The sequence below is a fragment of the Amblyomma mixtum genome, chromosome 2 (genome assembly GCF_055824585.1).
Source record: "Amblyomma mixtum isolate Tamu chromosome 2, ASM5582458v1, whole genome shotgun sequence".
In the NCBI taxonomy this organism is placed as follows: domain Eukaryota; kingdom Metazoa; phylum Arthropoda; class Arachnida; order Ixodida; family Ixodidae; genus Amblyomma; species Amblyomma mixtum.
Window position 1 is genome coordinate 13,157,435 of NC_143013.1, and position 130,693 is coordinate 13,288,127.

At 47.6% G+C, this 130,693-nt stretch overlaps 5 protein-coding genes across 9 annotated transcripts in view; 3 read left to right on the forward strand and 2 right to left on the reverse strand.

The window, feature by feature from the left end:
- Nucleotides 1-53,429: 53,429 nt before the first annotated feature.
- Nucleotides 53,430-54,849, reverse strand: LOC149358462 (uncharacterized). Its single transcript, XM_089570530.1, has one exon. It carries the CDS (start codon nt 54,683-54,685, stop codon nt 53,738-53,740), a length of 948 nt encoding a protein of 315 aa, XP_089426656.1. The 5' UTR covers nt 54,686-54,849; the 3' UTR covers nt 53,430-53,737.
- Nucleotides 54,850-56,216: 1,367 nt separating this feature from the next.
- Nucleotides 56,217-72,374, forward strand: Ifrd1 (Interferon-related developmental regulator 1). Of its 3 annotated transcripts, none has more exons than XM_089570528.1 (12): nt 56,217-56,422; nt 60,350-60,481; nt 61,312-61,399; nt 61,496-61,576; nt 62,682-62,883; nt 64,303-64,356; nt 66,472-66,632; nt 67,706-67,811; nt 68,381-68,512; nt 69,318-69,446; nt 70,809-70,898; nt 71,764-72,374. In XM_089570528.1, exons 1-12 carry the CDS (start codon nt 56,392-56,394, stop codon nt 71,845-71,847), a joined length of 1,290 nt encoding a protein of 429 aa, XP_089426654.1. In that variant the 5' UTR covers nt 56,217-56,391; the 3' UTR covers nt 71,848-72,374. The 3 variants fall into 3 exon arrangements, with proteins under 3 accessions (XP_089426654.1, XP_089426655.1, XP_089426653.1); XM_089570527.1 differs by having other exon boundaries at nt 56,218-56,422; nt 67,703-67,811; nt 71,764-72,373; XM_089570529.1 differs by lacking the exon at nt 60,350-60,481 and having other exon boundaries at nt 67,703-67,811.
- A 6,131-nt stretch (nt 72,375-78,505) lies between these two features.
- On the reverse strand, nt 78,506-94,071 carry LOC149358464 (B-cell receptor-associated protein 31). 2 transcript variants are annotated; one of them, XM_089570531.1, is made up of 9 exons: nt 93,935-94,071; nt 93,215-93,320; nt 92,938-93,038; nt 88,535-88,694; nt 87,631-87,745; nt 85,796-85,816; nt 83,134-83,233; nt 81,495-81,598; nt 78,506-79,226 (listed from the first exon to the last, which is right to left on the reverse strand). In XM_089570531.1, exons 2-9 carry the CDS (start codon nt 93,304-93,306, stop codon nt 79,182-79,184), a joined length of 738 nt encoding a protein of 245 aa, XP_089426657.1. In that variant the 5' UTR covers nt 93,307-93,320; nt 93,935-94,071; the 3' UTR covers nt 78,506-79,181. The 2 variants fall into 2 exon arrangements, with proteins under 2 accessions (XP_089426657.1, XP_089426658.1); XM_089570532.1 differs by lacking the exon at nt 85,796-85,816.
- Nucleotides 94,072-94,280: 209 nt separating this feature from the next.
- LOC149358465 (SRSF protein kinase 3-like) lies at nt 94,281-117,940 on the forward strand. Its single transcript, XM_089570534.1, has 14 exons — nt 94,281-94,339; nt 94,445-94,529; nt 96,980-97,083; nt 99,131-99,239; nt 102,181-102,268; nt 102,368-102,455; nt 103,109-103,215; nt 105,127-105,289; nt 105,836-106,144; nt 111,595-111,798; nt 112,317-112,411; nt 114,167-114,274; nt 114,667-114,829; nt 115,978-117,940. The coding sequence occupies exons 1-14, from the start codon at nt 94,315-94,317 to the stop codon at nt 116,307-116,309; spliced, it is 1,980 nt and encodes a 659-aa protein (XP_089426660.1). The 5' UTR covers nt 94,281-94,314; the 3' UTR covers nt 116,310-117,940.
- A 9,479-nt stretch (nt 117,941-127,419) lies between these two features.
- LOC149358466 (uncharacterized) overlaps nt 127,420-130,693 on the forward strand; it is a 15,689-nt gene continuing 12,415 nt past the window's right edge. Inside the window, exon 1 of one of the 2 annotated variants that reach the window (XM_089570541.1) lies at nt 127,420-127,669. The gene's annotated coding sequence lies outside the window, so the exon portion shown is untranslated. The remainder of the gene's footprint in view (nt 127,670-130,693) is intronic. The other variant, XM_089570542.1, reaches the window with a different exon arrangement.

A 130,693-nucleotide genomic window follows, 5' to 3' on the forward strand; every position in this document is an offset into this window, starting at 1 on the left:
TAGAGTAACAGTCCTCGAAACGAAGACTTAGAAATTAGCCTTTCTATAAACAAAGCCCAATTTCTGTATTTGAGTCTCTACATACCACCCTCTAGTTGCAAAGACTCCCACGAATGTTCTGTTTGATATATGACTTTTCGTTATTTTTTCCTATTTTCTTTGCGATGTTTTCTGCTCTGCCGCTCTTCAATGCAGCTTTTTTATTACGTTTTCATTTCTTCCATTCGCTTCCTTTACCTCCACCCCCCTCATAACAGCCCCTACACGTCTTTTTATTTCTGTAGACAACTGGCGCGAGAGACGAAGGCTAAGAGAATAAACAGTGCGTAGTACCACCAACTCGACCCTCTCGCCACTAATCCTTCTTCCGTCTCGGCGGTTTTTCCCCTTACCCTCCTCCCCGCAGTACATAACCAAGCTTAGCCACTTCCCAAGCGTCTTTCACGTTTATCAGCAGGTTGCGTCCAACTCGCAACGATTGCTTGCACATGCCTGCACATGTGCAACGAGTCTTCACATTCCCAAAGCACTTAGCAAGCTTCTTGCGGGCTGGCAGCATTACTTCTGTGAGACTGACCAGGAAAGCCCTATATGACTAGATATGAAAAAGAAGCCTTGCTTTCTCTCTTCCGTTATGTCGCCAGGCTATAGGAATAAACCTCTCTTGGTAACCAGCGTTCATGTTGTCTCACTATCTATCTCTCTCTACATTCCTCTCCGTGGTGTTTTCTCAACGTTGTGCAATGTGTCAACACGGCGACTCTTCGGGTACGCTGAACTATACTTAGCTAAAGCTGTGCAACGAACTTCCTTACGTCTACGATACCAGCTTCAAGTGTGCCGCTAATAATACAAAATGCGTTTAGCATCCTTTCAGAGATATACAACAAATTGAAGTAACGGCAGCTTATAAGAAGACCTTCGTGCTGACTGCGAGACGACACCAGTTCTAGACGCGTCGAAGTACATGCGACAGTCTGTTGTGAAGAAATAGCCATGACTCACGCGCCTAAAGTTGTGCAATCCGGCACCTGCTACAAAACTTCTTAACGATATAAGGAAGCTGAAAGTTGCTTCGTTAAACTCTATGGTCCGTTGACTTTATCTTTTCCTGCGAATAAACTCCTCACAAAATGTCCACTAGGTCTCTTTCCCACAGCTGCAAGTGAAAACGTTAGAAAGGCGTAACTGTCGCGTCCACATCGTAGCAGCAACGACAACGACGCAAGCACGTTATGCGTCCAACCACAGCTGGCCTAAACTGCGCTGCAGAGGTATCGTTTTCAGAGCCGTATTCTCAGCCTCCCTCCTCCCCAGCCCCTACACACCATTCGCTGTAAACAGACAGCAATAACCGGCGCTCTTGCAACAACTAAAGTTGCGCAGTCCCCATGTAAGAAGAGAAAACGGCCCTTGCGCCTCGGTCCTGTGCTCTTGCGTAGGAAACTGGCTACGTCGCGGTCGTCGCGTGTGCTTTACGCGCTAGGGGTGGGTCGAGTCTCGCGGAACCGGTCGATAGCGGAAGGACGAAGGGGAGGACGCCCGGCGGGGAGGAATGGAAGCGCGCGCTCGGCGTGGGTGGCAAGCGAAGGGAAATGACGCGATGCCTGGGAAGACGGAGAGGAGGGGATAGTGTTGAATTGTCCACGCGTTCGCGCCGCATCCGTCAGAAAGCCTGCCAGCTGCAGGCGTGCAGCGGAGGAGGACCTGCGAGCGCCGGGAGGGAGCGGTTTCTGTTGCTGCGCCGTACGCCACAGGCTCCGAGTCTGCGGGAAACTAATGAAAACCGTATACAGTGACCGCATGCGAGCGTAATAGGTATGCGAACTTGCGCGAACGCAGTCTCACAATTCGTTCGCGCTAAAGAGGAAGCTGCTCGCGCCGGCAAAGCAAAAGCCGCCAGCTGCAGACATGCCAGCTCGGAACTGCGAAAGCCGAACGCAAGGCGGGTGCAAACACGATAACGAAAACAGAGACCGTCTTTATTGAAATGATAGTCCGTTGTTGTGACGCATGTAACCTGAGCTCTTTGTTATCGTGCTACGATAACAGAGTGGACACACGTACACGAGTGCTGTATTTCCCTCTGGACCTTATTTTTTCATGGCCAGCCTTGCGTGCGTATTGCACGCGTTTCTAAGCGAAAATCGATCAAGGAGCGCTCTCAGCGCGCAGCCGTACATTGCTCGCTGAACTGTTGTGTGCACCAGACTGCATGGAGGGCGCAGGTGATCAAGACAGCGATAGCGCGAGCGTTCTGAAAGTGTTTGCCTCGTTTGAAGCGTTTTGACAATTTAGAAGAACTTCAATTTGGGCTAGATGGTACATAGTACTTGAGAAAGAAACTCAAGCTATGAGAGAGGCTGTAGTAGAGAACTGCGGGTAATTTCGACTGTCTGGGGTTCTTTAACGTGCACTGACATCGCACAGCACACGGGCCGCTAGCATTTCGCCTCCATCGAAATGCGACCGCCGCGACCAGGATCGAACCCGCTTCTTTTGGGTCAGCAGCCGAGCACTCACTGAGTCATCGCGGCGGCTGTGCTTGAGAAAGACAACAATAGCGTCTACGAAGACAAACACAGCGGAAGAACGACGCAGCGCGTCTCCTGCATCGTTCTTCCGCTGTGTTTGTCTTCGTAGACGCTATTGTTGCCTTTCTCAAGCGCTTTGATACTTTTATGCGAACTATTAGAAGGTCTATCAAAGCTTCCCTGGTTGCGAGAGTGGTTCATGACCGGCTAGCGTCCGTCGCAGCACCAATCCTGATAACCCTGCACATGAGGATCCGCCCGCCGATTGGCTGACGTCAGGCGCAGATTCCACTTCGTTGTCAAACGAATTGGGAGTCAGAGTACAGGAGGTATGCTCACGTGAAATCACGGGTGCCATTTTGTGGCTAAGCGCGCAGCTTCATCAGTGCAAGCCGGAGAAGGTGGTGATAAGGCGATTAGATATGCCTGCACCCTTTCGCCATGCTGCATGCCCCGCAACATGGCGGCCATTGTGATGTCGGTGTTCCTGTAGGGTCGGGAGAAGAATATCGGCGCCTTTTTTTTGTTTATTTTGTTCAGCGTGCTAGCGCTTATAGTGGCCATTCCCCGCATTTGGGCGTTGTGCATTTGTGTGTCTGTCTGTTCCTCTGAAGCCGGTTTTGTGGCAGGTTGCTCGCCTACGCCAATCATCATCATCATCATCAGCCTGACTACACCCACTGCCGGGCAAAAGGCCTCTCCCATGCCTCTCCAATTAACCCTATCCTTTGCCAATTAAACCTGCCCACCGTGTCAGGCGGCAGCCCATTTATTCGTGAGATGCTGCTCTCAAAGAGCAACCTGGGTCGCAACCCATCCCGAGCAACCAAAGTCCCACCGATGACAACACCTGCCATAGCACCTGCCTTGCTCCACTGTACCCCCTGGCCACCGGGTGGCTTACTTCCCAAGGTGCAGACGGCGGTAGCCAGGCGAGAACCTGCGGCGCTAATTAGGCGGCACTGCCCCTAAGCGCAACGAGTTAAGCGGAATGAGCAGCAGCGGTTAGGAGGAGAAGGTCACTCGAATGGCGCTTGCGCAGTAGCTAAACGGAAGAATTCGGGGTGGTGATTGGGTGATAGCCTGGTACCACCTAGTGGGTCGCAGCTCCAACCGACAGTTGACGTCGTGCTAGCACACGTATCCGCATTTGGCCCAATCACCTAAATTGGCTGACATTTTTTTTATTCAATAAATATAGAGAGCATTTCATTGCCGAGGTAGAGAAACAGCGCGCGAGGCCGGAAGTGATCAGCGAATGAACACGGGCAGAAATAGAGAAATCCTCAAGTGGACATCTACATGATATAAAAGTAAGCCTTCATATAGTGCCGCAGAGTGTTGGCACAGTACACGGTGCGTCTAGCAAAACTGAGCAGTGCTTGCCGATCTGGGAATCGTCGACCTATCAGTTTGAAGACCGCAACGCTGTGTACTTTCTGAATCAAGGGCCTTTTTCTCTGTTCTTTTGCGCAAGCCCCTATTTGCCTGGTCTGTAAATAACCCTGTATATGTAGGCGCGCTTAGTTTTGTGACTATACAATGCAGTCAGCTACTAACTGGCGTCCATGCCCTTCTAACTATTTCATTATCGCTTCTCGCTCCAAAGCGGAATAGAACCTATGGCATCTTTTCATGCGATAGCAGCCTCATCTGGGAAAAACAAAACAAAAAACAAAATGTGCCTTCGGTCATGTATTCGTCCATCAGCTGAAGGGAAGTGACGTAACCAGACCGGAAGTGAGGTAATGCATCAGCGGGTTATAATGCTACCGCATTACCAACGCAAATGTAATTGGGTATCCCTGTGAATCTGTTCATTTATTTCTCGTCGGATAGGGAAAAGGGGCCATTTATAACCACGTTGCGGTGGTCCCTTTTTCTAGGAGGCAGTTATAGGGTTGTGCAGCTCCCACGACTACTTCATTCCCTCTCCCAGTGTCCTCCTCCATTCAAGTATCTCATGGTTCTTTGATTCCCCTTCAGCGCTGTATAAAGCAGGAGTCACGCTGCTCATAGTTGATCGTTTCCGCAGTACCGAGCCCTTGTTAATAGCTCCTTGATTATGTCATTTGTATTATACCTCTATTCTGACGGTGGACGTTGAAACAGCGCTCGTGTATAACGAAGACCAATCTTGGCAATGGCACTGACCTTCGAAAATAAACAAGCTTTCCGCCTCCTCCTCCTCCAGCTGCTCCTTTCTGGCGTTCGCGAAAGAAGGGAACTTTGCTAGAAATAATCGACGACATTGTGCGAGCACCTGCCTCCAGCGTCTTCATTCTTTATTTCTTACGCCCGGTGTATAGTAGTGAACGCTTGCTTTATATTGTTACGTTCGGTTGAATCGAGCGCCTCTCATTTTATTCTCGCAACAATATGTTTGACTGGTTTTGCTCCTGAGCTCTCGATAGAGATGGCAGATGGAGATTTGCTGTCGCTGATTTTGCCAAGTAAACTTGTTTCGATTCTGAGCAGTCGTAGAGAATATATGAGGAGCACGGTAGCTCAGTGCAATAATTTACGTCTTTGAAGTCGGCCCTGCAGGGAACCATATACGTACAGTCAAAAATAGACAAAAATTTGCGGGACGCAAATTCGCAAAAAAATTTATTGCTGCGAGTTCACGAGCAGTACATCACTGAAATGCATAGGAACATAAAGAGACATATGTGCTCCATCTGCTGCAAAAATACAATCTGCCTGTCTAGTGAGGCAATGCAGAAATAATTTTTTTTTCGCAAATCCGCATCCCGTAAACTTTTGTCCATGACTGTACATTGTGTGGTGTCTGAAAGGTGCGCTTGTTGGAGTACAGTGATCCTTATTTCCTTGTGAGTAATTTGTGTGGGAGTACAAATGTGCAGTCAGAATGTGCGAAAAATATGAAACGCGCCTCAACTTAATCTTCACAGTATGCTCGTCGCAGGCACGCTCGACTGACGGCGCGTCGTCCTGTAGCGCGGCTCCCGCTCCAGCAAATCGGAGGAATCCACCCGGGCATGCATGCCGCTGCAGTCGGCCGCTTACGTCCGCTCTCCGCCGAGGCCAAGGCAGCGCTCGGCGTCCGCCGGTTAGCGCGCGAACACACATCCTTGGACTCGGCCTTCGCGCTGGCCCTCCGCCGACGGCTTGATCGCTGGGCCTTGCACGAGGTCGCGCTCGCAACGCGTATTTCTGCTCTATCCCCGGCGCTGTTGTGCACAGGCGCTTGTTATGAACCAGGATAAGAACTTTCCCGAGTTCGCGTAACGTCACACGAAATCGGCGTTGCTGTTGCCCGTGTGTGTGTGTGTGTGTGTGTGTGTGTGTGTGTGTGTGTGTGTGTGTGTGTGTGTGTGTGTGTGTGTGTGTGTGTGTGTGTGTGTGTGTGTGTGTGTGTGTGTGTGTGTGTGTGTGTGTGTGTGTGTGTGTGTGTGTGTGTGTGTGCGTGTGTGTGTGCGCGCGCGTGCGACGATGCGTAACACAGTGCAGTGTGGACAGCGCACACTCTTAAAAACTAAGTGCAACATGAAAGCGAAACAAAATATATTGCATTTACTAAGGCCAATAACAAAAAAAGAAAGGGCAATAAACAAGAAAACGAAAGTAATGGGACAGTCGGTCAAGCCCAAATAATGGCGAAATTTTAGACGTCCGTGTACTTTGCGATGTCAGTGCACGTTAAAGAACCCCACGTGGTCGAAATTTCTGGAGCCCTTCACTACGGCGTCTCACACAGCCTGAGTTGCTTTGGGACGTTAAACCCCCATAAACCAAAAATAATTCCTTGGTCGGCAGCTCGACGCCGGAAACGTAGGGATGAAGAGGTGAAAGCAGGCACGATGGAAAGAAATGAACTTATAGTTGTTGTATTGTGGACACCCTTAACAGAGCACTCTGGGTACTGTTGGGACTGGGTGTCCGAGCCAGGAAACGGTCGAGGCGACGCTGAGTCAAATAACTTTTATGTACAGTATGTACAAGGGCTTTTACATGATGCAAGGGACAAGAGCACCACGGGCGAGCACAAAGAAGAAGGGCGGCCCCGGCGGCGAGCGTAGCTCCGGCGTGATGGCTCTCCTGCTGCCCGTCTGCTGCTCGGGTTCAGCGCGGCTCCGTTTTTATAGCCGCTGGTAACGGTTACGGCAGCCAGCCGTTCAAATCCTCCAATCACTGGCCACCGTTCAAATTAGACCAATGGTCGAGAGCCGGCGAGCGTCGGAGGAGTTCGCACCGACGGAGAGGAGGAAGGGTCCGTGTCGGCGGGATGAGTCACGCTGCATGTCGCGACTTGTCCGAGAAAGTCTGGGCCTGCTTTGAGCGCCGACGGGCGCGCAGCGCTTGTTTTCAGAGAAGCTAGGCAGCGAAATGGGAGCTCCGACACTACAGTACTCATAGATCGGCCTAGACTGAAACGGAGAAACCGCATAGTTAGTATCTTGCTTAAATGGGTGTTCTGTCGAGACTGTCATTCCTATTCATCTATACACTCCTAACCTCTGCCATATTCCGTCTGTGCGGAAAACACTTTAATGTGCTCTTATACTGCCTCCCGTACACGTCATGCATGCTCTCGTGTGCGTGACAGTATTTCTATGTCTAAAGACACCTCGAAGCGGAATAAACACGAGAACTCTAAAGGGAAAAATAAATTTTAAACAAAGAACAAGATAGCGAAAGAAAAAGGCTGTGGGAGAAATGAAGGGAGAAGCGGTTCCCTGAACCAAGTCCTCAACTATACGGATCAACTCCATTCTATATACCCCTCCCCCCCTCTTTTTTTTTTCAGCTATTACTCATGTTAGTGAGCACACATGTATCCCCGGAAAGAAAAGAAGTTAGAAAGGCGCTCTTATTACGTATTCCATATCGCTGAACTTCGTGGCTAACAAATTACTCTGAGAATTTCGGAGGAAGCACCATCCAGATAAGCGAACATGTATCCTCCGCCTCCATCATGCACGCCGCGTACACACATACATACAAAGACCATCCGCGGTTTCTGAATAAAGCGTTCTCCCTCAATCATAATAATAATACTAAAAAAGCCGGTATCAAAATTCAAAGACCCCGCGTGCGGTACACGTAGTTAGGGCGCATATATAAGCTCGTTCTCAGAAGCCGAGCGACCGCGCGCGCTCCATCTGCATAATATTACCTCAACCGATCTCGGCTAGCCGGAATAAGAAGAGCTGGGCCTTGCTTTGATGTCGGATGCCCGCGGAGCTGCGGGTTATGCATGGACAGCGGCGCGCTCTGGTGGCGACGGTTTCGCAATGCCGCTTTCGAGTACATTAGCGATGCGAAACTTCGATCAAGGTACGCGTGTCTGTGTGTGCGTGTGTATCTGTGCGTGCGTGCAGTGTGTTTGTGTCTGAGTGCGTGGCTGTATGTGTGTTTGTATATACGTGTTTCTCTGCTTGCGCGTGCTGTACACACATACGTACGCGTACACGTGGCATATGTCGTATCAGCTACCGCGCTCTGCCCGAGCAAAGGGGAGTCTTGTTTGCCACAAGCGGTCGACGGTGCTGCTTTGAGTGACTGTATGCTGCGGGATAATGCGAAAGCAGAGGGCGGTAATGGCCTGTATTTTTTTGCTTTATTTTTCATTCGGCAGGCGTATTATTGATCCAGTAAGTACCATATAATAAAGAACACGTCACCTGTGCCCCCATGCCACGAGATAAGAACAATGAAGCCTTGAGCTGTTCTGCCTTTTAGTATAATACGCAAATTTATTTTATTTCAAACATAACTAGTTAAGTGTATGAGAGAAGCTGACCCTTATAAAAATGGTCTATCGACATTCTATAGACTTCTTATAGACTCTATTGCCTTCCTATAGATATTTCTTTTTGTGTATCCATAGTCTATAGACATTCTGAGACAAAAGTCTACTAAAAGTGTATAGCCATAAATCTATACACTGTCTAAAGGATTTGTATTGCCTGTTGACTATTCTCTAGGATTTTCTATAGAGAGTCTATAGACTTTACAGACACAAAAATATGGACTACTGCCTAAAGAAATTTTTGTAAGGGAAGCGCCTGCCGTGCTTTCCTTGTTGCTGGATTGAACAAGAAACCGAAGCAGCTAGGGAACATTCATACCATAGTCCAAAACGTCGTGAATGACATGATCTCAACACCAACCCGACATAGCGTCAAGAGTATTTCAATAAAGGGCTGGCAAGCTCAGTGCAATATAAGTGCTTGCGCAAAAATATGTCAACGCAACAGCGCTCAACGAAATCGCAAACTTCAGCAGTTCAATGTCCTCAATGATATCTCAGCGAAAGCGCAGCACAATTTTGTCAGCATTGTCAAATGATATTGCAGTGATCTTTCAATGAAATGTTCTGTAGGGATGGAGTAGGGGAGTTCAATAAGTACACTACTGAAATCCTTGGACAGTGACAAGTCTTTTTAAATTTGTTCCGATAGACATCAGGAAGGCCTTTGGCTCAGCTGAGCTAGTGTAGCGGACGACGCGTGCTTCAGCTTAAGTATACTTCCCGTTACACCGCCATGGCGTATCTCTAGAGGTAGCCTATATACTATAAAACCGAACGACCTCTAAAGTTGAGTTTTGAGCCGTAATCTTCGATAGATTATCCGGGGACGTAGAAAGCATGCTTCAGAAGGCCATCACCACACTACTTGTTTTCATTTCTTTGACTAAGTACTCAACTTCGATGGATATTAAGAATTTCGTTTAGCGGATAAGCTCTTAACGTTAAGTCGCCGCAATAGATCGGCGTATTTTTTGCTACCGTTTCACCTTTCGTTGTTCACATTTTCCAAAGCGTCTTTAGAGAAAGAACAAGTAAGCTTTTAAAAAGCGCAAATGACGTCCGTAATCCGCTACAGCTTTCCAGCTTTAGGCTGACATTTATACGGAGCCCGGCATGTGAGGTTAAGTGTATGGTATTACACGGGGAAACCGGTCTCCCTGCGGCGACTCTTTCCTCCCCGTCGTTGTAAGCTGCTCGGCTCTTCAAGTTGCGAGAACACGTGCTCGTATCAGAACAGTCTACAGATATGTTAATGAGCACACGCTGGACGGATATACGAGAGCTTCAGATCCAAATGCGAATGTATGTGTGTCGGCTCGCTCCTGAAGTCGGTGCAGAGCGACTCGCTAGTGAAACTTGGTTATGTTTAGTTTATGGGGTTTAATGTCCCAAACTGACTAAGGCTATGAGGGACGCAGTTAAAATGTCCCCTCTACGGCTGCGCCAGTTGAAATCCTCTCTTAAGATCTCGTAGAGGGAAATTGGGTTGAAGACGATAATTGTAGGATTCTTGACGTCTTGCAGATTCGAATTGCTCAATCACATTGCAAGAGAACACTTCTGGAGAGGTTAACCTTTTATAACAATAAACAATTAAAAGCACAAAGGAAGATACAAGCAAGGAGAAAACATATTTACACTTGACTGGTTCGTACTTCTACGTGACGAAACCAGCCCTCGGTCCTGCCTGCCGAAGCAGCGGGTTTTAAATCCTATGTCCCCGCCCTCGGTGGGAGGAATAACCAATCAGGTACTTTGCAAACATCCACCCAATAGCCTATTGGGGAAAGGAAAACACAACCAGTCAATGATTGGGGAAAGAAGGCAGCTCATCGCGACACCGTACACATATCGTATGTATAATTTCCACCATCACGATTTTGCTTTCCTGCTGCGAGCTTTGCGAACACTCTCACTTTCCCATGATGCAGAAAGCACGCCGCTGCAGACATGCCACAAAAGCCCACGCACTGTGATGCGGCCTAACGACTCCGTCCATGAGGGGAGTTTGACGTCTCCCGTAATCCCCCGCCATTCGGCGCCCCCCCATCTCCCGCTGGGTTGACTGACCCCTTTCTGTGCGGTTGTGCGGAGGGCCCAAGAAAAAGAAAGTAATGGGCATTCCACTATCGCGAACCGGATGCGGCAAAACAAAATACAGCACCGCGAACTTCACTGACGCCGTAGTGGTGGACTCCGGAAATTTTGACCCCCTGGGGTTCTTAAACGTGCACTGACATCGCACAGTATACGGGTCTCTAGAATTTCGCCTCCATCGAAATGCGACCGCCGCGAAACTTGGCCGGAGCTCGAAACACCATTTGAAGGCACACGAGTATTTCGCTACGTAGATGATTTTCAGATTTTCTGTACAACTCCAACGGTGACGCCCAAGCACAAGTACAATCGATTTTCGGAACGTTTACTTTTGTCCACCGTTCTTTCGTGTTGACGAAATAACGTTTACTTTTGTCCACCGTTCTTTCGTGTTGACGAAAGAATCGGTTGAAGACCATAACGTGCACTTCCTGGATCCCAGCCTGGTTACACATCCAGACCACGCCTCCTGGAGCTAAGGCCTATGAGCGGAAAAAGCTTTCTTACCTTGAGTCACCCACTTAACTTGAATTACTCGACTGAAGCTTAATGAAGCTTATTAGGATAGGCGAAAGCATCCAAGCTGAGCAAAAAATAAAGCTGCTCATGTCTAGCTTTCTTGAAGTCTACACTGGAAAAGCTGCTCGCAGAAAATCTGCTTTGGTGATAACAGCGAGTTGGTATAGCGGATTCAATGAAAAATTAGCGTGATTCAGTGCATTCATTAAGTGTCACATAAGGTGTTCAAAAGATTCGCCAGAGTCGATCTCTGGGTCGTTTTCTGCCAGGAACCGTTGCGACTCAACGGTAGTCGCAAGAAGGGAGATTTTCTAAGAGCGAGCGAGAAACGGGAAAAGCCCCGCTTGCGTCAGCACAGAGTTAGTGACGAAATCAGAAAATGGACTTCTCTCGTACGCAGCGACACGGCAGGAGTGCACTAACCAAAGTGTTGGTAGACGTTTTACATTTTAGACTCAACGGGAACCTATGATTTACTGTCATTGCCTACTATGACGCTGTTTCCTGTTACTCTGCAGCGCAGTCTACAAAGCAGCGCATTCGACAGTCATCGTTCGAGCGTACGTTCAGTAAGCTTTCGTGTTCTTCACGCTGCTACTTCACCAGCATTCATCATGAACTCACCCAGCGCAACACCTTTCGGTAATCGTTTTCCGCTTTTCTTTTACTCCAATTTTTATATATTATTATTCTATTCCCTCTTTTTTCTTCCACGTTTGCCGTCTTCTTTTCTCCGTCTCTCCATTCCTGCCCCAACCGCTGCCCAATGTCTTATTTCCTTGCTTTCACCGCATGGATCTATAACTAGCCTTTGGATCAGCATCCAGACATTGATGCCTATCTTTTGCTGTAAAAAAAATGGACATAATAAAGAAAATTGAACTGAATTGAACCCAGCCCTTACAGCTTGCTCTCCTTTGCGGCAGTGCCGCCGGCTCTCGCTTTTCCTACAACCATTTTTGACTGCCATGAGATCTGTCTATCGTTTGCCCTCCATCCTATACTGTATACATCTCTTCCCACGTGCCGCCTCTCCTGCATACGTTCTCGACCGTTCTACCGGCGCCGCCGCACCTGCACCGTCAATGCCTATCGTTCAAGGGTGTAATCTCTATTTAAAGGGACAACGAGGGCAGATCTAAGCTGGCCTGTATCGCAGATTACCGAATCATAACGACAAAGACCTTACTTCGACTGAAAACCTAGGTTTCACAAACTACAAAAGGCAAAAAAAAAAGCGTCGCATCACTGGCCTATTTCTCAGGTTAACTGCGTACGTCGACACATCTTTTCTTTTGATCGCGGATCCCAGTAAACCGCCATTCACTTCAAAATGGTGATCACGGAGTCATTTCCATACTACGGAACATGCACCCGGAACACCAAGCAGGAAGAAGACAGGCGAGAGCTCAAGCTCAAAAACTAGACATAGCACAGCACGCGGGAGCCTTTGCGTTTCGCTTCCATCGAAACGTGGCCGCCGCGGCCGGGGGTTGGAACCCAGGAACTCCGGCTCAGTAGCCGAGCGCCGTAACCGCTGAGCCACCACGGTGAGTAAACACCTCTTTCTTCCTTTTTTCTTTCAATCCCTCCTTTATCCCTTCACTTATGGCGAGGGTCGGGCGTCCACCGAGATCTAGCAGTCCACCGGTTTCTAGCAGTCCAGAGAGGAGGCGTTTCGCCGCTTCCACCGTGCTAGCGCGAGGTGCCCACTGCAGTTCAGGGAACAATATGGCAGCGCCCAGGGAGCCCTTCTTGGAAAGGTATAAGACCTTTCCAAAAAGGGCTCCCTGGGCGCCTTTCCAAAAAGGGCTCCCTGGGCGCTTCCATATTGTTCCCTGAACTGCAGTCTCAATGTCCACGATTCTCCAAACACTAACGGAGAAAATAGAAACTATTCACCATACACTCGCGCAACACGAGGCTATTCTAAATCAGCATACAACTATAATTCATGCACTTCAAACTCAATACCGTAAACGAGCCTCGTCGGACGAACACAGCCAGGGCCCCTCGCAATTACGCAGTCGCACCAGCTCAGTTAGCAGCGATGCGGGTCGCACCTCATTCCAAAACGCCAAAGATGGCTATGCAGCCTAAAAACAGCCAAAATGCAGAACACATAGAAATCTGGCAGTGGAACTGTAGAGGTTACAAGCGCAAAGCGGGTCTCCTGAAACAGTTCATTGCCACCACTCCAATCCGTCCAGATCTTATCTGCCTGCAGGAAGTGGGAGCCGATAAGGCCCCGACGCTGGCGGGATACTACACGATTAGTCAGCCCCTGATGCCATCGGTTGCGATCTTAGTGGCAAAAGAGATAACTGTCGTGGAACACGCCCTACCGGTACCGGACGCTGAACACTTGACGGTCGAGGTTGTGCCCAACAAGCGTGGCCGAGCAAGTACCTTTGTCATAAACATCTACAAGCCCCCCAAGCCTAGGAGAGGGGACTTCACAGATCTACTATTGGCTGTCTCTCACAAAGCGCAGCGTAATCAGCTCGTGATCGTGGGAGATTTCAACGCGCCCCACAGAGAGTGGGGGTATCGCGATAACACTGCAAGAGGTCAGTCTATAGTGAAAGCGATACACACGATAGGACTGGAACTCCTAACTAATCCTGCCTTTCCGACACGAGAGGGAAACAGTGTGTCTAGAGACTCCTGTCCTGACCTAACCCTGGTCAAGAACGTAAGCCATTCGAAGTGGACCAACCTAACGGAAACATTGGGAAGCGACCACTGTATCCTAAGCACCTCCATCACTTCGTCCAAAATCCGGAGGAGCATTGGACCAGCCAGAATAACGGACTGGCCAAAATTTCGCAACTCGGAATTCCCCACGGGACATATCGAGTCTATTCAGGATTGGAGCACGGCGCTCCGCCAGGCTCACAACACCGCCACCGAAGTCGTACAGCGCACAAACGAGACACCTGAGATAGACAGGCATCTACTCAAGTTATGGGATCAGCGCGCGAAACTCGTTCGCCGTTGGAAGACCCAAAAGTTGAACCGACAACTTCGAACCCGTATAGTCGAGCTCACGGAAGAGGCACAAACGTATGCCACGCAACTCTCGCATCAGAACTGGCAACATTTCTGCGAGTCACTGCGAGGCTCTTTGGGCTCGTCTCGGACATGGGCAATTCTCAGAAACTTGATGGACCCAAGCAAGTCTAAGTGCGAGGCGACCCGTACACTCAAGCGGATTTCCCACCTGTTCCTGGGCGACGACGCAGCTCTTCTCGCAGCGCTACGCGACAGATACATAGGCACTGGGACTACAACACCTAACACGACTAGCTACCAGGGCACCCAAAATCGAGCTTTGGACGCCCCCATAACTACGGCAGAAGTATACGCTGCGGCGCGATCCTGCGTTCGTAATACGGCGGCAGGTGCGGACAAAATCACCAACGCCATAATACGCAACCTCAGCAAGGACCAAATTCAGGACCTAACTCAATACATTAACGAAGAGCTCTGGGAAAAGAATTTCATCCCTCAAGAGTGGAAACACTCCGAAATCATCGTCATTCCAAAGCCGGGAAAACTGCCCACACTTGAGGCGCTCCGCCCCATCTCGCTCACGTCGTGTCTGGGCAAGCTATACGAGAGGGTGATCCAAACTCGTCTGCAGAACTATATCGAAGACAGCAACCTCTTCCCTCCTTCCATGATAGGCTTCCGATCCGGGCTATCTACTCAAGACGCTTTCCTTCTAATCAAGGAGGAGGTACTGGCGCACGTTCCCAGCGGAGGGGAGCACCTTGTGATGGCCCTTGATCTCAAAGGTGCCTTCGACAACGTGTCTCACGATGCCATCCTCACAGAACTGAACAACCTAAATTGTGGGGAACGTGTCTTTCACTACGTCCAAAATTTCCTATCCAACAGAACAGCTACGATCGGCATAGGAGGCACACGCTCGGAACCCCAGGACATGCCGCACAAAGGCACGCCTCAGGGTTCGATCATCTCCCCTCTCCTTTTCAATATCGCCATGGTTGGAGTGGCTCGCAGCCTTCAAACCGTATCGAACATCGGATTCACACTGTACGCCGACGACATAACAATCTGGACTACCAAAGGCTCTCTGGCGGCCAAAGAAGAAACTCTGCAGAAAGCTGCCACCTGTGTCGAGAACGCAGCCGCCCAGTGCGGACTATGCTGTGCGCCGGAAAAGTCAGAGATCATCCGCATAGAAGGACGTAACTACAAGTATCCAGGAGACATTCAGGTCCTCCTACACGGCGTCCCCGTCCGGGAGACCCGTCAGATCCGCATCCTCGGCTTATGGCTCCAGAGTAATAGGAAATCCACCCACGCTATCAAGCTGTTATCCACCACAACACAGCAAGTCGCCAAAATGATCAGGAGGGTGGCACGCAACCGGACAGGCATGCGGGAGGAGGACACGCTGCGCCTCGTCCAGGCACTTGTGGTGAGCCGCATTTCCTACGGCCTACCGTACCTGCTATTAACTCGACAAGAACTCACCAAAAGTCAATTCCATGTTGCGTACTGCATACAAACATGCGCTGGGCCTTCCTATCTACACTTCAAACGCCAAGCTAGAGGCCCTCGGCCTATGCAACTCGTTCGAGGAGATCCAGGAGGCTGTTCTCCTCTCGCAACGTGCACGCCTCCTTCGCACGGACACCGGTAGGCAGACTCTGGAGCGGGTGGGCTACCCGGCAGACGTCCAGATAATACAGAGCACGACCAACCTCCCAACAACATATCGCTCGCGGGTGCACGTCGCCCCGATTCCCAAAAACATGTCGAGCGAAGCCGGCTCGGGCAGACGCTCAGCCAGAATCGACTACGTGAAGCGGACGGCGGCACGCAGCCCCCACACGGTGTACGTCGACGCAGCAACACACAGCGAGGCCATGCGGGCGACGGCAGTTGCTGTGAACTCCTCCCACAACGAGGTTGTCAGCGCCTCTTTGAAACACACGACGATCATGGAAGCAGAAGTGGCAGCAATCCTACTGGCGATCCAGTACGGCGACGCCCGTGACCAGGGTGTGCACGTCATGACAGACTCCCAAGCAGCCTGTCGGCTCCTACTTGCAGGCAGAATACCTAAAAGGCTGTTGGGCATAGTAACCAACTCTATGAGCGCTAATTCCTCCCTCAAGCATCAGATAACGTGGGTGCCTGGTCACGCGGGATTAGAGGGCAACGAGGTCGCGGACGCACTAGCTCGAGGGCATACCAACCGAGCGGGCTCCAACCCCGACCCAAGCTCTCTTACCGAAGTTCCCGTCACCTACAACACGCGACTCCACTTTCTAAGATCACAACGACAGCACTTTCCCCCTCCGCATAAAAAGCTTAACGCTCAAGAATCTCGGGACTGGAGGCAACTCCAGACCGATACATTCCCCAATCTTCACAAATACAACATCATTTTCCCCGAGCGCTATGAAGGAGAATGCCCGTGGTGCGAAGACCGGCCCGATGCATACCACATTACATGGGGATGTAAGGGCCCGAAACCCCCGGACATCACAACACATAGAACGAAGGAGCAATGGGAGACCTCTCTGCTCAGCTCAGAGCTTGATCAGCAGCGCTCACTCGTTGCGCAGGCTAGAGCGGCAGCCAAGGCCAGTGGAGTCTTGAAATGAAGATACCACCCATTGTACATTTCTCCTCGAGCATTTTGTTTTGCTTGTCAATAAAGTTTTCTACTACTACTACTGCAGTGGGCACCTCGCGCTAGCACGGTGGAAGCGGCGAAACGCCTCCTCTCTGTAGAAACCGGTTCCGCCGCTGCTTCCACTGTGCTAGCGCAGTGCCCACTGCAGTCCAGGGGACGATATGGCAGCGCTCAGGTTGGAAAGGTTCAAATAGATGGAGCCACCTGTCAAATCCACGGGGGTGAAAGAGTCGTACAGGAGGAACAGGACGCCCCTACCTTTCACAGTGCTGCAAAGATGTTCTTCACCCTCACCCGCCGTGCTTGTGAGAGGGTTCGACGGTCTGTTGGGCCGTGCCTGTAGGCACTTTGGAGAAAAGCTGGGACTTCGGGACTAGAAGATGTGACTTCATTTATTGCATGAATAACTCCCGGCACTCCCCAAAACACACGATGAAATAATCATCCGAAACAAAGCACACAAATCCCCAACATGTCCACGCCATAGGGCAGAGTGCAACGTCCCCCTCCAGCGTTTCCCCCTCGCCCACACCTCGCCCCTTGAGTGGGCCACTTAATCTCTGTCGCACATACTCTCTCCATGCTCGACACAATGCCGCAAAGTTAGTCACGTGGCGAGCTGCGCGTGACTTAGGATTCCTGGGATCCAGGGTCGTCGCCACACAGCACCTATCACCCTCGCCGTCCGGCGCGGGGCAATGGCGCCCGTTGCTGTCAAGTTGAAGGCTGGTCCAGCAGCAAGAAACCGGCGTGGAATGTCTCCCCTGACTAAACACATAATAGACAAGGGGAGGCCCACAGGGTGAGTCAGGCTTCGGGTTCCGACGGGGTTGTTCAAGGCTGAGTTCACGGGAGACACTGCGTTGATGAACGCGACACACATACTCAAGCCTAAAAATATTCCACGCATAACATGCACTGTTTATTTTATGTACCTTAACACTCATTTCTGTAATGCCTTCAGGCCTGGAAAGTTCAGAAATAAATAAATAAATACATAAATTCCCACAAGACTGTGAGCCTCAATACGCACACTGCGGACCTACACCACATGGTATGGGCCTGCCAAAACAACTCAGTAATCGAAAGGCTAAAAGTACCGACAATTGAGCGGTGGTATCGAATGCTGTCCAAGTGGCCCAAAACCCACCTTTGTTGAATCTCAGACCCGAAGTTCGGCAGAAGTTGACCGAAAGGGCAAGAAAGACTGTAAGGTCCAATGGGTTCCCGGAACACGGAGACCGACCACCAATATTAGTTCCAATTAAAATGTTTTTATCATCATCATCATACCCATCATCATACTCATCATCACCTCCCCAATCTTCTCTTATTTTTCTGCTTCTTCCCTCTCATGGCTTCTGTCTTCATCGCTTTCCTTCTACTTTCTCTTCTCTCTCTTGGCTTGGTTCGCCTATAGGCTTGCGGATTTCTACGGCAACAACTACTACAGGCTTCAGTTACACAACCACTCGGGGTGGGGTTCCGTAGCAGCTTTCGCTGTAAAAAACCACCCTTGATGTCACCGTAATGTATGTGCATGTGGAAGCGGTCGTTGGCGGCGGCACCAGTGTTTCATCATGTTTCAATGCTATAAGCTGGTTTGGTTTATGGGGGTTTAGCATCTCAAAGGGACACAGGCTATGAGGGATGCTGTAGTGAAGGGCTCGGCTATGAGGGACGCCGTAGAGAAGGGCTCCGGAAATTTCGACCACTAGGGGTTCTTTAACGTGCACTGGAATCGCACAGCATACGGGTCTCTATAATTTCGCCTCCATCGAAATTGGACGGCAGAAAAGGCAAGGCAGTGAGGTTAACCAGAAATAACGTCCGTTTGGCTGCCTTACAGACGGAGAAGGGTTTGAAGAGTCGGTGGAGCCGTTGTCTTACAGCAAAGACGTGACAGCGATGGGAAAGAGGGGAAGAAATGCGCGGTCTCGGCAACAAGACGGCCGTAGCCTTGGCCCGAGCGCCGGGATGTCCAGGGGGAGGGTGAACGCGCGAGTGGGAGAGAGGCAGGCTCGAACCCCCGCAGCGAAGAGAGGTGGAGGCGAATATAAGAGGAAAAGGGGGGAAAGGAGGACGGGCGCCACGCGGCGATTGGAATCGATTGAATTTCTCTTCGCGCAGCTCGGCTCTCTGTGTGAGGGATCATCGCCCAAGCCGCCGGTGGGAGCAAACACGCCCGAAGGAGGACGGCGGATAAGTGACCGACGAGACGAGGTTTATACTCGTACATACTTTCTGAGCCCAGTCGGCGATGGGAACACACCGAGCAATCTTGGGCGACCGCCCACCACCGAAAGAAGGTCGAACTGTGCAAAAACAGCCGCTGGAAAAAACAAGAGGTACATTCGACGCCAGCGTGTCCTCCGCGTCGAACTGCGTATTTTCCTTCGTCCGCGCGGCAGTTCTTGCGCAGTCTGGACGCGCCGCAGCTAGGAACCAACTAGCCAGAGAAGTCTTAACGATGCGCTCTGCTGTCATCTGGGGAAATCCGTTAACGGTTTCCTACGCATCTCGATAGGACTGTCGTCTCTGATAAGTTTTGCATGCACTAAAACCGCGCGAGAATTAAAGACTGAGTACTGGTTAGAGGACGCCAGAATATGAGATCAAGAAGTTTGCAGGGAAAAGGTAGCCGCAGCTGGCACAGTTTATCCTTCAGCGGGGTTAGTTAAACTGGTTATTAATATTATTATTATTATTATTATTATTATTATTAATTAGCAATTTCAGCTTCATCTAGATGCCCTAAGCTTGCACTGTGAGACTCGAAAGCGTTCATTGGTCCCGGCCGGTGCCAAAAAAGTTGGCAGTGGCATAAGCAGCGACGTCACGTGGCTCTGTGCCGGCGGCAGCAGCGGCAGCGGCGAGCGCATGCGGCGAGGCGCGCCAGCTGTGCGCAGTGACGTCACTCGCGCATGCGCAGTATGGTCGACGGAGGGAGCACGCAAAACGCCGAGACTGTGGCCAATGTAGCTCACGCTACAAAAGCTTTTCGACAACTGCATCACAGTGAAGCGCGTTTCGCTTGTCGTCCTGTTTCGCTGTCTGCATGTGTAGCTACCGTACGGTTCGCTTTGTGTGAAGGGAGAATTTCTTTCTCGGCCGGGCGTTCTACGAGAAATTTTCGCCCTTATTTGCAGCGCCTGCTGAGGGAAGCGTAAACATAACAGCTATTCCGCAGTAGCTCTGCTCATTAATACCAAATGGCGCCGAAGAGTTGAAAGTCGCGCACCGGTAACGTGGCATGGTATGGAGAGAGAGAGGAATTCCCGACCAGAGGGTGCCTGTCACGTGAGCCATTCTCCGCGTGGCAGGGTATGGCGACAGCGAGGAATGCTCAACAGATGTGTGGCTGCCACGGGAATTATACTATATTACATTATATTAGAATTTGCAATTCAGATTCCTGTTCACCAGTAATGCGCGGATTATTTCACTACCTGTGCCTAATCAATACTAGACAGTTCGTCTCACACTCAGGATATAAACAGGTGTTTCGTAAGCCTGCAATGAATGTCACCAATGTCGTCTTATGCTTCGAAGAGCCTCCGATGTATGTTCATTGTCGTTATGTTATGGTAAGGCAGCGTGGTATGCTTGCCCATGGGTCTTCTTGTTTTCCTAACTGCGCTTTTACGTATGTTAGAACCGAATATTATTCACTGCTTTTGTGACTCTACCCCCCCCCCCCCCCCCCCCCCTTGAGTGTTCCTGCCACAGTCGTCTTCACTTAATCCATTCCCAGAGGCAGTGCGGGGTTGTGCTACAGCAGTGCGTTCTCCGAGTACGCGCTCCCATGCGGCATCTGCAAAGCACAGTGGCGCCCGACACGACGGACGGAGCCTGAGTCTAGACGACTCCTTTCTTCCACTGCGGCGTCACTGCCGCCCCACCTCGATGGACACTTCCGAGGCGTACGGGCGGAGCGCCTACGCGCACGGGCGTATGCTGGAGCCTGTCTGCGCATGCGCGAGGCGCTGCGCGCCAGCAGGCGCGAGCGGGGCGCAGATATCTGTACATGTCAGATATCGGCGCCTGCGCACGGGCGCTAGCGCGCGCGTCGGAAGCGGGGTCCGGTTGACAACAATGGGAGGACCGCGGGGCTCTCGAGGACTCTTTTCTTCATAGCTTCGTGTTCCCCGAACTTTTCTTCGCGGTTTAATTCGTCCTTTCAGCGCCCCCCAACCATGTTTTGTTCACGGCTTGACATTCTTTCAGTCGGCTCGGGAGGGGGAGTGAGCCAGCACCAGGAGCATGGAGGTGAATGCCACTTTTCGACGCCCGTCGCGGCGCGTGCTGGGCGCGCAGGCGCTTCGCGTGTACGCCTGGGAAGTGTCCATCGTGGTGGGGCTTTACAGTACCATAGCCTTTAAATGCTTTTTTTTTTTTTTACAGTACCCAACACAGCGGCAATGACCCTGCGACCATGTGCGTACCACCGCCAGGGAGACAACACGACGCCTGCCGCCACGCACCGAGACGAGCGGCAGTCAATCATCCGTGCTTCGATGTTTTGTCGACGGCCCGGGTGGCGCCCCAGTGTTCGCCTTCGGGCGTCTCCTCGAACAGAGGCATAGCACCCTGGCCGGCTTCCTGAAGGGCCGACGGCTGCGTTGGTTACCTTCGGGAATGACTCAGCCGAGGAAGACGCTGGAGAGGGGAGAATGTTAGTTTTCCCTTGTTTCGTCTACTCCTCGTCTCCGGCCCACGTTCCTTCCTCCACGGGCACAGCGGCGGTGTTCCTGGACCCGATGCCTGGTGAAACACGCTACTAGCACGGCAAAAACAGGCATGTGAGAGAGAGAGAGAGAAAGGAATTTTAATGAGGGAAAGGTGGAGAGGTCGGCCGGTGAACAGGCATGTGAACCGTTGTGTGTGTGTATGTGCGTGTGTGTGCGTGCGCGCGCGCGCGCGCGCGTGTGTGTGTGTGTGTGTGCGCGTGCGTGCGTGCGCGTGTGCGTGCGCGCGTTTCTCCTAGTGGTTGCAGTATCAAACTGTGCATATGGGCCTCGTTAAGCTGTTTATATCGGCGCTTAGCACCTGTGTACATACGTAATATTTCAGAAAAATAAAAAAGTTCAAACAAGTACCGCCAACTGCACCTGGCAGCTCATGTAGTAAGGTCATCGGGATGTGCCTTGCGCGCTTTGGGCGAGTATTGAGAAACATGGTAATGACGCAGCAGCTTTTGGAATTCAGATGAATTACAAAAAAAAAATTTGAGAGGTCGCAAAAACCTAGCGACGCACCGTGGCAGTGACGCTCATACCCCGCCTTGCACGGGCTTTTCGGGAAGCGTGTTTACTTAGCCGTCAATTTAAAGCTGTCCGGTTGCACAAAATTTCTGCGTATCAGTCGTTTCCAGCCTCGGTTGCCGCCAGTGGTTTCTTAGCACCTCACCCCTGTCACAGGGGTGAATTTATGGGTCACTCCTGGAGGGGGCGGTCTCATCTGAACTACGTACTTCATGGATATACTTTACGGTGAAAAAAAAATGGGTTCAGCATGCTTTTCCTCTGTAACGTTTCTTGCTCGGAGAGGAAACACCCCCCACCCCCATAAAAGAGCCCCTCAGTCTTTCTTTTTTACTTTCTTTTGTCTTACCTTTAGCCGTTGCCTTATTCATGAGAATATGAGATTTCGCTTTTCAAACAAGTCCATTTTTATCGCATTTCCCTATCTCACGCTCCTTTTAAAGACGCACGCGGATAATTTTGAACTATGCCTCTTATACGCTCCGTTTTTCACGAGGTGTGTTGAAGAGCAAGACAAGAAATATCTAAGTGGGTGGCACGTCGTGCAGTATTTTTCTTCGTTATTTCCAAAACGATATATCTCCTTCGTTGACACGACGCTTTGTGTATAGTTTCGATAACGACATGATGCGACCATGACGAGGCGAGGTCTCACAAGCAGGCGGTTTGAAACAAGAATACGGTTAACTTGGGGCGGGGGGGGGGGGGGGGGGGGGTAGACTAGTATGTCATGGTCTGTGCTGTTTTCGCATACAAAACTTCTCTCTATAAAAAGGAGCGAGGGAAAAGAGAGGGCGACCACTCTTGGGATATAGGGATAGAACGTAATACTTCTGTATTAACCAAGCAGAAAGTCACGGCACCAAACAGGTCATGAAGGGAAGGAGGTTAAAAGTGAAACCTAACTTATTCTCTCTCTCTCTGTCCTTCGGTGGTGCGAAAAAAACAACCGATAGCGACAGCTATGACATCTCCTCAGTTTCGCTCACTTCAAAGCGTCACCCCTCACCCTCAGCACACAAAGGAGCCAACGCGCGCCGTGCGACGACGTGCCCCCATAATCACGTCCCATTGTCGAGAAAGGCTGCGGCAAGGCGCGCAAGGCAACGACACCAGATCGCGCCGCAGTTGCAGCGCTCACGGTAACGTTGTCGGCAAGTAAACAGGCGAGGCCGCGCCGCTCTCGCCTTCTCCGCCGGACAATGAGCATCGCTGCGAAATCGATGGAGCAGCGAGCGAGCGTTGCGGATGAGGAAGAGGATGGTGAGGGAGAAAGGGGAAGGGAGAAGGCCGGTGATTTCCGCCTCTTAAATATTGAAACCGACGAGAAGTAATGACTCCTTTAAGGCTCTGCCTGGCGGCGTAAAGCAAGATAAACGCGCGCCGGGGACAGTGAATAGCGAAGCGAGGGAAACTTTCTTCCTCCGCGAAGCTTGCTGTCTCGCAACGCAAGCATAACCGCAGCGAAAAACCTGGTTAAATTTGCCATCGATTGCCCCTTGCTGCTAATTCGACCCAACAGCGCTTATTTCATAAGGTATATGCAGATGAACCCTGTTATAACGAAGTTTAAGGGGCCCGGCGATTACTCTGTTATAGCCCTAACCTCGCTATTGGCCATGTTGATCGAGTTTCCAAGGAGGATCGTCATTTTTTCGTTATATCCATTATTTCGTCATAAATAATTTCGTTATAACGAAGTTCGACTATATCACCATGTACCCCCTACCTTTGCGGCAGGTTCATCCTACCAGCTTCGTACGTCTCGGCAATATAAAATTCAATGAACGAATCAATCAATCAAGCAATCAATCAATAAATATTTCCGAAGCAGAAGAGACGGAAGAAGAGAGCGTGGCCAATCTCGTGAAGAACGAATTAGCTTAAACATGCTACGAACCTTTTGTCTCTTTTTTCAAGAACCTTGCTTGAATGGAACATTTCTCGTACGACAGCAGCAATTTTCATCCACCTGTGGTCTTGAACGGCATTAGCCGCCATTTCATGGTGAGCAACCGTTTGCCTGTGAAACTGTATGGTTACATCAGTGTCGTTGTGTGGTTTTATTAATAATCGCATTAGTTCTCAATAACCTCCTACCACTCTCCTTCACAACGCGTCCGACAAGATACCGGAACAATTTCATGCCCGCCGGCGCTCAATACCGCGTGAACGGTCGATCTAGAGAGCGCTTGGCTCAGCAAGAAGTAAAAGGGCACGCCTTTGCCATTTAGCGCACTCATCGAGCGACATGCTGCGTATAGAAGCTGCGTTGCATACTGCAGGGCAATAATCCGATTCCCCAGCTGTCGGAAGCTCACGCACGTCGGAGTCCGTCCTTCCATAAGCAGTGCGCTAAAGGCGGGCAAACACGGCACTCATAACGCGCAAACTTTTCTCTCGCTTAAGTATATGTACAGCCTTTGTCAAAAGTATAGAGTCCAAGGGGTTTACTTCTGGGTCTTGCTAGATGGCTTGCTAGATGACATGAACCCTCGTCCTCATCGCTCCGATAGTTAGGAAGTCCACGGGTCCTACAAGAATCCTATTACGCGGTTTAGAAGAGAACCTCTTTGGACTCTGTACCTTTGACAAAGGCCTTACATTACGGCGTGCTGCGACCTTTCCATTTGTCCAAGGCTTCATGGTGATTTGGCGGTTGATATGGAGGCGGAACATACCGGCGAAGTAGTAGGCGAAGAAAGAGAGAAAGAAGAGAAAAAGAAAGAGAGAAGAGCGTACTTCGCACAAGAAATGCGTCGCGTATAGTAATGCCGGAAACGGGCGTCCTGTTTGAAACCTGGGCACGTCGGACAGGGAAGGGCACCCCTTCGCAATGCGGTATACGTTGTGTACGTGCAAAGACGGTACTGGCGCCACTTCAGTCTTCCCTGTCACGTACTACCGACACTAACCCGTATATTATAACTTTTGTCTCTTTTTTTGTCACAGTCAGCCGCGAAAGGAAACAAGTCGACACAGTAACCATGTAATGGCGCCTTCATATGCATGGAACGAAAAACGGTGTGCGTGCGATGACTATCCAGACATTCCGCTCTTCTGGATGTTCCATCTTCAACAAGCACCTGCAGTGCTGTCTCGTTGCCCATAGTATACAGTTCAGCTGCTAAGCAGAAAGGAGTTCGCGCTTTCGAGTAATGGAGGAAAAACTCGAGAGCTCCCGCACTATAAACATAAAGGAGTAAAAATTGAGTAAACCGTCCTCTGTCGAACTGTCCTTTGTCTGCGCTAGAGGATACTCCCTTTCTACTCCCACATAGGTGTATTCGTGTTTAGAGTGCGTGTGTTCAGATCTTAGCTCACGTTAAAGATTCTCAGGGGAAAGAATCAATCGGGAAACCTCCACTTCGGTGTCCCTTAATCACAGCTTTGCTTTAGCACGAGATAACCTAATTAATCGGCCTTGAGCACCTAGTCTCAGATAACGCCTAGCTATCTAGCTGACACAGCACTCACGACACGCCACTGATTACCCGATTCTATTGCTCTCCTGTTTTACATGTTCAAGAAAAAAAAAAAATGGTATTTGAGGAAAGGAAATGACGCAGTAGCTGTGGTGGTGGTGAAAAACATTCCTGTGGACATCTCAGTCATGTCGAGAAGGAAGGGAGGAAGGTGGGAATGAAAGGAGAGAAAAAAAGTACCGTAGTGGAAGGCTCCGGAATAATTTCGACCACATGGGAATCTTTAACGTACATTGACATCGCACAGCACACAGGCGAATTTTGCGTTTCGCCTCCATCGAAACGTGGCCGCCGCGGTCGGGTTGGAACCCGGGTACTACGGCTCAGTAGCCTAATGCCCTCACCACTGAGCCGCAGCGGCGGGTATCGCGAACTGTGCAAGGATGTGAAGTGACCGTTATTTCAGCATCCACGTTAGTGCCCATCGCTCTCGGAAAGCTGCCATGGTGATGTATTTTCCAAAAACGAAAAAAAAAAAACTGAATTTGCTCAAAAGCCCGAAGCGACCTAGATTGCTGCTTACGCATCAATGCTTGTCGTTCTAGTACAGTTTTTTTTTTTTTCCGCTGCCTAGGCGTCGTAGTGTTTCGTCCTCTGTGCTATCTATCCGATTCGCACTGCCACATTTGAAATCTTGCAGAAACGTGGTAAATGGAATAGTGCCTCCTACCATGCATGCTGTTACTCCTTGCATGACGTCATTACATCCACTGCCGAATGCTACAGCCTGCAGTTCAGAGTGAATCTGTGAGCGCCATTAATCAAAAATTCGCTGCACAGCGCTCGAACACCACCTTTAACTGACTTATGGTTTCACTGACTTGGCGTGGTTTCGGTTTCTTAACTAATCGTGAGGCGCATGCAGTTTTAAGGCTCGATTTTTACAAAGAAAGCAACGGTGCACATTACAATCGCGTAAATACGGCGCTCGGCCTCCTTCAAGCGAGCGCGGGCATTAGTTTCGCTTCTGCGACGATAGATGGCGCGACATGCCATGCGGACTGGCGTATAGCAAGCATGTGTAGTACTTCGTCTCGTTAAAAACAGTGCAGTTCAGTGGAAGCTACAGACGCCAGCTGGCTATGTATCGGATTCACGAAGCTGCACACATATCAGGACAGTTTGTGAATGACCAGCGCATCATGACAGGTAGTGTTAGAAGATAGTACAGGTCAATTCGTAGTCGTATTTGCTCGAGGAGGCCATCTTGGTGAATCCTGCTCCTGCTCAGCTTACGCCGCCTAAATCTATACCTGGCAGAGTGACGAATATATTTTAGTGTGGCAAGTGTACAGTTGTATGCAGTCTTCCAACGATGTTCACTGGTGCCATACTGGTGCTAACAAAAGGCAATGCCGCTCCACGGGAGTTCTGTACAACACAAGGCGTCACCTGTTCGAAGCCATAGCCATCGCTCCCACGCGGGTAGCACAAGACGTCATAATAACGTTGTTTGTTCGCTTCGGATGTTGAAATAACGTTACTTATTTGCTTTGGATGTTGAAACAACCTTATTTTCGCCGGGACAACGTTAACCTAACGATAAAATCTAGCTTTAACACATAACGTATTTGTTATAGACGAAACGTTTACATAACGTTTCAGATAAAATAAATGCTAACGCTAGTAGTAGAACATTAGTATAACGTATTGTAACTTGTCATAGAATGTACTTTTTATGCGCGAATCAATAATGTAATGTTTCATACAAAAGTGCGAAATGACGTTAGAGACAAGCACAGCTGTACCGTGCAAATTCTTAAGATATGAGGTTTATTGTACCATTAAGAATTCATGCTTAACAGTAAAACTGATAAGCTACAGTCGAAATCGGGATAGAACTCTTTATTAGCATTGCAAACATGTTTCACCAATGTTTGTGGAACAAAAATTATAACTTTAGGAAACGTTACTACAGCGTTATAAAAACGTTCTAGCACAAGCACCCATTTTAAGCAATGCTCCAGGGGCTTTCCTAGCATTACGGGCAGTAGTGATAAACTACAACTAACAGAACTTTGCCACTAAGCCTCGTGGTAAGTGCCAGCCATACATTAGATACATACTACCAAAATTATTTGAGAGAACTTTACTTGTTAAGAATTCATCGCCAACACTTTTGGAGGCACTGCTCATGGGTAGTATTTACAAGCGTGAGCCCAGGAAACCAGCACAAGTTAGGTGAATGCATGAGTGTGGCATTCCTCACACTTGCGCTGTGTTGTACTGTGACTCTCACCAGTGTAGCGTTCTTCACTCCGAGTTAATTGAAGTTGCTAGTATGCACATGCGTAATACCGCAACTGCCGTTCAGGTGCACGGTGTAAGAATATACTCCTACACCGAGGTCTGGTCCTTCAAAAAGAGCTGTTTTAACGATAGAGTTAAGGATTCCTGTAAGCGGAAAACCGCGCGTCGTCGAATAGGCGGTGTGAGCGAAAAATCACCAGAGAAACAACCTAGGTGGACCACTTAGGTCACGTGACTTCGTGACGTCATCACCGCCTGCCTACCGGATCGTGAGCAAACTGCCCACCGTGGCAGGTGGCAGTTAAAATTATTCATTAGTCTCGAGAGGATGCAGCCTGTGTCTCACAAGCCCCGCCGTGCTGTGTTTCAAAAAGCCACCTGCCTGAGGAGTGGCGCATCGCCTAACCGCTGCACCACTGCTCCAGAAGTGGTATGAGGACTCCCAAGGATCTATGAATGTAAAGTAGAGGATGACCAATTCCGCGTATATGAGCGTGTAGGCAGAACCTAGGCGACAGAGAAGGAATACTTGTGCGGGACGGATCCATCTGTAACGTTACAAAAAATTACATCAAGAACATTGTCTTAAAGTATGACTCAAAGATATATCGTTATTTATAACGTTTACGTTTTACCTGAGCAGCTGCCGTTACTTGTGTACCGACCTGCATGGCATGTTTGTATCATGTGCACATAGAAAAGCAGTCACCGAAAAGTGGTCCTTTTTCTTCCCAAATTTGAATACTGAGAACGACATAACTCAGGCAAGGGCTCACACATTGGCAGAGTTGAGCTGGAGGGTTGGACGTTCTTCCCAACTGACTGTGGGAGATGTAATGCAATTTGTCAAAATCAGTTGTAATGATCGGGGCGATTGAAAAGATGCTTACACATGTGTTACTGAAACTCTTCTAGGCGCCAGGGCGAACCGTTCTGATTCGTGGTGTGTGACAATGGCCGCGCTCATGTTTTTGTGTGAAACAGGCCTGGATACCCGTCTGTGACCGCCTGTGCACTATCTTCGTTTACACAGTTTACATGGTTTAAATTTGTCTTCATGGAGCCCCTACTCCAGTATGTGTTGACATGCGTCGGTGTGTGTGCTCAACACATGAATTTCACGTGCGTCTACGCACCGCGATGCGAGTGCCAGCCAGTGTGTGTGTGTGTGTGTGTGCACATCACCCATGAAACTCATTGTATTATGCCACCATCGACATTCATTCGCGCTTTCCCTTTCCTACCCTTTCCTTTCCCCTGTGTGGAGTAGCAGGCCAGGGCCATGTTACACCGGCCGACCTCTCCTCCTTTTCCTCTCATCAAAATTCCTTTCTCTCTCTCTCATGTGTTACTACACCGGCGAATATACTTAGCCTCCCATCTCTCTCTTGCTCTTCTGCGTGTATTCATTGTAGAGTAGCATGGATGTCCCGGGGCTATATGGTTGCTGCGATTCCATTTGGGTAGGCCGTGTACCATTGTTCAAGCTGAACTACCCATATGTATTCCTGCAGCATTGTAACAATGAACGGCTACACAGCCGCTGAATCCATTTAACTCACGCCTCTTGCTTTTGCTGCTAGCTCGCCAACCAACCGGATTCAACACGAAAAGAGCTATCAGATGCAGCACACACGCATCCCTTTGAGCTACGTGTAGAGATTTTTCTAGGTGCGAATTTTTAAAACTTCTTTAAACGCAATTTGCAGCGCAGCGGCATTGCTGGCCCAATTGTCAAACTCCAACACTGGCTCTATCCGGATGCACCGGAGCGGAAAAAAAAAAAAAAAACTAGGACAGAGTAGCCAACAAACAATTGGGAGCGATACTGCAGAAAACGCACAATGCTATCGGAAATACACGAAGCTCACGAGTTGCATAAGTATGACAAATGAAAAAGTGCGTCCATAAATGAAATCCCGAGAACAATATCTTCCTCGATTCTGTGTTGTGCAGGGAAGAACGACCGACTGGAACTCGATCCGGTTTTTTGGCTAATGCAAGGGCCTTCTGCAAGCGCTTTGCTCGAGGTCGATAGCTCGATATCGGACCGCAAAGTTAGCTCGCATGTCGATCGAGCTGTAAATCTAAAAGGCTTACGTATTTGGATTCGCCGTGCGTTACGACGAAGCTCAGCTGGGTGAAGTTAATTCATCGCCGTCTGCTCTTTTAGAGCCTGCAGTGCAACTTTTCGGACGTGAAAATGTATGTGTAGTATAGACTTTGACAAAGAAACAGCTGAAAAAACGAAAACTGCGCTGCCGCACAAAAAAAAAAAAGAACAAAAATGGCACGGAATAATTTTTGAGAAGGGTATGTTGCTAGCTGGTTTTTCAGACATCTTGGGATAAGCAGAGCTTGCAGAGGAGGACAGCAAAGGAAAAACGACGCACATAACTGCGCTGAACTTCCAGCTTTATTTCTGAAGAATTCGATCAGCGCCTTTTATGCGCCGGAGAAAGGTGCGTGTGCTCCAAGTACAGCGTAGTTGTGTGTTTCGTTTTTACTTCCTTGCCTTCATCTGCAAGCGTTGCTTATCCCATGAAGTAATCTTTGCTCTTCAAATCAGAGTTCTGAAGTAAAAGCCTTTGAATTCCGCGAGCTACAACTTCGTCCCCCCAAAACTGCGCACTAATGTCGTGCAGATATGACAGTCGTTATAGCCAATCAGGCAGCCGGATTCGCAGTGTCGTCTGCACGTATAAGAACGGTTCGTCATTGGCTAGCGCCTGAGCGGCGACCAATCAGAACAGCTTAAGCACTCATACACGCCAACCGCTTTACGAATACAGCCCTCCGATTGGCTGGCTAATGGCAGCCGCAGTGTCGTCCAGTGCACACTTTTGGAGAGAGAGAGAGAGAGAGAAAACTTTTATTGCTCTTTCAAGAGATTCGCGGAGATGAAGACTTCTTGGTCGTCCTGCTTGGGCGCTGGCGACTTGAGTCTTCGAGCAAGGGTGGGCCCTCAGTCCAGGGCTCCACTGAGTCGTGCCGCTTCAACAGCGTGCTGTACCAAGGCCCTCTGGACCTCGAGCTCGCTGCTGGAGAGACAGCTCTCCCATTGCTCCTCACTCGGTGTTTGATAATTGTGGAATGCTATGTTTCTTTCGCACTCCCAGGTAATGTGATAGAGTGTAGGTGTACCGCCGCACCAGGGACAGTCTGATCTGAATTGCGTTGGTGACATTTTGCTGTATATGTACAGGTTAGGAAAAGTGTTCGTCTGTAGCCTACGCCATCCTACAGCCTCTTCCCTAGTCAGTGCTCTGTGTGGTGGTGGATACCTCAATCTAGTTCCCCTATAAAGTTGTAGGGTCTCTGCGTAGCCTCCCTCGCACGCGAGTAGCCGTAACTCCGGGGCGTCCGATAAGCCTGCTCGGTAAGTGAGCCCTCGAGCCAGGCTGTCCGCCCTTTCGTTTCCTGCTACGCCTGCGTGAGCTGGCACCCAGATGATATGCTGTATAGGCGTTTTTCCAGCGGAAGCTGCAGCCTCGCCGATGATCCTAAGGGCGATGCCGCTAATGTTGCCCTTCGTATAACTCTTGCATGTTTCTTTCGAGTCCGTTAGAATGTTCAGGGAGCGGCCTCTTCTATAGCCTTCGGCTACCGCCAGCGCGACGGCAATCTCTTCGGCCTCCGCTATCCCCGACACTCCCACTGAAGCGCAGGAGGTCATTTCCCCTGTACCATTGACTACCACTACAGCGGCTGTGCGCTTCTCTACGCTTGCGTACATAGAAGCGTCCGTATATAGTGTGTTTTCGGATCGGCCTAGCCTTTTGTCCATCTGCTCGGCCCTAGCCCTCCGCCTCTCCTCGTGTAAGTTGGGATCCATGTTTTTAGGCAATGGCCCTACATTGAAAGTCCTTCTGAGGTCGTCTGGTACTTCTGTGTATCTGTCAGCCAGACCACCGGTGTTCCGACCCAACCTCTTCAGGAGCGCCCTTCCTGTGGGGGAGCCTCTGAGTCTAACCAGTTGTGCACCCGTTTGAGCCTCTGCGAGCTCGTCGAAGGTGTTGCTGACTCCGAGCTGGAGCAGTTTTTCGTTTGATGCGTTCCTGGGTAGGTGCAAAGCGATCTTGTAGGCCTTCCTGAGGACACAGTCGGCCTGCTCCCTCTCCGCTTTCGTTGTAGCGTGGTAAGGCAGCGAGTACATGACCCTGCTGACGATCAAGCTGTTTACGAGTTTTAGAGTGTCTTCTTCCTTCATTCCGTATCTTCTCTGAGATACTCGGCTGATCATTCTTCCCACTTGTTCCGCGGCCCTCTTGAGCAGGGTGATGGTGTGCCTGCATTTGCGGCTACTTTGCAGCCACATACCCAGGATGCGGACCAGGTTCTTTTCCTGGATCAGCTGTCCTTCGAGGACGACATCCAGTGAAGCTTGGGTGGGGTGTCTCCCTATTCTGATGATCTCCGACTTTTCGGTCGAGCACCTCAGGCCTCTCCCTTACGTAGTCTTCTATGCAGGTGGCAGCTTCTTGTAACCGATCTTGTTTCTCTCCTAGCGACCCTTGGGTGGTCCATACGGTAATGTCGTCGGCGTACATCGCGTGTTGAATACCCGGGATCTCTTGAGCCTTCTCGCTAGTCCTAGCATCGCCATGTTGAAGAGTACAGGCGATATGACAGAGCCTTGGGGTGTTCCCTTGCAGGGCGTGGCGAAGACGTCGCTTCGTAACTCGCCTAGCCCTACGGTTGCTGTCCGGTCACTTAGGAAGGCCCTGATGTAGTCGTGGACCCTCTTCCCGCAATTCGTGTCGTTTATGCCTTCCATGATGGCGGCGTGGCTCACGTTGTCAAAGGCCCCTTTGATGTCGAGGGCCATGACAACGTTCTCCCCGCTTCTTGGCATCTTCTCCAGTACTTCCTCCTTTAGCTGGAGGAGTACGTCTTGCGTGGACAGGTGAGCTCGAAACCCGTACATGCTATCGGGGTAGAGTTGGTTCCTCTCCAGGTGCGACTGGATTCTCTTCGTTATTACTTTTTCGTACATCTTGCCTAGACAAGACGTAAGGGAGATCGGTCTGAGGTTTTCCACTTGTAGTTTCTTGCCAGGCTTCGGGATCATAACCACGACCGCATGTTTCCACTCGGCGGGCACCGTTCCTTCCTGCCAGAGTTTGTTGAAGTAGGCAGTAAGCTGATCAATGGCTCCATCTCCTAGGTTTCTGATCAGCGAGTTACGGATTTTGTCTGCTCCTGCTGCCGTATTTTTCGTAGCAGACCTGATCACTTCGACCACCTCTTCTCTGGTTATGGGTCTGTCCATATTAGGGTTCGCTTCGCCCCGGTATTCTTCTTTATAGCTCTGGGCCTGATCGTTGCCATAGCATTTGATCCGGACTTCCTCCATTAGCTGTTCGTCTGTACCGGTGTATTGGTGCACCAGCCTTCGGATTGCCTTGCCGCTCTCTGACTTGTTTTTGCTTGGGTCCATGAGGGACTTGAGGATCTGCCACGTCCTGGCCGTGCTCAGGGTGCCGTTCAGCGCACTGCTAAATTGCTGCCAACCTTGCCTGGCCAGCTGTGTTGCATACTCCTCCGCCTGCTTGGTGATTTCGGCTATCTTGATCTTGAGCTTCCTGTTCAGTTTTTGTCTTTTCCACCGCGCAGTGAGTCCGCGCCTCGCCTCCCATAGCTTGAGGAGCCGCTTGTCCACCTCCGGGGCTTGTTCGGTTCGATCCACCTCCTTGGTGTAGAGTTCCTGGATCTCCTTGAGCTGTTGACTCCACTCCCCCACAGATTCAATGTTGCCTCCTTGCATCTGCCTACAGTGGGCCCTGAAGGCGTCCCAGTCGACGAGCCGAGTCTTGCCTATTTTCCGCTTGGTATTCTCAGCGGTGATACTGATTCTCAGTATGTAGTGGTCGCTCCCTAGGTTTTCGAGTAGGTTTTCCCACTCCACCTGCCTAGCGCCCCTTACAAAGGTTAGGTCAGGACACGTGTCTGGGCTGACGCTATTGCCCTGTCTTGTTGGCTGGTCTTCGTCAGTCAAGAGTTCGCAGTCCGTTTGCTCTGCTGCGATGCAGACTACCCTGCCTTTCCTATCGTCTTTGCTGTATCCCCATCTTGGGTGTTTGGCGTTAAAGTCCCCTGCTATAACCAGGGTGTTACAGCCCGCTAGTTTTCTGGCTTCTGTGAAGAGCCTAATGAAGTCCCCGTCCTTCTGCTTAGGCGGGCTATAGAGGTTGATAATGAAGGTGCTCTTGGATTGCGCTTTCTTTTTGGGTATGATCTCTGTAATCGCGTGCTCGATCCGGGTATCCGTTATTTCGTCATGAGCTATGGCTACCAGTTTTTTACTGACAAGGGTCGCGGTGCGGCCAGCCTCCTGGCACGTGTAGCCCCTCAGCGAAGGTGTGCAATTAGTTTCCTGTATCATGATTATATCTGGTGGAGTTCTCCTGGCGTAAATGTACTGCTGCAGGAGGCCGTGCTTTTGCCTGTACCCCCTGCAGTTCCACTGCCACATCTCTAGTTGTTGGAGGCGCTCTGCCATGTTGGTGTACTGTTATTTGTATTTAGGGTTTCTGTGCTGAACCTGCGTTCGTTAAACAGGCGGTCTCTAGCGTCGTTAGTCATTCTCTGCGTGTTCTGGTTCTTAATGTGTGTTCTAACATTTTGCTCCAGAAGTGCGAATTTTTGTTGCATAAATTGCATCTGTTCTTGTGTCTGTTTCTGCATGTTCATTATGAGGGCCTTAAGCTCACCATCCTGTTGCTGTTGTGTTTCCACCGTTGGGGGCGGTGGGACCTGAGTTCTGGGCTGCGTCTGCCCCGTCCTGATTTCGCGTAGTTCTTTAAGGACCTCGCTCAGCTGCTTCCTGAGCTGGCCGAGTTCCTGCCTGAGGGCCTTATTCTCTTCCGCTAACTGCTTCTCGCGAGCGGTTTGTGTGTTTGTGTTTGAGTGCGGAGCAAAGAGCGATTTGGGAGGGCCGTCTCCCCAGCTCACCTTGACACCGCCGGTTTTCTGTTTCTTCTGTTCCTGTCCTTGCTTCTGCTTCTGTTGCTGCTGCCTGCCTCCCAGGGGCGGGAAGGACTCGTCCCGTTCGGATCCCCGGCTCTGGCTCCGGTTGCGGCTGCCTCCGCGGCTGCCGCCACGCCCGGACTCCTGGCTCTCGTCCCGGAACCACCGCGGCTTTCCCTTGCGGCTGCGGTCCCGGCTCTTGCGTTGCTGCTGCAGGGGTCCCCACCGCAGTTCGCTTGCCGACTTGAGTCGTTGTTTGCACTCTCTAACCCTATGTAGAGACATGAACAGCACATGCAAGGCCAGCAGAAGACTGTGTGTGCGTGTGCGTGCGTGCGTGCGTGCGGCGTGTGTGTGTGAAGGTGCGCGCCGCTATCTTATTTTTCACACTGAGCGCATGCAGGCTATAAATATAATTCGCGTGGCACGAGACGGCACAAATTTATGCAGCAGCAGCGACGCGTCCATCATTTATACACGCGCTGTGGAGAAAAAAGGCCGAAGGATTATAACTCACGCTTTGGGCAAGCACGCACGCACGTATAATGCCCACGTATCACTCACTCTTTTATTTCACGGAAAACTCAGGAGGCTTGAATATTCGGCGTTGAAAAAAAATTGGTCTACACGCACGAAAAGACAACACGCTCTTTCAGGAGCCAACAGGGTGAAACGGGAGGAAGTACCGGCGGCGGTGAAAAAAAGAAAAAGCTGGCCTACATACGCGCGAAATGACAACATATACGCGCTCTGCGCGTCGCTTGGCAGAAAGATGCGCGGAGTGTATACGAGCGGAGGCATGCATCGCCCAGTTCGTTGTTCTTGAAAGAGGCCTTTGCATATACAGTCAATTAACCTCGTTATAACGAAACTGTTTATGACGAAATGCTGAGCCTTTGCATATATACAGTCGAACCTCGTTATAACGAGATTGTTTATAACGAAGGAATGGATATAACGCATAAATTACGATTATTCTTCAAAGCCCCGTCCGGTCAGTATGGGCTGTGATGAAGCTACGGTTATAACGAAGTAATCTTCGGGCCACTTCGTTATAACGAGATTCAACTGTAACTACAAAACACACTGCAGGCTGCAGGTGGCATCATAATAACAACTACTCAGCCCGCCTTACAGCTTCAACTATCCCAATTTTCACGGTCGCTAACAACACATAGAATCATGAGTCCCCTGGGACGCTCTAAAAACTGGACGTGAAGTTCTCTGTCAAAGAAAAGGTTTGGTTTGGTTTTGTTTATGGGGTTTAATGTCCCAAAGCGACTCAGGCTATGAGAGACGCCGCAGTGAAGGGCTCCGGGAATTTCGACCACCTGGGGTTCTTTAACGTGCACTGACATCGCACAGTACACGGGCCTCTAGAATTTCGCCTCCATCGGAACTCGGCTGCCGCGTCCTTCGGGTCAGCAGCCGAGCACCATAACCACTGAGCCACCGCGGCGACTCAAAGAAAATGAGTGAGTTCCCCATTTGCAGTACACCCATTGAGGAAAGCTTGTTAGCGAAGAAGACACGCGATCTATCTCGCAGGGAGTGTGTATGTCTGTAATGCCCCAGCGCTTCCGAGCACGTCACTACACGCGTCACGCAACCACGCTTCGTTTACACACGTTCTGGCTGCGCGCCATGTTGCGGCGTCCCAACACCGAGCCTGAAACACAAGCAGTCAGCCATGCGGACAACAATGTTTCCCCGTGCCGAGCTCCGCATCGACCGTTCGCCGCGGCGTATGGCAGCGTATAGGTAGGTATATGTGCACAGCTGATAAATGGAAGCGACTGACGTGCGCGGGCGGGTCGCTGTTGTGTCGCATCGCTGTTATATATTCATTTTAACGCATTGCGGCTTATGATTTTTAACTCGAACCGGAAAAATCAATCATCTCCGCGAAAGTGGAAGCCAGCTGTATACAAGAGTATTGAAAATGTTATTTCGAAGTATCGAGACTGGGTAAAATGCCCTATCCGGCGGCAGACCGCGGTACTTCACGCATATCCACCCCAGCTAGGAGAACAGCAGCGGCCATGCCGTTCGGGCCGCGGCGTATTGGGTCGCGGGTTCGAGTCCCAGCCACATATCGACGGCGGCGCAGCGCAGAAACGCCCCGTATACCGAGATTTTGGTGCAGGTTGAAGATCACCATGTATGTGGTCGAAACTGATCTGGAGCACTGCACTAAATGGGGATATTCGCAGCGTTCATAATAATAATAATAATAATAATAATAATAATAATAATAATAATAATAATAATAATAATAATAATAATAATAATAATAACCACAATAATGATGCTAAAAACTCTCTGTGCAATGATCGGCAGGATTTAAGAGTAAAAAGAACAAAAAAACTACTTGCATTGTACTGCCCTTCACACCATCTTGGAAAGACGTGGTTAGCGACGGTAGCAGTTTTACCGGACGTTTTTAGATGTATCCGGGGTCAAGCGGTATACACGCCTATCGGTTATAGAGCGACTACGCTATATATGCTAAAACTGTCTAACCGAGCTCTTGAAATAACGCCCCCGCCTAATTCCCATCGTACGCGTCTTCCCGTGGAATAGATCACACGTGAAGCCACCTTGAAAGAACCCCAACGACCGAGACAAAACACGGGTTTTCTGCGTCGTCCGTAGGAAACCTTTGCGACGAGTTTCTCAATGCGTCATAACATAGGGGCTCTCAAGCACAAACTCCGCTATAAGATCATGCTCCTCGCGAGCGACCAAACAGCTGTTACAATCGATGATCGAGGCGCTCGGCTGTCAAGGCTCCGACTGAGCTATATATACCGGGCGGGCTCTGCATTCATCAAGGCCCGTGCATGCACATCGCATTAGTTGCGCTCGCACGATTGCGTATTACTAACCGTGTATAAAACGAGCGAAAGTAAGCCCGGGCGACGAATATTTATTCAAACTTAAGCATCAGGACCCAGACAGAAAGGCGTTGCGCAGGGGACCGAGAAACCATTTGCTCAACGTTAATATACATATATCGCCAATCGCGGCATCGTATATAACGATTGTATCACAAAGTAGGCTCCAGCAGATGACGTTTGTCTGCCGAATGAATGCGGCAAAATTGGGAAACCAAAGAACACACAAAAACACACAGACGTGGTGCAGACTGAGTTTTATTGAACTGACGTTACACTGCGACAACTGATGTTATCGAAAGCACGAAAAAAAAAAAAAACTGCGCGAAAGACACTGAATAAAATACTCACGTTGCACAGAAACAGCGGAACCTAAAATACTGCCGTTGTCTCCGTCTATCCGCCGCAAGATAAACCATTCGTTTGATAAAAGCAACGCGATACCCACGCTTATCGTCGTAGCGCTCGACTTTTTGCCTTATAGGCTTATCTGTCCTGTGAGCTGGCTACCGGTTTTGTAGAGCGCCTGGCAGCCTTTGCATACAGGCTCGTCCAAAAAAAGAAAAGAGCGCGGTCCCATCGTCTCATCTTGTGCCGTTCACAGCGTAAGTCAGTGTCTCGCTCTTTCGTAAATGCTGCCAAGGTAAATGTAGAATGTGCCCCAGTTTCCATCGAGCAACAACGCTTCCATCGTATCTCGTATAGCTCGTGACAGTACAGTGGGCGACGTACTAGTTTTCGCATACAGTTCTGCCAACAACGCTAGCTTAAACACACGGCTAGAAATCTTTCGGCGTACAATTTTTAAGAACCTAAGATTAGAAATAGGGTAACGGCTGGCGTTTTTTATTGCCCGTCATGCCAGGTTATGTCTTCATCCACTGTTTAGTGCCATTAGGTCCTGCGTTTCGATTGTGTCCTCTGCAGCTATCACGTACACAGATGCAGATAACAGGTGACATCAGAGTTTTAGCGCCGCCGTACGGTAAATACGGTAACTGCGACCGTACGGCAAATGAGGCTAAGGCCAAGCCTCGCAACAGCGACGTGTTGCCGTATTTGCCGTACGGCCGTGCTGAAACCCCGTAAACGACAGACGCAAGTGAGTTGACGGCGCTATACTATACACTCTAGGATAACTAACGTGCACAGTATACGTACCCAAAGTAAACGGAAAACTGTACTTACCAGATTCGTCGTAACGGCGCCAAGTTTATCCAGCGCAAACCGCCCCCGGATAAACAAGGACCTTGCCCGACCTTGTTCTATCGCAAAGCGACGGAAACACACGGCGTATAACAAACACAGCAAGAGAGGTATCGCACCCAACAACGCAAAACAAAGATATATTGACACCACAACACAAACACCCCGGCCAAATGAACGTACAGCACTTTATTGCACCCCCTCCCCCCCCTCCCCCCACCTCTCTAGCCCACGCAAGCAAACACAACACCCCGGATTAGAACCTCAAAGGAAGCGTCATTAGTGACTACATGAACAGCAGAAGCCTGGACAGGAACACCCCACGGACGCAATCAGATTGTCCGACGAAAGCAACAGTGCCGTTAACGACCCAATCGCAGTCGTAAATATAACGCCGACGTCAGCTTCTAAACAGCGCGCCTGCAGCATAGCTGCAGATTAGTTCCAGCTTCACGGAAACTGCCCCTCTCAACCTCCCTCAATGCGAAGCCTGCGTCCGCTACATAATTGAAATCCTTAATTACCAAACCTGCTTTCGGCGTCGCCAAGCAGAGATCTATTAGGCGAGCACCGAAGGGACACTTACCTTTGCGCGGTGCCCTCGATCGAGAGCCACCCATCTCGCCGAATCGTGTTTCATCACAGCTCGCTCACGATGAGCGGCTAGGATTAAAAACGCTCGCACGCACACTCCGCAGTCAGTGGCCCCGACAAAGGTTGTGCAAGCATCGGACACCCAGGCAGTGCGACGCAAATGGAATGCCAGTGCCCAGGACCCGCGGGCCAAGCAAGCCACCGAGGCGAAAATCGATGCGCGCCGCCCCGGTATAGTCTAGCTCTCGCCTTTGAGAGCGATGCAACCTACCGCCGCAGCGCGCCTAGCTGTTGTTGTTGTTGTTGTGACTGAGAGAAGGATGAAGAGGAAATTGCACGGGCCTGCTACTGGCTCGAACCAAGCCACCACCGCTGCCACGTGCAGATAGAGGAGAGTTAAAAGATGAGAGGAAACAGAAAAAGGAAAGAAAAGACGCGCGTCGCAGCAACAACCGCGTCCGCCGAAGCGGACGCTGCTCAAAAAGAAGCGGCCGAAGCCGCGCTCGCCGAAGCGAGAACAGATACTCCTCGTGGCCGAAGCCGCGAAGCTGCCAATCGTCGAATATATATATACAGCGAGGCCAGCTCGACGTGCGAGCAACGCGTGACTCCGGCGACAGCGTGAGTCGAGCAAGAAAGAAAAAAAAAAAAACGAATAAACCATCTCTGCAGTATGCACGGTAGCGGACTCGTTCCATCTAGAAGCCGCTGCATAGCGCTGAAAAGAAAGGCGAATGAGGTTCCATCGCAGGATAGTAGGACGTGATTACGGCTGCGGTGAAAAGGAACGAAATTAATGAGCAGAAAAAGACTCTCCATAGAGGGAGGAGAATGCTCAGAGACACAACAGCGGAAAGAATAACAAAACAGGGACCATCTGTCGTCTACGCTTGCTGCGTTTCCGTCTCGCCCCCTCCTTGTATCCTATCTCATCGCACGCACCGACAGCTGTGCCAAGACACACACACACATACATAGACGCACATGCTGTACAGCGAGAGCGACAGATTCGCGTCGCGACAACGTTTCAAGAGCTCAGACCTGAGGTTCACGCCTACGCCGTCCCAATGCTCACCAAATGTCGCGAGAGGAAGGCAGGTCACCGTATTCGCGCGTCATACGTAATATCGACCGCATGTCGCCGCAGAGCGTTAAGCTTCTTCAAAAGTGGAACTACGCGTCGCCTTAAAAAGTTGAGCTCCTCCAAAAGGGGGACCTTCCGTCGCCGTAACAACAACAACAACAAAAAAAGCGAGCTCCTCTAATTAACCCGGATTGTTGACCGTAGTATTGGATAAAGCGACCTACCAGGGCTTCCGTGCAAACCCTCCGGTCTCTAATTTATGCCCGCTTCTTTTTTCTTTACAGCTCGCTCCTCCGCCCTAGCTTTTGCAACCTAGTTGATTACCGCATCCGTCCCTCCCTCGCCAACTTTCGTTTGTCGTCAACTCGTCGGTGCATCAGCACGGAGGCGGGACACAAGAGTTTGAACCCCGTTCGAAGTTGCACGCTACCAGGGGGGTCCCCGTCGTCGTTTCGCGCAAAAAGCAACAAACAGGCGACACAAAAATAAACGCAAACGAAGCAATCCACTCGCGCGTCGCCGGTCAGCTGGTCCCGCCGAGCGAAGCGAGCTCCCTCCGCATGGCAACGGGGCTTGAGCAGCAGCGGAGGAGGGGGAGGAGGTGTGGGGAAGAGCAGAGCCCCAGCAAACACACGCAGAAACACAGAGGGAGAGGGAGAGCCGATACGCCGAGGTCGGCAGCGCCCCTCCGAGAAAGACAAGAGATGGAGAGAGGGAAAGAGAGCGACAGAAAGAGGAGCGGCGCAGCAGAAAAAAAGAAAGAAAAAATCCGGCGAGGCACAACGCTCTACCGCCACGCCAGGGACGAACCGACCCGACGGGCAACTTGCAACTTCTCCGAGCTCAGTCCAGCCGCCACAACGTGCGCGTTGAAGAGCCTGCCACGGCCGCCTTTGCGAGGTAGAGGTGAGAGAGAGAAAGAAAGAAAAAAGGGCGAGAGAGAGAGGGGAACGGAGAACACGAACGCACACGCAGACACACGCAAGCGCGAGCGAGCCTAAAAGAAAAAACGAAAGAAAATAAAACTGCCAACAAGAGCATGAAAGGGGAAGGAAGGTCGGGCCGCGGATGAGGAGGGCGAAACGGGCCAAACAAGGAGGGAGTTCGCTTTCTGAAAAGACGCATCCACAGCCGCGGTGACTGCAGCAGCAGTAAAAGCGGCTTTGACAAACCTTGGGGGCACCTCTCCTCTACCTTCCAACCCGCCAAAGCAGCATCCCCCCATACCTTCTTCCTCCCTCTCCTGTTCTCGAGGCGTAGCAGAATCGCGCTGAATCATATGGGTGGGATAAACGCGGCATTTTGACCACGAATACCCACGAGCAGAGTTGAGAACGGAGGACACTAGAAAGACCACGACTGTGCGCTGCCTCGCGGCGTTTAGAAGTACGGAGAGTTGAGCTAGTTGGTGCATGGCAGGACTGAACAGCGCACAAAGGACGAGGACACAGAGGAGAAGCGACAAGACACGAGCGCTGACTATCAACTGAATGGTTTATTGGAGTAACATGTATATAAACCATTCAGTTGATAGTCAGTGCTCGTGTCTTGTCGCTTCTTCTCTGTGTCCTCGTCCTTTGTGCGCTGTTCAGTCCTCGCGGCGTTTTATACGAGCCTCCGACGGTCCGACCGCGACTCCCGTCGTCGAACGCGCGACCTGGGAGCACGATTCGCAGTCAGCGCGCGGCGCGCGTCAGCGACAAAAGGCGCGAGAATCCAGCTGCTGCTGAGATCGCGAGAATGAAGGGCAGTGGACTTCGATCCCGGCGTTCCCTGTAATGCAAGCACTAGGCGTAGCGCGGTTCGCCTGAGCATGAATTATCACTCGGAGCGGCAAACGCGAGACGGAAGGGCTAACTTAGTGTAGGCAAGTAGGCGAGCAGTCAAGCACCAAGGTCGACCACATCAACGTCGAAAAATCTCGAGCGAAGAACTAAAAACAAACAAAAAAGCAATGCGTTACGTGTTAGGGAAAAATGTGCGCTCCGTTACCGGGCGACTGCATGATGCGGTGCCGCACCAATACGGTTTGTTGTTCCAATGCCGCAAGCGTATTTTGAATCTCGTGTGAAGTCGCTCGCAGCGGGCGCTATCAAAGACGCGTTGAATATGCTCCCCACGTTTGCTGCTGTATGCCATTTTGCTCTACACCGCCAGCCGTTGCAGGTGGCGAGGCATTTGCGAATGCAGAGTGCCGACTTACACAGCGGTGTCTTTTCCTCGGCTGCCGGACGCGCTTTTTGAGGATTGCAACAGACCCCGAATTCGTTACGAAGCGCCAAGTTAATCCACGTGAATTAGGCGCGACCTCTTACGTCTAAAACATAATTAGGACCGCTTGCTCACACGAATAAAGATAGAAAGTGTAGGGCTGTACATTTTAGTTCACATATTTACAATTCCAGCCACATAGTACGCCCGCAAGTAGCGGGGTGCCTTGCCGTTATGAATGCACTGGTGAATGACTGGTGAATGAAAACGATTAAAACACTGCTGATATTTGGTTTTTGTGTATGGTACATATTTGGCTCCTACACTACCGCGGCATCGTGTCAGTACTCACCTATGGGCCAAAACTTGAGAGGAAAACGAAAAGCTTGAAATGATACTGCGAACGATCTAAAAGATAATGATAGAGTGACGCGAAGTGACACAGAAAGGGGGCAACGCAGATTGGAAGGCAATCAGGAGTTCACGATATCCTAGGAGAAATCGAGACAATGAAATTGACTTGGTCTCGAGCATGCAATATGCTGATGAACAGATAACCAGCAGTCAGGTTCACAGCCTAAAAGGTGAAGGCAAACGCAGCCACGCTGCCGGCAGAGAGTCAGGCAGGGGGATATGAGATTAGGGAGCCTGCCAGGATGTATACCGTAGCGTGCGATACGGGGGGTTGATAGCAGATCACTGAGAGTGGTCTTTGTTCCTGCAGTGCAGTTAGTACGGTTGACAACAAGATAGTGACAAGGTAGAAAGATAAAAAACAAAAAATAAGGTACATCAAAGTGATAGAAAAACGGGAAAGGGTTGCTGCCATGGTACGTGACAGCGACGATTAAGAGATTCCGGGGAAATACTCGGATGACTATAGTACGAAGTTGAGGTGCCATGATCTCACGCCGTCTGCCGCGAACCACCACTGCCAGAAAGTGCTGCCCCCTGGGTCGAAAGTGACCTGCAACATTCTAAAACTATGACCTGCGTACTACGCCCGTGACGTGTACGCTTGCGTGTCCAGCGACCGAACGCAGTTCATTTCTTCATTGGACACCACCGCAGTCGCCGCCAGCCTGCATCGAGCCGCCAAAGGAGCCGAGAGGAAAGAAGGGGAGGAAGCCTCGCGACGAGAGCGGCACGAGAGAGAGGAGGTCAATGCGAGAGGTGAAAAGGGGGAGAGAGAGGGAGGGACACGGACGCCGAGCTAGGCGGCTAGGCTTACCCTCGCGGAGATGTTTTTCTGGCGCAAGCCTCCTCGAATGCTGCCGCTGGCGCCGCGCCCAGCCCGGTTCTTTCACCGCAACGACGAACCTCTTGACGCGGAGCCGCCGCCGCACCACGACCAGCGAAGCAGCAGCAGGTCCCATAATTCGGGGACGCGCACCGCACCGAGATTAGGGCGAAGACGGCGTCGACGTACGCTCTTTTATTACGGGGGGCGGGAGACGAGCACGTCGCGACCCTCCTACCAAGAAGGTTCTTTCTTCTGTCCGAGCTTTCAAAGGCCGCATCTCTACACGAGCGCCGAGCTGACGCGACCCCGAAAACTGCGTAACAAGCCCTTGCGCGGGTGTATTACAACACGTGCCTCTCCACTACGCCCGGGGGTCGTCCGCCGCAACCTCCGCCACTACCCTGTGTTTTCGCGCAGAATACTGAGTGACCCTCCTACAGCCACGTTTCCGTCAGCGCCATACTGCAAAGTACTACTTCATGCTTTTTGGGCGATCAGTGTACAAGCGTCGACCCTGATTACGCCAGTTTACAGAAAGAGGGCTTCATAGACACGGAGTCATTTGACTCGCAATGCAAATTTTGCGGGGAGAAGGCGGACCTGTACTACAGTAGTTCACTGTACCTGTACCATATGGTATGGGCCTGCCAACGAAATCAGGCGATCACTGTTAATAACCAGCCAACGCAGGAGGGGTGGGAGGCAGCTCTGTCCAGCTCGGACGAAAAGAGTCAAAAGCAACTCATCGAAAGAGCCCGGACAGCAGCCTACGCCAATGGGGTTCCGGACTGAGAGCTCCAACCGCCGTTACAACCTCCTAAACTATTTCATTAAAATATTTTCACCACCACCATAGATTATATTTTTAAATATCCCGAGTATAGGCAGGTAGTAAACGAATTGGTTATTAAACAAATGGAAGGCGTAGCAACTGTTTACTCAGAATAGACGTCCGAACTGCGGCGTGACGAAAGGGATGAAAGAATGGAGAAAGAGGGAGTGGCCATACTGGGGGGGCTCCGGATTATACCACCTGGTGTCCTTTAAATTTTCACTGGCATCGCACATCGTCCTTTGGCATTCCGCATCCATTGAAATGCGGCTCCTACAACCGGAACTACATCTCGTGACTTCTCACTCGGAGCTCAGCCCGCAACAAGCATACAAGACTTCTTATCGAGATGTATTCTACACCTTTATGTTTTTCGTTGGTTCTATCATTCCTCTAACATGTAACTTCCAGCATTAAGTTCTTCGTTGCCGGCAAGCCTCCGTTTACCGAGAACCAGTACGCCTTCTTAATGCGAGATTATCACACCGAGAAAGGATATCCTAATTGTGCCCTTAATGGTGTGGCTCTAGTTAGATAGAATGGTGTACTTTTTTCTCCGCAATAAACGAACAGTGCCATAACCAAATCGTGCGCGTTCCTGTAGAGCTCTCTCGCCTTAGTATGCACCGGTCGGCAGCAATGGAACAAATGGCGGAGCGCCCGCCTCGTACCCGGGTGGTGCTGGGTTCGAATCCCAGTTCCACCGGAAACACACCTATTAGTACAATAAGTGAAAACCATCCTCCACGGCAAGGCGCTCTGCTTTGCAAGGAGCGTGCCGCTTGGAAAAGTGCTACCTTATCTTTGACACACGCCAAAGCTCCCCTAGCCGTAACGTGCACAATCTCTTAAAAAGGCCTTGATATCAAGCTGACGGAACCTCATTAATGGCAGACATTCTTCGTAATTTCATAAGTTCACAAATACTGGATGCGATGCGAAAGACTTGACGCAAGTGGTGTTCCAACCATAAAGGATTTTCTTCTGCAGACCTCGAACAAAAAGTATCCGACCTATGAGACGTTAACGAACTACTAATAAAGAAAAAAAATTAATGACACGGGACACAAGCGCTTACGCCACATACATCCGAGCTCAGACGGCGAGAAGGCTTCTAATTGAGCGACTTCGTTATAATATGAATTGACTTATATACTATGTCACACAGGATGATCGGTCAGACTTGTTTGTTTGTTTGTTTGAGTCCCCTTTTACATGCACCAGAATACTTTTTCTGCCCTCGAGGAATACGAAATAGCTTGAATGCCATCTTCGTTAACTGAAATCAGCTTCATTAAAGACAGCACTTGGAACAAAGTGAATGCGGTATCCGGTACGGCAGGGGAGCGCATATTCAAGTCCCTCTGTTTTTCTCATTGCAGCCAACACGGTCATTACCTATTGCGCCGTATGACGCGCACGTTATGCGGTCAGTGACTACCGCGCTTGACCTTAGCGCTGCAATAGCAGACGCCGATTGTTATCCTTTCTTTTTCCTACTTGACTCGGTGAAAAAAACGCCGCCACTTTGGCGAAGCCTCCCGCCTAGCACACTGTACCACGGCCGCGTTTTTCCTCTTGGACAATGAAGGCTGGCTGCCTCTCTCTTTTCTGTTGTTGCTGCTGGCTCCGCTCGCTGTTCACAGAGAGCGCGGCGGTCGATCCCACTTCCCCCTCTCGCTGACCTGCCCTAATCATCGCGCCGGCGCGGAGGCCGACCGGGTTTCTCGTTCAAGTGGCCGCCGTTCGCAGCGCCAGCAGCCATCGCAGCACGGGAAGCGATAGCTGCTGTTCCTTTCTTTCATTTCTTTTTCCTTACTGCTTGTTTTGCATCTGAATTAATCTCTCGGGTAGTTATATCAATGGATTTTTGCTACTGCATTTGTTTCACTGATTGCGTTGCCAGGCAAGGTTGCGCGTTTTATCAACACTTTCAAAGTTTGAAACTCGGACACAGTTTACGTTCCTGACCACTGGCGTCGCGACAATCCGTAAACACCTGAATTTGGCCCAATAAGACCACCCCTTTTAATATATGCCACGGTGGCTCAGTGATTAAGTGCTCGGCTACTGAGCCGGAGTTCCCGTGTTCAAATCCGGCCGCGTTTCGATGGAGGCGGAACGCAAAAGGCGCCCGTATACTGTGCGATGTCGGTGCACGTTAAAGATCCCCAGGTGGTCGAAATTATTCCGGAGACCTCCACTATGGTACCTGTCTTCTTTCACTTCCACCTTCCCTTACGCGGCGCGGTTCAGGTGTCCACCGAGATATGTGGGACAGATACTGCGCCATTTCCTTTCCTCAAAAACGAATTTGCCATAAGGGAAGTTTCGCGACTGGTAAGGCCAAATAGCTCCGATTTATCGTGGCTCTTTTATTGCTTGTTTTAAATCTTAATTTATCTCTCATACTGCTATATCTATGGATTTTTGCTACTGCATCTGTTCCACTGATCTTGTCGCCAGGCGGCTGAGCATTTATCAACGCTCTCAAAGTTTGCAACTTGACACAGTTTACGTTACTGACCACGGGCGTCGCGACAGTTAGTAACGCCCCATATTTCGGCCCAATCAGACCGTAGATTTATAACATATGGACCATGCGGGAAGTTTTGCAACTGGCAAGATCAAGGAGCTCCGATTCATTCTGGCTCTTTTCCAGCTCCGTTTACAGTAGAAGCAGCCTATTTCTCTTTAGAACGCGGTATCCCATCGAAATAGGCGAAGTACAATTTCACTGCATTCCTAAGGAGACGATATGAAACGGTGCCCGCTTACTGGAATTTCGGTGCACATACGTAACCATCAGGTGGTTGGAATTAACACTCAACTCTTCACTACGCTGTGCGTCGAAGCCCATAGCGCTGCTTTAACACGAACATAAAACAACGTTCGTCAATCGAACGATCAATCAATAATGTTTTCAATGCTGCAGCGCCCTCAGAAATTTATGCCGGAATCCCTTTCGAAATTCCCGTCGAAACGCCTCCACCCTTCTGCACGGCAGCCAATTACGCCGGTGAATCTTCGATTAATGTACAAAATGTCCCGTGTACGGCAGTGGCCTAACGAGACTAAATGCAAAACCTGCGACGAAATGCTCCGAAATCATTAAACTCACTGCTGTGCGCACTTTGTGACACGTGTAAACACTGGTATTTCATTTAGACCAACCATAAGTCAGTTTCGGCACACAGCTCAAGACCTGGTGGCCGCGCATAGTAGCCTCAACCTTGCCGTTACTTTATACATTACAGCTGAAGAGAACGACTTGCTGCCGGCTTTCACAAATAATGGAAATGTGCTAAGCTGCTTGCTTACTCGAAGACCGCTAGAGCGCCTGCTTGTAGTACATGACACCCCAGATAACATCTGTCAATGTCAGCGTGCAAGGCTGTGAATTAAGCGCTTTGCGGCGCAAATACGCGTATTCCACACTTACGCGTGCTTTAGGCGACGAAGCAGACCGGCAGTTTTTTTTTTTTTTTTGCATTCTAACTCGGAGAGGTCATTCAACTGCCTAAGAAATCGTAGGCGCGAACGGCAGCGGCAAGAGACTGAAACACGACCAGTCGTACATGTGCATGCTGACATGAACGAAAAAATGTCGGCTTTAGTATTTTTTTCTTTCCCGTAACGCGTTATAAAACAATTCATGCCGCGTGTCTAACCAGCAAGGCAGCTGCGAGAAACAGTTCTATGCCACGACGATAAATCTTTTTGATGATTCCCTTTGTTTAACATACCATCAAAGGGGGAGAAATGTCATTTAGCACGAATAAAATTCAGAAGTACAACTTCAAGTTAGATGTTGAACTTAGCATGTTGAACCAACTCGCCCAACTTTCTGCATTGCTTCAAGTTAGAATAGGATATTTTCAAGCACTCGGTAAGGTTACTTTCTGTTGTTGTTGCTTTAGAACAAGATATTTCCAACCACCCGGTAAGGTTATTTCTATTATGTTGTTGCTGTTGCTTTCAGATCTTGCGATGTGCATATACTTTACGATCCCAAGTACTGCAGAAACGAGCAAATGCCTACGTGGACATTGTACGACTGCGGCCGAGAAAACTGTTTGAAAAAGACAAAGCTAAGTCGAGCATACTGGAAACGCTGTATTTGGAACAATAGGCTAAAATTTCCGCCAGCACGGGCCCACGTCTGGCAACAAATGACGCTAAACTTAGAAGGTGAGTCCATTTTGAGGTTAGATATTTTGTCACTTCTCTTTCTTTGGCCAGGAGACAAATTAACTGCCCTTCGTCGCCAGACGTCGCCTGAGTGAAATCAGTATCTCGCTTGGAATCGCCAACAGGCTATCGACTAACTTCATGCCTCTCTATAAAGCCGCATACACGCAGGAACCTTCTAATCCAAGCGAACTGTACCCGGAAAAAAAAAAAAGTATGTTTTTGAACCAGCTCTTAAGGGGATCACCTTACTATTGTAACCAGAGAAAGCTGGCTTCCTGCGGCTGTTCCTCCCGTACGTCTATTGTTTTTCTTTCTTTTCCTTCAGCGCGATTGTTCCTGGTCCAATTTCACCGCTGCCAAACGGCGCGCATACGAGCTTCGATCCAAACTTACGGGGAAAAAAAAAAAGCAGAAAACGAGGCGATCTATAACGCCACTCCTATATATTACAAGTAGCGGCGGCGACGGCGGCAAGCCCCGGTACACGACAAGCTCAGGAAAGGTAGCGGCGGCGGCAAACGGCGCCATGAACACGGAAAGCGGTTATCGAGCAAGCAAAAACCCGAGCGCGAAGCTCTAACAGGAAGCCAGCGCAGACTGAAAGGAGGAGGAGGTAGCGGAACGCTCAAACCGGGGCACACACGAGGAGTGAGGCGAACGGCGTCGGCGACTTCGACCGAGCGCCTCTTCCCAACTGCCGGCGGCCATCCAGCTCCACCACAGACGCCGCTTCTTCCTCGGCAGCAACCAAGCGAGCGCGAAACCAGCCATGAACCAAAGCTCGCTTCGCGACCTCCTGCTGCGATGACTGCCCGCGAGTATCGACGCCTCGAAACTCCGCTCATGGCGAACGCAACCAACCCCCCCCCCCCCCCCCTTTCCCCCGACTTGCTCCCCCCTTCTACCCCAATCTGCGACATCGTTTGAACCCTCCTCGATCACTGCCTCGTCTCGTATGTACGATCCTGTTGCACACGAATTAGCTTGTTTGTAAAGAAGGCGTATACACCGTTCTTTTACAATTCTTTGCAGCTATCTTCGTCGGCCTCGGCCTAGATTTTAAATTCGAAACGCGCAGCACCAGCCCAGTTGCAGGCGCAGCGTGGTTTTCGTTGTATGTGCGTGCGTGCATGCGCTCAGATGGTATACGGCTTGAGAGAGAACGCAATATACTCTTCGGCGCTAGGACAACGCACAGTTAAGGTTTTTTCTTACACTGCGTTGCTAAAATATACCCCGAGGGTGAAGTTCAAACTGGTAGTACAAAAAAAAAAAAAAAGGGACAGCGAGTGGGGCTCTACCGCACGTCTTAAATTCCCGCCAAATTTCAGGAGCTAATTACGGAAGCACACCCTCGGGAAACCTTTCTTTTCAGCGTTTTCATTAAAACCGTTTTGAAATCTGATCAAGCAACCGACTTACGAAACGCTACACAAGAGATTATCTTTTCAAAAACGCACATATTAAATTTCGCATTACTCACGCAACGCCTCTTCTCGGGCAGTATATGGGTTTATCACTCATAGTCCTGCAGCGAAATTCCTACGTAATAAAAATTAACCCGCGAGCCCATCTTTCTTTCGGGTCACAATTTGCCCTTTCATTTTATTGGCGCAACAGACTGTACGCCATTGGAAGTCCCAACATCCACAACACTCGGTAATCCTTCCCACACAAACGTTACGAAAACTTATCTCAGCCCGAGGCAGTCTCGCGGGGTAGCGTCGCCTAAAAAGGCATAGCTTCCCATCCTCGAACCAGCGACGTGACCGCTAGCAGACGGCGAAGTGCTTGTCGATTTTTTTTTCCTCGGGCCGTAGTAAGAGCCTCGCCGTAGTGTAGTATCCACGTATTGCTTTACAACAAAAGGCGGGCTCGTTTTCTGGCTCCGTGTGCCATCCGGCCGCGACGCCGCACCATTGTGTGTGCATAACGTGACGGGGGCATTAGTTTTCCAGCAGGCTACCCTCAACCGGCCGAGCCGTCATCCGAACCCATTGTCTTTCAACGGAAACGACAGACAACCGTTACGAAAGCCTTCAGCGTCAAGCTAAGCGACTCGAGAACTTACAGCGACATAGAGCCTTTTCTTTAAGCGTCCCGCATGAGACTGGGACATCGTGCGATCGCCTGAACTCTGTTGGCATCACCATCTAGGCTACTTTCTCTGAATGAGGTCCAACTCCCTGCTCTCCCCCAACCCCCTTCTAACAGACCAATGCGTACCATTGCGTTGCTAGTCAGAAACAGGGGAAAGAACAATTTCAGGCAGTGACTGTTTTTTAACACCTAAGGTTCGAGGGTCGGTAACAGGCACATAAATGAGCGCTCATTAATTTGACATGCTTGCTTCGCTGCAGCTTATAAGTGTAAAACGGTATCGGTTATAAAAAGCTACAGTGTCGTGGTGTTATTAGTGCCGTCATTGAACGGTTTGTTGTGCGCAGTCTCTAGCTCCACATTACGTAACATGCGAATAGGCTCGTAGTGTCAACGTACCACCCAGTTTATGGGCATTCGAATCCTTACTGCACCTGAATTTCGTCCCTGTTCCTACGAGGTGGTCGTTGCGCGATTCCACGATTGTCAGTACGCCACTCTTTTTATAGCCATATCATACAGTTTATCCTAACAAGTGTGTTATGTAAAGGACATTCTTGTGTATCGTTAGCAGGTTGCCCTTTTGTATAGACCTTCAACAACTGCACACTTGCATTTTTGGAGCGACTGCGACCAGACTTGTGCAAAGCGCACGCAACATCTCGACTGTTGTCCGCATTTTTCCTTGTTCACTAGTGAATGTGAATCACTTGCGCTTATCTTGCCTCAAATGTTTCTCCGAGCTCAGTTGCCACCTGCTTGCGAGTCCGCCGTTTGCCGGGTCTCTATCACAGACCTTAAAGGGCCGCCCGGAAAGCAGCAGTAAATGGGCATTGGAGTCGATAAATACCCAACCCGTTCAAAGACCTGCACCGGAGGCAGGTGTTAACCAAGATTCATCACCGTGTTTTTGAGAGTGGTATTGTCGTATGTGATACGACTAGCACTTCGTAGCGAGAGCTTTAAGGGGCAGCGTTCCTAAAGAATTCAGGATACTGCACAACAGCCACAGCTGTGCTTTAAAACGGCCTTACAATAGTGCACGTTCGAAAGCGAGGAACAGCTGTGCATCGATGCACAGAGTTTTCAGCAACCAGCGCTGTTATGCTTGTTCATTACACGTCGCCTGAACATCTTTTTGTCCTACAATCTTTGGCTTTCTTTCTGCAGTTACCTTGTGTTAGTCAGCCGGTGGTTAACAAATGTGAACAAGAACAGTGGACCCGATCGAATACTAAGTTCACTGGATGGGGATGGCCGACGCCTGTGGCTGCGTGCACTCTTCTCAATTAAAGGAATTAACGGCTGTATCGAAGTTAGCGGCTAGTATGTCATAAGCCGCGCATATCACCCTAATAACTGCTTCCATCTATCTGCTTGGTCTTGAGGGAAATATCTAACAGCGCCGCTATGCATTTTTTTTGTTGCGCGTTGTGTGAAAATGTGCTTTTCTGTTTCAACCACCTTGCTTTCTTTTTTTTTTCTTTCTGCGGGGCCACAGAGCCCCGCGTATGAGCGAACGTTGCAGGCCCCCTTTCCTTTTTAGGCGGTGGGCCGTGGTCGAGTGTTGCGACCCCTCGAGCAAGTGTTGTGACCCCGCTGCCGGCCCCGGGCTGGTGTCCGCCGCCGCCATCGCCGCAGGGGCCCCACACACCAGGCTGCATCCTCCTCCCCGCACCTGGCAGCAACAAAGACAGGCAGTGGGGGAGGGGCATCAGCACTGCCCTAGCACGCCTCCTCAACACTTTCCCGTTGCTGTAGCCTCGGCCACAACGCGCTCTCACACACACACATTACTCTTTCACCTACCAACAGCATCATACTAACTAGTTAGTGCCCTACTCAACTTTAACTGTGAACTAAACTTCGAGGATACCATTACAACCCTCCTGGAACAGTTAACTATCAAAAGCGATGCAGCGAGTACTCCTAAAGGCATACTTTCCGAACCTGTACATGTTTCCAGCAGGTTTATGCGCACTGTACAAACGGTGACGTGTGGCCAAGCTCACGCCCTTAGTTAACAATTCAGCGGCAACGCACTGGTGAGAGTTGCTGCGAGAAAAACTGCACCTCGCTTTACCCAGCCACAACTGCGAAGACCCCCAAACAAATTCTTCCGTCGCATTGAAACTCCAAGTGGCCGTTTCAGCGGAGAAAACTCCAGTGAAATGTGTAGCTCTGATGTCCTAAAATCCGGCACACAATGCCGTTTTACGAGCAATTAACTAGCAGAGCCTATAGCTTTACTGACTCACCCTGGTCACCTCCTTGGAAAATGCAAGGCTCTGGCGTGTTACGTCTTTCAATCAGTTAATAGCCAGTAAGGTTGATTGACACCCTTGTACTTGGATTATATTAGCTAGTAAGTGATGTCAACGCTACAATTCAGAGAACTGAATGAAATACCAAGTGTATAAGGGGAGAAGAAAACGGGCAAAAATTTGCTCCGTTTGTAGAAATAATTTTGGAAACAAAATAAGACAAGGTCGAGTGCTGTTTGGTGGCAATTTGGTCCACAAGTTTTTTTTTCTTTTCACCGTTTTTATCGCTTCATTTTTTTTTCTTTTAATGAGCGATGTAGCATCTTCAGTGACGGGTGGGTTACCGGGAACTCAAAATATTTACAGGACTAGACCGCGACACCGGGTATCGCGTACCACCGACTGCCAAAAACAGCAGCAGTCAAACGAACAAAAAATGTTTTAAATTAAATTAAAAAAAAAAGTTGACGGTGTCCCCTCAGGGCAGGTATCTACAGTGAACGCGGCCCTGTGAAGAAAAAAAAAGAAAAAACGCGAACTAGGGCCTGCAGTCTTCGTCGACACCTTGAACAACACCTTCGTCGTCACCGCTGTCCTCTTCGTGACCACTGTCGTCCGACTCGTCGTTATCACTCTCCTCCTCATCGCGCTGGTCGCCACAGTGGTCACTGTCGTCTGCGTCGTGTCCCGAGGACGAGGAAGAAGTGGTCAAACTCGAGGTCGCCGCGGAGCGTAGCGTCGAGTTCAGCTTCAGCAGCGCCTGGTTCTCGTCCTGCAACCGCAGGAGCTGCCGCTGAAGCTCGTCGAGACAGTTTTGCGGGTCCAGTTTGTGAAGCTCGTCGTACAGTTCGGCCGCGCGGCGCTCTAGCGCCGTGTACATTTCGACCACCTCACAGCGAGAGAGCCGCATGAGTTCGTCCATGCGCGCGCTACTGTACACCTCCTCAAAGTCCTTCTCATAAAACTCCATCATGTTGCCGTAGTCGAGGGACTCGTAGTGCTCACCGGCCGGAAACCACGACTGCGGCTCCTCTTCGCCCGACTCGTCCGTATGCGAAACACCGAGCGGCGTCGTCGGGAGATCCGTTGGCCGGCAGCCGTCTGCTTCGTCCGAGTGGCCGTTCGGGTACGCCGCCTCGAAGCTTTGGTACAGGGCGCAGTTCTCGTGGTCGTCGATAATGAACTGCGTGAAGTTGGCCGGAGCCTTGGGCACTTCGCGGGGACGTATCATGACCTGTTTCTTCCGCCGCTTGGTGGGACTCCTCTTAGTCGGGCTAGCCGCGTCGGACGACGAGAGCACGGCGTCGGGATCATCGCGGCCTTGGCGGCGCTTCTTGCCGCGTCGTCTCTTGCGATGCTTGCCCACGAGGAGCGCTTCGCTTCCGGCGGGCTCGGCAGCGACCGTAATGTCTCTGTCTAATGTCATCGGTGGGTCCGCCGATCCGTTCGCGGACAGTGACGGAGCACTCGCAATGCTAGCGATCATTCGGCGCTTACGCTATTTCTCCCAGCGGATCGCAAAGCGTTAACAGACAGGTCACTAAATGTACACACTGTATTCCGACCAGCTGCTTTAGCGGGTACGCGAATCCAGCAGTGGTCACGCGAGCAACCTGCAAAGGCAACACGAGAGAGAAAGGCGTATCACCTTGGTGTGACTTGAAGTTGCCGGGCCGATCTCAATCCCCGTAGTTTCGCCGACGCAATCGCCGACGGCAAACTCGCCGATGTGCCTCGGTCCTGATTTTGTCACTCTTCAGCGCTGTGGTTCGATCCAACGGTCGCGGCACTTCCCTCGGCGCCGATCAGCCTTCCTGCCACCGTGAATTGTCTTTGAAGCAGTCCGTTGACAGAAAACGCACGAGAAACGAAAACCGTGATGCGGAGCGCGGCTGCGACATGCCCAAGCCAGTGCCAAACGTTCAACTGACGTTTTTTGCGTGGGTGACGTCGTATTTATACCCTACGCTACGTCATCGCTACGGAGGTTTTGCCGACCAATCACCGAGTGCTGGATATATTGGGCTCTTCGAGGGGGCGGTATAATAAAGGGAAAGGGCGGAGAGCGCTGCTTTTGGTTATTTATTATCTTCGAACTTTTTATTTCGAGTCTCGTGCGTGCCACGAAGCCAACGCAGGCGTTGTAAATACAACCGACGCTGCGAATTTGGCGCTTTGAACAGAGCGTTTGGTGTTTCGTCCTTTTCCCACATATTTACTTCTATTTTGTTGTGCTTTGCCTGCCTTCTGCTTGTGTTGGCAACGGTAGCGCTCTAGGGCGACGGTTGACACCAAATGCTTTAACGAGGGTGACTGTTTTCATAGTCTGAGAGTTTTGCTTCGCCACTGAAGCTGCCTCTGCGAACACTAGCAGCAAGTTAGGCAAATGAAATGGGCGATAAACAAAAAGCTTGTATGTAAACGTAATGACGTGGGAACAGTGCAGAGGATGCTGCTGGGTTTTAGATCGAATGCAACCCATCAGCTTTCCTTTAGGCGAATGTGCGCACGGCCAGCCGCTCAGGAGATTATATTATGCACTGCCAGCGTGTCATTTTTCGCTCAAAACCCTGCAGCCATGGGCGGCAGACTGACACGCCCAAGCTTTGCCCCCTTTCGCATTTTGCGAAGTGAGGTAAACTGGTCAAATGCTCCTTCAGAAAAACGTGCCCGTAAGTTTTACCAGGTCCAAATGTGCAGCTCAACAGAATATCGGAAGTTTTAGGGCACGATGTACAGGGCAAGTAGGCTTGCATGAATAAAAATAACGCAAAAACTAAACATACAGAGCCAGTAAAATGAGACAAGGACGACAGGGTTGAATAAATTTGTCGCGTGAGCTGCTTGCCGGGCCCTCTAGCGGTTTATTAGCTGTGCTTGAAAATTTTTTTGATTACATAAGAATATATTCTTAATGTTAGCAACTTCTTTTATGTTTGTTTTTAAATTGAAAAGCTTTTGTTCTAAATAATGTAAAGTCTTAATAGCAGCGCCACAACAAAAAAAAGTGCTGGGGGACGTTCTCGGAATTTGTCACATCAGTCGTTCATCTCACCATGTGGATACAGCCTCTCACATTTGTAAACAAATATTGCGTCTTTGAGAAAGGTTACATATTTAGATCGATATCCGTGTGTTGCCCTTCTTGATTAAGGGGCTTTTTAGGATTTTTAGGCTAGGATATTGGACAGGATGCCGAAAGGAAAGAAGAAATCCAAGGGAGGTAAGTGGCGATCAAGCCTAATCTTAGTGCTAGTCACATAGCGTTATGTCACGTTGGGGGTTTGACGACGCTCGCTTAAATGTCACCATCGTCTTCGCTTCGTCATCTGCAGGAATCGGAGAAGTGCTGAGCTAATCTACGGCATCAGATTCAATTCCAGAGCTGAACTGTGCGCGCGGGTAGCCGCGGGTACCAGCCGACCTTGTAGCTGAGTTTGAATGAAAGTGGCTCCCATATGTTGGCGAGTCTGACTCGATTTTCGTGTCGTGGGGTTAAATTTTTGCTCGTATCTTCGGTACAGTGAGGCTTAGTAATTCACTTGAGCCCAGGCTGCGCAAACAGTGCCGAGTGACAACGGCTTTAACGTGTGGAAATACAGGTAGCTGTGCATTCAAGGTCGCTGAGCCACTTTCGCTCTTGCGGTCTGTCGTGCGAGCCTTTTCCCCGTACAACTTAAAACCTGTCGTGGCGTCGGTCATAATGAAGTTTCAACGGCTGCAGACGTCGTATGCTTCATTCCGCTGCTAAAGTCGACCGCGGAACAGAACAGGTTTTAACCATTCATTAATCGCTGACGCCGAGAACCCCGAGGAAGTGCGCTGTAATAGGACGTATGTAGGAATAGTGTGCGAAGGCAACCGATAACCAGATAAAAAATGCTTCGCAGATGGCCAGATTTTTACTGTAAATCTGGGTATCTTGGCATCCGTGCGCGATGGCATCTCCCTGACCCTGCTTTCTTGTTCATACTTTGTGACGTACTGCGAGGCTCGATTTCTCTATCGCGCGCCAGTTGACACTTTAGTATACATGCAGATCTTTTCAATCAGGAGTGTATTGCATTATGAATGCGTAATTCTGTGCTATGCGTAAAACCAGTCTGTGAATGCCATCGAATTGCAGAAACTTAAAGACTTGATGCGTTATTTTTGAGGGGGTATGATTGTTCCCATGAGCATGAGATACATAGTTCTACCTGCTTGGAACTGGGTTTCTTTGAGTGGACACAGTGTCATAGAAGTGACCTAGGGGTAGTGTACTGACACAAGAAACAATATAGGACAGACAACGGAAACAGGCACAGTAGAAACACTTCAGCCATTTCATTTTCAAACTGAATTCCTCTTGAGTCATATTATGTGGGGGTGCTGTGTTGTGAAGCAGCGCACTGGTCAACAAAAATTACTTGGGCTTTTTCTAGACGTATCCAGGTTCAGAGGAACCTTTGGAGTAGTCCCTTGAGTTGCAGTTGGCTGAGGGGAACTGTTAACTATGTGGTGCTTTTAGCGTAAGATTTAATTCAGGTCCATCTTTATAGTGTCACAATTTCCATTCTCGCTCCAATGTACCTGGAGTGTGCCGTAGTAGCAAGACTTTCTGAAAATGAAGTAGCAGCTTTTCTTGCAGTTTATCGGTAGATGTCTAGCGTAACAAAACGGCTTAATAAAACCCCTGCAGCTGCATGCTCTCTGTTAAAGCATGGCCTGCTAACTATTTTGTCAGCACTGTGAAAACTTGCTGGTTGATGAGTAGTGAGGGAACTTAAAAGTGGGAGGGGATCTTTAGATGTGCATCTGACATTGTGCATTGCATGGTGCAAATCGGAGCTGGTATGAACAAGTGGATTAGGCAGATGCGCAAATATTTACTGCACCTCTAGTCTTCTGTGATGTCAAGCCATCTGTAATGTAAATTCCTATAAGGTTTGCAGCAGCCAAGTGTCAGAGATCAGATATGGGCGGAGAAACATTTTATTTTGGAGGCCTTCAACCTGGACTGATCTATCAGTATGTGCTACATGTAAAGTAGAGTGGGTATTGCCGAGCTATTATCGTAGCCTATGTTTGCCTCATAGTTTTTTGTTCTACATCACATGCTGTTGAGTGTTGCTATTTGCAAATTCAGAATGAAACTTTTGAGTGCAAATGGAATGATTCTCTTGAAATATAATTTATTTGAACAAATCTAGAACGTGAAGGTTGATGCTCCCTTAAAAAAGAAATATGTACCTCAGGAGGAACCACATATTTGGCCAGTGTTACTATGCTGTCACTTTCTGAGCGTATAAGGTAAAAAATGTTAAAGGAGTAATATGCAAAATGTAGGCACTGAGGCATGACGTTGCTTTAGTTTTCAAGGTGGCTGTTTCCTTAGCTCAGTTGTTCTAAGCAGCCGCTTAGTGTTTTAATCCTTTACTCACGTGTAGATCTATGCAACTGAGTTGTCGTTCAGTAAGGCATGTTGATGGGCTAAAAAAAAAACTGAGTTGTCATTGCGAACAGGTTTTAACAGGATATAAATAGCAAATTTTTAACATTCCTTCTATACAATATCTATGCAGATATCTCCAAAAAGGCACACTTTTGACTCGTGAAAACCTATTAACCTTTCCAATATGAACACTTTTAACATGAACAGCTATTTTATCGATATTATATTCTGGGAATGTATGTGTGAGCTAAAGTTGCGTTCGGATAACCAATTGGATGATTGAACTCCTGGGTTTCCGAAAGATCCAGGATCTTTAAATCCCTGGGAAGTAGAAACACTCCTTAATTCCCTGAATGAAGGACACAACCTTTTTTATTATATTTTAGTATCGCTGAAGTTTGGCAAGTCTGTACACTACAGTTGGAGACGAACTATAGAACGAAGCAGCAGACACCCTCAAAGCAACTCTTCCCTTCAAGGCAATTGGACCTACCTGTTATCATGACATCACTGTCAGCTGCCTTGCATCTTTGTCCGTCCTAAACTAGAATATGCTTTGGCAATATGGGATCCTCACCAGTCTAACCTCTCTTTAACCTTAGAAAAAATACAAAATCGAGCTATCCGCTTCATTTATTCTGACTATTCGTACTACACTAGTGTGTCTGCCTTAAAAACTAAAGCTAACTTACCCAGCCTTGAAACGCGACGAAATATTTCTCGATTGTGCCTCTTTCATATGTTTTATCATTCATCTTTAGGAGAATCAGTCATATCACCTGCTTATCGCCTCTCAAGCCATATTAACCACCATAAGGCCGTCTACGCCCCCACCGCAAGAACTACCGCTCATTCTCGATCTTTTTTCGTCACGTCATCCTGGGACTGGAATGATCTACCACAGGACGCCGTGCATCACATCAACGCCATCCATTTTAAGAACGCCATCAAGACCATTATTGTTTAACTGCCATGCCCATCCCTCATGTAATGCCCCATACCAGGGGCCTTTGAGGTATCAAAAAAAAAAAAAAAAATCTGCTGTGGCCGTTAGAAGCTTGCATAGGTACAAGGTGATCTACTGTGATGTCATGACAATGAGCCCATTCCGTTGGTGGGAGAGAGCTCACAGCTTTGCTCTCGATTTGCATCCAACTGTAGAAATGTACTGCCCTGGAGCATGGAGCATGTGTGTGGCTGCAAATTTTGCAATATGTAGGCACTCCCTTGCTGTACCTTCGGAGTTTTCTGTTCATCGCCGTCGGTGCCCTAGGGTCATCTTTTGAGCAGTGCCAAACCCTGATTTGGCACATGCTGAATGGATGGGAGTGCTTTGCCTCCAGCGGATGACTTTGCGCAAAAAGTGTGCCTTCATTATTGCTCACTTTCTGCCCCGCAGTACCCATCAAATGCGTTAACTCTTCTGAAAATGAAACGAGGCCATCATCTCTAAAGCTTATTAGGCACCAGTCATGTCACTTGATTGGTGACCTATTGTGTTACCAGCCAGAACCCGGGTAACACATTTTATTGTTATCAGATTTTTCCTTGTTATTTAAGGGGGCTGTGCAGAAAGCTGTGATTCATCCAACTGATGTGCTTATGCCTCAACTGTTGAGCTTAGCAGTGGGTGAAATTGCTGGTGTAGCCCGAGGTGGTTGGAGTCGATCATGGAGCTCAGGCAGGTCGAATTGGTGTTGTTCTACCCTCTTGCAGGTGGCACCTTTCGGGGATCATCCAGGCTTGAGGCCAGCCTGGCGCCGTCGAGCAGCGATGATGAGTCCAATGCCGACACTGCCAGTGTGCTCAGCTGTGCATCGGAGTCCCGGTGCGGCAGCGACGGCACTGGTAATTTCGGCTGAATTCATTTAGCTGCCTGAGCTTGTGGTGTGGGCAGTCTTTCAGGAGTGTTGTGGCAGCATAGTAACCTGCAGCAGACAGGCCGTTGTTAACCCTCCGGAATGATGCGTTCGCAGGGTGCAGTGGTGTAGTGCTGAACCTGTTGGAAATTCTAAATGGTTGGTGAATTCACAGTGCAGGCAAAATAAATTCAGTGTAGTTTAGAGCTGTGCTGTGTGGTGTGCTGTTTGACAAAAGTGTCCCGGTTCAAATTTTGGGCACTCTGTCTTTGAATTGTTGGGTACAGACAGTGGGAGTTTGTCATTTACTAGAGCAAATGATTCACAGCTGTAGTGTGTTACGGTGTCAGAGATGTTTCTCTTTGAATGATGATGTCATATGCAACTGCGAAGGACTTGTATCAACATGAAACAATCCATAGTGGCCAGTGCCAGTGTCATTCGAGTTGCAGAGCACAACGATGCAGGCACGAGAAAGGGGCTCTGCACCTACCACACACCTACCACACACCTACCACACACTGTGTAGTGCATGCTGAGTGAACTGAGTCTGCCTGTGTGCAGGGAGGTTTGGATTAGGGATATGTATTGAGACAATGCACCTGATTTGGGATTTTTGACGTGGCTGTTGCAGTGTTTGTTCCAGTTTTAGGTAGGACTCTTCACTGCTTATTTTGGGTGAACTGTTCTTCACTCTGTGGTTGGGATGAACTTGATTTGGTATTGTAACTGTTCATTGCTTGATGGAAACTTGCCGTGTATTGTATTTGCAGTGTCCCTCTCTTTTTCGTAATGCCTGCACTCTTTTATTTCTCTTAGTTGGTGATGCTGAGGTGGAGGAAGGTGTGCTTCACGATGATTTTGAAGACAAACTAAAGGAAGCCATTGATGGGACATCTCAGAAAAGGTGTTTATTGCATTTTTGCGAGCATGAATGATTTACACCAGATATGTTGAACCACTGAATGTTTTTTTTTAAATTTTTCTGGCTTCGATCTTGCAGTGCCAAAGGACGCCTCTCATGCCTGGAAGCCATTCGCAAAGCTCTGTCCAACAGATATCTGTATGACTTTCTCATCGACAGGTAAAGTCGGTTCTTGAACATTTGCTATGACCTTAACCAATCAGAGGTTAAGTGAGATATTGAGAAACCATCTTCAGCCTGCTTACATAAGCATGAAAGAAAATGCTTTGCAGGCAGCTGTTTTTAAACTGCGTTGTTCTTCCGTGCTATATTTTCCTTTCTTTGTTATGAGTAGCTAAATCTCTTGCTTGTGGAATAAGTCATGCACATTGCTTTTAAATAGCTTAATCTATGGATGTAAAATTATGATGCAGCAACATAGCAGAGGATACAAATTCTGCTTCCTGTAAGCATGTGTAGGCCACATTTCATGCTGCCTTTGACACGCATGAGTTGGTGATACCGCAAGCTTGACAAAGTAACATTAACAACCAGAGCAAACACTGCAATAGGATTGAAAAGAATCTTATTGCATGCAGGGTGTGCTTACACCTTGGCTCAATTGTAAGATTGAGCAGCACTTTTACTGCAACATCATTGAAGGTGTAGGAGGCATAGGTGTGTGCATGGTGAATTGGAGCTTGAATTACAGCTACTGTTGCTGGGATCCAACTGTGATGACTTGGGCTTAGCCGCCATAGCCATTGAGATGCCACAGCAGGTTGATCATTTTCAAATGGTTGTGGATTAATGTTGTCGCACCAAGTGGCTTTCTGGTGCCAGGCTACTGCATGATCTTTTCGTGGAGCTGCTTTTGGTCATGAATTTTGTAGTCCATCAGTCAACCAAATGTGTTCTCTCATGCAAGGGGGTCAAAAATTATGGAGGCTACTTATACCATTTGAAGGTGAAAGCATTAATTTTTTAAATTATATTTTTTCCTTTCTAATGACACACCTTCTCATTAGCATATAGGCGTGAGGCAATGAATATACTAGGTTCACCTTTATTTGCCAAGAAGCAATGTGGTTTTGTGTTCTATGGTCTGTGTCTGAGGGTCCTTGGTTCAATTCCCCGCACTTTCAGAAGAATTTTTTTTTCTTTGCTGATGGTGTATGGGGGTTTTCTGGACTGCTTATCCTGGATGTTGGCGATGATGCCGCGTTTTGTTGCTAGTGGGCCATATAAGACACTGACCGTAAAACTGCTGCCGCCTTTGTTGCAGGCCGACGACAGTGTGTGACCTTGTGGAGCGCGGCCTACGCAAGGGTCGGGGCGAGGAGCAGGGTGTGTCGGCAACACTGGCGGCTCTGGCCTGCGTCCACTACGGTGCAGGGGAGGAGTCGGCCGGCCTTTTTCAGACCTTGCGGCAGCCACTGACCACTCTGCTCCTGGATGCAGCGCAGGCCCCATCTGTGCGTGCAAAGGTATGCATTGGAGTCGAGGTTGAGCACAGGCCATCATCTTGGGAATGCATGCCCAAGAGCATTTGCCTTTATGAAGTCTTCATTTGAAATGGAAATACGTGAGGAGGCCCTTATTATAACTTTGTGGAAAGGCACACGTTCAATTCATTGCCATTAATTGTAGTGCGAGGCTTGGAAGTACGTAGTTGTATTCGGAACACCAGTCCGCATGGAATATCAAGGGTGCAATTACATTATACAGTGGAATCTCAATGATACGATCCGGGTTGATGTGAATTTTGGGATGATACGAATTTGTAAAATGCCCTGTCCAGAGTCCACTATGTGCAGTGGGCAGAAATTCGGATGTTACGCCACTGCGGATAATATGAGCGTGCGAGCCGCGACCGCACCCTTGAGCACCGAGTACTTGCTGTCCGTACATCGCCGATGCCGCAGTCGGCAGTTGTGCGGTCCGTACATCACGTATGCCGCAAATCACTAGTCGCACGGTGGCACGCGGCCCGTGCAACCATAAGTAAACCCTGTCAGCCGAAAACAGATTTGCGTGAATTCTGCCTGTGAATTTTGTTCGATTGGGATGATACAAATATTTTTTGTTACCTTATGAGATTCGTATAATCGAGGTTCTTTTTTTGTCTTTAGTTAGGAGGGAATTCGATTTAATTGTTTATTGGATAGCTGCCTCGCCCATACAGCATTACAGCAGTGGGGATACAAACATTAACTGTCATTTCACATATTATTTCAACGCATGGTAAAAAGTGCTGTTCTTAGGAATATACACAGTGCTTGATGGCAAACTGTTCCATTCTCGCACAGTTCTAACAAAAAAAGAAAAAAAAAGCTAATGCAAGATGTCACCCTTACAAGAAGATTCCCTTACCTTCAAATCATGGTCCAATCGCTTCGATTTATAATTTGGTGCCTTGATATACTTTTCGTGGTTGATGCCTGTTTTAGAGTAATAGCAGAAAAGAAAATTTTCTAACATGATTGCCAATTCACTTCCACCTCTCTAGATAAAAATTATTGTATGGGCCAGTTGTTTGTGGTAAAAGTAAACCATAGTAGTGGTAGGGCTGTTAGTGCTTGGTTTAAAACTTGTTTCTTGTGGCAAGGAAACTAAAAATGAAAAAAGCAAAATAAATTATAAATTTTTTTTTTAATGGTTTAAGATCACAAAATAAGTTCTTGTTTCAGCACTGCCTTTCAGTGTTATTATTAATTCTGAATCGTGTAATAAAAGGAAAACTCTTTATTGCTGTTGAAGGTTGATGGCTATGTTGTGAAAGAGTTGCCAAATTTTTTAATTTTTTTTGAGCAAGTGTAATCAGAACTTTGAGGACATTACTTTGGTTGCCTTTTGAAAGGCCTGGAAGTTTGACCATTCTTTTCTATTGCCCGCCTTTCTTGCAGTGTGCAACAGCCATTGGCCTATGCTGCTTTGTGGCAGAGTCAGACAACTATCCAGTGAGTGAGCTTTTGTTGTCGACCTGAAGTTTTTGCTTGGTGGAATAGCGAAAGTTGCAAGGCTTAAAAATTGTGGTCTTTTCTTCTTTTTTCTTGCATGTGTGCATGTGTGCATGTGTGTGGTGTTGTGATGTGATTTCCAACAGAAGGGACATCGTGGAGGCTTTGCTGAAATTGAAGCAGTATATTTTGTTTCATAATATCTGTGGAGACACAAGTTTTGAAAGCGACTTGGCATAAGCACACCTCTCAGTGCTCCGAAAATATCAGTGCTGTCGACTCATTGCTTTCCTTTCAAGCATTTTTTGTATTTCTTGTTGAATCTTGCTATGTTAGCATTTAGCATGCAATATATATGGAAAGTGTCATATTATATTGCAAGAAGTTGCGAAGCTCATTTGCTGATATACGTAAAAATTTCTAAGATGCTTCTTGAGCTTGAGGTATTAGAGGCCACCAAAATTTGCTTGCATGGAGTTCTTTAAATTTTGGAACAAACTCTTTCTTGTAGTTTTGTGATCAAATCTTCAGCATCAGAAGTGTTGAGGTATATCGGCATCATTCAGAAGCAGTGAACGTAGATTAATGCTGTGTGCTAGTGTGAAGCCATACTTGAACTGCCCGAACCAGTGCGGCATGTTCATGGTAATAGGGAAGAGATCTAAAGAATTGGGAAAGTCAACCTTTGTTCTCTATCTGCGCTGTTTGCAGCCGCAATGGTGCTAATTTGTCATGCAATTTGAAAAGAATGGCATTGCCAGACGACAGTGCATCATGTGCTTTGAATATAGTACGTAGTGCAGTAGCAGGCCGTCTCGAAGTGTGTTGCATCGAGACGACTGCCAACTATGGTCAGAAAAATGTAAAAATGTGGAGGATGTTTTTGCACTCCGGGTAAGAAGCCTAAAAGAAGCCTAGTAAGAAACATTTGCTCTTTGACGGCATAGTCATGTCCACTGTGGATCAGCAGTGTGATGCTGTGAGGTATCTTTTATTCACTAAGGAATGGAGAAGCTTGAGAGCACAAGGGAAATACAGTAGCTGACCAATATTTCGGACTCCAATAATTCGGACTAGCGCGATATTTTGGACTTCGCTGAGGAACCGTCGCGCACCTCATAGGAACGTGTACATTTTCACGAACGATATTTCGGACTTTGCAAAGTCTAAAAGTTCGAATTTTCAGACTAAAATAGACGCCAACAACATTGCAGTGATCGTTTTTCAACCTTAAGTTTGTTATTTTGGCCTAATATAGACGCGAGTGGGTATCGCTGTCACTACCAACCCATTTGCCGCCACCGTGAAAGGAGCCATCTTGGATTTAAACAGAATCGGCTCGGCGGGCGCAATCGGACTGGCCTGGATAGGCTTGGCTATTTGTTCTTCATCGTTGCCATTCGAGATAATGAGATGCTCTCCATTGCTGTCGAGATGGCCTACAAAAGGCGTGCGATCGCATTTAAAACGGTACAGCGGGACAGCTGCAGTGTCCGCTGCGGCTTGGACGACGCACACCGCGGTGCGGGGCAACAAATGCGGTAGATGGGGGAGGAGGGAGACTGCATTTGGAGGCGCTCGCGTCTTCCCGTGGGTTACCCATAGGTTACCTCTCGATCTTCGCGAACGTCATTGCCCCATGCAAACTGACTGTTCTTGCTTCGCGCAGCGAGTGCATTCATTCGCAGCATGACCGCGGCCGCGTCGCACTATCTGGTATCCTGATGTGATAGGGTGCGAACATGAAAAAAGCACGGCTATGATCGGATAGAGTCTAATATTATCACTTTTAGACGGAACATGGGGAGCAGTGGTTTTTGCGATTTTGAAAGCCGGTTTTTCGCAGAAAAGTTTATTTTTTAAGTTCACGGATTTTTCGAACTGTTCGATTATTCGGACCATTTTCTGGGTCCCGCCGAGTCCGAAAAATCGGTCGGCGACTGTATTTGGGGAGGAGTGCGTGAAATTTTCTTCAGGTTCAGCCCACTTGAAAGTGGTAGGCGTGAAAGCCTTCATCCAACCCTTGTGCTGAGTGGCAACACATGTGACGAAGGTGTGCAATCTGGTCTCACAGGCTGACACCAGCTTACGCATGCTTCACCTTGGCTTGTACAGGTGGTGCAGAGCTGCATGGAGTCCCTGTGGCAGGCGTTGTCCGGGGCCAAGCCATCAACTGGCAACACACCGGCCAGTGTGCTGCATGGCGCTTCTCTCCTGGCCTGGGGCCTGCTGCTCACTGTGGCGCCCGTGGACAGACTCCTCACGCTGGCCAAAAGGTTTTTTTTTTAATGAGATTTTAACGTTCCAAAGCGACTCAGGCTATGAGATACGTCGTAGCGAAGGGCTCCGGAAATTGAGATGCTACATCCTCAGCCCCTTTTCTTCCTCTTTGCATAAATAAAGTGTTGAGAGACAGTGTTCTCTAGGTTTTCAGGGGCCAATTAGAGGGGCAGTCCTCTTGTAGCTTGTTTGTCTCTGGAGCTTTCTGCCTCTTGAAACTGTGCTAGCATGCTGGGAGCCATGGGTTGGCCAGACGAGTGTGACCAATGCATGCATTCATCATCTTGTCATGTGTCGTGCTGTGACCTTTGTGTCGGCAGTCTTGATGGTTCAGTTGGGAATGGGAGCTCATTTCTTCTATGGACCAGGCAGGATAAAGAAGGAGGAAGAGCGGGGAAGTGGGGGGGGGGGGGGGGGGGGGGCATTTTTTTGCAGTTAGAAAAAAAAAAGGCAGTCGAGAGGCAATCGAAGCCATTAAAACCGGCGAGTAATGAAAGGAATCAAGGAATGGGCTAGGAAGGTCATCTCACGGTCTATTGTCTGTGCATTTTCATGGTGCAATGTAATATGTTAAGCTGTTATGCTTTATGCCCTGTAACGGAGCGCGGACCTCGTCAAGCCAAGTAGGGCTTTTTGTCGCGTGTCCTCAGTACTCATAATACTGAAAATAAACTTCAATTCAATTCAATTCAATACTTCTCATCAGACTGGAGTAAAATTATTTAGTAGGGCTTGAGGCTATTTTTTTCGTTCCTGAAGCCACAGCTATTATGCAATGGAAAGCTAAGCTATACCATCAGACCTGGCACCTGCAAAGCTAGAACTACAGGTGGGCTAGGTTGTTGAGCCTTGGGCAACATCTGTGAAAGCTTTGACAAGAATGTTGGTTTGATGGCAGATATATTGCAACAGTGTTTCATTGCGCAGTGAGCCACCCACTTGCAAACATTCAATGCATGACACAGGCCCTTGGAGAATGTTTACGTCTCCCGCTCCTTGTTTTTTTCCTTTGTGTGTGTGTTCCCTTGATGGAGGTGCTTATTGGGCTTGCATTTGAACTGTGCAGTAGCATGGGGCGCCTTCAAGAGCTGCTGGAGAGCCCAGACCTGGACCTGCGCATTGCTGCTGGAGAAGTGATTGCCATCATATATGAAGTGGCCAGAGACTATGACGATGTGCGTTTTCTTTTCTTTCTTTTTTTCCCCCGCCTACTCAAGCATTGAATGTATATGTATCGCCTAGTGACATTTGGTCTTTGTATGTGAAAGGGCCTCTCTTGGGCTGTCACGAAAGGTCATGGAGAAATGGCTGCATTGGTAGTGCATGCATAGATTACTGGGCTCGTATTTCTTTCTGTAGACAAAGTGTGGACTAAAATTTTTTTACTTAGAGCAGCACTTGTAGCTGCGGTCAACCAAATGCTTTTGCCATTGATACTTGACGTTGATCTCTGTGTACTTGGAATCTCTGTGTGGTCATGTGTGCGTTTACTTAAATGATTGTAATGAGTCTGCAGGCAAAAGCTAATTTCTATTTGCATAAAGAAGACACTTTTTTTCTAATGACGTTTATGAAAGTTTGTCAGGTGCACTGAATAAGCAGGTAAATGCAGTATTTCATGCAGTGGCGCTGCAATGTGTCTCGTACCTGAAAGCACTTACACAGTGCGCTTCCTGGCCACTGGCCTGCAGATGCTGCAGGTTTGTTTCTACTGTAAAGTTCCCCGCTCTTTCTCACTGTTCAGAATTTCGAAGAACCACCGGATGCCCTCTGCAACCAGCTACGGCAGCTTGCCACCGACAGTCAGAAGTTCCGAGCCAAGAAGGAGCGTCGCCAACAGCGTTCCACCTTCCGTGATGTCTACCGGGCAGTCCATGTGAGCAGCCTCTGTTCACGCCCTCACTCGCTCCTCGCCTTGTTGGCAGATAATGTGGTGGGATGCCGTAGTAAAGAAATATTGCAATCGTGGGAGTCCAGTGCAGAGCAATCGGCACTGGAAGAAGGCACCAATTCGCCACTAAAGTCCGCTACTTGATGCCGCTGCAGACTGGCTTAATAATTTAGTGCTCACGGTAGCCGACATGTGAGGAGCATGTCAGCAACACATAACATACCAGAACGCTGCCACAGTTGCAACGTAACAGCAGAGTCTGTTGCATGAGTTTCTTTGGGAGCTTGGACTAGGTCTGGAAAACATAGCAGCACAAAAAACGCAGCACCTGGGAACGTAACAGGGGGATTCTGCTGTAAAACGGAGATCGTTTTTTGAAATCAGAGCAAAGGAATGTGTCGAATAGTGTCACAAAAGTGGCCAAAAAAATAGTGGACCAGAATGCTAATACTAGAGCTACATATACTTGGACTAGATAGTGTCAGCTTGTGGCTTCTCCATGGGAGAGAGGTCTGTGCTAACTTGTTGCTGTGCTTTTTGTTTTGGTCTACTGAGACAAATAATGACCGAAACGGTCACTTTGTTTCCACTTTAGCAATAGAGAAAAAAATAGAATTTTGGCTGTAACCATATCTTTTCATACAGCGTGCACTTTTAGCCTATATGCTGAACTGATCCTGGTGCACTGCTGTTAATGTGGATAATGAAGCAGGCCTCAATTAGTTACTGTTGAGCTTTGTATGCGCAAGCGAGTTATGGCGCTCCATGCGTGGCATCCCTGTTCCTGCAGGAAGGCACCTCGCCGGACATCACCGTCAAGTTTGGCCGCGAGGTGCTTGAGCTGGACACCTGGAGTCGCAAGCTGCAGTACGATGCCTTCTGTCAGCTGCTTGGCTCAGGAATGAACCTCCATCTGGCTGTGAGTGGGCTGGCTGCCTTTGGCTGTTTGTTCACCACTAGCCTGTAGTGGTAATCTCAGTGTGAGCGAGCTAGCTCACAGGTTCTTTCAGCAGCTTTCAAAAGATGCATGGTTTGTCTTTTGTCCTATCATGCTTATCACGTATGCAAAAAGGAGCATGCAGACATGCGGCCCCTTAAACAATGTCCAAAATCAGTTTGCCATGACGGGCTGTTATGAGCAATCACAGCATGATTGGGTAAAAGGAATGGTGGGTTTGAAGCACCCACATAATGTGGTGGAACCAGTAAAGCACTCCAATGGACCCAACGTTTCTTTGGAACCCAGCTTTGAGAAGCCCTAAGCTGGTTTAATAGTTAGTCTGTACACAGTGCTAGACATTTGACAACAGTTCCTGGACAGTATGAGTGTCCAGAAAGAACTAGTTAGCAAATCGTACTGAGTGCATTGTTAAAGGCAACTCTGGAGGTTTTTTAACCATCATGCATTTTACTGAAACTTTCTAGGTGTATTTTCCAGAGTTTTGCAATCTTTTGTACCAAATTTTGCAGCTGGGTGACATTTGGTTTCAGTTCAAATGAATTTAAATTTTCCGGTTTGATGGCCTCAGTCGGGGCAATTTCCACGGTGGCTTTTCGTGTGTGAGGTCACTAGTGGCATGCCATTCAGTATTCACTGCATTTGCTGAAGGAAAATATTTTTGGTTTATTGAGATAAATAATCGTCGAAACTGTCAGTTTTCAGTTTATTCAGTCAAACTGCACACGAGAGGTTTTGTGACAGTATCTGTGATGTCCTACTTTAGTCTATTGTGACGTCATACTTGAGCCGAAACCCATTTTCGGTTTTCTGATTTTTTGCAGTTTTGTAATTGTTTTTTTATCATGAATAAGTATTCATGGAAACGAAGATAAGGAGGTTCAAGAAATATAATTGCGATAGTTGACACAGATTGTTTGAAAATCCTCCAGAGTTTCCCTTTGTTTCACACTGTGCCCAGAAGCCTCCTGATTAATTCGGTTGTGTTGCCACGTGCTGATGAGTGAAGAAATACATTGGAGCATTTTTTTTTTTTAACGGTGTGAGTTGTTAATGCCAGGCTCCTCCCATCACTTCTTAATGCCTTGCAGTAAAGTAGTCGCAATTGCTGCTTGACTTTGTGTCTGACTCGCCTGTAGCTGAGTTGTGGAGTGTCAAAATTTTATTTATTTATTTTTTGTGCAGATCACTGGGTATGAAGCTGGTGCAAGGTGTTGCTGTGTGCTAGACTGTCTTTGTAGTGGATTATGTGCTTCATGCTTTTTGCGTTGAAATGTAGCTTTGTTTGAGGCAGTGTGCTTACTTGATGTCTTGCTTTTCCAGGCTAATGAGCTGCTGAGGGACATCTTTGAATTAGGTCCTGTCATAGCTGCTGATGACCACATCATTTCAAAAGTAACAAAGTTTGAGCGGGTAAGTAAAGTGTTTGCAATGTTCTGCTTGCTAGTGTGTGTACACTGTGTGAATGGGGCTAGGGATGTTGTATTTCTCTTCGTGGAGTCTGCTAATGAGATAGGGCTCCCACTTGTTGTTTGGTACTTCGTGCAAATAACCCTATGTCTGGGATTACCGTATTTGCTTGTGTAAGGGCCACATTTTTTTTTTTTCCGGGGTGTTTATGGGGTGTGGCCCTTACACAGGACCGGCATTTTTTTTTGTGAAATTTTTCCTAATGCATTGGAGTTCCCATATATGTGTTCCTTTTTTTTTGCCGCAACACCCATTTTTGTGATGAATTATCAGAGTTCTGGCGAACCCTTCAAATATGTAATACATTGAATGTATGGATGATAGGACATGCACCCAACAATTGGGGCAAATTAACCGCATGTAGTAAAACAGGTTGCTAGATCAGTTTAATGGCAAACATCAGTTTGAGGGTTCAGCCCTTACACAAGTAAATCCGGTAATTTATGGTAATTTTAGTGCCACTAAGTCAACTGCTGACTTTGCAAGGAGGTCTGTTTTTAACATCTGTTTTGAAAGTTTACCTAATGCATGCGTTTTCCCTGGGTATTTGAATTGGTCTTTGCATTAGACAACTGCACCGGTAGCTTAGCCTGACATATCTAACGTGTTAGGTTGCAGTGAACTATTTCATTGTTCATTTTTTAGTGAAAGCCAGTTAGTTTTATGAGCTTCATTTGGTCTTGTGTGTGCACTAGAGGCGTTGTGGGCCTGCAATTGCATTTTATGGAGGGGTAGAGATTGAGTGCAGTTTTCACGGGTGATTTTGCAACGATTGTCCTTTCTTTCCTTTTTTTTTCTCCCGCTACAGCACATGGTGAACATGGCAAGTTGTCGTGCGCGGACAAAGACCCGCAACCGGCTGCGTGACAAGAGGGCGGACGTGTATGCCTGACGGCAGCTATGGAGGGGGGGAGAGTGGGAAAGGAGGATTGTAGCTACCCAGCAGCAGCATCGCAGAATTGGTTCCGTGGCGCTGACCCATTTTCCTTATCAGGCCACGAAAATTCGTACCCCGTGAGGGCGTGTCAAAATTGCCTGCAAATGCGAGAGACGGATGAACCCTATTCTCGGGGCTTCTACTCGCGGCGGCCAGTGCTCCCTGATAGCCATTGTCGACGCGCTTTTTTTCTTGCATTCCTTTGTGGCATGAGCTGTTTGTTTGGCATTGCAAATTGAGAGCCATTGTATGGTGCTGTGCGTGTCATGTTTAGGACAGCCGACATTGCACTGGTCTAACAAGTCGAGAAAAGTCTGGTCCGAGCAACCAGCTGCCGCGTTACTAGCTGTGCACATGTAGTCGCTCGTGTGAGAAGTGTCGGTTTAAGGGGGGACACTGGTCTTGAAAAGAAAATTTTATTAATTTAGTCACAGTTACGAAATTTTCAAGGCACATGTATTTTTGTGCGCTGATTCTAAATATGTCATTTAATTTCATGTAAAACAATTCCTTGAGCACTTATGCACTTTTTATGCTAGTATTTTGCGGAGAGTTTTGAAGAAAATTTGCTGCAGGAAACTTTCTGAAATGTACGCCATTGGGTTCTCTTGACACCAAGGAATACAATAAGGGTAAAATTATCATCCTGGCTCTCATAGAACTTGAGTAATAGGGTACTGAAGCTGCCACTTCATAAACAGGAATACACACTTTCCTTCTCATTTCTGAAGCGACAACTTCAAAACTCTATAACTTAAGTTCTATGATAGGCAGGAAGACAATTTCACCCTTATTGTATGCCTTGGTGTCAAGAGAACCCAATGGCATGCATTTCAGCCAGTTTCCCGCAGCAAATTTTCTCCAAAACTCTCCGCAAAATACTAGCATAAAAAGTGCATAAGTGCTCAAGGAATTGTTTTACATGAAATTAAATGACATATTTAGAATCAGCACACAAAAATACATATGCCCTGAAGATTTCGTAACTGTGATTTCATTAATAAAAATTTTTTTTTCAAGACCAGTGTCCCCCCTTAAGAAACCAGTTTCATGTTGACTGCCGGTGACAGGTCAGTGTTGATTGTGAGGAAGGGAAGCACACGCGCAGTTTTTTTTGTTAGCCGGCCGTGATGTCATCGTTGGCAAAGTGCGAGAATTCTATACGCGGGAATGGTGTGGTGGACCGGCTTGACAGGAGGCCGGCAGTTCTGTGATAGACTCTGATGACGTAATGTGTAAGTCAGTGAGCAATTGCTGTAGATCGTGCGCATGTCAGGTGTGCTTTGTTCAGAGCAGCTGGCTGTTTGTACAGAAAGGAACACATCGTGAAGAGCACCAATCTGTTCGCAATCGACGTTAAGGGTACTTGAGAGACTTTTGAATCGTGCAGCCTGCTTGAGGAAACTGTGTGACTTGGCGAGTTTTCTTTCGTTGCAGTGGGCTCACCTTTTGTTAATATGTTTCGTCCGCTTCCATTGTCAGGAAAAGGACCTTGTTCAGCTTTGTCATTGAAGACTGCGCGGCATCGGTACTGTGTTAGTTGCAAAATTTTTTGCCATGAGCTCATTTGCGTTAGGGGGCACTTGAAATTAAAAAAAAAAAAAGAAATAGGATCTCAACTCATATGTTAAGGCTGGAAGCTTTTAAATTATTTTTGCAAAAAAGGAAAGGACAAAAAGCAGCAGTAGCCTCAACGGATTTGTGATTGCTGAGCCTGAATTTTAACAGAGCTGAATTTCCCATATTGCTGTCCTGGCTGGGGGTAAATTTTCGAGCCTTTAGCAAAGACGGACGCACTTCGCATGGTGTTCAGAGATACCTTTTGATACCATTTTTTCTTTGTTTGTGTATCTAGTCTTGAGGGGAACTCGACTATTTTTGGAAACTGCAATTCTATGCAATGCATTTGAATCTTTCAAATTGACTAGGTGAAAAAAAAAAAAAATTCTGGGAGCAACGAATGTACAGTCATTGTAAAAATGTTACGAACAAAAGAAAGCTCAAACGCTTGGCACGCAGGTGAATTTTGTACTGCACAAAGCACGTCTGGTTAACTTTTCAGAAATAGGGCACATTTCAATCAATTCATCAGCCAGGCATACCAGTGTACTTGTACACTGGTGTAGTGTGTGTGCTCACATCAAGCACGTAACCGTTTTGACTATGACTGTGCACAAAATTTGTCTTATTAGCTATGACAAAGTTTAAAGCGTCGGCAAATATTCTGCGGTGTGTGCATGTGCTCTCATTTTATTTCTGAGGACTTAATTGTGTACAGAATGTTTGAGTAAAAAATTGTTTTGTTATTTTTAAGATGCTTGTTGTATACTATACTGCTTATAATGATGCTTGTTTAGAGGTTTTAATGCCATTTTGTTTGTCTGCACAGGCGGCTAATGAAATGCTCTTGCATCGCCTTGCTATGCAGATCGGATGTTGTACATGTTTGTGAAGAAAAACTTGTCAATAATAAACTCTGAAATATCACTTAGCCTGGTCATACTTTTTACTTAGTAGTACTACCATAAAATCCCGCGTATAATACGTACTCCCTATATAAGAGGTACAGTTTGGAGATGGGAGATAGTGTAAGTAGGGAAAGTTCATCAAAAGCACTTATTTGCACTGCATTTCATGCTTTTGTGATCGTCGTCAAGTGTACTTTTTGGAGAGTCCTTTGTCGGAGATATCGTTTCATGAAACACTTGTGGTACCATTGAGTGCGTTCAATGTCCTGCATTTCTTGAAGTATGACCATTGACCTCCTTGGGAGTGCTGGCCCAAAGGTCTGCAATCCAATTAAAGCGTGGCTGTAGAGGCCCATTTCAGTTGTCTGGCGGCAATACCTATAGGCTCTCCTTATCTCATTCATGGCTGTTTGTTAAAAGCAGCCGAGCACCACTTTCACGGTTCTGACATGGGACAGGTGCTCCCCCTGAATTTTTACTGAGGGGGCAGTGCCCTCCAGACTCCAACTGTTTGCGCTTATTTCATTTCCCATCAGAAGTCATTGATTGGCTGACCTCTGTTCATGAGCATGGCTGGCAGAATTGAAACAGGCTATGTGCAGATTTTTTTACTGCAGTCTATTATGTCTCTTATATGCATTTTTATTAAGCTGCCCTGGTCACTAAGTTTTATATATAAGCATTAAGCAAATACACAAAATAAATGGATATTTAACAGTGAATGAATAAATAAAAACTCTTGCCCCTCCCCCTCACTCAAAAAAAAGTTCCAGGGTCTCTGGTAAGTGTTTACTTTCAATTTTTTCCTGCCTTAGTTATTTAGAGAGTTAGGAACTGCAGCTATTTTAAATTAGTAAATTGGTTTTTGAGGAAAGGAAATGGCACAGTACCTGTCTCCCATATTTCAGTGGACACCTGAATGGAGGAAGGTAGAATTGAAAGAAGAGAAAGAGGTGCTGTAGTGGAGGTCTCTGGAATAGTTTGATGTGTGCCATTTCGCCTCCATGGTCGGGTTGAGTCTGGGTACTCTGGCTTGGTAGACCAGCGCCTTAACCACTGAGCCACCCCAGCGGGTAAAGTTCTGTGCACTATTCATGCCAGTTTATAAGTCGGTCAAATACTTAGTAAGGAGGTTGGTTGAATGCTGCGTTCCCACATGCTAACAAAAATGACAAGCAATGGGTTTCCACAAGACAGGCCAATTTATCTTGCCAACTGCCAGCCGACATGGTCGGGAACCAGCCACATTCCAAGCTCTGCGGATGCTTACCTGACCAACCAAAACGGCCATCAACCAGTCCCCAACCTGTTGCCGACTGTAGGCAGTCGGCCATGTCTGCTTGGGTACTTGAGAGGCAGCGTGAGGCGGCACTGTGCCATCCAGTCTTGACATTACTTGAAACAAAGTTATACGTCACCCAGGGAATTTTACAAAAGCACTCGGGGAAGACCTGCAGAACTCTGGGAATTTGAAAAATGTTTTTATTCAATGAATTGTTTTTTTTATCATTCGAAGCAGCTGACACAGTGAAAAATTACCTAAAGTGTCCCTTCGTAAAACATTCCATTACGTGACAGAAGAAAAAATTTGCAGCACCAGATGGGCACTTCCTGGGTGCACCATAGAACTTCATGACATCCATCTTTATTTCTTGTTTTTGAAAAGCTGACCTTTCTAGACATGAAATCGCACTACCATTCTGTCCAAGAGGGATTTCAAATGTTGACATCACTGACTTCGTGAAAACAGCTCTAGACGCTTGAAAAAGTTAGAAAAGTTGCATGCACAGCTGTATACATGCAGTGCAGCAAAGGGTTATAGCCCCTTTATATTGCATAATCGACTGGCATCTGCAAAGAGTTTGTATATTCTTTTTGTGACAACCTTTTTGTGTGGTGAGCACTACACATCTCAAGATTCAGTACAGCAGATGTGCATACGTAGATGTGCATATGTGCACGTAGTGCAGATGCAGTGCAGATGTGCATATGTAGTAAGGGCTAGCTACTACACACTGGGGAAGTGAAGAAAGGACAAAATGAGGAAAGTGAGTAAAGTATCCCTCTAAAGTGTTTACGATGCAGCAGCTTGAAGCTGCACATGGGCTGTGAGGGAGACCATGCGATAGTGAGCGACAGGCTTTCTTGGTAATGAAAGGAAATGAACAGGGTGGAACCTACAACCGTGTCACTCAATCAATAGTCCGGCTGCCTCGCACACTGTTTGCTGCGCGGTTTCTTGTTTCATGATGGGTAATGAGGCTCTTGCCTTGTTAGTGGGCGGCATCAATGGAAGTTGGATAGAACTTAAGTCTGCAGTGAACCTCCAACCACATTCAGGCCTACCTCACATAATTCCTCCACGACTAGAAAAGTAGTCCGTTGTTAAAACTTTTCTTGTTGGCTAAACAGGAAGCTAACTACAAGAAAAAAAAAATTATAAGCTCTAGAGTATTGAAATCTGGCTTGCTTAATAAAGTTAAACATTAAAAAGCTAATTTCATTTACTTTGCGGAGTAATATGGGACGCCGTGGACCATGGCCCAATGTTAACAACTGCTGTTTTCTTAAGTTGTAACCGATGCAAACAACTTGTAATCAAAGAAACTGTTTTGTTTGACCCGCTAACATCGAAATTTTGTTATGTTTTTAACGAGTGTTACCAATATATTGCACTCTAAAGGGGCCTTGACATGGTTGTTCTTCATAATACAGTTTTGTACTTCACTAAAAAATATGAGCTTATGATTCAACTTCCAAAACTCAAGTACCTTGGACATGCTGTACATTCCAAAAAATTCGATTGAAATTGATTGGTTCGGTTTATTGGAGTTTAACGTCGCAAAGCGCCTCAGGCTATGAGGGACGCCATAGTGAAGGACTCCGGAAATTTCGACCACCTGGGGTTCTTTAACATGCACCGACATCGCACAGTACATGGGCCTCTAGAATTTCGCCTCCATAGAAATTCAGCCGCGGCGGCCAGAATCGAACCCGCGTTTTCGGGTCAGCACCCGAGCACCATAACCACTGAGCCACCGTGGCGGCGCGATTGAAATTGCGACTGGGAAGCTGCTGCCACTAGCTGGAGTAGTGGTTGAGAAATTGCAATCAACGCCCTTTTAAAGTCATCCCTGGAGTTTTCAATAACGAAGACAAAATTGGCAGCATGTTTGCAAAGGCCTGCTCTGTGCGATAAAGGTATTCTTTAATACGAAGTACTCATTAAAAGCTTGCATATTTGTATGAAAATGTTCCTTACAAACTGCAAAAAACAATCCTACCGTCATTTGTTACAAAATGCTGAAGGAATACGACTAGAGGAAAAGTGAAAGCAGAGATCAGCCTTCGTGTTTATTCCCAAGTTTGCCTCTTTTCCTCGCCTCATATGCTTTCACTGCTCATCAGAGAAATGCAGCACTGCCATCAGCGGAAGCCTGACCTCTATTCATGGCCAAGATAGTGGTGCTCAGTTATAACAAACCCACAGAATCTGCGATGCACAAGGGCGATTTGCTCGCAATTTTGGGCAACCACACACAAGAAGAGAGAGATTTCCTAAATTTGTACTGCACATTTACTACAATTTCCAGTCATGAGACAAATGAAAACCCAAGGTCTGCAAAAAAAAATAAATTTTGACCGCACAGGACATTATATCTGCCCCACTAATAACTGCATGAGGGGATAACATTCATAGCGTAGGAAGAACAGAAACGTTACTGCTCTGAGGCCTTCGTTCCATTGCGAAGATAAGTTGCTGCAGAGTGTAGAAGGCTTGCATTGATTAAGACTACTGGGGATTATTTAACGTGCACAGACATTGCACAGAACACTGGCATCTTTGCATTTCGCTTCTTTAGCAATTTGGCTCCCATGGTCAAGATTTAATCCAGCAACACTTGTCTGGGAACCTGAATACGTTGGCCACTGAGCCCCCACAATGAGTTCAGGGATAGGCTCAGCCTCTCCATGACCAAGAGAAAGATGGAGGTGGACCTTTGGGAAAAAGCACATTTGTAAGGCATTGTACTGCATCAGAATATGTGCCATCAAAATGCTGTGGGACGGGCTCACATTCCATGCCGACAGTGTGCTTGCATTACAATGAGATAAGTAGGACTGATTAAAAAACACCAAGCAAGCAGAGTGAACTCATTTTTATTCGATTTAGAACAAAAATGAAACTTGCCGAAGAAAGGCTGCAATGAAACATTCTTGCACATTAATAAAAACAGCAAATTTAAGTCTTCCTTCATTACTCGGTACAGTAGTGGCTGGGAACACAGGGTTGAAGTTGTACTAGTCTTAGTATCAGGAGAGTAACGTTGTACACGCAGATGTCTCGGGAAATAGCAAGCCCCAATACAGTGCAACTTGCCGGGAATAGTAGTGTTACAGATACTATATTTAAATGATGCATTCATCACATTTGTTAGCACAGATAAAAAAATGAGGCTGGCCAGCTGAAAAAGCAGCCATGCTATATGTATATATATAGATATATATATAAAAAAAAACTGTGAGGACATTATTGTACAATGTGCAATGTAATCAAATAAAATTAACCGCTCACTCCCAGCAACCGCAGTGCAAATGCAATGCCAAACAAAACCATCAAAACAAGGGGACTCCCGCTTAAGAGCGCAGTAACCGTAAAACTAGCACACAACACATGCACACACTTCCAAGTTCGGAGACTGGACTTTCAGCATGCTCTCTCTCTGAACGGACTTTCGGTGCAAGGAAGAAGTACGAGGGTGGGCACAATTTTCATCCGAGCAGCGAGTCTCACTGGTTTAACATAATCCTTGCTGTTTCCTAGTTGTCCTTCTTGTTTGATGGCTCCCCACTTGCAGCCACCGCCTGGGGGAAACAAAATAAAATAAATCAAACAAAAGCAAGAGGGAAAATGAACACTGAAAATCAAAACGATTTAAGTTCACAAATCCACACAAACAGAGAAGGAGAGAGAGAAAAAAAAAACTTCACAGGACAAAAAGTTTAATACAGGAACCGCAGCCCTGTTCCTTGATACTGAAAGCGGAGATGAAAGGTGCACCTTACTGGATAACTGCAACGTTTGTACCTAAAATTTAATGACAAATTTTCTCTCATCTACAAGGACATACAAGAAAAGTTTAACTTTTCACAATAACCCTGAAACAACATTTGTTCAATATTTGCAGGCAAAAGCTTGAATTGTCCTAGCAACCACAGAGGTTGCTAGTAGCAGACCAATACAGTAGCCGATTGATATTTCGGACTCCAATAATTCGGACTTCACTGAGTAACCGCCGCGCACCTCATAGGAATGTGTACATTTTCACGGCCGATATTTCGGACTTTGTGGAGTCTAAAAGTTTGAATTTCCGCACTAAAACAGACGCCAACAATATTGTGGTGACCATTTCTGAAACGAAAATTTGTTATTTCGGCCCAATATAGGCGCAAGCTGGCATCGCTGTCACAAACAACCCGTTCCCTGCCACAATGAAGGGCGCCATCTTGGATTAAACGGAATATGCTCAGCGAGCGCAACCGGACTGGCTTGGATAGGCTTAACTATTTGTTCTCCATCGTTGCATCATGCCCTACAAAGGGCGCGCAATCGCATTGAGAACGTTACAGCGGGACAGCTGCCGCGTCCGCCACGGCTTGGACGACGCACCTCGCGGTGCGGGGCAGCAAACGTGGTAGAGTGGGGGAGGGGGGGACTGCATTTTTTTTTTATTCAAGATGTTTGACTGCACTTGCTTCCGCTTGCTTCCGCTCGCTTGCTTCTGCTCGCGCCTTCCCGTGGGTTACCTCTCGATCTTCGCGAACGTCATTGCCCCATGCAAACTGACTGTTCTTGCTTCGTGCAGCGAGTGCATTCATTCGCAGCACGAATGCGGCCGCGTCGCACTATCTGGTATCATGATGTGATAGGGTGCGGACATGACGAAAGCATGGCTGTGACTCAGACAGTCTAATATTATCGCTGGTAGGCGGAACACGTCGGAACCACAGTTACGCAGTAAATGCATCAAGTCGCGCAGGAAATTTTCGAATATTCGAGGCTTGATGTCCTTAATCATGTAGTGGATAACACACAACCAATCGTCCGTTAGTGTAGCAGGAAGGATTAAAAAAAAAAAAAGGAAACATGTCAGAGGAGGACAAAGAGACAAGCAGGGAGATAAGATTAGGAAATTTTGTGGAGATCAGACTAATTGGGGCTTAAAGACCTGTTCTGCGATGGATGTAAACTGAGCTGACGATGACTGTGCCTATGAATGTTACGCAGCTTTCAGTCTGAGAAATGAACATAAAAAATAGGTTTTTGAACCTCGCTGTATCCGCTCGTATACCTTGTTTTCTACGCTGCCCCGATTCATTGCTGAATTACAGCAGAAAGTAAACTGGAAAAAAAAAATGTTTAGTACTAAAAAAAATGTTTCGTGAACTGTGGTGGCACTGCATATCGGGGAAACGCTCGAGAAATAGGTGCTTTGGTCTGGTTCTGGTTTTACGGGGTTTAGCATCCCAAAGTGACTCTGGCTATGAGGGATGCTGTATTGGAGGGCTCCGGCAATTTCTACCACCAGGGGTTTTTTAACGTGCACTGACATCGCACAGTACACGGGCCTCTAGAATTGTGCCTCCATCAAAATGCGACTGCCGCGGACTGGATCGAACTCGCACCTTTTGGGTCAGCAGCTGAGCACCATAAATACTCAGCCACCACAGCAGCTCTAAACATAAAATAAATATGAATTCCGATGACATAGACTAATGCTAATACAACTATGTACACACACCTTCACATTTTTTTTTTACTTGTTCAGGCAAGTAGTAACTGACATATTTCATGTTCGGAGGTAAAGGGACATTTTGACACATGTCAAGAATTAATGCAGACACCCTAATGTTGTGCAGCGAACTTGACTCGTGATCCACAGGGCGAGTTCGCTGAACCTTCCACCACAACTTCCCTTACAACTTCCCTGAAGCTGAAATGGTCGTTAAAGGTAAGGACTGGAGGTCTTTTGACCTTTAGGAAAGTCACAAGGGCTCCACTGTATGAGCTAGAAGCAAACCATGCAGCCTGGTTACTTTTGACAAAGACTGTACGTCTAGAGCAACCTGTACCTGCTGTGACTTGGAGTGCTCCTCACAGAGTCGTTCGTACTCCTTGCTCAAGTTCTCTGCCTGGTTCTTTACAGCATCCCGATCTTTGGTCAGGTGGGCCACATCTGCAGAGATGAAGCAAAAATGCTCTTAGGTTATCCATGCTATGTAGTCGAGCTTCAATGAATAGAAAGAACAGGAGGAAGAAAACAGCCTTGATAGAATACAAGGGGAGAGGGAGGCTTCTGCGGGCAATCGGCGACAATGTATTTCAGCAGAAGTTGTACCCAGCATATCGCATGTGTATCTACAATTTTTTTTTTAAGCGATCGCACAGTGCATAACCCAAAGGCATTCAGCCGAAATAAAAAAATCCTATGGAAGGCCAAAAAAAGTTTAAAACAATGTAGAAAGTACAGTCGAATCCTAATAGATCGAACTCTGTCAGACTGAATTATCCCGTATATCGAAACATTTTTGAGCACCGTAAAGCTACAATGTGAATGTATAGGAAAATGTACGGCTACATCGTACAAAAATCAGCCGCCACATCCGATCAATCCATCGAACTTCAGGCAACACCGGGCGACTCGAAGCTGGCTTTCCCTCAGCATACCTCCAGGGGTTAGCTTCCCTGCATGAACCTGGGAGTGCTATGGTGCTGCGTAGCGCGCGCGGACCAATGATGATGACAATTTTCCAAGACATAGGCAGCGGGTGTGAACCCAGCCAACCAGAATACGTGTTGTGCCCCTGTTGTCGCGAAGTTCGCAAGGGTGCATCATGCTGGCAACAGCAATTTCGCATGGTTTTCGTTGTCTGTGTGTGCACGATGGCAACCACGAAAGGGCAGAACCTCATTTTTTCCAGAAATCTGGAAATTATCAAGCGAGCTGAAAGAAGTGAGAGGAAATACGAATTGGCCGAAGCGTACCAGATCCCAAGAAGCACGCTGAGCACCATTTTGAAGAATAAGGCTGACATCCGGGCTAAAGCAGGAAAGAGAGATGGCACTTGCAGCACAAGACGTGTATGCACAGGTGCCTATGAAGATGTTGAGGCAGCTGCGTACGAAAGGTTCCTTGACATCTGCCTCAACGTAGACAACGGCTGTGCCTACCGCTGCAGTCCTACTTTCAGCAACATTGCATTTCGCTACGTTGGTGCTTCAACCCTTGGACCAGGGAATAATCCACGTGGTGAAAGTTAGTCGTAGGATACACCTGATTGAACAGCTCCTACAGAACCTGACAGCTGGAAGAAACCTAAACATCAACCTCCTGAGCACCCTGTCTATGCTGAGCGGGTCATAGAATGGTGTCAAAAGCAAAACTATGCACAACTGCTTCCGAAATTCTGGTGTCTACTTTGATGGAGAAGACTGAGCAAATTCTTTGTCGGGTGAGCTCGATGAAGCTGTCGCAGGTCTTGATTTGTGAAACTAGTTGTCCAAATTTCCTGGTGCTATCTGAGATGGGGCAGCTGTCGGTGACTCTCTGTGGACAGAGACGTCATTGCTGACATCACGGATAACAAGGACACCACTGATGCGAATTGTGATACGACGTGACCGCGGGAGAGCTTGCGGACATCGCGGATAACGAGGACACCACTGATGCGAGTTGTGATGAGGAACGGAGGGAACCTGCAGCAAAGTTACCTTTGCGGGCCTTTTCCAGCTCAGTCTTCAGCTCCTCAACTTGTTTCTCCAGGGTTTCAGTCTTGACGTTGCCCTCGTTCTGCTTCGAGTTGTCACTCTTCTGCGGATAAACAGAGAAGAGGAAAATAATGCAATCCACACACAAATGAAAATTCTACAAAAGTTCAACAGAATCAAGGTGATACGTGGATAACTCTATGTATCCTCCCACATTTATTCGCAGCATTAAATAAATATAATGGGGCAGAAGCTGAAACCTAAGCTCAATTTCAGGGTCAACTCCACAAACGATCCATATCCACAAACAAGCTATGCAGCCTATTTAGATGGAAATATTTGCTGGTGTCACCCATAACAAACAAAATTAAAAATTAGCACAACACTTATGAGCTCACAGAATAATGCTGAAAGCCAGAGTTACTGAAGACTGGTTAATTTATGAATAGATTTTACCAAACCAGACCATAACTTTTCTCTGTGAAACATGGTGCCACATAGTGGCCCGAAATGTGCCAACATCTCCAAACCTCAGTGTTTTCGAATTTCCCTTCCACCAAAATGTGGCCACCGCAGCTGGGTTTGAAGTTTGAAGTTTATTAAATTCTGACAATACAAGATTGTCATGGCGCCGGAGCGAAAGGCGAGACTATGCCCGCCTGACTAGGCCCCTAACGCCACGAGCACAGCAGACAACAGTGCACAGAAAAAATGTATACATAGATACACATAATACACACATATACATACTTATATATACGATAAACACAATTATACATACAATAAATCAAAGCAACTTAATAGGTATAAGTAATGCAACTGAAGAAATGAAGATACAGGAAGGCCAAAAGCAAAGTGGGAATAAAAAGTCTTGCAACGCATGAAATTGTATGTAAATAAAAAAACAAAACAAACAATATAAATTACAAAAAAAAACAATAGTCAATTGTTGGAAAAATACAGTTTTTATTTCTTTCTGAACATGGTTAAAGTCTATAAACTTTTGGTTCAGCAGGTTTTGGTCTCAGGCACTAAGCCGCCACAACAGGTGAAAGGCATACAGGAAAATTTAACCTGCATTAATTACTCTTTGCACCAAGGATGCTACACCTAAGGCAAATTAATATCCAAGAACCACCAAGGACCCTTCGGAGTCCTATACGAAAGTCCCTCATTTAAGCATGCTCCCTTAAACGACGAAGGATGCAACAGTAGCACCCATGGCCACAACACAAACATATCCTGTGCAAAAGTATTTCCTGATGGGCCGAACACACACATCACAACACTAATTCCTGCAACACAGAACATGCATAGTGCAACCAAAGAGTGCAAGCAACACAGTAAGATAATTGTGCTTGTTGCCCATTGAGCCAGACGTTGCTATTGCTCCCACTTTTTCGCCAGGGGGTAAGATGAGAAGCCTGGAATATCTCCCGACACCTTTGTTTAACTTCGAAACTTTGTAAATACGCTTGTACTGCGTGACTTATCCAATGCAGAAGATGAACCAGTGCAGAAGATGATGGTTCTATGAATGTGGTGGACCTCTAAGTCACAAATGCTCTGCATCGGTAAACTAAACCATTTGTTGAAGAGGCTGACGAGAAAGAGAGCTCAAACTATAAACCTCGTTATAACGAACACAGATATTACGAATAATTGAATATATCGAACTCTCAAAATATTTTTTAATGTATGTTCAATTTTTACTTTTTACACTGAACGCAGATGGCCACAAACTGGATATATCGAACTCCCCAGCAACTAATGGTGCCTGGGAAGACAGGCTGCAGGCTTCGCCACAATACACAAGTGACTGGTGACGGTCTGGTGCAACACGTGCCAACAGTGCCAAGAAGATACACCGGTGTGGAGGGTTTGCATTCAAGCGGTCAACACGCGTTCACGCCTCTCTCATCCGTCGCAGTGCCCTGGAAGCAGCGGCATAGACCGTTGTATCCTTGCAGGCGCCATCCTGCACTCGTGTTGGCTGCCACGGAGGTGGTGAAAATGGCGATAGATTTGACTATGATGTACCATGTACTTCCCACGCGACATGGCTGCGATGCAGGGTAGCTATTTTAGCTGGCGCATAAGTTTCTGCCGTTGCGTGCTGTTGGTTCTGTGCGGGAAACCCAACCTAACTAGGGCTTGGTTTTTTGCGGCATCTGGAATCTCCATAAATGGCACAAGAACATCGAGGAAAGTATTCCTGTTTCTCTAGCAAGGATCACCACAATTGCTCCCTTTTCACTGACTAAATTGCACGACGAAATTCTATATTACAAATTTTGGCTATGTCGAACAACTTTAGGATACTTTACCTGTTCGCTATAACGAGGTTAGAGTGTACAGCCTTTGTCAAAAGTTTAGAGCCCAGGTGGTTTGCTTCTGAAGCGCACTGTCTGGTTCGTAATGTATCTCCAGCGCTCCAAATTTTCTGAAGGTAAGAAGATTTTTGGTCCTTCCTCTTCCAATGGGTAGGACTCCCACGAATGTTACAGGAGTCCCACTGCGAGGCTTAGAAGCAAACCCCCTGGGCTCTAAACTTTTGACAAAGACTGTACATGTGTGCATGATGATGACAACCAAAAGTGACAGTACTATTCACGTCACCCCATCCAAACCACCATGCAGAATCAGCAAGACAGTTTGTACTTACTTCAGTTTCATCAGTACGCCGCTGTAAAATATGCAAGACCTGATGCAAGCAGTACTCCCAACTTTAATTTAAAAAAAATAATAAATGCAAGCAAAGGAATCATGATGCAAGCCATGGCACGAACTGAAAAACCCTTGTCCACTGACATCTTTACACTGTTCAGCGTATCTTGGTTTTATAGTGTTTCTGCTAGCCTGACTGAACTAAGTGATATGCACATTGTCGATCCTGACCGCACATGTGTAGATGTTTCTTCTGAAAGAAGGAACCAATAACAGCACGGCTTCATTTTACAGCAAAACATTCCTCAAACGTCACATCAAGTGCTCCACTGTGCTCTCTGCTTCCCTTCACCTTCACTGAAGGGCCAGAAGCTGCGAACCTTTCTCAACTGTTTATTTTCACTGACAAATTTGTAGTTGAGGTTAGAATTTTTTTTTTTACTCCGCCACTCTGATACAAGCCCGTTATGCTGCCAATGACGCCAAGTGTCATGGATTTACTCCAGCTAATTTTTCACATTTAGTTTGTTACCGCCTTGCTTGTGCAATAAAAGCACATTACTAGTAGTGACACAAAAGTTACCTTAAAGAGACAGTGTACTGATTTTTATCAACCATTTTTTTTTTATGGTTTTTGGTTTTGTGGGGTTTAACGTCCCAAAGCGACTAAGGCTATGACAGACGCCGTAGTGGAGGGCTCCGGAAATTTCGACCACCTGGGGTTCTTTAACGTGCACTGACATCGCACAGCACACGGGCCTCTAGAATTTCTCCTCCAAAGAAATTCTAGCCGCCGCGGCCGGGATCGAACCCGCGTCTTTTGGGCCAGCAGCCGAGCACCATAGCCACTGAGCCACCGCTGAGGCAATCAAAAGCTCCTTGACCGAACAAACACGTGCCCAGCTGTGTAGCTGAGAAATATGACAGAACAATTTAAAATACATTTTTTTCTTACATTGAAATGCCCCTTTACTGTGGTAGTTGGCGTCTAAAAGCCGTCATTACAGATGCAAAAAATGCCAGCTGACTAGGCAATGAGAGTGACATTAACTGAGATGCACACTATTTCGTTAAAACTGTGGTCAAAATCAGTACAGTTGTTTAAAAAGCTATCCATAAAATAACTGGAGATATACATCACATACATCCACAACAGTTTTCTGGCTGGCAGTAGCACTTCGGATGGCAGCACCACTGCCAACATAGTGGCAGTCTGCCCTTTCAAAACATCTCGAGACAAAAAAAAAAAAAAAAAGTTTAAACTATGTAAGAAACTGACTAATTTCAAGAGAAAAAAATGAAGGCACCTGGAGCTTTCCTAAAAAAAGTAGCCCTCTGTACACCCTGCACTATGCTTAGTCCTATTCATAAGTTCCGCCTTAAGGGTATGGTGTGATAGCGTTAACGTGTTAACACCGATATATGTGGAAGTGGTCATTCTCTATGCTACTTTCATAGATTGCTGGGAGTGCTCATACCAATCCTGCGCAGTGGTGCAGCGATTAAACGATGTGCCACTCCCCTATGGTGGCAGGTGCTGCCCCCGGTGGGTCTTGTGAGACTCAGACTGCTCTTCCCAAGCAACCTCTCGCAACCAATCATTAAATTAACTGCCACCTGCCACAGTGGGCAGTTTGCTCACAATCCGATGGGATCTTTGCAATGACATCACAAGGTCACATGATCTAAGTGGCCCACCAGCCACATAGGGGGGGCCATCTAGGGCAGGCTGCCCACAACCCGGTGGACACACAGAGGGACCTCACAGACAACAGCTAAACGGCTGAGTGGAAGCTCTAGTGCTCATGTACTTGAAAAAAAAAAAGGGCCAACCTTCAAGAGATTCTGGGCCGCTTCAGTGGCCGACTGAGCTTGCTTCATGGATGCTTCGTTGACAGCCAGAAGGACAGCCTGGGCACTGATCAGGGTGATCAGTCTGCGGATTACACTGAAGAACAAAAAGGTCACAGCAAGGTGCGTCATTGGCTCGAAACACCAGAGGGTAAAGAAGGCATAGTTCGAAATTCCCGTTCTTTGAAGGATGTTCTAAAACATTATTTTCAGCCTTTTTCTACATTTCCTTCAGTCCCCTACCGCCCACCCTCTGTTGCACTGGCTCTTGCTGATTTGCTCCTGTTGCTTTTGCTGCGCCACTAAAGACAAAAAAGTATCACTGACCAAGCACAAGAGGAGACAAAAGCACCTTCAGGAGTATGCACTACAGGAATGTCAGATGTAGGCTAGCAGCATGATTAGCTGAACAATACGAACATGGGAAGTGCTCCATTTGGCTTCTTTTGTAACCTATGCCACTAAAGTGTGAAGTTAGGCTATAGTTGGTATGAAAAACAGAGCCCACCGATTCCTACAAGATTACAGTGTCTGGTATACTAAGTATCAATCGGTATCACTGCAGCATCAAACGCTCATGCAAGTGAAAGATCTTAGTAAACAATGACCTTTTCATGAATACAATAAGAAAACATGCAATGAAAAGCAGAAATGAATGGCATTGACTAAGAAGGTGCAAATGACAGAACTGAGAATCGCACTGCACTGTGCCCCTACAACTTGCAGAGAATGCAAATGTGCGGCAAAGTGTGGAAATGTGCAACAGGCTCAACACTCATCTGAGTGACAATGACAACAGCATCACTAGCACTAATGCAGTGAGGAAGAGGATTCACAACACCTGAAAGAAGAGAATTTAGCTTTCACTGACAAGTAAGGAACTTACAGCCACAGGAACAGCGCAAAGCCTGCAATATAAAAGTTGCGCTGGGCTCGGAACATCTTCATACTCTGCTGCATCTCGACGTCCAGGTTGCCGTGGTGGTGGTACTCGGATTGTGCCTCATCACGATGGGCTCCATACTTTCGCATCTCACGAATGGAGTCTGCAACACAGATCGCCACTTAGAAGGACTCCCTTGGAGCTTTCATTAAAGGGACACAAAGGACACCACCACCCAATTTTTGTTAGTAAAAACTAATTATATGGCTAGATTGATGTTTGTCCAGCATCAAAAGACATTTATTACACAGAAAATTGCATTAAAGAATTTTTCCCGACCCTTGATTCAAACTCACGTCTAAACCGAAAATTGCTTGTGATCGCCACTGTGAAGTGAATGGTTGTGTAACCTAGCCTCAGGGATCTGTGACCAAAAAGCTGTCAATGCTCTCAGCTTACTATAAAATCACCAGGTGATGGTGGCACCTATCTTTTTTTACTTTTCTAGGCTATAATGTTTTTAGTGAAACTGGCATCCTTGTCCATAGCATGCAGTCAATACAAGCCAACTTAAATTTGTCCTAAGCATCAGTTTATTGCTAACAGCGTTTGTTTCAAGTGAGGCTATGTCAACAATGCAAAACATAGCTCAGAACACAGTGAACTCCCACTGGATTGGTTTATGGTTCATGGGGTTTAACATCTCAAAGCTACTCGGGACGTGAGGGCTCCAGATAATTGTGATGACCTAAGGCTCCTTAACATGCACTGATATCGCACGGTATATGGGTCTCTAGCATTTCTCCATCGAAATTCGACCGCCGCGGCCGAGATCAAACCCACTTCTTTGGGGTCGGCAGCTGAGCACCATAACCACTGAGCCATCACGGTGGCTTTTTGCACTAAAGGCTAGAACTTGCACCAACTGACTCGCTGATGGCAAAAGCTGTGAGGGATTTCTGAAGAATTGCCATCACAGCCTATCACAGTGTTTATTCTTGTACGCGACGACATCCAAGGTGTACCAATCAGCTGTGTTCATGATAGTGTAGAATCTGTGTGGTGCAAAATAATTTTGTCAAATGGAGAGAGCCTTGCAGTAGGATCATTCTACAGGCCACTAAGTTCAAACAACCCGGAAATATTTCACAGTGTATCAAGATCGCTGTCAAGCTTATAAGATATGATTGTTCTGGGAGGCGATTTTAACATGCCTGATGTGGTATGGAACAACCGGCTTCCTGTCAAACAAAGTAGATCAGCGCTACACTCAGCCTTTTACGAGATGATCCGGAGCTATGGGATCTTTCAATTTGTCGATTTTCCGACTCGCTTATGCACAACTGGTGCAAATGTCAGATTTGCTTTTTAGCAACCAAAATGGTGTAGTTGAATCTGTTACAGTGGCACCGGTAATAAGTGACCATGAAGCTGTTGCCGCCACTATTTTTTGCAAGAAACCCGAATTTCAAAAAGCGCACTGAAGAAAAATATTTCTGTATGAGAGAGGGAACTACGATGCTGTAAAGAATGCTTTAGTAAATTACTTTCCTTTGTTTCTCAATTATAGCGAAACGTGTGACATGGATGGCTTGTGGATCGCATTTAAGGACAAGCTTCTATACTTGATTACAGCATACGTTCCTTCTACGACTGTACCAGAGAAACTACGCGCTGACAAACCTTGGATTTCAAGGGAATTATGTAGATCCATTAGAAGAAAGGCCACACTGTATAAGAAATATCCTAAAACTAACAGTCCCCCCTTATTCACAAAACTGAAGTTTTTGACGAGTTCGCTGAAGACACAACTGAAAAGTGCTAAGCGTCTGTACCTATCGTCTTTATCAGAAAGATAAGAGCTCATCCGAAACAAGTGTGGAAGCATATTAAAAATACTAAAAAAGATAACATTGGACTTCAGTCTTTGGTGCATAAAAACAGCGTTGTAGCAGACGATTTGAGTAAAGCTGAAATTTTTAATGCGTACTTTCACTCAGTATTTGTCAGTGATCAAGCAGATCTCAATCTAGTCACACAAGACTTCACAAGATTTCACACCAGACGGTATATCTAATCATATTTTGAAGCTATGTGCAATAGAAATAGCTCCATTTTTGGTCACAATATTCAATAAATCCCTGGATTATAAAAAACTCCCAAATGACTGGAAACTTGCGAATATAACACACACACATAAAGATGGTGATCGCGCAAATATATGCAATTACAGACCGGTGTCCCTCACCTCTGTTTCTTGCAAAACACTAGAGCATATAATATATCCTGATCTTATGAAGCACCTTAATGGTAATAATTTCTGCACTACCGCTGAACATGGTTTTCGTTCAGGCCTATCGTGTACAACTCAGCTCACTGAATTCATCCATGATGTCACGGAAGGTATAATTATGGGTGTTCAAATGGACGCAATTTTTCTTGACTTTCGCAAGGCTTTTGACGTGGTTTCGCATTCTCTGCTCTTAACTCAGTTATCATATTTAGGCATACCTTCTTGGATGGATTCAAGATTATTTATATGCACGGCAACAACGGGTGTCACTTCGCAGTCTGTTCAGGTTTCATCGGGCGTGCCGCAAGGCTTGGTTCTTGGGCCTTTGTTATTTCTTGTTTTTGTAAATGATTTGCTGAGTGAACTGTGCTCTCACGTTAGGCTGTACGGCGATGACTGTGTTTACTGTACTGTCACGTGCACAAATGATACCCTTCTGTTGCAGTCTGACCTTGACAAGGTATGTGTGTGGTGCAACAAATGGAAGATGACTCTCAACACAACTAAATGTTATCACATGCAGTTCACAAAAAAAAAAAAAAGAAGATATGGGGCAACTATATACTAAATCAATCTGTTGTACAGACAAAGGACAGCATAAAGTATATCAGTATCACGTTTACAGCAAAGCTGGATTGGACCACACACGTCGAAGCGATAACAATACTCTTACAATGCAGTTAAAAATACTATCACAAGAAAGCAAGCTGCCATGTATAACTATAGCTGTGGGAAGTGGACATACAAGAAGAAAAATTTCTTGGAAGACAAATGCATACATTTTCACTCAGTCAGTTCATGGCATACGTACTGCTGCAAACCACGCATCCCAATTTGTCACTGAAAGTCTGCCTTTGTCATGTGGTACACATGATCAGCGCTAGCAATGGTGAACAAAGTATTACAAAGACCAAATTTGGGGCTGCACCATGCAGACGAGTTCAGTGGCGTTAGCTTTACTGGCATCACTGACTCTAGGAGTATCTCACAATTTGTTAGTCTACTTTTCACTGCACAGCTCACTAATTCTACGCAACACCCAAACACAATGCTAAGCCACAAGCTGAGCAGGACTTCATTTGTTAATGCAAGCAAAAATACATTCATGCTAGAAGACTGGCTTCTCTGTGATCCTTCCAAAGAATCATAGCCCTGACAACTCTCAACGCACTGGCAAACTCTTTGTTATGCAAGGATAAAGAAGAAGATGCGTCCGATGATCTGAAAAGTCGAAGACGAGGTGGGAGTGCTCTCGCGAGTTTTTCCAGCGCTACGCTTGTGTGTGCTTCGCCGACCTGATCTCGAACTGTTACCGTCGCCGTTCCAGTCGCCCCAGTACCTCGTAATAAACCCCTCGTTACAGTTAATACAGTTTGGGCCTGGTCACAGTGTGGTGGCTAATGACACAGAACTGCGGATATCACAATTCAGAGTAATGTGTCCATAACACTACATTTCTGTTATACCACCCAAGAGGCACTGCTTACATAGCATTTTGAAGTTTCACATCAACCCAAAATATGCTTCATTAGTATAGCATTTATCACTGCACCTTATTGTTATTAATGTTTATTGATATCAAGCATGGACATTCAGCATTACCACTTAATAATGTACAGAAACTTAAGACCTCAAGCATATATTGCCATTTGCCTTGCTCACGCCACATGGAAACTGGAAAAATCTAAACTTTATTCACATTAGTGTATCTTTTACATTTTATACAAAGCCAATGCCTATGCGCTACCAAGGCATCAGAAAAACTGGGACTAACTGGTTGGGCTTACACAGTAACCAGAGTCGTAATCAGCACTGAAATGCTAATTAGGTGTTCGCCACAGGCATGTACACAACTGTGCAAGTGCTCCAACCTAATGTAGCATTCTAAAGACATGTGCAGTGAAACATTAAGTACCTGCAATGACTCATACATGCCATTCTAATGATGCAAGAAATTTAAACAGTTGAAACATTAAAAAATGCATTGCTTCTGGGGCTAGCAATGCATGTTAGTTTGCAGCAAGAAGACTCGGGCACATGTTTATGGTGATAGGACAGCTGTCACCGCTGGGGCAATGGCCAAGGCCACGTTGAAGACAGGTTGAAGACTTACCGAAGAAGAAGAGGACGAGGACAACTATCATGACTGTGAAGTATATGTCCGCTTGGGCGCCGAGACTTTTGAAGAATCGGGACTTGAATATTTTGTTCCATCTTGTTAAGAATGGCGGTGCCAAGGAAGAAGCAGTACAACAGATAAGTTTCTGAGCGCCAAAGGGTAGGGCGTTGTCTTTGTCGTTTTTTGTTATTTTTCCTCCTTATCTTCGGGCATGCAAAAAATAGCATGGAACTACTCGGCATAAAAAGGCTGCAGCAAAATGAAAACTTACGATCTCGGCGAGATGAACGGGATCATAAGAAGCAGGACTACGGCTATTTCCGCATAAAGGAAAGCCGCTACTATTGTCCACTGAATACTCATTGTTTTTCTCCCCTCTGGAAGGAAGAAACAAAAGATTTCAAGTTACTGTGAATTACTTCCCGCAGACCCGGCGCTGTGCGAGAGACAGCCGGCATTTGCAAGCACGGAGATGCGACGCATTCCTAAGCATATCAGCTCCCACCCTCTTTCGCTGCCTACAAAAAAAAAAAGGGAGCGATAATTAACAAATGACACGCTACCCAAGGCGGTTTTATCGTTAATGAATGCATCGACTAAGCATATAAAACCCACACGCAGCCACCGACGTGTTAAAATAAAATAAATAGGAGGAAACTATGTGACCCAGCGTGACCGGCGGTACAGAACAAGGAAACATGAAGCTAAGAAAAGTCCAAGCAACTTGATTTCGTACCTGTTGATCCCCTCTACGTTTCTAAAAGCTGTCGGTTCTGACCATGAGAGCTACGTATCTCTTATGACGCAAAACTCGCAACACTTCGGTGGCTACAAATATATTTATATGCCTTGCGCGTTGTTTCACAAAAACCGGTCATGCATGCACAAATATCGGACAGCCGATTGTAGAACTAGAACCAGAACACAAAAGGCGTCTTTGCTTTAGAAGCGAAGTTGAGGAACGATGTTAGAAGCGAATTGAGGAACTCACGTCGTCTCGACCTGGACGAAACTCAGCAAATAGTGAATCACGCTCGCTGCCTCACCCGCGTCTGTGACCGTCTCTCAACGTAATCCGTACTCCGACAACCCAAAACAGGTATCGTGGTCTCAGCAGTTGGCAGAGATTGGACAACCGCACGCAATCACGTGACTAACAACAAAACTAAGTTCGTATTTACCCAAATTTTATACAATAAAGTAATTTTTTTAAACATAAATACGTTTTTAAAACTCAATATTTATTGTTTTAAAGTATATATACACAATGTTAATATATTTATCTACTGCTAGCGTCCTCTTTAGCGCGACTATAATGTTAGAGTTGAAGTCCATTCTAAACTTGTATCGGTTGTAAGCCCCCGCTGCAAGATGAACGCCGATGTGAACCGAAAAGGTAAGATCAGTTTTTTGAGAAACGCGGCGGCTTTATCGAGTTTATGCTTTGCCAACCTGCCATGGGGTCGGCGCCAAAACTTACAAAATTTTTTTTCTGGCGCAGTTATGGCCATCCAGGCGAAAAAGAAGCGTTCCAAAGGTCCCAAGTCCAAGCTCAAGGGTCGCTCCGATGCGTCTGACAAGAAGCGGTAGGCCTAGGCTTTTCCATTTACGCTGCTTTATTACCGCGTTCCAGTCTCCTGGCAGCGTCTCAGGCTTGTCAGAGTGCCTGTCTCTTCTGGTCGCGTGCTGAACGCCGTTATAACAGCCACTAGCAGCATACGAAACCGACGGGAAAAAGTTCACAGCTACGTCATCGTAGCCGCCGCTAAGTTTTTGTGACACTTTGCGTCTGCCGTCCGATGCGCGCAGTGTGCGTGTGCGCGCTCGAATCGCCTTCCGAAACGTCCGCGCTGAACTGACATCGACGTGCCCGTACATATCAAAGCGACAACATGCCACATCCTCGTTCGCGGAGGCTGTGCGCTCATTTGATGGAGCGTCGAAGTGAAAGGCAAGTGGAGTATTACAGCTACCTGGATGTAAGCCTAAATTAGGCTGAGTTGCTGCAGTGTAGTACGAAGGAAGGAATCGGTTCTCCGACTGGTAGTATTTGATGGTACCAAGCGCGAGTATCTGGCGGCCGGATGCGCCAAATCTGCTGGTGGAGGACCCAGAAGCGCTCCCTTGGCGCTCGTGCTCGTGCTTCCGCGAAGAAAAGCGCTCGAAACCGTGCGTGCGTGCGCGGGTGACAAACAATAGCTGCTGATCAACTTCTTTCCTCGTCACTTCGTTATCGTCATCTTCTTCGTCGTCGACACGTTTCCCAACCGGCAGTATCGGTGTTCCACGTTTTCTGGTATCGGCGTTCTTTTTCGTTGCTTCGTGGGCCGCGCGCGCTGTGAAAACTGGCGAACCGCCGACCGGTGGCCGCCGAGAGACGTCCAGTCCGGTCATCCAACTCGACCATGCTCGCTCCTGCACCGGTTCATGAACTGAGGTTCATTATCGCTCTTTTTTTCCTCGTTCCCGTAGTCAACGCGTGGCTAGACGGTCGTGCCGTAGTGAGTCGTACTTTCGTGGCGTCGACTGTCGCCGCGACCCCATGTTCGTTCTCTCGGGCAGCGACATGTTTGTCACCGTAGAATGTGCTGCGGCGTAGAAAGTGTGCCGAATTTTCGTTGCCTTTTATTGTCATTTGCAAAGGAAGGCATTGTTCGCTAGCGTGGCCGTTTCGTCGGACCCGAATATAGCCGGTCCGCTCTGTATTGATTGAATCGATTTGACTGGCGTCACGGGGAAAAATGCGTGTTGCTCGTATCGTCAATGGGGCGGGGAGCCGTCCTGACGGAAGCGCCTTTTACGAGCATTGCTTGCGTTATGCACGGGCGTAATTGATGCTGTGTTCTGTCACTTGGCGCCTCTTTATTGGGATTTCTGTTGCGCCGCTGTCAGGTAACCGCCCGAGGTGGCAACCTTTTCTGTTAGATCCTGGGCGAGGGGGCCTTGGGTTTAACTGCGTCTGGGGATGGATACATTCGGGGTTTCTCAATTCGGTTAGCCGTTCCCGTTCATTCCGGTGGAGTAGAGTTTACTCACTTCCTCGCGACCCTAATGGTAAAAAACCGAAGTAAGCGTGGTGACGCGGTACTTTGCTCATGACGAAGTTCTCGTCGTTCTGCCGTCTTTCGGTTTCTGCGCCGAGCTTTTTCCTTTCAGTCTGCGAACAAGGCGGCCTCAGCTCGCGTTCGCTCGCATTCCCAGCGCGTGCGACATGCTTCCGTGTTTACCACAGGGCACCCAGGTCAGCGACGAAAATTCTCGCGCTTTTGTGGTGGTCGATGAACTTGGGGCGACCGGGTGCGGCGAGGGCGGTAGCTCGGCGCGATGGTTCTGGACGTGCAGTGCAGTGAAGCCGCGCTTATCGCGACGGGTTGTACCGGAAGCCGGCCGTGCGAGTGTGCGCTATCTGGCCCCCTCCTCCGGTTTCGCTTCTTGCCCGCTCGTTTAATACCGGCGAAGGACCGCTAATGATTGTTGCCAGGTTCTTCCTGCAGCCGTCGCGCACTGCGAGAAATTCCGCCGTCGTTAGGGGGCAGTGTTTTTCGCAAAACTAAGTCGCCGTACTTTATGCGACATTTGCGAAAGGTGTTGGTATTGTGGGAATGTCCCTCCTTCATAGGAGCGAAGGAATTTTGGCCGCCATGCAAAGTCCACCTTACCTGTGGCCTGACTTGTAGAACTTAGTTGGCTCGGAAAGGTTTCCCGGTATGACTTGCAACTTGTTCCTAATAACTACTGTCTGTGTCTGTGTCCTTCATGCAGTGTGTTTGTAAGGTCTGTATGTAGCAGGTTATGGTGCTGCCGTCGATTTTCTTTCTTTTTTTTCATCTTTGAGCTTCAAGGCACTGTTGTCATGTGGTTACATGTATAGCACTGACCTGTTTATGCGTCTTCTATGTCTCCTTTGAAGTTTAGGTTGTGGGTCCTTGCACAGCAGACAGAAACACTTGAATTAAGTTACCATGCTCACATTGCTGCTTGAGATTGTTCAGTCTTTGTACCAACAACGTTTCTGTGCTCTCTGCTGTGCCAACAGGAATGAGTCTCAGTATGACTATGCTGGTGAGGATGAAGAGGAAGAAGAGGAGATCTTGGGTTCCGACGATGACGAGCAGGAAGACCCTAGGGACTATTGCAAAGGTGCGTTTGCAGTTGCTGCTACTTTTTCTTTCTTTAGTGTTCATACTGGAACAGCGTGAAAGACTGACACAGAGAATGAGGCACAACAAACAGTGCACCGTGTTTGTCTTCCCTCATTCTTTGAGTCTTTCACGTTATACCGATGTGAACTCTAGCCATTGTGCCCAGCTTATTGTCCTTTTTTAGTGTCTAGAGCCCCGCCGCGGTGGCTTAGTGGTTATGGCGCTTAGCTGCTGACCCGAAAGACGCGGGTTCGATCCCGGTTGCGGTGGCCGAATTTCGATGAAGGCGAAATTCTAGAGGCCCGTGTACTGTGTGATGTCAGTGCACGTTAAAGTACCCCGGGTGGTCGAAATTTCCGGAGCCCTTCACTACGGCGTCCCTCAGAGCCTTAATTGCTTTGGGACGTTAAACCCCAACAAACCAAACTAGTGTCCAGAGCATACTAAAACACTCATAGCGCTTAGTTACAAGGGCTGCAGCGTTTTAATAATGTGACAAGTTTGAAAAGCTGTGGCAGTTGGCACTGACTAGATAGCTGGATAGTGCATCAGCTTGTTACAATTACTACGTCGTTTGCTTGGCAGTTTGTGGTGTATCATTTCACTGATAATCCAGGAGTTCGAAATTATCCGGAGCCCTCCACTACGGCATCCCTCATAGCCAGAGTTGCTTTGGGACATTAAAGCCCGTAAACCAAACCATACCAAGCCAAAGCATACCATATCTACACTATGGGCTGTGAAGACACTGTAATGGAGCGCTCCGAATTATTCCAGTTAGCCAGGGCTCTTTAAAATCCATAATATTACAGTACATGAGTGTGGCGATTTTTGAGGTTTTTAGTAGCTGACTGGAGAAAATAGAGTATAGCGGGCTTTGCGTAATTGCGTGCATAGCGGAATAGCGGGTCCAGAGTGCGCATGCGCAGAACGCTAACGGGGAAATAGCGTTAGCGTACGCACGCAATTTTCAGAATTTAGCGTTGCGGCATTTGCGCCCTTAGCGTGGAAACATGGCGGCGTCCTTTCAAGCTACAGCCGCCCGCTTCAGCCGATTCAGCAGCTCTTGCGATTCCGGTCGGCATGTTTACCGGCAACTACTGGTGTTTTTGCTTTTCGCTATGACTTACCTTGCTTCGACGATAAAGTTTAAGCTGCAATTCAGCCCTGTTTTTAAGATACACTCTCGATTCTGGAGCGCGCAAGCCTAATAGCACCTCCAGCTGCACTGCTACTGTCTGCAACGGCCCGGAACGCAGCAGAAACCAGCAAAAACGTCTGGAACGAGACAAAAATAGATTTGGAGGCTTTTCGCGGTGTTTTATGGACTTAAATTATGTAAAGAGAGTTTATATTAAATTTACAAAAGTTTTTTTAACATTAGACGTCATGTGATAACAAATATTCTTGCTCCAACGGCTTGTAGTTAACGTTGCCTTTACTAGATGGCGCCACTATTTTACGGTTCTATTTTATTTTTTTTTCAATTTCGGGGTAATTTTGCAGACGAAAATGAACGCTGCACTAATAATTTGTTTAACAAACTCGGAAATATTATACTTTGGCAAGTTAGCGGCAATGTCAACCATTTTAAAAGGAGCGTTGGCATCCATGTCAAGCAGATGGCGTTTAGCGTTTTCAAAACGCTACACTAAAACTGTCTGTGGGGATAAGTTGCTTGCGGCACGCTAACGTAATTTCCCTTAGGTCCGCTATCACGCTAACGCTATACTAAAACTCTCTAATGTCTGTGGGTAAGAAAAGCTGCTGCAGTAGGAAACCCTGTGAAGCAACCACATGCTTACTGTTCCACATGTACGGGAGCATTGAGTTGTGCCTTGCAAGTAATATTTTGGTGTATAACGTTTTTTGCATCTGCCAAAACAAAGGTTAACAAGGAGCATGGATTAGCAGCCAGTGTGCTCTTTTGTTTAGAAGTCAGAGAGAGCATACTTGTGTTGAATGCTTTCCTGTGAAATTTGCTCTTAGGAAGTTTAACCTGGTTTTGGCGATTGATGCTAACTTGTCTGGTGCTTCTGCTGCAGGGGGCTACCACCCAGTAAAGATCGGGGACCTCTTTCACAGCCGATACCACGTGGTTCGAAAATTGGGCTGGGGCCACTTCTCAACGGTGTGGCTTTGCTGGGACCTTGTGTGAGTTTTCCAGAGACATTAAGGTTTTGTGTGGTGGGTCTTTTATTTATTTATTTTTTTTCCTGTAGCGGCTTTAGCTTTGTATGCGTGTTCATGACATGTGGACACAGAGGAACTAGGACGAAGTGGAATGGGGTGGGGAACACAGATGTTGCTCTTTCTTGGCAGTGGGGGAAGCTGGAAAGTTCGAGAGCTTTTTCTGCGAAAACAGTGCCAGTGTCACATTGCACGTGTGCGTAGCATCCCTGCACAACGCCCCTGCTGACTGCTCCTGAGAAAACTCGTAAAAAGGTGGTCTGTTGGATCGATGTGGAGGAAATGCAGTACCATTTTTTTTCCCCCTCTGTTCCCACTGATTCTGTTCCAGTTCTCAGTCCATTATCTTTCACTCTCCAATTTATTCCACTTCTGATTCTATTGCAATTCCGACTGTGCAACTTCACATTGATAGAATGCGGTGAGTCCTCGTACCACTATCGATGATGTGGTGCAGTGGTTAAGGTATGTCACCACCTTTTTCAAAATTTTTTTAATTTGGACTCTTAAATTTTTATTTCACATTTAACTTATAAAACACAGTTTTGTATGATATTCAAAAGCAAAAAAGAGTGAAAAAATCCATGCTGGCATTTATTATTCTCAAAAAATTGCCCAAACTTTGCTGTTATGCAAAAATTCATAACTAGCGAATGGAGAGCAGGAATTGTAAACTTTTTGGCACAGAGTTAGCCAACTAACCGTACTATGCAACCAACTAGGATCTTTGCCATCCGATGATTGGGAAAAAAGTTATAGCAAAAATGCCAAAGAAAACAAAAAAATGTCATTTTTGCCTGCATTCCTTGACATAAAACTTGATTACATCAAAACTCATCATTCAATTTCATTTATCCTAGTTCATTGCACAGGCTAATAACAAAGAAACGAGCGTGCAAAGTTTCAATGAAAAATATTTATTCATTTCGAAGTTATCACTGTTTGCGCAACACGAAAATGCAAAAAAACAAGTTTTGAGAAAAATAAGATTAAAGTTTTTCAATCCTTGTAGAAACAAGATCATCATACCCTAGGAAGTTAAAATCCTCCAGGTTCATAGCTAGGGCCCTTCGTAGCTGATACGAGCTCTCTTTTGGCATTTGTTGCTGCCCGTCTTTTTTTGCGGAGATGTTTTGCCTCACCCGTTGATTGACGCTGGGCCTTCATCACACGGTAATGGTCACTGGTGCAACATGCTACGAGAGTGCGGTGGCCAGATTCGATGCCTGCTTCCCTCAAAATATCTGCTGTACTTCTTTTGCCATCATTGAAGGACGAATACAGTAGCATTCAAAGCGATAGCGTGAAGCGCACGCAAAGTAAACAACTGAGATGCTTGTAGCGTCATGCATCCCTCTTGCGGAAATTTAAAGCAATGTTTTAAAAAAAAGGAAGCCTTACAAATTGCTTTTGAATAATCTTTTAGATATTAAACTAAAACAAAACAAAAAAATTTCAATATACACCGTTGATTATCGCCGAGTGATCATTTTCTGTTACCAAACCACATCAGTTTCGGTTTCAGAACTGTCCACCACCTGTTCGAAAGTTGGCTATAACTTTTTAACAAAATAAGATATCAACATTATTTTTGCTGCAAAACATTGTTGAATGTTTGGGGATTCCCAAAATATAAAAAAGGAAAAATGTGATTTTTACAAAAAAATGCCTTTTCAAAGGTGGTGACATACCTTAAGCAATGTGCCGCTGCGCCTGCACGTGGCTGTTCCAAACACAGCCACCGATGGGGCTTGTGAGATGCAGGTTGCTCGTCCCAAACAGTGCCAGAAGGAATAGGTCCTGCTGGTCTCATTTTTGTGCAGGTGGTTCTTTGGGAGGCTGTGTATCTTGCACGTGGGCCTACTGTTGGCTGAGTGATTTTCTTCTTTTCATTTCTGCTGAGTCACTGGTCCGGTGTCTACCTCCTCATCCCTACAAGTGGAGAGGGAGAGAGTGAAGGGGGATGGTTGGCAGGTGGCAGCTGGGGAGAGGGAAATATCCTGAGCACCACACAGGCGCCGATGCGGCTGGACAGTTTTCGCCTTCATGGCCCTTTTAATGCTGTCGCATTGAAAACTTTCTTTCATTTTCGGCCATGACATTAACTTTCAGTGAGGGTTGGCTCGGTGTTGCCTTTGAACGAATCTGCGGGGAATGCGACGATGGTAATGAAGATTTCTCTAAACGGCAAAGAAATGCCGTGAAAAATTACTTCAGGTTTGTCTTAAACGACTGAGGCTGTCCTTCATCACTAGATTCCTTTCAGAATAGCAAATAAAAACTTCATGAGGTTGCGTTGCAAAAGGCTCTTTTATCCTTGTGCCCCTCCTCATGTTTTGCATGGAACATACTTCGGATACAGCAGACTTTTTCTTTTTTATGCGAGTTTTGGAGTTCGTTGTAACAAGCTTTTCTCTCATTTCTCATACCCGCGGCAACTCTTAGCATTTCATCTTCTGTGGCACGGCAGAAGCCGTTTGCATGAACAAAAGATTGGCTAGGTTTTTCAGGGGTCTTTTTTTTAAAGTAGGGTTTCTAAAAACATGGAATCGTTGAGCTTGGCGGGCTTTTTGGGTTTCCGGAGCACCTAAATCCTTGGATTTTTCAGCCCCTGCCCACGGTTGCACTGCAGCCGCTCGTATCACTGTGGTTCACTATACGGGCAGTCATTATATGGCCATTTTTCTGAGGGGTTGTATGTCTACATGCTCCTCTTTTTGTGCGTGTGTGCACCTTGGTCAAGAATGGGATGAGAGTTGTGACACGTGCAATTTTGGAAACCGTTTGGGCTCCTTGAGGATGAAAAGATGGTGGGCCCCTGTTATAAAGCATTGAAACAAAGGACCCTGTTATGTATGCATTTTGTGATGAGTGCAGCTCACAGTGACCTCTATTGCGCTGGCAGGGGCAAGCGGTTTGTGGCCCTCAAGGTGGTCAAGAGTGCCTCGCATTACACGGACACTGCCCTGGACGAGATCAAACTCCTGAAGGCGGTGAGTTTTGCTGCAGTTATTCGCTGAAGATCCAAAGAACTAGATGTGATGGCTCATCTGGTGCTCGCGTTTCGCTTTCCTCTTTCCTATGCACTCCAGGTCCGAGACAGCGACACAGATGACACGTGTAGGGAACGAGTCGTGCAGCTTCTCGACGACTTCAAGATCTCTGGCGTCAACGGGACCCGTATCCTGTACTGTAGTTCTGCCTGTAGTGCTACAGCTTCTCTCATATATTGGATTTAATTGAGGTTAGAGACGTGTGTTCTTGGATGTCAGATGGGCAGCTTTGATTGGCAATTGGTTTGCAACTCCTAATGCACGAGGCCCTGTCATCAGATGATCACACTTGGTGGTGTTCTTAATGCGTGCGTGCATCACTGGGTGGGGTGCCTGGCTTGCAGCTGTTGTGCTCATGTACATTCATTGTCAAAAATATGCAGCCCAAAGGGGTCTGCTTCTAAACCATGTATGCAGTCGGGGCTGAACATCCCTTCAAGTCCTAAGCTTCAGAAGGGTGAGGGTGACTGCTTATCTCTCCTCTTAGATTTAGAAACTCGAATGGTTCAAAATGAGCTGCACTGCATGGCCTAGAAGTAAACCCGATGTGCTTCTAGGTTTTTCAAGTTTTCTGCACAAAGACCTGAGAAACAGCCTCAGCTTACAATGCTTCTTCTGCACAAGGTAGAATGAGCATTGTAAGTTGGGGTGCAGTTCAGTCTTGCAGCAAGTGACTACCTGTTGTAGCTGCTGTTCCGAGTCAAGTTCCAGCTTTACGTTTGTTTTTTTTTTTTTTTCTGTGCGCTCTCCAAGTTGTTTCCTGAACGAGCCTCTTTCCAGATATGTGCATGGTTTTTGAAGTGCTGGGACACAACTTACTCAAGCTGATCATTCGGTCAAATTACCAGGGCATTCCACTTCAAAATGTGCGAACCATTATTAGGCAGGTAGGTGGAACTTTCATTCGATGACCACTTGTGCTGTGACTTTCAACGTGTTGAAGACTTTTGCTGGTAAAAGGTGGTTTCCATGCCTTGGCTGGAATTCTTCAGAACTTTGCGTTTTATATCAAAGATAATGTTGGCTGTACAGGGAGCTGTTGCCCCCTTCCCCCTGTGATTTTATGTGCTGCTTGCACCTCGGCGAATATTTTTGACTGTTTTGTTTATCATATCTTTTCGACATGTCTTGTCGAATTCGATGGAGGCGAAATTCTAGAGGCCCGTGTACTGTGCGATGTCAGCGCACATTAAAGAACCTCAGGTGATAGAAATTTCCGGAGCCCTTCACTACGGCGTCCATCATAGCCTGAGTCGGTTTGGGATGTTAAACCACCATAAACGTATGTGAAGAAAGCAATAAGTTATCAGCCTTCCGCTGGTAACCTTGGATCTTTGGTCATGTTGCATTACTAGCGCCATGCTCTGGCTCTTGCAGCCATTTGCAGTCTTAAGTTAGCTGATATGTAGCATGTTGTCTTTTTTTGTGGAAGTACTAAGATACGCTCACTAAGATTTCTCTACTTTTATTGGTTTTATTTTTTCGTGCATACTGTAGCCACGTATGAGGCTCTGACGCTTCAGAACCTGAGTGGGTTTCTTGTTCGCTGTGGCCACTGCATGGGTTGGCTGTGGCTTTTGAACAGGTCAAACTGTGCAGGAACGGTAGTAATAGGGAAGGCGCAGTAACTGTCTCACTATTGGCAGGTACCTGAACTGTGCCCTAAGGAAAGGGATAAAGGAGGGGAGGGAAAGTGTGTGGAGAGAAAGAGGTGCCTTAGCAGCGGAGGGCTCCGGATTAATTTAAACCACCCCGGGTACTATGTCCCAAATACAATGCAAGGTGATTTCTGAAGCAGAATATTCAAAGAAAGAACTTCATATTTGTGCAAGGATGATATTTGTATCGAAAGGTGCCAGTACTGTGTTTCGTGTCGGAGCCGTAGTGCTTGACACACCAGCTCAGTTGCTTTAAAGGAGTATAGACACCTAACTTTTGGGTGTGTGTTTTCTTGTTTGTAATGATGTGTAAAGGATTATTATGCATGGATTACCCCATACTATTTTCCTACGACCCCTAAATAATTTGCAATCAAATTTCTTTCTCGTGCTGTTGTGGTTTTGGTTTCAACAGCCAAATGATGAAATTTAATCGCTGCTTCTGCATTCATTGTCATTCCATCTGTCGATGAACTGGCTTTAGCATTGTAATGAATTAAATCGATGAAGCAGTGATTATGTCGCAGTTTTTGCATTCCTAACGCGACCTATAAGCAGACCTTGACGTCAGTCATCATTCGTTGTTGAAACCAAAGCAGCATGCCAGAAAAATTCGATTATAAATTATTTAGCAGATGTATGCGATTACCACATGGTGATTCGTGCATACTAGTGTCTTTCGCATCATTTTAGAAAAGAAAACACGCCACCAAAATTAGGTGTCATACTCCTTTTAACGGATGGGGGAATGGGCGAGCATATCAAGGCATCAGCAGAGCTTTGTTCATTACCAGAATCTTTATAGAGAATTCAGACTTCTGAATTAATCACATTCTTATTGTTCTATCATTCCTCCTGTTGTTCACAAACACAGTATCATTTAAAAAGAGAATATGACTGCTAACACAATTCCGTGAAAAATGCTAAAATCTAATAAAATCTTAGATTTTTCGTGGAATATCGGGTAGCTAGGGGCCTTCACCACGGCCAAGTAATTTAGTGCCCACAGTAAACGAGGAACCCATAGGGGTCCAGTATAATGTAGGCTCTTATTTTGTGTTCATATCTTGACGAGTGTTTGTTCAGTATGTGTGCGGTGTCTGGCACGCATTCCATGTAGCTCTGGCATTGCATGTACAGGTGCTAGAAGGCCTGGAGTACCTGCACAGCAAGTGCCAGATCATTCATACGGACATTAAGCCCGAGAACATCCTGATAGCGGTGGACGAAGCCTACGTGCGCAAGCTGGCCTACGAGGCCACCCAGTGGCAGAAGATGGGGCTGCGCCTCCCCGGCTCACTAGGTGAGTGCACCGGGCTCTGTCTCAGTGTTGCGCGCATCGGAGAACTTGGAGAAAGCCATGGATAAGATGAGAAGTGCCGTGTGGGCCTGTTGCACCGGTGTGCAGAGTTGTACCGGCGGCGCAAATGGTGATATGTTGTGACCTTAGCCACAATTCATAAATCATTGTGTTTGGATGCTTAGAGCCTGTTTTTGCTTGAAAATACCTTTTTCCTGGAGTTTTTACATATCTGTGCTAAACGTTCAGGGATGGTGCCAATCACTACATCATGTAATGGGCATGTTGCTGGGATTAAGCAGTTGTGACTTAGGAAATGGGAGAATGTAGAAGGGGTGGAACGTATCACCAGAACTGCTGCAGCAGGAAGCTTACTGGCATGTATCATAACAGCAGTGGTGTTTAAAATTTATGCTGAGGGTGTCGTTCCAGGGGGTTTAGCTAGTGAAATTCAGCTGACTCTGAAACGAGTGTGAAGCTAGTGTTCCCTTTTGACTATGATCTCGAATTTGGAAGTTGTGCAGAGCCGTGCCCTCTCCGTTTGCGCAGTGAGCACAGCACCAAAGGAGTTGCGCACGGTGCCCACGCTGCTGCCTGAGGCGGGGGCTGCCGGGGCGGCCGGAGTGGCCAGCGGTGGTGGCTGTGGGGCAGCCTCCAAAATGTCGCGCAACAAGAAAAAGAAGCTGCGCAAGAAGGCCAAGCGGCAGCAGGAGCTGCTGGAGCGGCAGATGCAGCAGCTGGAGGAACTCGACATGGAGGAGGACGACGAGGACGGGGGCCACGGCGAACAGGAGGGGGCCACCCTCAACGGTGGGGGCCCCCCGTCCCTGGGCAGCCCTCCCGACATGCCACCTCAAGGTAGGGCTCTCTCGGTCGGGTGGGTGGGGAGCAGTATGAAAGGTGCCTTCGTGTTTTGAAATGCAGAGGGCTTCCATTAAGGGGAGACACTGGTCTTAAAACGAAAATTTTTATTATTAGAGATATTGTAATGAAATTTGGTGTGCATATGTGTTTCTTCCTCCTGTTCTCAAAAAATGTAATTAGTTTCAGCTTATCTCAATTAGTTCTCAACAGATGAGAAAATAACTGTAGCCTAATTAGGTAATTTCTCACGGGACATTAAGACACTTTCCCTAAATATTTTTTGGTTCAGATTAAAATGTAGCCGTAGCCAAAGACCTGCCATGCGGAGCTATGCTATTTATATTGTTATTAAGGTACATCATCATATAAAAATGTTCAATTATGTCGATGCATCACAATTCTGGAATATAATTAGCTGGTATTATTGTCTGCAAAATTTGGTGCGTTCAATTTAGCCACATAAAAATAGCATAGCTCTACAGTTCAATTCTTTCTGAATTCAACGGTGTAAAATTTATTAAGATTGGACCACAAAAACATAATGAAAAGTTCCGTAAGGCTAGTGACATTGGCAAAAAAGGTGAAGCTGAGAAAATCGCAAAGTTTTGACACTAACTACAGAAAATTTTGTGGGGAATCTTCAACAACGTATTTTATTTAGATGTTCCCTATCTGTTTCCCTACAAAACAAAACAAAAAGTGTCTTATTCCATCCAAGGAAACATTATTAAAAAAATGTCGTAGGTGAAAGTGTGATGAAGTTGTAAAAGAAATGATTTCTCATGAAGTTATCAGTACATTTTTTTAGTGAATGGAGTGCAGGGTGTTGAGCTCTAAAGGCAATATTTTGAATCCTGAAAACTGTTTTTTGAGGGACCTAGTGGTCTGGAGCCAAGGAGATCCGAGCCCCCACCATGGCAAGCAGTTGGATGGTCCTGAAAAGGACCGTTGGGTGTGACGCTCGACACGTCTTCTACTCTGTCTTTGAGAAAAACCGCCTGGATGTTAGGCAGCACGCTGCCCTGTGCCGCTGGAGAACGTCTCCATAGCAGTCCAGGACTGTAATCTATAGTTGCTCCCGTTTTGTGCCGCCTTGTCAGCCTCTCGTATTAGTGCTCTTTAGATGAGGTCCATTTGCCTTGCGCAAACGCAGGGCGCCTTCCTCAAAGTCAACTTCCTGTGCCGCAGGTCCCGCACTTAGCTTGCGCTAAAAAGTTGTTTAAAACTTTCATGCCCACAATCACGAACTCAGCACCAGCATCACCGGTCTGGCACTCCGCGCTGAGGCCAAGAAGTTCAAACTTGCGCTGGGTCGCTGACTTTTCCGACAGAGCGGACTTCGTGCGCGCCGATCGCTCAACAAGCTGCGCCTGCTGCACCGCTCTCTCGCACCACCGCAGAGTAGTACTCGGCATCAACACGAATTGTACCGTGACCCGGGATGCAATTCGTGCTGGAACTTGGACCCGCGGTGTCGTCAGCGAGCAGTGTGGTTGACGTTGTCGGCCGATCGCGCGAGTCCGTTACTGGCTCTAACGTAGGTCCCAACGGCGCACTTGTGGCCAACGCCTACGGCGTTTTGTTCCACGCCCGTTTCTTATGGCTTCTAAAAGCTCGTTGCGTGCACGGTTTATGTCGACTGTCTCCAGTCATTTCGATTGGGTGGAAAAATTCCCGGCACAAAGCAGAAACACAGTGCGTCGAGAAAAAACAAGCGCAAAAGCAGACGCGCACGAAGCGACAGCCACGGCGGTGAACGCAAAAGTGAAAGAAAAAAAAATGATGCGCCGGTCACACCAGCCAATGGCAGGCGCGGTACTGCGCGCTTCAAATGACTTGTTGGTCACGCCAGCCAATGGCAGGCGCGGAATGGCGCGTTTGAAGAGCGCGCCGTGCGCGAGCCAATCAGCGACTTGGAAACGGCCTTCGGAAAACCGGCCAGGGCAGGCGTTTCGCTTGGGCAACGCAATTTTGAGATATCGCGAATTACGCACAAAGAAAACGGCTACAAGCCAAGCCCAAGATGGCGGCGGTCGGCCGGCTGCAGCGTTCGCGGTGCGCGCAGCAAGTTCGAACAAATTTTGCCCTTTTGAGGGCATTTCGCGGCTGCCGTGGTATATTGAAAGCAGATTTTATCTCATTTCCCGACCGAATTTAGCGTTAAAAATTTGAGAATAGGTGCTCGAAAGGTCAAACGTTCCGAAAATGAGTTTTGCTCAAAATCGATTTTTTGGCTATTTTAGACTGTTCCAAGACCCGCGTCTCCCCTTAACAAGAACTCGGTTTAGACAAATTGTCAGATAAGGCAAATAATATGGGAATATTGGGTTGGTTCCCCACAGACCTGGTGTAAAAGAACAATCCACTTCAAAGTTGTTTCAGCCACGAGCGACTGAGCAACGAGGTGAAAAATTTCCAACACCCGGCATGGGGGTACGCACAGGAGGACATTAAAGTTTGAAAATTGTGGCTCACCGCACAACAGTGTGGGTTGACTCTTCTTACAGACCCAGTAGTCCCCACCCGCTGCGGTAACCGGGTTTTTGCAGGGATAAGTCTCCCGATCTCACTTTTGCTAAAAATGCTGGCACCCCAACACGGATAAACACCCAACAACATTTCGGCAGCGATCACTACATATTGGAAATAGCGCCCTCAAGTGGCCCCAAACGTCGTAGCGCTCGAGCCCCCACCCTTGTCGATTGGGACACATTCCGTGCTAAAAGAGCTGCCAGAGAAGCTGATACCCCCGAAATACTAGACATAGACGTCTGGGCACAGGATCTTTATAAAGATGCCAAGGCAGCCACCCGTACGTTGGAGCGGATAGCCGTGGAGATTGCGGATAGCCGGCTTCTTCACCTATGGGAGGCAAAGAGAGGACTTGAGAACCGACTCAAACGACAGCGGTGGAACCGCAATCTGCGAAGAAGAATAGCTAGGCTGAACAAGGAGATCGTGGATAATGCAGCTAAACTTACTCAGCAAAACTATGAGGACATATACAACCACATGGATCGCAATATGGGAACTTGGAACTTGCTATGTCATCTACTTGACCCTACAGGTAGCAGAACCACTCTGAGGCAGAACCTGCAAAAGCTTGTGCATGCATACGCAGGCACACCAGAGGACCTTTTCCCTGAACTTAAAGACAGATATATTGGCAATGCTCCAATCCAAGCCTTCCCAGATTATGCTGGTCCGGAAAACACGCAGCTCGACTTCCCCATTACTGTGGATGAGGTTAGGGCAGAAATTGCCAGGCTAAACTGCAAATCCGCCTCTTGCCCAAGTGCAGTATCCAACAAGATCCTCCGCAACCTGGATGAAGAGTCTCTACAATTACTGAGTATATGCAGAAATGCTGGCCGGAGGGCTCAATGCCACAAACATGCCACGTCTTGTGTAGGTAAGCTCATGGAGCACATAGTTCATACCCGCCTCAACCTGTTTATACAAGCTGTACCCCCCCCACCATGATTGGATTTCGATCAAAACTTTCTACGGAGGATGTAATGCTTCAGCTCAAGCATCAGATTATTGAGGCAAAAATGCGGGACACCAGAATAATTCTCAGACTCGACTTGGAAAAGGCCTTTGACAATGTCAGACATGACGTGATCTTGGAGAACCTTGATGAACTCAGGGTGGGAGCCCGCGCCTTCACCTATATCGCGACTTTCTCTCAGGTAGAAAGGCACATTTTCAAGTAGGAGGTCTCCACTCGCGTGACTTCTCCCTCGGCAACAAGGGCACCCCACAGGGATTGGTTCTGTCACCCTTTCTCTTCAATGTTGCAATGCTGAAACTTCCACACCAATTAGTGCAGATCCCGCAACTCCACCACAGCCTCTGTGCTGACGATATCACCTTGTGGACCACCGTGGGCAGTGACGCCGAAATCGAGGAGAAACTCCAGCGTGCCATCGATATAGTGGGGAACCATGTAGACCCCGGGGGGCTGCGGTACTCGGCAGCCAAATCTGAATTTCTCATATTCCGCAAAATCAGATCCCTTGCGCAACCCCCACCGGCCATCGAACTCAGTATTCGCGGAGTCCCCATTCCTCGAGTACCCAAAATTAAAATCTTGGGCCTAATTCTACAAAAACACGGCTTCAATGGTGACTAAATTCCGAAGCTTCAGGGAACCTCGCAGCAAATTACGCGACTCATTCGCCGCATTAGTAACTGCCACTCGGGCTTGAGGGAAAGCAATACTTTCTGTTTAGTACAAGCCTTTGTGATCAGCCGCATAGCTTACATATGCCCTTACCTACATCTCAAGTCAGCTGAAAAAGAGAAAGTGGAGGCCATAATCAGAAAATGCGTAAAACAGGCAGTTGGGCTACCCATGCACACAGCAACTGAGAAAGTGTTAGGTCTCGGTCTTGATAACATCCTAAGTGAGATTATTGAAGCGGTCACCGTCTCGCAGTACGAACGACTAACGGCCACATCAACTGGCAGACACGTGCTGTCTACACTGGGCATAACATAGAACAAGGCGTACCAACAACTGACCTTCCCAAACATATACGCCAGCTTCTGGTCATTCCTCCACTACCTTGGAACATGCACCCAGATTTCCACTCTGAACGTCGTGCAGAGAGAGCCAAATCATTAGGCAAACACTTTCTTAATGATACCTCTGTGGTATATGTAGATGCAGCAGATTCTTCAGCTGACAAGATGGTAGCTGTAGTCACCACGGAACGTGGTACACTCGCTCAGCACACACATGTTGGAGAATAAACAGCCATTGCTCTAGCCATCGGGATCCTCGGCAGAAACCATTGTCAGCGACTCAAAATTGGCGATACGTAACTACACGTTGGGAAGAATCTCCCCACAAGCAGCACGGATTCTGCAAAATTATCAGCCCACGTGGCGCATTCGCCTTATCTGAACGCCTGCTGGTAATGAGGCGGCTCATAACCTAGCTCGAGAACTGCCCCGCCGAGCTGAGTCGTGCAGCCCACCCGCCCTATACTCCGGCAAGGGCAGGTTGTTTTCTTAGAGAAATCCTGCTGCACTACAGGCTTGAAAGACTTAGATTCCCCCCAGCAGATAAAACGCTCTCCAAACAACAGGCCAAAGCCTGGCGGATGAGATTAAGAAGTTTGCAGGGGTACGGTGGCTGCAGCTGGCAAAGGACAGGGTTAATTAGAGAGACATGGGAGAGGCCTTTGCCCTGCAGTGGGCATAGTCAGGCTGATGATGATGATGGTTACATCATTTATATCGGAAGTTTTGCGTATGGCTGTCTGAATTTCTGAAGAGACACCACTTCTGTTCCGCAGAGGAGACAGGTGAGCTTGGTACAACTGTGAAGCCAACTTTAGGTGTTCATGTGATGCAGTAGGCAGACATGGCTCATGGACCAAACTTTTGTTTCGACAGTCACATTTTTTCCGGTTGTTGTTTGTGTGCATGTCCAGAGGGTGCGTTGCTGGACTGGACGCGGGGTGCAGAGGGTGGTGACCCCTCGTGGGCACTCACGGGAGCTGGGGGCGACGTCTGCAATGGTCACCGTGGCGACGGAGCAGCACGGACGACCGCGAGTGGCCGCTTGGAGCGGTCCGAGAGCACCCTGGCACCACCCACGCCCACTGCGCAGCTGCGGAGGGTGGCCTCCTGCCCCGGTTAGTTGCCTTTCTCCTTTTTACTCTGCACATTATTTGTGTTTTTTTAATGGAAGTAAAACTGTCGCCCTTCACTTTCTGTGGAGCAGATATGTGTAGCAGAAAGTATGCGCCCCCTGCTGAAGTAAATGACTGGCTCATTGTACATTACTATAGGACATGCCATAAGGCACAGCCAGGTATGTTTTGGGGCATCGGTGCGTGCCTCAAAGCGTCTGTTGCTCCTTGGTAAAAATTACTTGCATGAAAAGTGTGCCAAGTGTGTTGCGGCAGTAGTTTTTTTTTTTTTTTTTAAGTGATCAGTTGCTGCTGGCGTACTATTGGCCCCGGAAGTTTGGAGCTTACGTAATACACCGTACTGTCCCGGGTAGTGGAGCTTTTCTTCTTGCATGTTCTTCCCGCCGTGTTGACTGGGTCATGTCCCGTGTGCAGTATGCTTGCTTAGCTGTTGCAAAAGAACTAGTTCAGCAGCACTGATCTCATTCTCCTTTGTAATTTGTGGTTTCTTTTCGTTCTAGAAAACCAAAAAACACCAGAGAAGATGGCAGATCCTGTGCATGAAGTTTGTAATATATCTGTAAAAATAGCTGACCTTGGAAATGCCTGCTGGGTGGTAAGTTCCCAAGTTTTTCTTTTTGTAAACACATCCTAAAAAAACTTTTCCTGAAAAAGCCCAGAGGTGACTTTAAAAAGTGTTTTTGTGACCATGGTAGCAAAACTGTGGACGTGGTGCTTCTCGGTCTGTGGAGGCGGGAAAATTAGCGGAGCAGTGCCTCAAATCTCACAACTACACTGTTTATCTAACAATATCATTGTCACATCATGCCCCTCGCCTCCCAACTTCATTAGTTTTCCTCTCTGAATGGGTGTAAATGGGATTAAACAGCCAGCTAGCTATTCCTTGCATGCCAAGAATACTAACTCTTTCCGGTTAAAACCGAATTTCACGAGCTCTGCGTATGATGGCTGTACTGCCTTCGGCATGTTGCTTGCGAATGCACGGTTTGGGACAAAGTCTAAAAGCAAAAAGCAAACCTGCCGCTGTGGGAACTGCGCTATACCCGCAGAACGAAGGGCCCGAAACGAGTAGATGGTGAAACGATAAGAACACACAAACAGCCGAAATAAGTGCTCCGTTGGCATTCGCCGTCGTAATTAGGCCTTGCTGAAATGTGTGTTGTGTGTTCTCTTGACATAAAGGAATGCAATAAGGGTACAATTGTCTTCCTGTCTATCAAAGAACTTGAGTTATAGGGTTTTGAAGTTGTCAGTTCAGAAATGTGAAGAAAAGTTTGTATTCCTGTTTTTGAAGTGGCACCTTCAGTACTCTATGACTCAAGTTCTGTGATAGGCAGGATGATAATTTTTGTCCTAATTGCACTCCTTTATGTTGAGGGGGGACCCTGGTCTTGAAAAAAAAAATTTATTAATCTAGATATAGTAATGAAATTTTCAGGCCACATGTATTTTTGTGTGCTGATTTTAGACATGTCATTTAATTTTGTGTAAAACAATTCCTTGAGCACTTATGCAATTTTTATGCAAGTATTTTGGAGAGAGCATATAAGAAAATTTGCTGCAGGAAACTCGCTGAAATGCATGCCATTGGGCTCTCTTGACACCAAGGAATGCAATAAGGGTAAAATTATCATCCTGGCTATCACAGAACCTGAGTTACAGGGTACTGAAGCTGCCACTTCACAAACAGGAATACACACTTTTCTTCTCATTTCTGAAGCAACAACTTCAAAACTCTATAACTCAAGTTTCATGATAGCCAGGGTGATAATTTTACCCTTATTGCATTCATTGGTGTCAAGAGAACCCAATGGCATGCATTTCAGCGAGTTTCCTGCAGCAAATTTTCTGCAAAACTTTTCCCAAAATACTTGCATAAAAATTGCACAAGTGCTCAAGGAATTGTTTTACACGAAATTAAATGACATATCCAGAATCAGCGCACAAAACTACATGTGGCCTGGAAATTTCATAACTGTGACTTCATTAATAAATATTTTTTTTCAAAGACCAGGGTCCCCCCTTAAGAGAACTCGTAACATGCATTTCAGCAAGTTTCCTGCCAAAAATATTCTTGAAAAGCTCTTCATGAAAAACTTGCGTTACATTTACGTAAGTGCTCAAGGAATTGTTTTACATGAAATTAAATGACATATTTAGAATCGTCACACAAATATACACATTCGCTGAAGATCTCATAATTGTGACTACATTAATGAAGTTTTGTTTTCAAGACCAGGCTCCCACGTTAAGGTGTGTGGGTTGTTTGTAACAGCAGTGGCCTTATGGCTGGTAAGCTGCTGACATCTGTTGGAGTGTGTCACACTCGTGTTTTTCTCTCCTGTCGCAGCATCACCACTTCACGGAGGACATACAGACGCGGCAGTATCGGTGCCTTGAGGTCCTGTTGGGTGCCGGCTATGGCACACCGGCCGACATTTGGAGCACAGCCTGCATGGTATGCAATTTTCTTTCCACATCGTGCTGCATGTCCACGACAACCTTTTGCAATGAGTCAGTCGCAGCCCTTCTGGGACGCATAAGCGTTGAACTTGACTACTCGGTATGCAACCTAATGCTAGAGGAACAGTGCAGAATTAGACACAGTGTTTGTGTTCTTAAATTAGTCTATTGATTGTACTTCTTATACAGTGCGATACAGTAAAGTTCCAATAATTGCAGCTTCCAGTTTATTTGAATTGGTGTTTCAGTGTGACCAAAATGTGCGTGTGCTTCAATGAGAGAAAATGCCTAGTAGCTTGGATGTAGAGCATAAATCAAAGTAATTGTGAAAACAATGATGAAAGGTAATTTGAGTTTGGTGTAGTTGCTGAATTGTTGTTTGCGCAGGCTTTTGAGCTGGCCACTGGTGACTACCTGTTCGAGCCACACTCGGGCGAGGACTACAGTCGGGACGAAGACCACCTCGCCCACATCATCGAACTCCTCGGGGACATCCCCAGGCACATTGCTTTTTCGGGCCGATACTCCAGGGAGTTCTTCAACAAGCGAGGTCAGTATAATACTCCCTTTTTTTTTTTTTATGGCGTAAGCCTTACTTGCCACATTGAGCGAAAACCTGTGTGTGCGTGCATTAACACTCAATGGTATTCATAGAAGATGGTGTCCTCGTGCAACGTGGCAGGTGGCAGTTAATGATTGGTCGCGCAAGGTTGCTTGGGTTCGCACAAACCTGGATAGCGCAGACCTGGATAGCACAAGCGTGGATCACTCAAACCCGACTGGGGGCCATTGCAGGGCAGGGGCGCACCTCTTAACTGCTGCACCACGGTGCCAGAAGTGGTATGACTACACCCAGGTATCTATGAGTGCGAAGTTGAGAATGACCTCATGCAGATGGTCGCCACATCCGAATGCAGCCTGATGCGGCAGCTGCTGGGGTAGGGGGGTGTGGACCGCAGTAGGGTGACGACTGCCTTCACAAAGTTAGCCCACAGATCAGAAAGGGTGCGACGGCTGCATAGAGCCATGCAGAGGTAGAATGGCCGGCTGCGGGGCATCAGGTTACATAACACCGCTGCAAGCAGTGACTGCGTTGGCGGGTTTACGCCATCTCGCACGTAAGCAGTCTTAAGTGTCTCTGCCGACTGTTTTTCCTGCTGCTGGGTTTGCCATCTTAGTAAAAGTAGGAAGACTTTTTTTTTTTTTCTGGAGTTGCTTCTTACTATTTTGTCTAATGCTTGATGGGCAAAAGGGCATGTATATTTCACTGTGCTATTACAGTTTTAACTTTCACTTCACTGTAGGCAGCAGGGCACACTAAAGGAAATCTGTCTCTGGTTGATTTGTTTTTGTTAACGAAGATTTGACTAGGGTGCCTCATTAAGTATCCACTTGCTGATTCTAAAGTGAACCACTTGCCTTGGCTGCCCAGTGGCTTTGGTGTTAGCTGCTGAGCCTATGGTTGCGGGATCGAATCCTGGCCATGGCAGCCACATTTGATGGAGGGTAAATGCAGAAACATCTGTGTGCTGGGCGATGTCAGTGCACGTTAATGAACAGCGGGCGATCGAAGTTAAGCCCTCCACTATGGCATGCCTCATTGCTGATGTGGTAGGAATACTCTCTGTGCAATAGAGAGGTTGTTTTGATGCTTTTTTTGTTTGGTCTGAAACTTTTTTTGGCGTTGGTGACACACAGGGGAACTGAGGCACATCAGCAACCTGAAGCCCTGGGGCCTCTACGAGGTGCTAACAGAGAAGTACGACTGGACCCCCTCTGAGGCGCAGGCATTCGCAGACTTTCTCCTCCCCATGCTGGCCTATGACCCGGCACAGCGAGCCAAGGCTTCTGACTGCCTGCGCCACCCGTGGCTGGCAGCACAGCCCACCGCTGTGGGCTCGGAGAACAACACCCCCGTCACCCGTGTCTCCTCGCGAGACGAGCCCATGGCAGCTGTGCCGCGTCCCCCCACCCCCTCGTCCAACCAGTGTCGGCCCCCGTCGTCGTCGCCATCTTCGTCGTCCTCCTGAGAAGGCCCCTGTTCCTCCCGCTCGTTGTCAATGTGTTGTGGCGTGTTCCGAAAGAGGATCTGCTGCGCTTGGGGTGTAAGTGCGAGGCGGCGGCAGCGGCAGTCGCGAGCTGGGCTGCGGAGTGACGTCCCTCGGCGTGCGCCGCAACGTTTCCGGTAGAACAGGGCTTGGCAGGCGGGCACGGCGGCACTGGTTTTCGTGATACGTGGCCGGAGGTTTTAGAGAGCACATCAGGCAGTTTGTAGCAGGTGTCGTGCTGCACATCTGCAAGCTTGTTAGGAAGCCTGGGCATCTCCCGTCGGCTCGCACACTCCGATTGGCCCAGATCTGCCCGGCCTGGGGCATGGATTTGTCAAATGCCTGGCTGGAAGTGCAAGATCCTTTGTTTCTGCAATTGGCGTCCTCTCTTGCTCCGTTATGTTCCAGCATCGCTTGGCTGCCTGTGGGTTTGGAAAATGAAATGGGGGACAAATTGGGCCAAGACTGTCGCCATTGTGACATGACTCGCGTATGACTGCTCGATCTTGAACCAGTGAAAATGGCCTGGCAGATGGACATGTTTCCCCCACATGCCACTTTTTGGCTGAAATTGCAGTAGGGGTGTGCATCTCTGCTGTTTTTTTTTCTTTATGCCACAAAAATTGTTGCAGGCACAGTGCGCCGATGTAAAAGTCACTGACTTTTCTGTAATTAAATGTAAATTTGTGCAACGAGTGACTTTTCTTCGTGCTCACATTGGGCTCTGATGGCTGTCCGTGGGGAAGTTTTCTAGCCTGCCGACTTTCCTTTGCATTTGTGTTGGGCAAATTGTTTAACTCTTATCAAACAAGTGTGCAAAAGTAAACAGTGGTTCCTCTCGGTTATCTGGTTGCACTTTATCATACACTCTCACAAAAAAAAAAAACTGCACTTTTCTCTTGCTGGAAAGATGTGTATAAGCTTGCTGGGCCGGTGGACATATCTTGAAGCCTAGTAGTTATCTTGAGGTATGTCAAGGCATATAGTTTGTGGCCCCCGAGGCTTTTGTACACAGATTTGAGGAATCGGGTCTTGCATTGTGCAAAGTACTGCCCATTTCGTATGTGTAAACTAAACAGTTTAGAAAGTGCTGCTGTGAAGTATACTGAATTTAGGACGAGTTGCACATTGCTGTGTTCCTCCTGACTGCAGCTGTTGGCAGTGGCTACTTGCTTTTCCAAAGGCGTGTGTGTGTATGCTTACATGTGTGCGTGCAGGAAAGTGCTTAGCGTTTAGCCCATGCTTGTCGTGTGGCAAAGTGGTAAGTGAATTGCGTTTTTTTTTTTTCTCTCTCTCTTGACGGGGTAAATTTTTACCTTACACCGAAAGAAAAGTTTAGTACAAGGCATTCAGTGTTTTTTTTTTGGTAGATTTTGAAGTATGTTGTAACGAATCGTGGCTGTAGTTTTCTTATTTTCTGTTTGTGCTTTTGTTTAAATTGGCAGTGTAGTTGTGTCGGTGTGCGTTTCGTTTAGCTGCGCTGCTTCACAATGGGCCGCTAGCCAGCTAAACGATTTACTCCAGCTGCAGTAGTCCTACTGGTCATGTTTCAGTTGCATTTATTTGTGGCCTGCTTATCAGCAGCTTGCCCATTTGAGAATGACTGTTGACCCCCCCCCAGCTCAAGAAATGAACTCAAAAGGCCATTTTGCCGCATGCCATCGAGGAAGGCCACCAGAGGAAAATATCAACGGTGCAGCGGTAAGACTTGCTAGAGGGTTGTCATGGGGGCCACTTCAGAGTGATGTCCGTCGGAAGTTGTGCCCAGGCAGCAGCTTGTGAATAGTGTGAAGTTGCGAAGCAAGGATCTGCGTCTCCTGGTGGCAGGAGCCTGTCGTAGAAGTGTTCTATTTTTGCGTCAAGTTTGGCCAGTCCTCCTCCGCGTGCTGCAGCACCATGGCCCCACCATTAGCAAGAGTGGATGCGGAGCGTAGTCGGCACCCCGATAGTTCGGACATTTCTTTCGTAGTTCGCATGCATTGTGTACCTTCTGGTGCGTCTGTGCACCCCTGTGAAATAAGCTGCGTGTTGCGAGGGCCCAGTGTGCATTTTTATTCCCAGAGGCGTTCTTGCTTTGGTATGACATGTATCAAGGTGTGTATGCTGTATGGTTGTGTAAAATCTGCCGAAAGAAGTTCACGGGTTGCACTTCTCTTTTTTTTCTTTTTTTTTTCGAAAGTGCTTTTTAAGTTATGCTAATAAAACTCGCCAAAGAGTACAGTACGAGTGGTGGAAATGAATCGTGGTTTTGCAAACACCACTGCGGCACGTACTGTGTGCTGTTTGAAGTTCTAAATAAGCAGCATGCATGCATGGGGGTGTGCTAAAGTTCGCTTTTTGCTCATGCATGCCTGTCCCAGAGGAGAGCGCCGAGCTTCCTACTCAGTTTCACTGTTGTTACACGGTACTTCAAGCTGCACAAGTAGCAAACTAACTCAAAGTAATATCACTACGCTAGGCATTATCAAACCATGGCGCCTGTACGTTGTCACGACTCGATTTTTCAAGCTAGTTGGGCATTCAGTCACTCCCTCTCCACTTTGCGAACTACAGCATAACGTCGATATGTTTGCGGTTCGTATGCTGAAAATTCTGAGCAGGAAAAATGTCCCATAAGGTTGCATTGTTTTACTTACGGTTGAATTATTCCTGGATATATTCCTGGGCCGAGCCTGGAGGTATGTGACCAGCTGAAGCCCAACGGTTTTGAGCTGCCAGTCGGCTCCTCTGCAGTGCATAAGCACAGTGGGGTGATTCATCCAAAAAGACTGTCAAAGATAAAATTCTGGCTACTTCCGCTCCCCTTTCCATCTCTGGACTCTGTCACAAATTTTTTTTTTCATCGGGATGGAAGTCCGCAGGCACCAGAAAATCTCTTCCAATATTTACCGACAGGCACCTACTCTTTGCTAGGTTTCAACGTGGCATGAACCTAGCTATTTGAGTAAAAGGTCAGGTACCGAATGGTCCTATGATCATGTGGTCATACTACCATAGCTTGGGCCATACTTGGGCCATACCACCATGCAGTTAAGTTTGGTTTGATCTTGTGAGGCATTGAAGGTCACTCGATATGGTGCCTACTCTCAAATCGAATGTCAGGGTCAAAGATCAAGGTCAGGCACCCAGTGGTCATAATCGTATGATCACGTGGCCATACTACCATAGCTACCATCCACATCGAAATCAGAAGTTGTACCCCGAGGAGTAGAGAGAGCTCTCACTCTAAAAGATAGGTTGCCACCATTTTTGAAATGAATGGTGGTGTAGCAGCGATACCTGAATTTTGGTTTTTGGTTTTTTTGACTAGCTTGTAAAAGCACCAAACCATATTGGTACAGGCCAACATCAGTTTGTGCTCTCTGTCCCTTTAATGAAGCAAATATTGTGAAGGTAATTAAACTCTAGTCACAAGGCAGTTGTCACTTAAAGATTGAGTCTTGCAGTGTGTAATAGCTGAGCAAGTGTGTAGTTGGGTATGGGAGGGTATTTTCATGTGACGTGAGACTGGCTTGGGCACCGTATCGTGGGGACAGCACGGCAAGTGCGCAGTTGCCGTTGTCCACAAAATTGGGGACGATAGCACAGTCATTGCACCAGTACTGTACTATCCCGATCTTGGCTAGGGCCAGAGTGCCTGTCCTTGGTCCTAGCCGAGGTCAGTGCCCTCGGCAGCTGGGCTTGGCTCGCGTGGTATTGTGGCTAAACGGCGCTAGCAGTGAAGTGGTGCTGTTTTCTTCAAACTGCTTTTCAAGAAACATTTCCAGGCCAGCATTGGCACTGCACAAATGTGAGATTTTCCCTGATAAGCAAAACATTTGGCTACCGGCAGTATAGCGTAGCACATGTGCCATATGCAAGGGGCTGCTTTCAACCAGCAGCAGTATTAAGCAGCTGGGAAAATGTGACTGCTCGCCAGCTCCCAGGAAACTGTAGTAGAAAGCAGCCGAAGTGCATATGGCAACCCTATAGTATCCATAGTATGCCAATTCCAACAGCAGCTGGTTGAGCTCACGGCCACCTAGGTGCACAGTTTTCCGAGTGATGCAAGTTGAGAAGGCACTGACGTGTAAGTTGAATAAGCGCCTGGCCACTAGGGCGTGGAAAGCAATGAGTGAATGCATGAGACAGCATGCTCCGCTACATCTCAAACATTCCTTGATGTCACTGGTCTTGGTGCTAGAGAATGGGGCAAATGGACCTTGCTCATTGCGCCGTTCTTTTTCTGGCTTAACATTATTACACACCCCTCTTTGCACTGAGTCAACCCAGAAGAGGAGATGCAGTTGCGTTTGGGAAACGCCAAGGCTAAAGGTGGCAATAGTAGGACTAAGTACTCGACTCTCCATGGCAACTTGTTTTGAACTGTGCCAACCGTGTCCGACAGTCTCTGGCCTCAGCTGTTCCAAGTTCTACGAGTGTGCGTGACAAACATGGCATCGGCGCTCCAGTTGATTGTGAAGAGGCATACAGACCGATGTGACCATGACATCGGGCATGACTGCTGTCTTCATAACCGTCAAGTCCTGGCTGCGTGTCGAGTTAGCCAGAAGAGATGTACGGTCACATGCACAGCATCTCTTTTGGGAATGCGTGCCACTAAATGTGCATGTACGGTCGCAAACAAGTCTCTGGGCCACGTACTCCACTAACGAAGCCCATAGCTCTATTATTAGCCACCAGCTGGAGGCCACACGTGTGGAGCTGAAAAAACAATTTTGAATTTCACCTCCACAAGTGTGGCCTCCATCCACCAGCTAATAATAGAGCTATAGGCTTAGTTGGCGGAGCATGTGGTCCAGAGACCTTTGTCCCCGACTGTACAGGCCTTGCAATCGTGGATGAGGTCGATAAACTGACAAGACACTGGCCAGAAGAGGGCAGCATAGTACATGGGGCTGCAGCTCATGGTGCAGTATGATAAAAAGGCGCTAGGCCCTCCACTGAACTCGTTCAACTAGTCGACATTGCTTTTGTACCCTTATACAATCCCATCTTCCATACCTTTGTAACCCACTCCCAACTCTGAGCCCATTCCTCATTGTAACCTTTCTCATCTCCTTGGCTTTCTGCCTGCCCATTCAGCATCATGCGACAGTATAGAACATCTGCAAAGAATGTACAAGCCTAGTCTGTCTTTTCAGTGGCAATGACCCTGCTTGTCAATCAGCAGCTTTATTTGAGGATATGGCCTGAGCACTAGTGCATCTCTTATGCAATAGGTGTAATGGTCACGTGTAGAAGCAATAAAATTGATAATATCTGGCTTGATATGTAGAACATATCAAGCCAGGCATGCAAAATGAAAGTGAAAAATTCTTTTTAAATTGGATGCCTCCATGTTATGTGGTAGCTCTGGTATAGTTGCATTGAGTGTGTAGGTTCCTTTAAAGGGGCTCTGAAAGGGGCTGTAATAAAGTTGTGGCATGACTGGGATGTTTAAGCACCCCGCTTCAGGAATATTGTCCAGCAAGAATTTTTTAAAGGGACACTGAGGAGAAATTGAAGTTGGCTTGTATCGACAGAATACCAGCTCCTGATTACAAAAACGCCACTCATACTGACAACAAAGCTCTTGTAACATAGAAAAGAGCAAGAACCAAAATACAGGTATCGCCGCCACAGGCCAAACTCGCAAGTACAAGCGTCATGACGTCATATAACAAAACAGTGTTGCTGGAACCAATGGTTCTAGCAACGCTAGGACACGAGAAGCACAAATCACTGAGGCGCAGCCAATGCATGCGCAAATCTCCTTGACGTCGCCAGATGGCGCCACGTGCCGGGCAGCTACGCGCTCGCCTGAAGCATCGGGACCAATCAGCGCCTGCTCGCCGGCGTTAGGCGGGCTCCCGGTATTCCGCTAGCGGTATCAAGGTGCAAGGTATGCTAAAGGTGTCTATTTGCGAGAACTTCGTTGACGACTTCGAGAACGAGATCCATCGTAACGCTCGCAAAACGCCGGTGCAAACGTAAGCGAAGCGACTGTAGCGACGGCCGCAATAGCCGATAGATGCCTTCAACGTGCGGCCGGCGGTAGCTTTCTTTTCGGCTGCTGCTAGGCCGCACTGCTGGCAGCCAGAAATCATGGAGTCTGCATCACGTCATGTTTCACGTCACTTAGTCCTCTGTCGTCATAGCCGAATCCCAAGTTTGAATCACAGCGGCGGGAAAAACCTTTTCAACTTCGAATCCAAATTTCTTAGAAATAAATGCATTTTTCGCTGCCGGCCAAGTGGCAACAAAGCCATGACATGCCGAACTATCGGATTTTGCTATAAAAAATATATTAATAGTGCTCTCCTCAGTGTCCCTTTAATGCGCTTTGTAGACGATTAGTTATTGGTAGTTAAAATTTTAATTTCAGTGTCTTCGTGCCTTTCGCTCTCCTGTCGTCACTTTTTTGCACGCTGGAAGGTCGGTGCCCCTCCGCCAGCCCCACCTTTGGGGGCGGAGCTTCCTGACCTGCCGGAGCTATGCGGCTCATTGGCCGCGGCCATGGTAGCTGCCTGACCTCCGAAAGAATTTATCCAATAGCCATCTCTCGTCTTGTATACACAGGTGCGAGCAACGAAGGAGGCTGCGAGCACGAAAAAGTCTCCGGGAATGGCTCGCCAACTTTTGCGCATTATTATGGGTTCTCTGCTACGTGTAGAAGTGTATGCTCAGGTGTTCGTGACAGCACAATGCAGTGATTGAGAGCCCCATTGACAATCATTTGCGTTTTGATGTGCTTGAAATGTACCTATATGCTTAATGACTTAATATGATAGTAATGAGTGGAAAGAAGTATAATTGTGACCTTTAAATTGGTGCTTGCAATGTTGACGCATGAAGATCCAGAAGAGACTGCGTAATTAATCATTGGCAAAGGTGGGAATTTTTTCTGCACTATCTTGGCATGCTCTTAACAAAATATAAAAATTTTCCCTTTACTGGATCATAATTGGTGTGTGAAGTGGGTAATTACTACATCATTACACGAGCTCTTATGTATGGAAAAGATAATTTGCATTTTTTTCATGCGCTCTATAAATGCTTTGCACCTTCACTTCCCACATAGTAAAAGGAAAGGCAACTGAGAGATCCGTGAATGCATGGAAAGGTGTTTATACCTGCCTGTCTACATCCAATTAAAAAAATCTAACAGGCCCAATTGGCCGTTCCAATGCATACAAGTTGGTTTCGATTGGAAATTTGAGTTCTAATGGGCTTCAAGCATCCCAAATGGAACTGGAATCCCAGTGGGGCTCTTCAAGGTTCAACTGGGCCTCCCACTTGGTTTGTCAAATTATAGCTGTAGGTCCCAGATGGATTGCCAGATTCCATCTGGAGGCTTCTCTTTGGATGTGTAAATCCAACTGTCTCTTCAGGTGCCAATTATATATGCTCCAATCTCAGATGAGAATTAAACACAGTGGGTCACCACACTGGCTGGCCCATTGGTAGCGTTGAAAACTTGCCCGATTGGCCACGCACTTGTAGGAAAAGACTCTCAGCCAGTTCTTATGGGTGGAACACATTGAAAAGGTGCCGCCTGGTCCCTAACCAGCCTTCACTCATTTGTTTCCAAATAGATAATTGGAGCATGGCATGCAACTCTTCAGTTGGAAGCCATGGATTCTTTTAATTTATTGTGTTATTCCTGATAAATCTGTTTCCAGTACATAGCTGTGAATTATTTATTTAGACTGTCTTACTGGCTCCTGTATGAAGCTTTAAGTGAGAGGGCAAGGGTGGGGGGTTGTACAGCCAAAAAATACATGTGGTGAAGAAAGCAAAAAATGTAACATTCAGCATAATGTATGGTTTGGTTTAGTTTGGTTTATGGGTTTTAACGTCCCAAAGCGACTAAGGCTATGAGAGACGCCGTAGTGGAGGGCTCCGGAAATTTCGACCACCTGGGGTTCTTTGCACAAGGGCTCGCAAAAGACTTTAAGATCAGGGATGGAGACTATGGCATCAGTAAGCATTTGACAGGGAAATGGCATGAGGCAATGCAGATGAATCAAAAGCATGTGTGTTGTAAAAAATAAGCTTGAACCTGGATTTATTATGAAGCTCTCTAGACATGCTCTTCGAGGGAAACAGGGATGGTTTGGCAGAATTAACATATTTTTCAAAGCTACAAAAGAGCCTAATAGTGTGATAAATTTCAAGAGAACGTGCAGCGGAAATTTTTGTTTGATTTCAGTGATGCTTGCATTTCAGTCATAGTTGCGCAATGCAAAGCTGACGGCCCTGTTCTGAATGGATTCCATCATTGTAACTAAATAACTCTGATGTGAGACCATGCATATACTTGATGACGCGAATTCGGTCTGAGGGCAGGTAAATGTTAGGTATATGGATGCAAGTAGGCAAGTTCCAAAGGTTACAACTAAGATACCCAGGTGTTCACTGTTGTACTTTGGCACAGATGGGTAAGATGCACACAAAGATACCTTCGGCCTCGATACAGCAGCGTTTTTGAAATAGAAGTTGGAGTTGAAATGTTTACATCCCTCCACGAGTTTTTTTTTTTTATTACTGGAATCTGCATATTGCTCTCAGCAAATATGCACAAAAGCGAGGTAATTATGTTCTTGTATAAAGATATTAGCAGCTTAGTCTCCTTTATTGTTTCCATTGTTAACACTATCGCCATGGCAATGTTGAATGAGATCACCGCTCGGCGAGCACGAAATCCTCAAGACCATTTACGAGAATAAGTGTCAATTTTGCAACAAATGTCCCAATCTAAAAAACATGGTCTGGGCATGCCGAAAGAACGAATACATCTTCAGAATAGGATACCCAATGCTCATGCAGTGACAGGAGGAGTAGGTCAGCGGTTCGGAGCCCGAAAACCAGCAACGAATTTTCAGTAGGCCACCGCATGTTTGGCGGCCAAGTCCAATTGAGTCATAGACTGAAGGACTCCACCCATAATTAGTGCGTTCTCAATAAAAGTTTCTCTTTTCCTCCTTGTGGCTTTCTGTGCAGTGCATATGCTTGCAGCTGCCAATTGTTTCCAGAGAATCGGAAAGTTTTTAAATGGTTTTCCAGCTGGAACCCTGATTATTTTTACGCTTAACTGTTCCAGGCATTCCAACCGGGGAGTTGAAGCTGCCACAATGCAGAACTAGGAATTTTACATGGTTTATGGGGGTTTAACGTCCCAAATTGACTCGGGAATTTTACAACTTGGATGTCCAACTGAAAGCCAAAGTTTTTTTTTTTTGCTGAAACGTCTGGTGAAGTTCACGGCGCGCCACGCCGCACTACATCACACTTCTGATGTCCATGTCGCGCGTACAGAACGAGCCAGAAAAGCAAGCGCTCACGATCGAGTCAACGACACAAATCTGCAAGTTTACTGCGTTCCGAGTCAAACAGCCTTGTCAGCCTCATCAAGGTTTTTCGCCTGACAAACACATCGCGGCGGCGCTGCAGCGCCACAGCGGGCAATCTGGAACATCTCTTTCTGCATACTTCCCTTGCTTCCCTCCTGAATCTCGCTTTCCTGGGGATGCAGAACTGTACTGTACTGTCTTTGCCAAAAGTAACCAGGCAACGGAGTTTATTTCTTAGGCACATATGGCATAGTACTTTTTGTAAGCTCTAAATCTGTGTAACATGAGGTGGTGGTGGTAGTGGTGGTGTGACACTTTTATTAAAATAGCTTTTCTGTTAGGCGTTCAATAGGTCCTCGGCCAAGGCGACGAGGGCGCGTTGCAGTTTTAGATCCAGGGAGGCGAGCTAGATGGGCCACAGTGCATGGGTGTGAGGGGAAATGATATGCGGGGGTCTGGAAGGCTGCGTGGCACTGCGTAAGGCAGTGGTCTATGTCTGCCTATGTGTGTAGACAGTTTGGGCACCGAGGTGTGGAAGTGTACCGGTATAGGTAAAGTTTGGCTGGTGTAGGAGATTAAACTGTATTCGGCGAAGAATGCGAGCTTCACGGATCGATAAGGGGTGCGGTGGTGGTAAATCAGCTAAATCCAATTTTTGCTGCGCGTAGTATTCGTCGACAGTGCGTTTGTAAGCCCTGACCGCCTGCTCCGTCGGTGGGCTTGTCCATGAGCTCCCCGGCGCCCGGTGTATAGTTTCGCAGGCAAGCTAGCTGGTGAGCCAACTCATTGCTGGTAATGCCCATGTGACCAGGGATCCACCGAAGGGTCACCGGTCGTGAGCTTAATGCTATGAGGGCGGCATCTAAGGCCGAACGGGTAGGCTCTTTCGTGGAAGGCACGAGCTGCATGCGAGTCTGTATAGACAACGCATGGGGGGCGGGGGGTAGGGTGGTGTGTGATGGCATCGGAGGGCGAGAGTGGAGGGTGGAGAGGTGTATGGACCGGTTGTGTGAGTGCTGGTTGTAGAGTGGCAAGGGTGGAGGAAGTGTAACGTGAGGAGAACCCTTGTCGATCAAGACTAGAAGCAATTGTGGCCTGCATGGTTACTTTCGGCAAAGGCGACTGCGGCGCCGTTCAGGCACCAGAGAACACGCCCAAGCAGCGCCTACAGAGTTCACCACGCCAACCGTGCTTCTTCCTTCTTCTCAGCACACATTCCAGCTCCTCCTTTCGCACTCCCGCTTCTTCCTCGTCCGCTGTTTATTCCCAAGCTGGGGCGCATATAAACGCACCCATGGCATTTAGACCATTTCCACGCCGGCCGGCAGCGCGTCTACCGAGCGACGTGGAGAGGAAATCGCCGTAACGCATTGGTAATCTGATCTCTGCCGTCATTCAATACCCTTCTATCGAATGCCTGCACATCGCGCTTCCGTCCGCGGCTCGTCAGTTCTTTCAGCGTTCGCCAAAGTTCGCTTCTAGTTCATCCTTCGATTTGGCTTCATGTGCTCATGTCCGGACTATGTTTGCACGGGTCTGCCGAAAACAGGAGCTAAAAGCATGTAATGATCAGTGAAGGCAGACTTCAGAAGATCTCGATGATCGAAGAACAACTTGTACGAACCCATGGTATGACAGAAACCGAAACTGAAAATGAAAGTTTGAAGTGTGTTTCAGCGCTCCACAGCGGCGAGCGGCGAATTCCAATTGGCCAATCGCAAAGCTACATTCTGGTACGTTGCAGCGGCTGCGCGTTTTGAAGTGATTTCGAACCATATAAAGGAGGCGTTGTTTCGAACGCTTTTCCGTTGGAAACGGCGCTGTAGTGGCTGTGGCGTCTGAAACCGCCGCGCGTCGCAACGAAGTCGCAACAGTGGTTGAGTTGATGAACCTCGTTGAGTAACGTTTCTGGCATTCAGGTCTCGTTGTATTGCTAGTGCGCACTGCGAGTGATAGTTCCAGTCGTGTACTTTGCGTTTGACTCCGGCCCATGGAGACTTGACTCAGGTGAGTACGTTTCTATCTGTCATAGGGTTGTAATTCGAACGCATATGCTAACGGCGTTCCATAAATCAATACACTAACGATGTCATTGTATTTTCTGTACCGTCTTCCTTAGTTTGTGAGCAGCAGTTGAGCTGCTTTGCGGAAAAGAGCTTAGTTGACAGGTTTCCAAAGTGAACGGCTTCAGCATTGTTGACAAACGACCTTTGTGCACTACACCGGTGGTAGAAAACAAAGGCGCTTCAAGCACGCATTAACCGATCAACAGAGCAAGCCGCTGCGAGCGCATGCAAGCACGTAGTTTGAATAAAGTGTGCCTTTAACTGAAAACAAACAGGACAGACAATGCTTGTACCTCAGTTAACCAGCTAGCCCGCCAGTAAGTGTTAGTTGAGTAATTCATGAGGCCACCAATTAGCAGTGCGACATGTGAGAAAGTATGAAACTTTCCGTGCTTACGGTGCCATCATTGCTAATAGCTTGAGGTCTGGGAAGCGCCAATCGGTTCAGTGGCATTGCACGTTCGTATAATGGCAATGGTAATTTCGAGTTTTTGAACCAAAATGTTGATATTTCATTCCCATTTGCGGGGTGTGGACTTGGTATATGCGTGCGTACATTTGCTTGAGACAATTACAATCTTGACGACTATTCATAGCCCACAAGTTCTGTGGTTCAGTACCTTGCTGATGTGCGCTGTTTAGCTTAATTATCGGAGTGGGCATACTTTGTGTTCGTTGCTCGCCCTTGTGCACTCGTTTTGACTTGGTGTTACGGATCAGACTTTCTTGGTGTGAGACTGCTAGATGGTTACGATATGCTTAGCGCTCTCAACAGAGCTCGAATTTCAGTATTCCAAAGTTCGGGTGACTCGGTGGCTTTAACGTAAGAAGTTGGGCTAATTGGAACGCATTCATGGTTAACGAGCGCAAAAAGACGAAGAAGTGTTGTCGTCGTCTTCTCTTCGTCTTTTTGCGCTCGTTAACCATGAATCAGTGACTTTCTGCTACTAGCGCTAGGCCGCTTGTTCGGCCTCGGCGGGCGCGTTTTGATGGAGGCGAAATGTAAAAATGCACCTGTGCTGACGTTTTTGTGCGCAATGAGGAACTCGAAATGGTCAAAATTTCTCTGGAGCCTTACACCATGGCGCGCCACATAGCTGCTTTCGTGAGATCTGGTCTTCATGATAAAAATACGGAAACGCTTAATTATCATTATGCGGTCATTAGGTGCTCTCGTTGTGGAGAGGGAGTGTGTGGGAGGAGCGAAGGAGAGGGTACCCTCTGTCATATGGCAGGTCGTGTCAAGTGTACACAACACTATCCCCTTCTAGCCACCATAACAAGGGGGGTGGTGGTGGTGGTGGTGAAAACTTTTTAATAAACAAAAGGAGAGTTTGCAGACCAAAAATGGCCCTTTACATAGGTGGAGTCCTTTGTCCGGGACCCCGCTGGTCAAGGCCGCTACTCGCGCCCGTTGGACTAGAGCCCTTTGAGACTCCAGCCCCGAGCAGTTGAGCAGGGCTGCCTCCCATGCCTCTCGGGAAGTGGAAGGATTGGGGGAAGGGAAGGATTCTTTTGACAGGTCCAAACCATGTGGAAGGTATCGGATACTTCCCCACAGTCAATTTTGGGGTCGAAATGTTTCACTATTGCAGGACACAACAGAGTGTTGGTCTGCAAGCGCCTCAGAGTTCGCTCATCAGCTTTATGTCGGCCCTTAGCTGGGACCGGAAAAGCCGATGGCGTTCGCAATAGTAGTCCAGAATTTCTCTGAACCGCAGAAGCGGTTGCACAATCTCAGAGCCGGAAGAGCTTGGATGAGGTGCCCGGTAGGTAAGCGCTCGGGCAGCCGTGTCCGCAGCCTCATTTCCTCTAACGCCCTGATGGCCCGGAGTCCAAACTATGCGTTTGGGCGAAGGGTCCGATTCCCTCACTGCGCGCTTTAATATACTGTAGGCTAAAGGTGAAATCAGTACGAGGGAGAGGAGGAGGGGCTCCCTCTCTCCCTCTGCCAGGCAGCAGGTCGTGGCAAATGTGCACAACAGGACGCTGCCAAACACTTTTTCGTCACAGTTGGCCTTTTAATGCTAACACACTAAAAAAAAATCTTCTGTTTAGTGTTTTCTGCCACATGACAAGAGCCTGTGGAAGGTTTGAAAGAACATTTCGTAGCCATGTTCACTTGTCAGGTTGCGCCTGTTACGAAGTGCACCAGTCGTGGCTGTTGTGGCTGGTGGCATGACCAGCCAGTTATCATGCTGAGGGGATAAAGTGGGACTTGACATGTTAGCACATTGAAGAGGAACTGATGTGTTGCTGGCCTGCAAAACTGGAATCTGCTGTTGATTTTCCAGGGCAAAAGACATACACAGCAGTTCGGAAGAGATGTGCTGTCATGATCACGATATTATGGGATGTGGGAACACTTGGCAAAACTGCAGTTCTGCACCACCTAACGGCGCATGGCTGCTTGTTCTTCCTTCGCAGCTGCTGCAGTGGCTTCGTGGTTATGCTACTTGGTTGCTGACCCGATAGACGTGGGTTCGAATTTTGATGGATGTGAAATTCTAGAGGCCCGTGTACTGTGCGATGTCAGTGCACGTTACAAGAACCCCAGGTGGTCGAAATTTCCGGAGCCCTTCACTATGGCGTCCCTCATAGCCTGAGTCGCTTTGGGACGTTAAACCCCAATAAACCAAACCAAACCAATCTTCCTTCGCAGGCATGTCTGTAGCCTCACTGCTACCTTATGCACGCGAACATAGTCCAGAACCGGTACCAGGTGCTGCTTTGATATCCGGCTAGCGTCTTCAGATCTCGTACAGAAGGGATCGCCGTGGATGGCAATTTCGTGGGACTAGACTACCAAAACATCCACAACTTGTTTGTGGCTTTAGCAGCCTGCTTGTTTGCCTGTATTTTTTTATTTCAGTGAAAGTGCCGATTGACATATGCATATTGCATTGCACTCTGCTTGCGCCGTTGGCTCTTCTCTGCCTTTATGTCGGGTGCAAGCTATTTCTGT

What these genes read in the sequence shown, in the direction of transcription:
- LOC149358462 (XM_089570530.1), bottom strand. Translation starts at nt 54,685, where the DNA reads ATGATCGCTAGCATTGCGAGTGCTCCGTCACTGTCCGCGAACGGATCG.
- Ifrd1 (XM_089570527.1), top strand. Translation starts at nt 56,392, where the DNA reads ATGCCGAAAGGAAAGAAGAAATCCAAGGGAG. An exon ending in GTGCGGCAGCGACGGCACTG is followed by an intron (nt 60,482 to 61,311) that starts GTAATTTCGGCT and finishes TATTTCTCTTAG; the next exon opens with TTGGTGATGCTGAGGTGGAG. An exon ending in CTCCTCACGCTGGCCAAAAG is followed by an intron (nt 66,633 to 67,702) that starts GTTTTTTTTTTA and finishes TGAACTGTGCAG; the next exon opens with TAGCATGGGGCGCCTTCAAG.
- LOC149358464 (XM_089570531.1), bottom strand. Translation starts at nt 93,306, where the DNA reads ATGAGTATTCAGTGGACAATAGTAGCGGCTTTCCTTTATGCGGAAATA. An exon ending in CCGTTCATCTCGCCGAGATC is followed by an intron (nt 93,039 to 93,214) that starts GTAAGTTTTCAT and finishes ATTCTTAACAAG; the next exon opens with ATGGAACAAAATATTCAAGT. An exon ending in GCTGGAAAAGGCCCGCAAAG is followed by an intron (nt 81,599 to 83,133) that starts GTAACTTTGCTG and finishes TCATCTCTGCAG; the next exon opens with ATGTGGCCCACCTGACCAAA.
- LOC149358465 (XM_089570534.1), top strand. Translation starts at nt 94,315, where the DNA reads ATGAACGCCGATGTGAACCGAAAAG. An exon ending in GAGGGTGGCCTCCTGCCCCG is followed by an intron (nt 111,799 to 112,316) that starts GTTAGTTGCCTT and finishes TTTTCGTTCTAG; the next exon opens with AAAACCAAAAAACACCAGAG. An exon ending in GGAGTTCTTCAACAAGCGAG is followed by an intron (nt 114,830 to 115,977) that starts GTCAGTATAATA and finishes GGTGACACACAG; the next exon opens with GGGAACTGAGGCACATCAGC.